The 144,179-nt window shown below is 38.2% G+C and overlaps 6 protein-coding genes across 13 annotated transcripts; 2 read left to right on the top strand and 4 right to left on the bottom strand.

Annotated features, from left to right (window-relative positions):
• The first annotated feature begins 8,651 nt into the window (after positions 1 to 8,651).
• On the top strand, positions 8,652 to 26,838 carry LOC133525695 (mucin-2). The gene is made up of 3 exons (XM_061862051.1): positions 8,652 to 9,862; positions 19,692 to 19,820; positions 24,129 to 26,838. Exons 1-3 carry the CDS (start codon positions 8,825 to 8,827, stop codon positions 24,201 to 24,203), a joined length of 1,242 nt encoding a protein of 413 aa, XP_061718035.1. The 5' UTR covers positions 8,652 to 8,824; the 3' UTR covers positions 24,204 to 26,838.
• Positions 26,839 to 30,134: 3,296 nt separating this feature from the next.
• On the bottom strand, positions 30,135 to 59,404 carry LOC133525858 (nuclear factor related to kappa-B-binding protein). The gene is made up of 32 exons (XM_061862264.1): positions 58,450 to 59,404; positions 58,009 to 58,302; positions 56,286 to 56,402; positions 55,810 to 56,183; positions 55,482 to 55,612; positions 54,840 to 55,070; positions 53,418 to 53,530; positions 52,649 to 52,760; positions 52,235 to 52,355; positions 51,787 to 51,960; positions 51,519 to 51,665; positions 49,076 to 49,163; positions 48,568 to 48,762; positions 47,868 to 48,089; positions 46,982 to 47,194; positions 46,222 to 46,308; positions 43,718 to 43,814; positions 43,590 to 43,685; positions 43,462 to 43,557; positions 43,334 to 43,429; positions 43,206 to 43,301; positions 42,821 to 43,072; positions 41,616 to 41,683; positions 40,900 to 41,175; positions 40,171 to 40,306; positions 38,911 to 39,095; positions 38,136 to 38,207; positions 37,808 to 37,966; positions 35,375 to 35,453; positions 34,469 to 34,524; positions 33,759 to 33,809; positions 30,135 to 32,854 (listed from the first exon to the last, which is right to left on the bottom strand). Exons 1-32 carry the CDS (start codon positions 58,888 to 58,890, stop codon positions 32,714 to 32,716), a joined length of 5,016 nt encoding a protein of 1,671 aa, XP_061718248.1. The 5' UTR covers positions 58,891 to 59,404; the 3' UTR covers positions 30,135 to 32,713.
• Positions 59,405 to 59,447: 43 nt separating this feature from the next.
• LOC133525696 (serine/threonine-protein phosphatase PP1-beta catalytic subunit) lies at positions 59,448 to 70,028 on the top strand. 3 transcript variants are annotated; one of them, XM_061862053.1, is made up of 8 exons: positions 59,479 to 59,606; positions 60,029 to 60,094; positions 60,997 to 61,128; positions 64,294 to 64,509; positions 66,876 to 67,067; positions 67,471 to 67,622; positions 67,934 to 68,068; positions 68,272 to 68,421. In XM_061862053.1, exons 1-8 carry the CDS (start codon positions 59,558 to 59,560, stop codon positions 68,314 to 68,316), a joined length of 987 nt encoding a protein of 328 aa, XP_061718037.1. In that variant the 5' UTR covers positions 59,479 to 59,557; the 3' UTR covers positions 68,317 to 68,421. The 3 variants fall into 3 exon arrangements, with proteins under 3 accessions (XP_061718038.1, XP_061718037.1, XP_061718036.1); XM_061862052.1 differs by lacking the exon at positions 68,272 to 68,421 and adding an exon at positions 68,473 to 70,028 and having other exon boundaries at positions 59,483 to 59,606; XM_061862054.1 differs by lacking the exons at positions 60,029 to 60,094; positions 68,272 to 68,421 and adding an exon at positions 68,473 to 70,028 and having other exon boundaries at positions 59,448 to 59,606.
• LOC133525699 (uncharacterized) lies at positions 69,955 to 71,843 on the bottom strand. Its single transcript, XM_061862058.1, has 3 exons — positions 71,632 to 71,843; positions 71,333 to 71,542; positions 69,955 to 70,362 (listed from the first exon to the last, which is right to left on the bottom strand). Exons 1-3 carry the CDS (start codon positions 71,730 to 71,732, stop codon positions 70,032 to 70,034), a joined length of 642 nt encoding a protein of 213 aa, XP_061718042.1. The 5' UTR covers positions 71,733 to 71,843; the 3' UTR covers positions 69,955 to 70,031.
• A 5,663-nt stretch (positions 71,844 to 77,506) lies between these two features.
• LOC133525691 (uncharacterized) lies at positions 77,507 to 89,201 on the bottom strand. Of its 6 annotated transcripts, none has more exons than XM_061862039.1 (8): positions 89,043 to 89,201; positions 85,772 to 85,889; positions 84,473 to 84,703; positions 81,443 to 81,685; positions 80,020 to 80,184; positions 79,212 to 79,442; positions 78,975 to 79,056; positions 77,507 to 77,857 (listed from the first exon to the last, which is right to left on the bottom strand). In XM_061862039.1, exons 2-7 carry the CDS (start codon positions 85,860 to 85,862, stop codon positions 78,986 to 78,988), a joined length of 1,032 nt encoding a protein of 343 aa, XP_061718023.1. In that variant the 5' UTR covers positions 85,863 to 85,889; positions 89,043 to 89,201; the 3' UTR covers positions 77,507 to 77,857; positions 78,975 to 78,985. The 6 variants fall into 6 exon arrangements, with proteins under 6 accessions (XP_061718023.1, XP_061718024.1, XP_061718025.1 ...); XM_061862040.1 differs by lacking the exon at positions 89,043 to 89,201 and adding an exon at positions 89,009 to 89,030; XM_061862041.1 differs by lacking the exon at positions 78,975 to 79,056 and having other exon boundaries at positions 89,043 to 89,200.
• A 46,572-nt stretch (positions 89,202 to 135,773) lies between these two features.
• LOC133525803 (uncharacterized) lies at positions 135,774 to 140,056 on the bottom strand. The gene has a single exon (XM_061862191.1). The coding sequence runs from the start codon at positions 138,272 to 138,274 to the stop codon at positions 136,460 to 136,462; it is 1,815 nt and encodes a 604-aa protein (XP_061718175.1). The 5' UTR covers positions 138,275 to 140,056; the 3' UTR covers positions 135,774 to 136,459.
• Between the last annotated feature and the right edge of the window lie 4,123 nt (positions 140,057 to 144,179).

Here is a 144,179-nt window from a genome sequence, read left to right as displayed (position 1 = left end):
GTTAAAACTGAATCCGTATTCTGTAGAAGCAAAGTCATATGGCTTAAACCGTATCCTTCTAATGTGTAAGAATATATTTTTTGTATTGCAAATCATACTGAAGATATTTACATATCAATCCGGACCTTAAGTATTCATAGATAATCGATTGGTACGTGTTGAAAATTATATATAAGGACGGTGAATCCTGATCCACCGTGATACAGTTCATACTAGTACGGGGGTCAGATGACACTTACTTGCCTGTTGATTATGTATTATAAAAATAATGTAAGTAGTATAAGCACCTTTATTAACTCAATAAAATATTTTTCTTTATCTTTATTAAAAAGTAATATTCGCTATCTTTCAGGTCTCGTATATACATCTAAAAGCCCGTTTTAACAGAGCGAAACTCAAATGAGTTACTCCACTCGATTCACACGCGGCTCTAGCAGTAATGCTAAATGCCAATACATACCAAATAGAACACGGTGCAAGAGGAACGCAAAAGGATGTGAAAAATCGATTGTCTTTTAAGTGCTTTCCAAACTGTACCTAGCTTAGTACATGCCAAATAGGTGCTATTGCGCGAGTGTGAAAGACTCAGATGCTCATTTATCAATTAGCACAAGTCTAACAGAGATAGAGGTACTTCTAATATGATACAATCGAGTAAAAATATTTAGCGATACCACAGCTATATCACGTATGGAATAGAAGTCGGTGCGCTCGCGACGCGGAAGGGTGTGAGTGTTGGCGCTGCGCCCGCGCTGCAGATGGTGGCATTGGGCCAGCCACGGTCAGGAGCGGCCGATGCACCCGTCGGCAACGATTCACGTTCATTTTTTTACACATTGGTGAAACATGCGTACCTTAGATGCAGAAGTTACTAGCCAGGCGAGTCCAAAATAATCTTGATACGACTTTTTATGAGAACAAAAGCAGTAGCAGTGAAGATCATTTGATCACCTAACCCGTTAAAAGCAGAAGTACAGCAAATGCTAGTCGGCGAATGGACTCCACTGATTTGCAACTTCAGGGGTTGTAACAGGCACGGTGACAACATTTTAAGAATATACAAACTGAGTCACGCCATTCCCTAGTGCAATCAAAAACTCTGCAGGAGACCTCATCCCGCATTAAATAAACAATTTTTCGGAAGCCATACGTACAGAGTACGGGCTTTTTTAACTCCGTTAACTTCGGGATATGGCTAAGTACATTTACGGAATCAGAATGGCATTGTAATTTTTTTATTTAGTTTTTTTTTTCGCAAAAAGTAATTAATAGCGTTGTTTTAACGCGGACATAATTATTTAAATCCACCAAACGATTGAAAACTATCACATATCAATGGCATTTCGAATATCGATCGTCCGAGATAGTAATTGCGTTTAGTAGTAGCTATAAGTACATATACCTATGTATAAACCCATACTAAACACTACCTAATCAATATGTAAACAGACCCTAACGCAAGTGTACACGCTTGTAGGGGTCTTATCAGATAAAAATAAATCATCTATTATCTCCAAAAAGGAATTACATCATTGGAATACCGGTTTCTTTGAGAAAGTTTCTTAAGTAATTAAAGTTAAAGTTCAGGATTGCACCCCTGAAATTAACTCACTTTAAAAAAAGCGGCCAAGTGCGAGTCGGACTCGCCCATGAAGGGTTCCGTACCATTTATGACGTATTAAAAAAAACTACTTACTAGATCTGGTTCAATCCAATTTTCGGTGGAAGTTTGCATGGTAATGTATATCATATATTTTTTTTAGATTTTTCATTCTGTTATTTTAGAAGTTACAGGGGGGGGGGGGAACGCATTTTTTCACTTTGGAAGTGTCTCTCGCGCAAACTATTCAGTTTAGAAAAAAATGATATTAGAAACCTAAATATCATTTTTGAAGACCTATCCCTAGATACCCCACACGTATGGGTTTGATGAAAAAAAAATTTTTTTTTAATTTTTATGACGTATTAAAAAAAAACTACTTACTAGATCTCGTTCGAACCAATTTTCGGTGGAAGTTTGCATGGCAATGTATATCATATTTTTTTTTTTGATTTTTCATTCTGTTATTTTAGAAGTTACGGGGGGGGGGGGGGACACTTTTTACCACTTTGGAAGTGTCTCTCGCGCAAACTATTCAGTTTAGAAAAAAATGATATTAAAAACCTCAATATCATTTTTAAAGACCTATCCATAGATACCCCACACGTATGGGTTTGATGAAAAAAGATTTTTTGAGTTTCAGTTCTAAGTATGGAGAACCCCCAAAATTTATTGTTTTTTTTCTATTTTTGTGTAAACATCATAATGCGGTTCATAGAATACATCTACTTACCAAGTTTGAACAGTATAGCTTTTATAGTTTCGGAAAAAAGTGGCTGTGACAGAATCGGACAGACGGACGGACATATGACGAATATATAAGGGTTCCGTTTTTTGCCATTTGGCTACGGAACCCTAAAAACACCGTGTATAAGTATATCATACAGTACTGACATGAGATTTAAAATAAATCTTTCATCATTACCAGCTTAGGTTCCGCTGACGTGACTGTAGTGATGTTGCCATGCCAACTACGGTCAGAAGCGGCCGATGCACCCCATATTATTCGTGATTGCTGACACGTGATTAAAAAAAAAAGTCTCATCTCATCAGTGGAGTTTAGGTAAATAATTCTCTCAAACTTGTGTTTAAGTCCAGAGTAATTAAATCGGGTTAATATAATAAACTGCCTTATCTTATGAAATAGCCAACTTTACGATCTGGCTAGAAAATATATATTATGCATAATGCCGATTGCCGAATTACCACTTAGGCCACGGACCACGGACAAGCAGGAGAGGTACATACATACAATATCAATTATTAAGTATACTTTCCCAGATATGCTGCCCTTGTTCATTCTCCGCATCCTCGGAATGTAAATACATACATTATTATTAGTTAAGAAGCATTATTTGAGTTTCCCTGGCTCTCTATTCAGGGCATGTAAACGACGTCGTTAGGACAAGCTCAGCCAGGATTAAAATTACATTAGGCCGCGAGCTTCATGAATATAAATCTCAAAGAGGTTGAAAAAGCCTTCTTACATATGTTTTGCATCTAAATCACTAAAAACAGCCATAATTAAGTCATAACATGAAAACTGAACGTGCATGTTCTGGGCGCGCAGTTTGCTTAAACAAAACTTTAGTTCCAATTCCGACAAAGGTGTGGTTATTCAAATTACCAGACAGCCAAATCTCAGACTTACCGGGCTATCTCCTTTATAGATAAGATACGAGTAAGCAAAGGGGCTTATCTTAGCCCTCTAGGGTTCGGAGAAACGATAATACATTATATTTAGAAAGCGCTGACTTAATGGCCAAAAAAAGGACCCGTCTCCTTCTGCCCAGCGGGACTCGGACCTTTTCTTTGTTTAGATGCCAGAATAATATTCGCTGGGCAATAAATAGTAATTTTAGTTTTACACTGCCCCGACAAAGGTCGGTTTGTCGATTTTAGCCACGTTCGAAACCGGCCATGTGTTTAACATAATATTTATTTAGGCAAACTCGTTAAACGCTCAGGCAGGATGTGCTTTGAGGACTCAAGGTTATAAAGGATTTGTAATGTCGAGTATTAGTGTTAATAACGTAGCCTTACCCTCGAAATATCGATATCTAATCACGAAACTGGTTTCCTCTTAAAATTAAGTGGGCACTAAGTTTTTTAGCACTTCAATACATTAAGTGCGATAGCACGGTTGGGAGTAATCTCCGCAAGCATTCTGCCAGAATGAATTCCAAATTTAGAGCCAAACTCGTACAATTGGATTTAGTTAAAACACATTAGACCTTATCATCATAGATTTTAGTTCAAAAACGCTCTAAACTTAGCTTAATTTGAGCTAATTAAGTATTTACGCCGTGCTTACGTCGCATTTGGCACTTCAAAACACCACAAAGCGAAGGCTTGTAGAAGAAGGGGACCATAAATTAACGATTCTAGACTTGTATTAACACACTAGGTACTTTAAAAAAATGTTTTACACAATGCCCGTGCCAGCTTGGAGTGACTAAGTTACAAGTAACAGGCATAGCGGGACTCTTATCTTGGCGTAAACATTTCGCAAATCGTCGTTCAGTAGCTCAACACGCGTGAAACGTAGCGTACAACTTGTTATCTTTTTACATCCTGCGTGTTGCCACTGATTACTAACACTGTAACCTAAAGAGCAGTAAATTACATCGAAATATTCGATTTCATCGTTAACCATATCGCTTTGGGCAATTGTCTTGCTATTTCTGCGGCCCCTCGGTCGGACTTACCGCCGGGCAGTACTAAATTTGTCGAATTCGGACCAAAGTGCGCTTAGCGTGCGTTTGTCGTGTGCGTTTATTTACGCGATGCCCCGCGGCGCTGGCGTTGGTCCAAAAACCCACGGAAATAGCAGCTTTGTCGATGTCATTGTACTAGAACAGCCCTAAAGATAATTTCACTGCTCACCCTTTAAAAACTATGCTTTTAATAAATTCGTCAGACGTACTAGCCTCATGGACGGGAGCAATAATCGCATATGCATTTCTTGTTATGTATTTAACAAAAACGTATCTATAACCAAATAATTTCTGTTGGGATACTAAGATTATTGAACGATTTCATAGAAATATCATAGATATTTAAAAGATTAAAGTCGAAATCTCCTCAGACTAATCTCTAAACTCTTAAATGATTAACGGATTTAATCGGTGACAGCCACAAACCACAATAGAGTCACTCCTCCCTCCCTTGTCAGGGATAGACATAAGATATACGTGATTAAAATTGTCATTAACCTTCGATAAAGATTAACAACAAACTGTTTTTCCGGAAAATCGACTCCTAGAGATACCGTTAAATATCTTAACCACGAAGCACGTATTTCAGATGTAGACATGACAAATGATCACTTTTGCTGAAACTTAGATCAAATAGGTAGGTACCTAGATATAGATAAGGTAGATACAGATATTCCTATAGTAAAAACTTGAGTCGCTACGAGGCGATAAAAGGAAGAAGAAAACACAAGGTGAACCTATTCCGGGCCCTCTAAATTAGAACGTAGAAGTTGATCAACAAAAAACTAAAGACGATTCGCTCGCCCAACCCCTTTATTTTGCTTGGCCGAACACTTTTTACTTTTATTCTAAAAATATCGCATTCACGAATGAATTTCGAAAGGAAACGTGATTCCGTCCAAGGTCAGGTAAATTAGTATTCGTGCGGTGTGTTCGCTGTTTGACCGGACGCAAAAACTCGTTGCCGACTCTCGGACGGTCCTGCCTGCGACTTTTTCTAATCTTGATTAGTATGGCCGGCGCCCGCGCAGCCTGGTTAACACCTCGCTATTACACAACTAACGTAATTTAACAGGCACGCACACCTCTGCAATTATGTGAGGGGGATCGTTAATTTTATGATAAAACGCTTGGGTTTAACCCGCGTTAATTGTAACAAAGGAATCAAAGCAACTATTAGTTCAGACGATAATTTTTGATCTCTTGCATCTTTAAAAGATAGTTACAGAGATTTCGTCAACGCCATTTCATTTCCAAGTTTATGGTTGTTTAGCTATTTAGTTATGGCATATTATGTTCTGTTGCTTGCAGTTACTACGTCCACACAGGTTGCTCTGACGTATAGAGGATGCATAATTCATCCACGTCCGTCATCGTCATCGGAAATTGAACAATTATTTTGAGTGATGAATTCGAAAATTGATTTGCTTTGTGGTTTACCTTTATGGTCATGAATACTCGGAATTCTTTCTCTACATCCAACCTCTAGTTTTCCTGGTAAATAATTCACTTTCATATTGTTAAAACTGCAAATTTTCTTTTGAAAAGTAATGAAGAACTTCAACGTATAGTGTAGGTATAGTGTTTTTAGGGTTCCGTAGCCAAATGGCAAAAAACGGAACCCTTATGGATTCGTCATGTCCGTTTCGTTACTACAAGAAGTATTGTATAATAAAAAATAATGAATAGTGAATACATTTTTCACCTTTCGCCCATCGCCCATGTGACGGTAGCGAAACAGCCAAGTCATATATTTTGTCTAAGGTGTAGAGTTTGTGAAGTTAGGGCTTGTAGAGTTAGAAGCTTGGCTCTGCAAGAGATCTGATAAATTTTTGACAGTGCAAGCTTTATGGTTTCGTCTTGGCAACATTTTACATGAAAATGTTTTTGATGGGATGGGATATTGTCAGATAGGACTTTCAAAACGAATATGGGTTATGAACAACCATTTTTCGATAAAGTGAAAATTTTCGGAAATAATCGCTCTGAAGACATAAAAATGTGCCCCCCCCCACTTCCCTCTTTAACTTTTCCAAGCTTAATAAGTACTTTCAATGAAAACTATACTGAACATGATCGGTCTAGCCGTTTAGGAGTTATTACAAAAAGTCTTATCTTCTTAGTAAATAAAAAGCGTACAAAGCGCTGCGAAGGTACTCCTTTATGCAGAAATAACTGAACCCCCTGCATAGAAATTTGTTTGTAGGGGGGCAAATAACAAGTTTATGTAATGAAGTGAAGTAACAAGAAGTAAACGCATGTTACTTGTTAAATTTTTTTCTAAAATCATAAAGAAAGTTATTAGCGAATTTTATATGGTACAATCGGAAACAATCTTTATTTAGCTTGGTTCTTATGTGTCGTAGGTGCCGTAGTACACCATAGTGACACTGCTAAACACGGAAAGTGGCTAATTGCCATATTACACCTCCCCCGAAAGTTATTATAACTTTACTATGTGTAAAAAAATATTTATGCTCGAAACGAAAATTAGTTTATTAGCGACAATCTTTAAAATTTATAAATGATGCATGATTGTTTTGGAAAAATGCTGGCTTTTAGATATAAAATATTTAAACAAATTACATGTTGGATTGGGAATTACATCCTATTGGTGCGTGGATTGCCAAATCGGCTTCGTCCTCGTCTGGTCCGGTGCGTGTTCACAACCGGCATTCTTGCTGCTGCTGGCTTGGCCTGGCGAGTTGGCACCTCCATGTGGCGCTCGACTGACGCTGCTTATGGCTGGCTCTGATTCCGACGATGATGATGGTGGGCCGGGATAACCCTGAACAACGCTCTTCTTAATTTATCTTCTTAACTGGTTTTTTGATGTTGGTTGGTTCTTCTTAGTTTTGGTAGATTTTCTTCTATCTTGAAAGTTAGCTCCGTAGTTCGCTGGTCTGGATCGCCATCAAATAACAAGAGTATATCGTGTTATATTATATCATTGAGCAGGTCGAGGGAGTAGTAGAGAAACAACTTATGTGATAGTATAAGAACGTATATTCCCTAAAAACCTGCCTACATATACACGTTAGGTTACGCTGACAGAAGCAATATGCGTTTATGTCGCAGTAAACCAGTGTGTTACTGCTGAACACTAAAAGTGGCTAATTGCCATATTACAGGGGGTCAAATATCTTTGCTGCTGTACATGATACTTACTAAAAGCCCCCGTTTAGCTTATTCTGACAGAATGGTAACTACGGAACCCTTACACTGAGCGTAGCTTAACATACTCGTGGCCGATTTTATTTTAGCCTTAAATTATACAGAGCAGTTGATACCTCTGCCCCTAACCCCCAACTCATATTATTTTTACAATAAATAATACCCAACGCAACCTGCCTACCTTTCCTTTATAAGAAGTATTAACTCTAATAAATACAAGGTACAGGTATGTATTAGGCCAACTCTTAACAAAATTTATGCAAATTGTTTCATTCGTAGAGTTATAGAGGACAGTTATATATATATAGGACAGTTAATAATAAGAAAATGTTCAATACCAACCTTATCTCCAACTACGTTCGTTACATTTTAGATAAAATGATGAACAAATAGGTCGCAATGATTTTAAGATTTAGAAGACTTCGCTTCAGAGATTACAATAAATTCGACTCACACATGTAGGTAAATATTCAAATACCTTAGTGTACCTATCAAATTATGAGTGCAAACTCCTGAAGCCGTACTTTCGACGCGGGTGAATGAATCATTGAAGGGTTATTATCCTCCTGTCTGAACTATACAAAATACTTTTTTTATATAAGTTATAAGTAGGTAAACACGCAAAATTATACTCTGAAGAAAATAATGAATCAGTCAGTAGTTTTAAAGTCGCGCTGACCTTTGACCTACAGTTTGAAAGACGTATGTAAATATTTTGAAATTATTTAAGAACCAGTTTGAAAGAATGTACTACCGTAAAACAAACTTCATAAAAATGCGAGAATCATAAAGACTGCAGCAAAATATACCCAAGATTGTTTGACCTATTTCGCCCGCTTCCAATCACATCGTTATTGTGAACCCAAACTAAATTTTCCATTTCATTTGACACCCGGGTAAATATCAAAAAACCTTTCGAAATTACGGTCAAGTCCAATTACTAACAGACCTAACAATGTTGCGACTTATGGTCTGGATTACCAAGGTTTCCTAGTGTAGTAGTGTCGGTGCAGAGACTGCACATTTAACGAGTACGGTATTGTTATTGTTATGGTCGTGCCGTGATGTAGCAACCGGCTTCAATCATAACCTCAAAGCTGAGGGTGTACGGTGTGGCGGAGGGCGCGCGCCGTTCAATGTTGTCGCGCATGCGTCGGCTCCGCACCAGCCCCCACGGCGCACAAAGCGACGGCACCGCGATGCTAGGCGTCGAGCCCTCGCCACGCTAGCGACCGCGACTGCTGCCACCTCAGCCGAGACAAAATATGTGATAGCAGTGCATGTGACAACGTAACTGTAGTGTTTCTTTTCACAATACTTAACTTCCGCTAACATGTACAAGACGGTGCGGCATGGCGAGAACAGCCTGCAGTACACCATTCTGCCGCAAACTGAGGAAGTTCTCAACAACAGCGGTCTTAAAGGCAAAGGCCGTGATTATAGCCCCTCGATCCATGTTCGACACTCTCGGAAAAGATCGTCAGTGAAATATATTCTGCTTGTGATATTTGGTATAATAGTAGCGTTGGCATTGGCATCTATTCCACTTTATGTTATGAATGGAGCCTTGTATGCTCGCAAGAGCCAACAGAACGTGATTACGTCTTCGCCTCATACGCCAGGCGGAAGGGAAATAGTGAAGTCGCGCAAAAAGGACCTTAAGGAGATATCGCCAGAACTGCTTTCAACACTAATGTCAAAACTTGAATCGACGTCGGCTACTGTATCTCCTACCACTGTAACCACGACAGTTGCCACAACTGTAGTTAGTGAAAGAGCAACGACGCCTCCATGGACTATGCCCGCTCTAAGGTCATGGAAAAGCTCGACATCATCTACAACAATTCCTCCTATTCCGACTGAAGATAACGAGGAGATTCCCCTTATAGGCACTCCCTCTGGTAGCATTCGTCGTCTCGATCAGTACATGTCGAACAAACCATGGGGGACAAATAGTAATAATGTAATACCACTAAAACCTACTGTAACGCCTGAACCAACAGTGCGGAATATGTATAGATACTACTCTCGATCATTCGTTCCGTCAGTTAAAACACCAACTGATCCTCCAAAAGTGTTTGAGGATGTGCTCATTACTACGAAAGGTACTACGACGGTTCCCTTTGTGACGACAGAGATCACTACCACCAGTGACAACGCGAGAATGAGTGGATGGAAGGATACTCTGCTATCGTTTGATGACGACGAGACTTTTAAGTCACTGGAAGCGGATGAGGTATTCTCCCTTCCGCCGCTGAAGCCGGACACCGCAGCCGACGGCGACGAAGTGACGGTGTCCAAAGCGGGCGACGGTACGTGGTACGGGGCACGGTGGCCTTTCGTGGACACGTCATCATACTTTCAATGGACGGTGAGTACAATTGCAATATTTCCTTTCTTACGTAAGAAACGTCTCATGCCTGATCGAAGCGTACAGCACTGAGTATGTTTCCTACCTACAATTGGGTACATTTCAGAGTAGTTAGAAGTATAAAATTGCGAAAGCGGACATGAAAACCACTGCTAGTGGCTACAAGTTAATAGAGTACTAGTACCGTAATCGCGGTTGGGTTGCGAATTTTAAGGTGACACAACGTTGCAAATGACCACATAAGGTAATATTTATCGTATTTTCACATACACATAAATAAAATGTTGTATCAACACATGACACTCGTTGCAGGGTAATTGAGGACAGTCAGTCCCTGGCGAGGACACGAATTACATAACACGATTACTTTGCGGATATAAGAGAAAGTTTTAATATGACTAGATACTCCCGAGAGACAATTTTCATTTTCAGTCCTAGTCCCGATTGTCTAGAACATACAATCTGCTTTTGCAATGGATCTGCTTTCGTTACTAGGTTTTTAGAGTATTGAAAAAAAGATTAGGTAAGTTATTATTATTATTTATCCTAATATTCGATTACTTATCTGCCTACTTCACAAAATGCTTATGATACACAAAGATTAGGAATCCGAAAACTGTCAAAAGGACTCTTTAAATAGGTAAAGACTAATATTATATTCCTACCTACTTTCAGAGAACTCAAACTAAGATAATATAGCTCAACTATGTAAACTTGAGTAAGTACCTACCTGCCGGGTTAATTTCGCTTTAAGTTACCCTTCCCAACGAGAACATCTAGCTATAGCAGGTCTGAAATGAGGCTCCGCTCATTTTCTCCCAAGCAGCTCATAAATTAGGCGCCTCGTCTACGGAGCGGCATATTGCTCTCTACTCCAAGTTAATTTGAGAGTTTAAAACCTCAGAACACATTTAGCCATGTCATTACAACGCAACGTGAGTGTGAAATTTTGCCTGACACGTAATACTTATCTGTTCGTGTATTATTACACGCGTGTCGCAACGTGAAAATGCGCGAGATGTCATGTCATGAGGCTCACAATAGCCCCTTTTGAATACTGTGTTGCAAGAGTTAGGTTTCCCCGGGCAACTCTTCAGCCTTAGTATTTTGTTTTGTCACTTTACGAGACTTATGGGAGCTAAACCGCAAGAAATAAGTATCTACTCGTCTGCGTTTTGTTTTCTATTTAAGGAAGTACCTGGATTATTTACTTTCATTGGTTGCAAGGTCATTGATTGTCATGAAATTTATTGGCTTCGTTTGAGTTAGCTAGGAAACCAGAACCTCGTATTGAGTTGCAGTGTTCACAAGTAACCTCTATGTAGGCCTGCTGCGTAATATTATAGGTATAACCTCATTGTTTATTTAGGTACTATTTATCAGCTTACAGTATCCAAACAATATAATCAAATTTAATGTCGAAATCCATTTTAGAATCCGTGCTACGCTTGTAATTAAGATTGATATCGGTATAATTTATAACGAAATTAAGAAGCCGTATTCCCAGAATTTGTTTAATGCCCCGGAATAACTAAAAATTTAAAGGGTAGTCCATTTTGTCTAATGACATTTGAAGTTTATAAGTTACATAAGCTTCAGGTCAGCATAAAGGTTATTTATAATTTAACTTCAATTTTAATATTGAAGTGAAAATATCTATTGTTAAGTATCTCTATCCTTATCATTTAAGTATGTTCTTTAGTCAACATTTAAAAGCAACCTGTCCCCTTCATTTTAAACACACACACACACACACAAAACTTTAATATCTTATGGTGACTGTACATACTACAAACGATAGAGAGTCTTCTTTCTATTCGTATCGCACCTATTATTGAAGAAAAAGAGCAATTAACTGCAGAAGAACACCCGAAGCTCTATATCTCAATAATTACAAAGTGCCAATACTATATTTACTTTGTGTACCGTTAATCTTTCTTACATAGAATTACTTTTATCTCACCTTTCCCTTTGTCCTATTCTTTTACTGAACTCAACTTATCCTTAAGTTCTAAACACTTCGTGTCTTTTCATCTCAAGTTAAGAGTCACTCGAAATTTGAATGAGGGAGGGATGACATAACAAAAGCCGTACAACGCAGCGGAGCGTGACATCGTGACCGTATCGTAAACATGACACAATTAAAATAATCTCAAATCAAATCTACTACCCGAACAGCTCCTATCTCGAGGACTCATCGGCCAACTTACGTAAAACATAAATTCAACTCCGGATTTTATACGTGCCCGTAGCCAATATTGGAATGTAGCTATTCAGACTAGTCAGATTTGTGGATATAGATTTTAGCTGTTCGCTGAATCGAACAAACTAAGAAGTTAAAGCTATTCGTAGGTTTTAAGGTATAGTGTGTTGATGTGTCCGCGAGGGTATTAAAAGTAACCCAAGGGTGACCTAAAAGTTTATTTTACGAATTTTCTTATACCATTTTCTGGTTTCACTTTATTTACGTAGTTTACAAGTGTATCTAAATAGACCAATAGTGGGACCGGATTTTTGCCCTATAAGTTTCGATAATTCTAAAGAGTGAAAAGTGATGTTTATCTGGTATGGGACATATTTTTAAGCATATTTGTAATATATGAAGAAAATTTAGAACGAGCGTTAGATATAAATAAGGTATTTATGTATTTTTATTGATGAATTTTGAATATTGAATTAAAGTACAAAATTTAAGCATCGTCTTTTATAATATGTATGAGGCTTTATGCTATCAAATTTTTAGAAAAAAAATCAACGTGCTACTTTGTCAAACTCAAATTAGCTTATTATTTTGTCAATATTGAATTAAAGTTTGAAAAATCCACAATATCATATCTAAATTCTTAAGTTAATAGGCAAGGCAAAAAATTAGAAGAAAAGGATATGTGCTTTACAATTAATATGCGTTTTTTGTCCTGTAAGATCTAATATTGAATTAAAGTCCGTAGAGATAAGTCTATTACTATAAAATAATATATGCAGCCATTTTATGGAAAGTAAGAAATATCTGTGTGTAGCTTGCATTGTAATAGTAAAATCAACTTAAAAAGGCGCGAAATTCATAACCACGCCGCGCTGGTCCGTCAACATGTCGGCTCGGCGCGCGGGAGCCTATCGTAGCCGACCTAGTGAGCGATAGATACCTCGCCCCGCCCGCGCCCCCCGCTCAGCTTCGCAAGCGCTGTTTGTCTTTTCTTTCAAATCATTCATTTGTTTGTTTATCGTGCACATAAATTAGATGCGGACATTACATGAATTTAATTATAGAATAAAAGTTATTATGACTTCAAAATGAGTGAAAAATGTTTGATATGTGTACTGTACTGACTTAGTAACAGAGAAAAAACGAGGAATTGAGCAGCTAATAACTGCGAGCAAATAATCTTTCTTGGTGATGGGAAAGTTAAATATTTCTACGGGAAGGAGGAACTATGTTTCCATAAAAAGTGTAGATTATACATTGAGTCGAAGGCTATACCGGCGTACAAAAGACTAATGGAGGTGGCATCAGAGGGCTTACCGCGAACCAGGTTCGACGTGTTGCCTCCCTGTCATACTTACGTACGAATTTACAAGTGCGACAGAGAGGTAACACGTCGAACGTGGTTCGCGATAGGCCCTCAAATGTACAGCCAAGTGACGATGATGAAAATTACATTTTCAAAACTTTTGTCTTTTGTTACCATTGTGTTAGCCGCCTGTACTTACTTTCAACATATATTAGTAGTTTATGTTACTGCTACATAATAAAAGGCATTAAAATACACGAGTGTGGGCTTAGGAAACGAACGAAGTGAGTTTCTTAAAAAGATAACACGAGTGTTTTAATGCCTAATTATCTTATACCTTTAAACGAGCAATTCTTGTATATATATATTTCCGGGATCTCGGAAACGGCTCTAACGATTTTGCTGAAATTTGGTATATGGCGGTTTTTGGGGGTAAACAATCGATCTAGATTAGTCTTATGTTTGGGAAAACGCGTGTTTTCGAGTTTTCATGAGTTTTTCTTTCGACGCAGAATATGGTCGCTAATTTCGTGTTGCCGGCCACTGTCCGTCTGGTCCAGCGGGTTAAGACGCGGACTGCTAAACGAGTGTTACGGGTTCGAATCTCGCCTGGTGACTAATTTTTGGTTTTTTTATATGTTCAATTTTATATATAATTTTTTAATTTTTATTGTTTTAGACAAGTTTAATTTAGTAAAAGAATGTAGTTAAGATTATCAGCTATACACCACCATATTACAATAAATAGTTAGTTATAACCGAGCAAAGCTCGGTCGCCCAGGTACTGTATAGTTATTGCAGGTAGTTCGCAATCACATTTTTAGCACAGGCATTATAAGAGAGGTATGGGCATTGTAAATGTCATCTGGCTCTGTGTGGTAGGGCACAGCACAGCGGATGTCATTCCAGATCTAGAGCAGAGCCCAACTGGGGAAGTACCTCCACCTTACAGAAAATCGCAGCCAAATAACACTAGACCCTACTCATAGTGTTGTGTTCCTGCCGGTGAGTAAGGTTGCCAGAGCTCAACGAGGGGTGGGAGGGTGTTAGGGTCGGCAACGCGCATGTAACTCCTCTGGAGTTGCAGGCGTACATAGGCTACGGATACTGCTTACCATCAGGCAGGCCGTATGCTTGTTTGCCACCGACATAGTATAAAAATAAATAAAAAAAACACACAATTAAAATATTTCATACGACATGTGCTAATTATTTGTCTCAGTGTAAACAAAAATATATCATAATTATGATATCAATTTTCAAATTCAAAATGGCGGACATGTTTTATAACTTATTTTAAGAAATTATGAGTATTTTAAGACTTTAAAAAGCAAGAAATTGTTTCTTGCTTCTGTTTGTATATGTATCATGTAGTATTTGATGTTTTCATTATTTTTGAAAGTCCTCAGGGTGCCGATTACGAAAATGACATCCATTATGGAACCCAAGATGGCGGACATTCATTTTTCTTAAAAATCGGTATGGGTGTCATCTCCGAGGTTCTTCGAGGTTCCGATTACGAAAATGACGTCCATTTTGCAATCCAAGATGGCGAACATTATTTTTTCTTAAAAATCGATATGGGTGTCATCTCCGAGGTTCCTCGGGGATCCGATTACGAAAATGACGTTCATTTTGAAATCCAAGATGGCGGAATTTATTTTTTCTTAAGTCGATATGGGTGTCATATCCGAGGTTCCTCGGGATTCCGATTACGAAAATGACGTCTATTTTGAAATCCAAGATGGCGGACATTAATTTTTCTTAAAAATCGATATGGGTGTCATCTCCGAGGTTCCTCGGGGTTCCGATTACGAAAATGACGTTCATTTTGAAATCCAAGATGGCGGACATTAATTTTTCTTAAAAATCGATATGGGTGTCATCTCCGAGGTTCCTCGGGGATCCGATTACGAAAATGATGTTCATTTTGAAATCCAAGATGGCGGAAATTATTTTTTCTTAAAAGTCGATATGGGTGTCATATCCGAGGTTCCTCGGGATTCCGATTACGAAAATGACGTCTATTTTGAAATCCAAGATGGCGGACATTAATTTTTCTTAAAAATCGATATGGGTGTCATCTCCGAGGTTCCTCGGGGTTCCAATTACAAAAATGACGTCAATTTTGGCGGTTCTTGTTGGTGCAGATTTCAAAAATAGAGACCATTTTAGAATTAAAGGTGGTTGATATCACAGCTACACACATCGACACCCATTTCAAAAAGTAGCGTCCGCCATATTTATTTTCAAAATAGATGCCATTTTTGAAATCCACACCCCTAAAAACCCAGAAAACAACACCCATGACGACTTTTTCAAAAAAGTGACGTCCGTCATCTTTATTTCCAAAATGGACGTCATTTGTAAAATTAGTACACATACATCATACAACATGAAAACTAAAACCATTTCCATCCTCTTTTGGGCAGTTGTGTAAGTCTGTGATAACCCTAGGTAGGTACGGAGACCTTGAGCGGTGTCGGCATTTACGCAAACATCACGCCCATTGTTACTTTTTACACTGTGCTTTTAGTGTGTAAACGAAAACTTCACATGATATATCAAAAGAAACGTTATTTTATCTTATACCTTTAAACGAGCAATTCTTGTATATATATATATATATATATATATATTTCTGTGATCTCGGAAACGGCTCTAACGATTTCGCTGAAATTTGGTATATAGGGGGTTTTTGGGGGTATACAATCTATCTAGATTAGTCTTATGTTTGGGAAAACGCGTGTTTTCGAGTTTTCATGCGTTTTTCTTTCGACGCAGAATATGGTCACTAATTTCGTGTTGCCGGCCAGTGTCCGTCTGGTCCAGCGGGTTAAGACGCGGACTGCTAAACGAGTGTTACGGGTTCGAATCTCGCCCGGTGACTAACTTTTGTTTTTTTTTTATATGTTCAAGTTTATATATAATTTTTTAATTTTTATTGTTTTACACAAGTTTAATTTAGTAAAAAAAAAGACCTATGTAATAAGAGAAATCGACAATAGATGGCGTTAATCTGTGACAAGTGCTGTAAGGTTAAAATCGATTGTAAATAATAATAATTGTCAGTTCACATTTTACTTTTTATGTTTATGTAGATTATCACCACCATATTACAATAAATAGTTATAACCGAGCAAAGCTCGGTCGCCCAGGTACTATATTACTAACTGTACTAGGTTGCCTTTTTAACAAGTTGGTCCAGTCCATGGTTGCCTACATTTTATATAAAAATCGGTTAATCTAGGCGACCATTAACTGGACCAACTTTTTTAATACGGCAACTTTCAAATAAGCTTTCATTTGATATATCATACGATGAAATAACAAACAAAAAAACTATCCGTACGCAATCTTACAAGGCAACCTACTTGAAATAGTTGAAATGTATCACTGTGAATTTTGTCTTACATTTATTTCTTATCAGAAATAAATAACATGAGGGTGCATATACCTTATAACGTATCTCTATATAACTATCGGTTATCAATATTAGCATTAGCGGTTAACAACAACATTCCCCTTAAAACAAATAACTATCGCGAGGAAAATACCAAGTCCAAACATCTGAAAAAAATCGGGAAAGAAAAGCTGCAACTGGCTTTTAAAATGGTACAAGGAAGGGTGGTCATCTGTATGAGAATGTGTTTTTTTTTTGTCTCTATTTGACCCAATGGTTGACTGGTAGAGAATGCCTTTTGGCATTAAGTCCGCCATTTGTGTTTTTTTTTGTTTGTGCAATAAAGTTTAAATAAATAAATAATATTCATGTAACGCGATAACGAATTCTACGTGAACGAAACCGCGGGCAATACCTATTATAGTAACAACAAAATAACAATTTTCTATTGCTATTAATTTAAAACACGCTTTAGGAATTTTTTTGATGGACCGTAAACGCAGTCAAGGGCACCCCGCTCCCCACTACCGTTGTTCGCTGCCTCCTGCCACAGCGCGCGGCGCGCGCAAACTTGCCGCGCGTTTGAAACTTAACGTATTTACATAAGCAAGGAATGCATACATATCAGTAATGAGTGTCGCCGTGATTTTATATTTCTAAATTTTTGTTTAGTAACTGAGATCATTGTTGATGATCGATTATTATTAACTCTACAAACTTTAATTCAATATTAGCTATACTGCTTAACCTGAAATCAATATCTAGACAAGCACATTGTCTACATGTCTAACTTTTTACTAGAATACTAAGTTGATCGATAATATCGTAATTTTGCAATATCAGCAACTCTAATTCTATATTTACAAAATAACTCGTGTTTTTACGTTTACCAGAAAGCAGCTGTTCCAGATTTCTAAAAACTGAAAATTGTACATAAATTGAAGTGTTATTCGATATGCTAAAGTTTTCTGTAACTTTAATTCTATATTTACTTAGTTATTAGCAAAAATTAAAATATTTAAATATAACCGAAAGCTCAACCTTAAAATTTCTAACTTTTTACCAAAGTATTATTTAACATACTCCCAATGACATATCAAAAAAGAAAAAACTTTAATATTATCGAAACCCATTTTTGTTCAACCGCTGGTCTATAAAGAGGCATGTGTCCAGCAGTGTGAACGGAGCTGAGTAAGACTGACAATGATAAAAATAGTGGTTTCATAATAGGGAATACCTATAGTAAATTGTTAATATGTCATCAATGCAATAACAACATTAATAAATATTTATTATAGGAAATTTTTACACAGATTTACCTTTATGTCTATAGGTACTCGTCCCGTTTTTTAGGGTTCCGTAGTCAACTAGGAACCCTTATAGTTTCGCCATGTCCATCTGTCTGTCTGTCTGAGGCTTTGCTCCGTGATCGATAGTGCTAGAAAGCTGAAATTTAGCATGGCTATATAAATCAATAAAGCCGACAAAGTCGTACAATAAAATCTAAAAATTAATTTTTTTTTTAGGGTACCTCCCCTACACGTAAAGTGGGGGTGAAATTTTTTTTTCACTTCAACCCTAGAGTGTGGGGTATCGTTGGAAAGGTCTTTCAAAACAAATACGGGGTTTTAGGAAACATTTTTTGATAAAGTGAATATATTCGGAGATAATCGCTCCGAAAAAAAAAGTGTCCCCCCCCCTCTCTAACTTTTGAACCATAGGTCCAAAAATATGAAAAAAAATCGTGGAAGTAGAGCTTAAGAAAGACATTAAATGAAAACTATAGCCAGACATGATCAGTTTAGTTGTTTTTTCTTTCGGAGCGATTATCTCCGAATATATTCACTTTATCAAAAAATGTTTCTTGAAAACCCCTATTAGTTTTGAAAGACCTTTCCAACAATACCCCACACTCTAGGGTTGAAGCGAAAAAAAAATTTCACCCCCACTTTACGTGTAGGGGAGGTACCCTAAAAAAAAATATTTTTTAGGTTTTATTGTACGACTTTGTTGGCTTTATTGATTTATATATCCATGCCGAATTTCAGCTTTCTAGCACTAACGACCACGGAGCAAAGCCTCGGACAGACAGACAGACAGACAGACGGACATGGCGAAACTATAAGGGTTCCTAGTTGACTACGGAACCCTAAAAAACGGAGTATAGTAGTTGAGGTACGATGTATGAGAATGTTTAGGATCACCAACAGACAATAATATAATAATAATAATAATAAAGCCCTTTTATTTCCATGCAAATTTACATATAGTTTTTATAAAGTAATTAAATTTAGTGTTTTTTTTTTTTTTTTTCTTTACATGGCCCCGCTTTGGGTAAAGGCCTCCTCCATCTGTTTCTATTTTTTCCTATTCTGTGCTTTAAGCTTCCAGTCTCTACCAGCAATTCTTTGAATTTCATCAATCCAGCGGTCTTTGGGTCTCCCTTGGCCTCTTTTTCCGATAGGGCCCGCCCATTCAGTTACCCGCTTTGTCCATCTTCTGTCTGTGATGCGAGCTACGTGTCCCGCCCATCTCCATTTCAGCTGTAGAGCGTGTTGTCCTGCGTCTATTAATTTAGTTTTTTCGCGAATATTATTGCTATTACATCTGTCACTGATCTTAATGCCCAGGATACTTCGTTCCATAGCTCGCTGACATGAACGTATTTTTGTTTTTATGTCTTTTGTGAAGACCCATGTTTGTGCACCATATGATAAACAAGGCAATAAGCACGCATCTATGACCTTCTTTTTGAGCTTTAAGGGAAGCAGACAATACATCATGAAAAAAATAATTTGCACTTTGCGACAGAAAAGTGACGAAATAACATTAACATTAACATATTTTAAGAAGAAAAACGAAAATACGAAGGAGATGAAAAAATGTTACACCAATAAGCAAGGACTATTGTTTGCAGGGCTACTCCCCCGGCGACAACCTGCTGCTCCCGCTTCTAGTCGCGGCGCTTTCATCAATAGCACTAGTCTTGTTGCTGGCACTAGCCGTGCGCAAAAGGAAGCGCAGCCTCACCGCCTCAGCGATTGGGGTATGTCTTTTAACTACTTTATACTAGTAACACATAAGAGGTACGAGTATATTTATTTTCAGGACATGAGAATTTTACTGTTTTTAAGGTTAGATCGGCATAGTCTGGAATGTCTTGGAGATGAGGATTCTTAACTTTTTTTATTTAAAAAGAAGTTATTACTTTAAACTACCTTTGTTCAGGACACGTTCAGGGTAAAGGTAGGTATATAAATAAATAATAATCTCAATTCAGCGGAGAAGAAAAGTTTAATGGCAAATTCGGAATATAACGAAAGTAGAAGGATTTTTTTAAAGACAACGAAAATTCACACAAAAAATATTTTTTTCTTAACTTTTTCCTAACCAGAACACGATACCGAATTAGTCCTTAAACGGATCCCCACTATTTTTGTTACATCTCGTATAATTAGTTAACAAAGTAATGTGGAGATAGATCACGCAAAAATGTCTGTAGGTATATAACTAATTCAAGACAGCCGATACGTGTGTAGGTTTTCTTTATCGACTAACTTTAAGCCTATTGCTAACTGAACCTTGTGTTTCGTCACACTATAGAACGTTAATTAGCAGACAGAGATAAACGACACGTACGTTACAAAGTTAATCACACAACTACAAAAGGAGCCCGATTCCTTCAACAACTTTTTACAGTTTTGATTGTTATTTTGATACGATTCCAATCCCTCACGCTGATTGATGCAATCGATATTAAGAGGGGGTTGACGCGAAATTGCAGTTTTATATTAAACTTTTACACATTTTCATCAAGGGCAAATGACATGGAAAAAATCACTCGGCAAATACACTAAGAATATTTGCGAGGGCAGACTTTAAGCAAAACCGTAAAAGGTTAAAGTTGGCTTCATAGAAAAAAAATCCCAAAACATCAATCAATTGTATATATTATCCAGCATTAATATTAGAGCAGTATAATTTTAGTATAAAATAAAATAGCTAGTGATGTAGCCGAGGGATATGATTAGCAAAATTTTAATCACAAGTAGGTATACTTTCAGAGTTATTGAGGTAAAAAGTTAAGCCACGCAATCGCCAAACCTTCTCTCGCAAGCTTCGCGCTTTTGTTTCTTTTTAATTTCCTGGCTTTACGCCACCCACACTAGCGTCTCGCGAGCGTCGGTGTCTAGTCAACTCTATGGCTGCTGCTCGACGCAACTAGGGCTTGCAATTCGATTATTCGAATATTCGACCTGTTTCGATATTCGAATATTCGACCTGTTTCGATGTTCGAATATTCGACCTGTTTCGATATTCGAATATTCGGCTGTTTCGATATTCGAATATTTTTTATTAATCGAAAAAAATGTATTTCATCCGCTATAGTTACAGTTTCTGTGTGTTTTGCCGGGTATTTTTTACAGTGAATGAGGAACGGTAGGTATCCAAATGCGAAGGAAATAATATTTTTATTGTTTTCCTCTCGATAGGCTTCGTGAAATTACAATGAAGCCTAACTCGATTCCAATGAAAAGAAAATCAAAAATTATCAGGATTTCTCCGGTTTGATCAGACAAAGTCCGCCGAGGTTTACTCCTTCCAGCTCCGCCTTCTACTTCTCCCTTATAAACTCTCATTATTAGCCTTCTTTCACTCATTCTTTCCACGTGTCGAAACCATCTCAACATACCTTTTTAAATTATTGTCACTACATCTTCGTTCAGTCCACATTTCCTTTATCACACTGTTCCTAATTCTATCTTGTAATCTCACACCACACACACAAGTGAGAAGTCTTAACTCTCTCATTTCTACTGCATCCACTTGGCTCTGATACCTCTTCTGCCATACCCAACTTTCGCTACCATAGGTACATAAGTGTGGGCACCAACACCCCTCTATGCACAGCCAACAGTCCTTTTTGTGACATCTTCTGGCTGCTCATAAAAGCGTTAATTGCCCCATTCACACGATTTCCAGCATTTACTCTCCTTTCAATGTCTTTATCATGCTAACCGTCCCTAGTGAACAAGGTTCCCAGGTACACAAATTCTTTCACTTGTTCCACTCTTTCTTGACCAATCAAAATTTCACAGTTTGTCATATTTTCTCCCTTTCCAAATACCATTACTTTCGTCTTGCTTACATTTATTTTCATTCCTTTCTTTTTAAAAGCCCCATGTATTCTAGTTACTATCTCCTGCAACTGTTCACCCGATGACGCTAGCAATTCCAGGCCATCTAAAGAAGACATTTGTCGCTAAAAGTTTTAATCATGCCTCGAAAGATGGCAGTTCATGTACTGTGGCTACAAAGTTTTCTTTGACAATCCACGTCTATTTCAAATTCTCTTTGCCAAGACGATCGTCAGGATCGTAACAACACCAGTTCAAACCCAAAACACGTTGTTAAATCGGGGTCCAGAGTAGTTCTTTAAAGAAAAGTCAAAAAAAAAGAACAAGGGACGGCCAAGTCACACCGACACAGCTAGACTCAATGATATTATATCTCAAGATAGGTTATACGCGCTCCAAAATTTAAGCACTTACCTTGTGGCAGTTGTACAGAATGCTTTTAGTCACTTCTGACGCAAGCGAGACGTACGTGTACGCCGCCTAATAAGCTTCCAAAAATAGCGTGAATTATGCAGCATAATGCGGTTCTACGTTGTTTCACTTGTTTCAAATTGATCAAAGCATTCATAGAATGCGCAAAAAGTTGACAGTCACATATCACTTTTAAGTAAGCTGAAATAATCCGTTTTTCTTTAGGTCTGCCATATCTTGACATATAATATCATTGGCTAGACTGGACTAACCGATTAGTAGAGACGAGCCAGACGAGCAGGCGTCCGAGACACAGATCTATAATGACGCTTACGCTTAAAGATAATTGAAGGTCGCAAAAGGGAAGCCATTATGGGTGGGTACCATCCATCACCCACACTGTTAACTGTCCATCAGCGGATCTTATTACAAAAGTTAAGAGTGTTGCTGTTTGTATATTAACATTTCATGAGTACGAAAGAAGCAGACTACAAATGGAAAAAGATAACCATATTTTAGCATCATAGCAGCCGCTAACGGCCGCTTGAATGTGCCAAAAAGTAGCTACTCGAAAATACGAAAAGCTGTATTGGGGAGCTGGGTGGGTCATTAATTGATTATATCTTGGAATATACTGTCATTAAAACAAATAAAAATAATTTATACATACATAATCACATATTATTCCTGAATTCAATGACACCTAGACATTTTCCGATTTTGGTCGCACTTTTGATAATTGACAGGCAATTTTGCACTTATATGCTATCTGTTGATCTAATGTGAATGTTTGAAGATTATGCTATCGTCATTATTGATATAAGTAGTAACCATACTCGAGCCCTCAAAGCTATTTCCAGCTGTGTTGTCATAATATCTTAAGCATATGAAATGTTGCCATAGGTCAAGCTGTTGCTCTTTGGCCTTCATTGTTAGCAGCCACCCACGTGGCTAAGTCAAACGTGAACGTTGTTAGGTTTTATTGAAACATAACTTACATAACATACGTAATATCTTACGTACGGAATAACGTGAGAAGCCGATGTTGTGAATGACATGTAACTATGTATATTAATAATCTACAAAATCATAAATTAAATATTTGAATACATCAGAAAAAAAATATGACATTTATAGGATGTCAAGTTTCGGCGGTTGCGCGGTCGGATCCCTGACACTGAGGTTACATAGTGCATCGCAACCATTATGTGATTAGTAGTAACTACTGGGAAAAAATCCCGGTAGTTACTTGCACCAAGCCGAATCAAAGTAACTACTGGGAATTTCTTTCTAGCTCACCCATCCGTATTAATGCAGCGCAGCAGCATTGATAGGTCCAGTGTAAAGAGTTGCAATACGTTGGGATTTCACCTGACATATCAAGGGGGTCTTCGCGAGTGTCACGGTTTTTGGGAACCTCAACTAACCTCTAGAAGTCAGCTATGGCTGCCCGCCCACTGAGGCGGAGACGAGCGGAGATGAGAATCCAGCGGAGCGGAGATTACAACCAATGCTATTAAGGTTCATTTCCCAGTTTCCCACATTTCCGCTCGTCTCCGCCTCAGTGGACAGGCAGCCTAAAAGGTTGCCACCATGTACTGTAACTACATATAGTGGAGAGTTATTGGGGTTAGTGACTCACGAAAGCTTTTGGAATCACGGGTTATTTTTGGGTGAAATGACCGTCCAAGAAATGTACAGAATTTTTAGGGTGAAATCCGGACATTTGTTAGGACATTTCATCTTTTCATATGCCAACCCTCATAATAATAGAGCCTTTAGAAATCTGTTTTGCTTGTTCTCAGCTGACATCGGACCTGCAGGCAGACGACAACACGAATCTGCTCACGGCTGAAAACCCAGAGGATGCCGAGGAGTGAGCTCCGAGTCACCGCGCTTCAAGCTTCTTCGATCCATCCTAGAATGCTTCTGTACATATCGTGGGTAAGCACACGAGGGGCTACCGCAAAGATCGAAATTTAAAAACAGTATTGAGCCTCTAGCTTATACGAGTGATAGAGGCAAATAGATGAACGAACTAAATGGTTAGCGGTTATAGCCCAGGGTATCTGCACTCAACTTCAAGATTTTTATGTAGGTAGGAACATGGAGGACCCAATGACCCAAATTATACAAAATATGTCAAAGATGTTGTCGTACAGCTAAATAGGGAGCGTGCATAAACTGTAGGGGGCAGCACAGGGAAGTCAGATTATTGGGGCGAGGTGTAAGTGTGAAGTTTATGCTTCCAATGTGACCCACAAGATGGCAGGACCTATTATGCACAAGAAAACGTACGAAAACGGTAGATGACAGCACTTGCTTCCCTATTGTAAGTGACATATATACTCTGGCCGAGTGCAGTATCTGTGACGTATCCATACAACAGATGCACACGTAATATTAACTACTGTATATCATCTGTGGCACGGCGCAGCTTGCAAGCAATGTTTCGGAATTGGAAGTATGAGGAGAGATTGTTAAGTCATATAATCATGCACGGTTGGTAATCGGACGCAGAAAGGCTGAAACATTATTTCAACACCCGCCTCTTCTATGTTAACACACAGCCATAGTTAATGAAATAGGAATGTAAGCTGTCCTCGATTGTACACGAGGCATTCACGCACCTTGTAATAATTTAGCTGCCATAGATTTCTTAGAGGAGTATCCTCTGACGTACATAACGGTCATATTTAAACTTTCAGTGCCTATTGTTTGTATATAAAATGTACCTACGTTTGGAGGTCTCCGTGCCGGCCGAGGACTTCATATTCAGAGATACGATATAATATGTAAGTATATTTTGTATTCACATTAGATATTGGACTGTAAATTAGGTACGCGTCAAATGCCAAAGTCGCTAACTTATTTTTTTTACAAAATATAATCTATAAATATTTATTGAATGTCATTTGCCATCCTATTAAGAAGTATTATTACTAGATATAGTAGAATGAATACTGATGAGCTTGCTAGTAACTTTATTGTACGGGGCTTATCACAATTTGTTTGATTCATTTAAGATACCTTCTCTAGTAGCTTATTTCGTTCCCCTATAATAGTGTTTATAGGACCTATTTTAGGAGTTAGTAATTCTCAATTATTATTAAATGGCTAGGAAGTTTTGGATTTATCGGCATTGATTAACTTTTGATTTAAACAAATTATAATGGATGCTGCCTACTAATATTTAACTAATACAATTAAGGAACAAAACTACACCCAATCACCTAATATCTAAAGATTTCCACTCTTGAGCGTAGTACAACTATTTATAGGTAAACTATGTATATAACTATCACACGCACCTATTCAGTATTCAACAAATATATGGAAAATGCATACATTCATATTGCATTTACTATGTATATCATATCTCTGAAGGTTCGATTGTATGACTTGTCAGTATTAAAAGAACTCTGTGGTATTACCTTGACGCTAAACATGCAATACTTATTTATTGGGTACACTATATAAAAACTCCGAAAAGTATTTATTCTGGAAGCATCATTGAGAAAACCATTTATTATAGAATAATGTTAAACCCTCTTATATTTTCTGCTAAATTATCCATGACAATATTTCCCATTAGCAAAGTGGTTTTTGGAATCAGAGAGGCATACTTTAGGAGAAAAGACTTTTCGGATTTTTTGAGTGTTTCCCTATATATTTTAATGTAGTCGGATGGTAGAATAAGGCGAAAATATCAATCTTGGTGTACCTAATAATATTGTACCGTTTAAACGTCAACTTTATTATATTGATTTTTCCAACTCTATTATTCTCCAATAAAATTATTTTAAATATAGACATAAGACTGATATAGGATTGCGTTTACATTATTTTGATGTTATTAGATATTAGTGATTCGTTGAAAAATATTTTTTATAACGGCACTATTTGTTTCAGTTGTTTTTTCAGCAATGCGTTTTTCGTGTGCTATTTAATGTAAATCTATTTACATGTATGTACTTCAGTGTTAGAATATGGGTGTAAGATCGAGGGGAGACGAGGGGATTGTGTAGGATTTAATATTTAGATATTCAAATGTGATACCTGTGTAGTATCCGACACAATGTGATTCCCCTGTAGACGGAACAGTCCATCGGTCAAGACAAAGGTCCTGTTCAAAACTTTAAACATAACTCGTTTTATTGAGATAACCCAATATCATGAAATGTGTCAATAGCATATTCAGTAACAAACTCCGCAATATCACCAGTTAACACTGAAGGTCTTGAATAGGGCCCCCGTCTTTTCCTAAAGTAGCCTTAAGTTGTATAACATTCTGAATTTAATGTAATGCCATGGATCACTATATCAATCATGCTAGCAAACATTATATCTTGCAAATGATCGCACACAAATGTATCAATAGTTGTTAAGTTCAATTAGCTTTTGTGACGACATTGTGTTCTGTGATGCCATGAGCGTAACTTTTATATACGCCGTTGTTTTTACACCCACCATGTACATAAGTAATGAAATAAACTGTGTTTTCCCACCTCAAAACTGGTTTTAATATCTGTAAAATTTTAAGGATTATCGACCTGAGGGCCGATTTTTTTAATTTCGCCGCTCGATTTCGTGTATTACGTTCGATAAAATCTCAACTACTAGGCATTTAAATTCTACTAATATAATTGAAAACGAGTGGTCAATACCACTCGATTCCCAATTTCTATCGCTCGTATTTCAAAAACAGCATTTCGCCGTTTTCCACAGATTTTCGAGTGACGAAATCGAGCGGTCGAAATTCAAAAATCGGTCCCCAGAACGTCGAAATTAATGGCGATTCATACATAGACAACTCGAACTGAAGCAATAATTACGAAATAAGATACCTAGTAACAGATTCAACATTATACCTTACAAATACCTATTGACCCATATCATGAGGCTCTTATTGTTAAAATTGAGTATACTACGATTAACCCTCTGCAGTCAGCTCCCTTTGTTAAATATTATTGGAATAAAGGTGACTATACATCTATCAATAATGAATTAGCGTCTATATGCTGGGAAGAGGAATTTTCTGGTCGCTCACTGGCCCAATCGCTGGATTTCTTTTACATGACTTTTCTTAGACTTAGAGACAAATTTATACCTAGCAAAAATATTAAAAAAGATAATTATCCCGCATGGTTTTCTGTTCCTTTGAAAAAAGTCATAAAAGAAAAATATAAATACTTAAAAAAATACAGAACATATAATAATGTTTCTGACTTAATTTCATATAATGTACTGAGGGACAGAGTTCGTAAATTAGAACATGAATGTTTTACTAATTTTGTGCGTCGTGCTGAAAAAAATATTTCTAGTAACCCGAGACAATTTTGGTCATTTGTCAAATCACGATCAACCTCCCACGGTCTGCCCAGCAGTATGAAATATGGAAATAATTTGGTTAATACAGGACAAGGTATTTGTGAAGCCTTTTCAGATTATTTTTTTACCAATTTTTCACCATCTATTAATTCGACCAATTATAACTCACTTGCCTCTAGCACTGAGTCAATTGTCAACCTAAATTCAATTGAGGTCGACCCAGATCTCGTCACCGCCTTATTGCTTAAGTTAGATCCCTCCAAGTCTGCTGGCCCCGATCAGCTCCCAGCACAATTTTTAATTAAGTGTGCTGAGAACCTAGCAAAGCCGATAGTCATGCTTTTTCGGCGTTCCTTCTCAGAGTGCTCTATACCTTCAATATGGAAGTCTGCTTTTATCACCCCAGTACATAAAAAAGGGCCCAAAACTGATATTGCAAATTACAGGCCCATATCCAAATTATGTATTTTATCAAAAGTGCTTGAAAAAATTGTTTTTAATCAAGTTTATAATTGTTTAAGTAATTATTTTAATGCTAATCAACACGGATTTTTGCGACGTAGATCTACAGTATCTAATCTTATTCTGTTGAACGATTATGTTACTGACGCTATGGATAGTGGGTCCCAAGTTGATGTAATTTATACTGATTACAGCAAATGTTTCGATCGCATTGACCACAGCTTACTAATATCAAAGCTGAATAACATCGGAATAAATGGGGATTTACTGCGATGGTTTATATCATATATCGAGAACAGAACCCAGGCTGTTGTCGTGAATAATTATATGTCCGGCTGGGTCACTGTTCCTAGTGGGGTACCGCAAGGGTCATTATTAGGGCCGTTGCTCTTTAATATATTTATTAATGATATTGACAAATGTCTCCTGCATTCCAAGCTTCTTTGTTTCGCTGATGACATGAAAGTTTTCTTAAAGATAGAATCTATTACTGACTCAATATTACTACAGTCTGACCTCGTACGCCTTGATGATTATTGTCAATTATACAGATTGGACTTGAATCCCTCTAAATGTTTTGCAATGACCTTCTCGCGCCAACGTAACTTAGTCGATACTACCTATGCCTTAAAGGGTCAAACCCTGCAGAAAGTATCATGTATGAGAGATTTAGGGGTCATTCACGACTCTAAACTAATTTTTGATAATCACATTAATAACATTATTTGTGGCGCTTATAAAAGGTTTCATAATGCGCAATTCTGTTCACTTCACTCAGGCTAAGACGCTTAAGGTGCTATATTGTTCATATGTTAGAAGTAAGTTAGAATATGCCTCTCAGGTCTGGAACCCTTGCTACAATACATATATTGACAGAATTGAACGCATTCAGAAAAAAATCATAAAACACCTTTGCTTTAAATTAAAATATCCCTACAGTTCTTCCAACTATCTTAAAATATGTAAGCACCATCACCTTGTCCCTTTACAAAAACGCCGTGAAATAGCCGATATTACATATCTCCTAAGTATAACCAATGGTGTAATCGATTGCTCTGAGTTGCTAAGTAAACTATGTTTCAAAACCCCCATTCGTTCTAAAAGGTATCATCCCCCAATAGCAATCAGCAATGCATCTTCTAAATACAGACAGAATAGTTTTTTACCACGCGCCAGTCGTAACCTAAATGAGCTATCTAAAGAATTGGATATGGATATATTCAACTGTGGCATTCCTAGCTTGAGACGTTATTTAGTGCAGAAATACTTTGAGTCTTTTGAGTGAGCGTGTTGTCGCCTTCTTGAATACCTATAATTACGTATTTACTATTTATACTTTTACCTTAGACCTCATTATGTTACTAAGTTAATTAGTATTTTGAACTCCCACATTATCCTTATTAAGTATCACTTGTATTCGCTTTGTTCACATATGTGGTTGCAATAGTGCGTAATCTTAGTTTAGTATTATGTCACTACCTGTGAGTTCCTATAATTGGCTTCCTGTATCTACTATATTTTTCTATGTTAATGTCACAGCTGTTGGATCTCCAAATAAAAAAAAAAAAAAATCTTACAATAACATGCGGGATGGTGGATGTCACTCCGCAGTGTCAGTGTGTGAATTGCCTAAGCAGGCAACACGATAATAATATAAGAGTATTAGGTACTCTGAAATGGGAAGTGTTATTTTAAAGTTAAAGACAGTAGCATTGAAAGTATCTATTTGGAACCTGTGGGTTTTATAATTCTGGCCCTAGTGAAAAAGGGTACAAGTCTCTGGCAGCGCAGGTGTAAAGGGGTGTAAGTTCCACGTAACACTTATGCCCTTATACACCTAAACTGCCAGAGACTTGTACCCTTTTTCACTAGGGCCACAGTATTAGGAGCTGTAAAATTTGAGTCTGATCATTTCATACCATCGCAATATTGTGATAGTTAAAAATATGACATTGAGCTTTATGATTTTCATAGTTCGATTTTGAATCTGGATTATAGTAAATGAAATAAAACCAGCATTAAATTGACTTAATATATTGCATTCGTAATTGAATTTCATGTCGAAACAGGTATAATATGAAAACAACAAAATAAATAATGATCCTGTTGTGACGTATAGTATTGCATTCCGCCATGGAGAAACAAGTGAGGTTACAGTGCTCGCTTTATACATCAGTTTCCTTACTTAATACTTAAATAATAAGTTGTAATATGGTAAATCGTATTAAAAGTTTAAATTAAATAGTTATTAATTATTATAAATGGGTTTTTATCTATGTATGGAGTGGGCGCTCTAAGCTTGCTTATTTCTCTATGATTGCGCGGACAGGGACAGATCTCTGCGTGGCTTTCTGCCCGAGATAAGATGTTGCCAAAGCAATCGACCGATCAGCTGTGCTAAATGTACCATACAGTTTTTTTTTTGCGACGCACACACATCATCAACCTATATACCTGTATACAATACAGGATATTACGCAATTTACAATGTATACTTTCTCGTTCCACCGTGTATGGGTGTCCGCTTGGCTCTACAGTCGAGTACCTTTTCATTTTATGCCTTAAAATTGAAATAAAAAATAATACTACATAACTCACTGGAACAAGAAATCAACGGAAAAAAGGCCTTTTAAGGTTCGACCTTAACCATCTACGTCGATAGATGTGGTGTGGATAGATCGACTGATTTAGCACATTTAAATAAATAATAACATAAATATTTCATAATATCTCGCCCATAACTGACACTGGTATATACAAAAAGTTGAGTGTTGTTAATATTGAGTTTAAAAAATCTTTACAACTAATTAACACTTCTCATAAGCGTTTATACAAACAATTGCAGCCTTACGAGCAATTAACAATGCAAAATACTGGCTTTGTACATTCAAAATTATATTATATATAATATAGCATACATCCGTCTATGATATGAATAAGATAATTCATTTGTTTGGGGAAACAACTATCCCTTTACACTCACATACTTAACTGATCAAAAATCTCGATTCGAGCCATTTTACTAACATAAGTTTTAGGGAAACTTAATATTTTCCTTCTAGATAAACTGCTTTGCAAAAGTAAATTTTTTATTTATTTTACAAAATAATCTGCATTTAAAATAACTTTACGGATAGTTTTAATCGTTAGAAACTCTGGAGCTCATTTAGTTTTACCAAAGAGAATTGATTGTAATATGTGCTCCTTAGTTTGACATCCAGAAAAGATGGCGCTGTACTGCACCATATGTTTTGTGGTCACTGAATTGTCAAACGTCAACTTTTGACAATCAGAGTTATCACAAAATGTATGGAGCCGTACAGCGCCATCTCATTTACCTATCAAATTCGAAGCACGAAATTGTCTTAGCTTTTACACATCTTACTCAATCAATGTATATTTGGTTTTACTTAAAATCCGCATCAAATAATTCATAAACAGAGATTATTTACTACTACAATTGTACGTGGATATTTCGGCAAATAGTTTGTTATCGAATTTTAGCAATCTCATTCAATAATCTGTAAAGTTAATAAAACTAGCAGTTTTCCAAAAAAACTGCTACAATTTCCTTCTGCTATAACTTTTCGAACTGCAGATTTTCATGGATAATCAAACTCATTCAAATATACACAATATTAACTATAAGTAAACATATCAATATCACAATAAACGAAATGTTCACACAGCATCCTTCTATCATTTGAAAACATAAGTTAGCCCTTTTGAATTTAGTCAAAATTATGTACATATTTACACATACTCGAGCATTATACTAGAAATCCAACAATAATGCTGCTCTACTTTAAATAAAAGTTACCTCTTTTCGTTACATCTTCCATACAATCTTATAGTTAGGTATCGTTAAATCTATGCCATTAGCATAGAGTTCATTTTTGCTTGAGAGATGGTGGTAACCAAGAATAACACGTCTTCATTGTCACAACATGCTGGCATGACACTGGATTCACATAAAACTATGAAACTGAAAGGTGATTAAATTGGGAAACTGTTTATGGCCACTGCCCAAGCCCACTTCACGACATAGAAAATATTTCTAAAACATGTTTTTTTTACAATGAGTAGGCAACCTAGCACGTGGCTCCTATCTCAATCTATCTAAGACTGTATGGTCCTAAGAGAGATTACGTTGCTGTGGCGGCTGCACGTGGTGATACCAGTCGTATCCTCAGCCTATATAAAACTAGGTATACAAACGTTAACACATCGCATAATTTGCCCGTTCATCATCATCCTTCAGCATCCGTACCGCGTTGACGACGCTACATACAACACTAGCTCATGCTAGTTTTATGAACTTTATACCACTAGCGTTAGAGCTCACTTCACTGTGGCGGGTGCGCCAGCCGTAACAGGCGGGGTTGATACCTGTCCATAAGAATAGCTTACATTGAACTTTACACCAATAGCATTAAAGTGCATTTCAATGTGGCGCGTGCGCCGGCCGTAACAGGCGCACGAGGACATGTCTGCCGCCAACGAGTTTGAGTTGCTGCCTGTTCATAAGAGCGCTCCTCACCGCGTCTAGCTTATGCTAGCTAGTTTGAACCTTACACCAAAATCATTAAAGCTCACTTCACTGTGGCGGGTGCGCTGGCCGCAACAAGCGCGCAAGTACATGCCTGCCGCCGACGAGTTTGAGCTGTTGACCGTCCATGAGGACGCTCCGCACCGCGTTGACGGCGCTAGATGTCGCCACCGTGGCGTTCGCTCCCGCCTGCCCAAATCAAATATTTTGCTGTAGTTGAAACGTTTTAAATAAGTTCATTCAGTGAAATATTATTTTGATTGACGAATGTTTATTGTAATATACAGTGTTTTATACACAGTAAGGTCAAGTCAAAGTTTCGTAAATGGTCAATCAATTGTGTGTATTTTTTATAAACTAGCATCACACCAAACCCCCTTTCAAACTATTGAAACATCCACTAAAATCCTCCTACTCGATATTAAAGTAGAAACGGAAATGCAGAGAGCTCCAGAAAAATACTCAAAAATAATTAAAACAATCAACCTTCTAGAAAGATTTGTCTGCATGCAAAAATAATAGAAAATATGGCAATCTGTTAATAGTGTTAACATTTTGAAAAGAAAAAATACAGCGAATATTATATGGATTTTAATAATGTATAATCTTGAGCAGAGTAATAAATGCGGGCGATAATGTCTAAACAGAAAATCGTTATGCCATCTACTGAAATACGACTTTTATTTCCATATGTAAAAGAAACAAAAAGGCCCATCACCATAATTTTAATTGGTAGACGTTTAGTCAACTTCAAAAAGGCAAAGTTTGAACAGGATACCAATGTATAATTTTTTTTTGTCTGTTATCCCTAAATCAATGTAGTTTTTTTTAAATGTTTTATGTACCTCTTGAGGTCAAAACGGAGATTTAATATCGAGATACAGGGGAAATGTAATACAGACAGGAACATCAATTAAGCATCATGTTTTCATCGGATTATGGAAATCGGCAGTCATAAATATTTCATTCCCTGTTATTAGTAAAGTGATATTAATTACTACAGCAACTTTTCCCTCCAAATACAAATCAACCAAGAGTCTATGCATGCTCTACGTAAGAAAATAATTCAAACATGCTTAGTGTGAAAATTCACCTGCTGAATTTTAATTCCCTGGGGAAGTTTAACTTGTTGTATCGGATTGACCTAGAATGGAATATCAGCTATTATAATTTTCCTGCAGAAAAGCACAGGTAAGTAACTTTAGATGCAAACGACAATAAGCTTTACCAATTCATTAAGTGATATTTTTACAAATAATTAATCTTTTTAACCTTTTGCCCAACAAAGACGTTAACTAACGGGCGCGGTTTCAGCCCAATATCAATGTTCGTGCAATAGGCGTGGCGTCCATAGGGTTAAATACAATCATTAATAAAATGATGGCCAATCCTCCAGGCTCTTTTGCATCTCTGGATCTGTTGTGTTGTGTTATAATTCTCCGGGTTCCTTCCGAGAAATACTATGTCTGAAGTCAATACTTTCGGAAGAAAGGCCGGCCGTCGGACACAAAGTATTTTTTTTTTTTTTTTGTCATGTAGTCACGTCTAAAAACATCGACACAACCGAAGTGCCAAAAATATGTATACTCGACCTTATGGTCCATATATTAAGGCAGTGTACACATATTTTTGGCACTTTGTCCGTATCGATATTTTCAGACGTGACCGTACTCTTGTTTAACTGTTCATGCTAAAAACCACTGAAATCGCTATAGTTTACTCGTGTCTTTTGGTAAACGCCGGCACTTAGTTGTAAGGTAATAGATAGGAGAAAATAAAATCTATTTGAACCTAATTAAATACCTGTTGCAATTTCAACAACGGCGCCGAAGCAGTGGACGTAGTAGCTGTTTGCGAGCCTGAAATAATTCAATACAATTATAAAAAAATACTGCCTAATGATAGTAACGGTATAGAATAAAACTTGATAAAAATGGAATCCATAAACATTTTATTTCAATAATTTATTGTGAGTGATTCGAAAACATAATTAAACTAATAATTTAATTAGCAATATGTTTATAAATATATGCTCCGCGTAGACCGCGTATGACTGTGGCGCCGCTCTGGCGAGTATATCTTATACCTTTAAACGAGCAATTCTTGTGTATATATATATATATATATATATATATATTTCTGTGATCTCGGAAACGGCTCTAACGATTTCGCTGAAATTTGGTATATGGGGGTTTTTGGGGGTATACAATCGATCTAGATTAGTCTTATGTTTGGGAAAACGCGTGTTTTCGAGTTTTAATGCGTTTTTCTTTCGACGCAGAATATGGTCGCTAATTTCGTGTTGCCGGCCACTGTCTGTCTGGTCCAGCGGGTTAAGACGCGGACGGCTAGAAACGAGTGTCACGGGTTTGAATCTCGCCCGGTGATTAACTTTTGTTTTTTTTTTATATGTTCAAGTTTATATATAATTTTTATTGTTTTAGACAAGTTTAATTTAGTAAAAAAATGTAGTTAAGATTATCACCTATACACCACCATATTACAATAAATAGTTATAACCGAGCAAAGCTCGGTCGCCCAAGTACTAATACATTATAGCGTCATTATGTCGTCGCTTACATTTCCTCTAATGGTATATGTATATGTACTGCTGCCTATATCCGTACACGGCGGGAAAAAGTTGATAATTCTAACTCGAGATATTACATGAGGTTGTGTATGTATATGTACACTTGCAAAATAACTTACCAATATTGCTTAATACTATAGTTTGTGTGGAACCCGCGGTGCCGCTCGACGTTACCCGTATAGTGCTGCCGTCGCTTTGCTGTCGGAAAAACGTATTCATGTAATTTAAAAATGTGTACAAATAAAGTAAACATTTTATGGGATATTAAAGGTGCTAATAGAACTGAAGACGATTAGGGTAAAAATAATTGTTTTTTTTTTACATAAATATTTTTTTTCTTATGTTATGGAGCTGGCGTACCCAAAATTAGCGTTTCTGTGACATTTTTTAAATATTATTATTGTAGAGGCTATTAAGTAGCTACTTGCTGTCTGAGGATTCGTTTTAAACTGACGACCTTGGGAATCTGTTTAATTGCATCCGAAGCCAGCAAGTAGCTTTCCACTGCCAGCTGAGTCATATATAGTGCTTTTTTCGAAAATGAGGCAATATATATAATTTATTATTTTTACATTAAAAAAAGTAAAAACAAGGGGAAAGATTTACTTTGCCGCCTTTTTTAATTAAAACAAACAACCAAAAAAACTCCTGGAGTGCCGGCAGAAGTGAAAACTTGAATATAACATTGTGCATTTTTGATATTTTGAAATGGTTAGAAAATAATTTCGCACGAATTGCTTTAATGATTAGTATAATAAAAGTACTATCATTTATGCGGTAAAATACAATATTCATTTATTACGCTATCGTACACAAACATGACAATTTATGGTACATTAAAAATTTAACACTTCAGAACTATTACAACTATTTAACATTAAAAAGTTTATCTCTCAGAAAAATCAACTTCCATCCATAATTTCAACGACTCTTACACCATCATCATTCGTCTTACGAATTTTCAATCTGACGAATCTGTCGGTCACGTGACCTGCCGCGAGTTTAAAAAAAATTTCCCATCACAAAAACTGCACAGCGCCGCTAAAGAAGTTTTCACTTCAAAATAGAAGTGTATTTTTCTGGCGAAAATACGCCAACCTATTTGAGATAGCTAAATAGTCGAGGTACCAATGTTATAATACTAAGTACTAATCATCTGCCTTTTGGTAAACCTCTTTGTTACCTTCGTTTGATATGGCCATATCAACTTCTTCAAGCATTCCTGAAATCGAGACTGCAATGTTTTTAACTTTTTAATACTTGATTGACCATAAACTACGCATTTTACGACCTTACCGACCATTTTTGAGATACCAATGCAATCAGTTCAGTTGAATTGCATTGCATTCAGTTATCGGCTGTGTGGCAGTACTCTAACACGACAGCATAGTATACGTGACCTAGGGGTGTTAATGGATGCAAAACTAACGTTTAACCCTCATATAGATCATATCTTAAACAAGGTATATAAACAACTGGGTTTCTTTATTCGCGTAACCTTTTCGAAGACCTCTCACTTGTAAACTTCTTTATAATAGTTACGTTGTAACGCATGTAAGCAGTAGGTACAATGAAAAATGTATATGGACGCAGATTTGTTTAGCAATTAATTAGGCCTCTTTAAAAGAACCTTATATTACTTTCTAAAATAACGTTGTTAAAAGTTGCAGCAACCTGATAGTAGGTACCTGTAATTAGAGTCTTTTCTCTGTTCTCTATTTTTTTATATACATTTATGCTTTTGTTATGTGTACATAACAAAAGCTTTTAATAGGTATTAGATATTTAGTTAAATTTAATATTGTGTGCCCTAACAGGGTGTCATGAACTGACTAAATTAATTGTAACACCTTATTATGTAACTTCATGACTGCAATAAATAAATGATAAATGTATAATTGTTGGTGCTATATAGCTATAAGTTTACAATGTTATTATTTTTTCAATTGTACATCGAAATTTAAAAATTACGAAACTATAGGTCTTTAAGAAATCAATTTGTAGCTATTAGCTAAGTTGCTCATATGTTTAAAAAAAATGGTTTAAGCTAGTGGCCAGGCAACGACTTCGCGCGGCGGCTGTATTAACAGCGACCACCTATGGCTACCGCTCGACGCTACTGCCGCCGCGCGATACCGTGACCGGCTTGTATGTAATGATGGTGGATGTTTTGTACTGTGACTGTTTAGTACCCCTGTGAACCCCAGTGTACCGACCTGCAGGATGATATTGTGGAGCGGCTTGGCGGCCGTGAGCAGCAGCGGGCGCGCGAGGCGGGCGGCGGCGGGCGCGGGCGCGAGCACGCGGACTGGACCCTAGTGTACCGACCTGCAGGATGATATTGTGGAGCGGCTTGGCGGCCGTGAGCAGCAGCGGGCGCGCGAGGCGGGCGGCGGCGGGCGCGGGCGCGAGCACGCGGACTGGACCCTAGTGTACCGACCTGCAGGATGATATTGTGGAGCGGCTTGGCGGCCGTGAGCAGCAGCGGGCGCGCGAGGCGGGCGGCGGCGGGCGCGGGCGCGAGCACGCGGACTGGACCCTAGTGTACCGACCTGCAGGATGATATTGTGGAGCGGCTTGGCGGCCGTGAGCAGCAGCGGGCGCGCGAGGCGGGCGGCGGCGGGCGCGGGCGCGAGCACGCGGACGGCTGCGCGCGGCCGCGGCGTCACCATGCGCGCGCCCACCATACTTTCCAGCGAGATCATTTGCCCCTGCAAATACAAAACCTCTCGTAAATATTTTATTAATTATTCTCCGTAAAAGCGAGCACACGCTCAGGTCGAAACAGGGTTAGACTGGTTTGAGCAATAATCCGTTCATCTCCGAAAACTACTCAATCATGTCCCATTATGTCATTGTTTATCGTTCTTTCAGAATTACCTGAGCATTAGTAAGAAGTTTGGCTCTAATCGGCTGCGCAGACTTGTCGCCGGCGGCCTGGCCGCGCACCACCTAAAAACAGAACAGAAAATAAATTAATATAAACAAAACAAACCCACCAGGAGCGTTTGCCCAAAGAACAGAGCCTTCTGACCGCTCAGCAATTGTATCGTTTTAATTACCTGTAATATCGACTTGAATTTCTGACTCGCTAGCTACATTATCTGACCGCTGGCCAGCTGCAGTTCTGATTGGAAAGTTAAACTGTCTGAACACTGAGTGGGCGAAAAATTTATTGACAACTTAAACCGTCTGCCTGGTCAGTACTTGAAGCTTCTGAATTGGCTCACTAACTGCAACGTCTGAGCGCTAGCCCTGTAGCGTCTGACCAGAAAGTTGCAACGTCTGACCGCTCAATAGGGCGTTTGAATTACCTGCGAAATAAATTCGGCGTCTTGCTCGCTAACTGCACTGTTTGACCACTAGCCAGCTACAGCGTCTGACCAGAAAGTTGAACTGTCTGACCGCTAACCAGCTGCACAGTGACTGACTGTTGCACCGTTTGACCGCTGGGAGTTTGAGCGTTTGACCAGATAGCTGAACCGTCTAACCACTCAGTAAAGCGATTAAATTACCTGCGCCATAGATTTTGGGGTCTAGCTCGCCGACTGCACAGTGACTGAGTGGATATTTGCACCGTCTGACCGCTGGGTAGCTGGCTGAGTTTGATCAGATAGCTGAACTGTTTAACCACTTGGTAAAGCGACTAAATTACCTGCGCCATAGATTTCGGTGTCTGGCTCGCCAGCTGTACTGTCTGACCACTAGCCAGCTGCAGTGTCTGACCGGAAAGTTGCACTGTCTGACCACTGGGTAACTGAAGCGTTTGACCGGAAAGCTGAACAGTCTGACCGCTCGGTAGTTGGAGCGTCTGGCCAGCTAGTTGCACTGTCTGGGAACCTAAGAAAACAGAAATAAGGTAGCATTTATTGTTTCACTGTGTACAAAGATGTTGACAGTAATACAAATAAAACCAACAGGTTATCCATCACGGACGTACAATTAATTATGACTAACCTAGAACTAAATAACAAAATTAAACCATGCATACACTATTATCTATTATTATAATAGTCAAACTCTGTCATATTGTAGAAGACTACTAATAAGCTATTTTTTAAATTAGCTTTAAATTATTTACTTTCGACAGACTTTATTTCAACAAGCAACTTGTTAAAAACTTTTATTGCTGCCATGTAGGCACTTAAATCTATAATATATATCCCAGTAAAAGTCAAAATCTGCTTTTCCTTGAAAACATTTCTAACCGAGTGACGCTTGTGCAAGTGACACATGTTTCGTAAGCATCTTTTTTTTAACCTGAAAGTAAGTTAGAACATCAACAGAATCATCCCAATAAATGATGCCATACGTGAGTTGTGAATATACATTTTCGTAGTATGCGCTCTTAACAACATTCTCTGAACATGGTTCAGAGAGTATAGATAAGGCTGCTTTTGCAATTTTAGTTTAAATTTGCAATGTGGGACTCCTAATTCCATTCCATCTCCATTATGTCATCTCGCTTTGTGTGGTAGGGCACAGCCGGTGGATGTCATTCCAGATCTAGAGCAGAGCCCAACTGGGGAAGTACCTCCACCTTACAGAAAACAGCAGCCAAATAACACTAGACCCTACTCATAGTGTTGTGTTCCTGCCGGTGAGTAAGGTTGCCAGAGCTCAACGAGGGGGGGTCGGGTTTGGGGTCGGCAACGCGCATGTGACTCCTATGGAGTTGCGGGCGTACATAGGCTACGGAGACTGCTTACCATCAGGCGGGCCGTATGCTTGTTTGCCACCGAGGTAGTATTAAAAAAAAAAAAACGTAACTCCACTAGGAATAATTCTCAATGTTTAGTATTTTATAAGGTTTTTATAATAGGTACTTTTACAGATTAGAATGTGGCCAACCATTGCATTTTTCGAATATTTATATCTTAGTGTCAGCTGCCTGTCTTAAATGATATTAAGTTACCTATTTGTACGCTCTGGCTAGTGAGCACGTTCTGACCAGCTAGTTGAACAGTCTGAAGGTTTCTGCCGGCGAGTTGAACCGTTTGACCGCTTGGCAGCTGAACTGTTTGCGTTGGAAGGACTCCCGGCGCGGCCACCTGCAAGTAAAAATACCTCTATAATGAATGTTTTTTTTTTGTACCACGACGGTGGCAAACAAGCATACGACCTGCGTGATGGTAAGCAGTCACCATAGTATATGAACGTCTGCAACTCCAGAGGTGTTACATGCGCGTTGCCGACCCTTTAAAAATCTGTACTCTTTTTTTGAAGAATATACTGTAGACCCTCAGATGTTCAAATTCTGCGGCACATTTACGTCGGCATACTTATTACATAACTCACCTAGGCCAATTAGATGTTTGAATCTAAGTTGGTAAGGTGATCTCGTAAGGTGCTAAGAGTTCAAAAAGAGATATTGATAAAGCTATACAGAGTGATTTGGTATGTCTGACCATATTCGGAGGGGAGAATATGCAGTATGACCTCATACTGAACAAGTTTTCAGAGTTGCACCCAGAAACTTGGACTGGACTGTTTCGAAGTTGAGCTAGACAATCTTTTTAAAATCAAGAGGTTAAGTATACAAGAAATATCAAATGCTAGAGCTATCCCGAGCTGCCGGGGTACGGAGTACGTGAATTTATAGTTATACGTTAAGTCGAAGCATCCATGTTAGTCATAGTCATACCTGAACGCTCTTAACGGCGTGTTGCGCGAGCTGCACGCTCTGGCCGGCCAGGTGCACCGTCTGCCCCGTGAGCTGCACCGTGGAGGCGGGCACGGGCCGGGGCGCGCGCGCCGGCAGCAGGCCGCCGAGCTGCAGCGCGCGCGCCGCCAGCTGCACGGGCTGCCCGCCCGGCAGGTGCACGGTCTGCTGCGCCGCCAGCTGCAGCGTGCGCCCGCCCGCCAGCTGCACGGTGCGCGTGCCGGCGGCGCTGTGGGCCACGGTCGTCATGGCGGAGCTCTGCGGTACTCAAATAAGTGTTAGTGGGTGGGAAAAAGCACAGTTATTTATTTCAATTGTCAAATTTGAGCTAAATCCGGTCGACAATTAATTAAGAAAGTGTTTGCCACGCCCTTCTAGGATCCATGAGATATGAGATTGAGAGCAATAAATGATATTATGATTATTATGCTTATGACATACCGTTACTGTTGAATGAAAATAGTTTCATTGGTACAAACAGCAACGCTCTTAACTGTCCATCGGTGGACCTTATGCCTTTTGTAATAAGGTCCACCGATGGACAATTAACAGTGTGGGCGATGATACCACCTTTGATTTTTTGCTTGTAACATTTTTTAATGACTTACGTCATGTTTTCGGAAGTCGTTGGAGTTAACTGAATAACGAAATGTGTATAATAAATTATAGGATTGATTTATTTATGATTGCGGGGTTACCTGCGCAGTAGTCGTAATCGAGCTGGTGTTTGACACGGAAGTTCTTTTCTTTGTCGTCGTCGGTGTAGCTGTAAGCAATATATTGCAATTATACATATTTTGTTATGATTATTTCGTGTTCGCCTGAAGATATACCAGTAACAAAGTAGGTAAAAATCAACAGAGATGTGTAAATTAAATTAATTAACATAAAAACACAATTTTCGGTATTTTAAAACTTTATTTTCATTACACAATAAATCTCAAAAGTCTTGAAAAATGCGTTCGCTATTGCAACAACGCAAATATAACGCTTATTAACGTAAAATATGAGTACAATATAGGCCCGTGACATGTTTCAGATCAAACACACAGAGATCTGATGCGAAATTAAGATATTATGCGCCTCGTAAGTGGGCTCGACCGAAGTCTGCACATGTGTAGGCAAATGTCTCACCTTGCTGCAGCAGCGCGCGCGGCGATATGAGCGACTTGCCCGCGGCGCCCGCCGCCGGGCTCAGCACGCGCACCACGCCGCTTGGCTGCCGGCCGGCTGTGTGACACATGTGTAGGCAGATGTCTCACCTTGCTGCAGCAGCGCGCGCGGCGATATGAGCGACTTGCCCGCGGCGCCCGCCGCCGGGCTCAGCACGCGCACCACGCCGCTTGGCTGCCGGCCGGCTGTGTGACACATGTGTAGGCAGATGTCTCACCTTGCTGCAGCAGCGCGCGCGGCGATATGAGCGACTTGCCCGCGGCGCCCGCCGCCGGGCTCAGCACGCGCACCACGCCGCTTGGCTGCCGGCCGGCTGTGTGACACATGTGTAGGCAGATGTCTCACCTTGCTGCAGCAGCGCGCGCGGCGATATGAGCGACTTGCCCGCGGCGCCCGCCGCCGGGCTCAGCACGCGCACCACGCCGCGCCGGGTGCCAGCCGGCTGTGTGACACATGTGTAGGCAGATGTCTCACCTCGCTGCAGCAGCGCGCGCGGCGATATGAGCGACTTGCCCGCGGCGCCCGCCGCCGGGCTCAGCACGCGCACCACGCCGCTTGGCTGCCGGCCGGCTGTGTGACACATGTGTAGGCAGATGTCTCACCTTGCTGCAGCAGCGCGCGCGGCGATATGAGCGACTTGCCCGCGGCGCCCGCCGCCGGGCTCAGCACGCGCACCACGCCGCTTGGCTGCCGGCCGGCTGTGTGACACATGTGTAGGCAGATGTCTCACCTTGCTGCAGCAGCGCGCGCGGCGATATGAGCGACTTGCCCGCGGCGCCCGCCGCCGGGCTCAGCACGCGCACCACGCCGCGCCGGGTGCCAGCCGGCTGTGTGACACATGTGTAGGCAGATGTCTCACCTTGCTGCAGCAGCGCGCGCGGCGATATGAGCGACTTGCCCGCGGCGCCCGCCGCCGGGCTCAGCACGCGCACCACGCCGCTTGGCTGCCGGCCGGCTGTGTGACACATGTGTAGGCAGATGTCTCACCTTGCTGCAGCAGCGCGCGCGGCGATATGAGCGACTTGCCCGCGGCGCCCGCCGCCGGGCTCAGCACGCGCACCACGCCGCTTGGCTGCCGGCCGGCTGTGTGACACATGTGTAGGCAGATGTCTCACCTTGCTGCAGCAGCGCGCGCGGCGATATGAGCGACTTGCCCGCGGCGCCCGCCGCCGGGCTCAGCACGCGCACCACGCCGCTTGGCTGCCGGCCGGCTGTGTGACACATGTGTAGGCAGATGTCTCACCTTGCTGCAGCAGCGCGCGCGGCGATATGAGCGACTTGCCCGCGGCGCCCGCCGCCGAGCTCAGCACGCGCACCACGCCGCTTGGCTGCCGGCCGGCTGTGTGACACATGTGTAGGCAGATGTCTCACCTTGCTGCAGCAGCGCGCGCGGCGATATGAGCGACTTGCCCGCGGCGCCCGCCGCCGAGCTCAGCACGCGCACCACGCCGCTTGGCTGCCGGCCGGCTGTGTGACACATGTGTAGGCAGATGTCTCACCTTGCTGCAGCAGCGCGCGCGGCGATATGAGCGACTTGCCCGCGGCGCCCGCCGCCGAGCTCAGCACGCGCACCACGCCGCTTGGCTGCCGGCCGGCTGTGTGACACATGTGTAGGCAGATGTCTCACCTTGCTGCAGCAGCGCGCGCGGCGATATGAGCGACTTGCCCGCGGCGCCCGCCGCCGGGCTCAGCACGCGCACCACGCCGCGCCGGGTGCCGGCCGGCTGTGTGACACACGAAAGAATATTAGGTACAACTCGTGTCACAGTCGGCCCGCGGCTTACTACACTCAAAGGAATTTCAACCGTCTTTACAGTACTTACATTTCATACTTAAGAGGAAAGAGGACGGCCAATCTTCCATACAAACGTAGTCCCCATTTTCCTCTCTGGATATTGAAATTTTGGAAAATATTTTTACATAATTTTATGTATTTTAACCATAGCTATGCCCCTACGTTTGACTTTTTTCGATTTTTGTATTATTATAAATATTAGGCGCTAAAAACAGATTTCTTCTAACTGCTATAATACCTAATTAAAAATTCGAAAAAAGTCAAACGTAGAGGCATCGCTGTGGTTCATATACAACAAATTGTGTCAAAATATTGTCAATAATGTTAATATTCAGAGAGGAAAATGAGGAACTACGTTTGTATGAAAAGGTGATTTCGCGCGGGTCCTCCACTTTCGTCTTAAATAGACGGACGAGCGAGTCGTCTAGTGAGGAAAATGCCGCGCTATGCAGCTCGGTCGGTGTAGACGTGCCTAAGCCGCATTGCTCCGAGCTGCTTCGCGCGGCAATTTCCTAGCGATGAGCTAATGAGAGAGCCAATGACCCCGAGCAATCGCAAGCAGTCGCGACAGCGTGCAACTAATTTAATAAGGAATGTTCAATGAATAGAAGGTTCAAATTCGTGTCACATTACTAAGCCTCGCCTAGACTCCCCAATAGTTTCGATCGTACAATAATAAAATTAACCCCCTAACCCCCTTATTCATAAACGTCTACTAAAGTTAACAATCCGCTAATAATCGTTTGTCCCTTTCCATCATACCAATACGTCGGAAAGGGACAAACGATTATTAGCGGCTTGTTAACTTAAGTAGACGTTTATGAATAAGGGGGTTTATCTACACACATATCATAAACCGTCTATGATGCCTTCAAATTCCGTAAATAATGGCCAACATTACGATAAACTGTTTTGTTACGACAAATTTCTTATCTGTGATAATGTTTTAATTGCTTCATAACTACATCAAAATCGATTTGGTTATGACATTGAAATTTGGAACATCTCTGAAAAAAAAAGCAATTCGATTTGACCTCTATTCTAATATCAGTCGAGATGCCTTTTTGTTCGAAAGGAAATGTCAATTGCATACAATTTTGACATATCTCGCATGTTAGTTTGTATCGAATGATACGGAAATAGGCCCCCGACTCTAGTTTGTCTCTGAATTAAAAATAATTACAAATGCGTGACATGCGTGAAAAAAGTTTTCATTTACCGTCATTTGACGTAGTTTATCTTTTAATTAGTTTTAAGTATATAATGAATATGTTTTGTTATTTTTAAAATAACTATAGCAAACATTTCGTATAAAATTATAAAAATATTTCGATGACGCCACCACATATCCGCGAGTTCCGCCAAGAGAGCAACGATGCCCCAACGTTAGCTGTAATTTGGGTTAGTGAGTATATCATAGAAAGTTTATAATATTTGTGTAGATAAAATAGTGTATGTAACTGTATGTTAATAATTAGGCATTAAAACACTCGTGTGAACCTTTTAAGAAACTCACTTCGTTTGTTTCTTAAACCCACACTCGTGTATTTTAATGCCTTTTATTATGTAGCAGTCACATAAACTACTATTAACTTCTTGCCTTTAGTTGCAATGTCAGCATAAATTTAAATTAACGGAATATACATCATTATGATGAGTAGTTAAAACGTCTATATTTTCACATAATTTTAATTAAAATAGAATTTTAAATAACCCTAAGCATGGAATATACGAAACAAGAACGCCTTTTTGGTGACTCTTCCAGGGAAAGCTAGATCTGTGACGTGCTGGAGTCCACTTGGGGCCAGCAATTTTTGCAATGTCATCCGACCATCGCATGTACGGTTTTACATCTTTGCCTTTGCCTATTGGTCCGGGCCACATACTTATCTGGTTAGTTCATCTTTTGTCTGCCATCCTTTCGACATGACCTGCCCACTTCCATTTCAACTTTTTTGCATAATCTAGGTAATCTCTCACATTTGTTTTTATTTTTTTTATAATTGTATGTCGATCGCACATTAATAGAAATCACCTGCAAAGAAGGCTAAAGAATCTGCAGTGTGAGGATTAATTATATCCCATATCTCTTCCAGACATATCGTCGGGGATAGTGCAATACCGCGTAACTAACAAATGCAGTAAGGTCCAATTACCTTGTACATTGTTTGAATTTCGAACTCTTACGACTTTGTTAGTTGCGCGGTATTGCACTATCTCCGACGATATTAAGAATTAAGTCTTTTAAGACCTTTTACTATTCGTATCCGTTATATTTGATTAAAACAATCCGGCCCCAAAGCGGCCCTTCTGAAATAAAGTAAAAAACTACTGACCTGTGAAATAGGCGTAGAAACAACTGCCGTGACAGTCGTCTGCACTGCGGGCGGCCTTATGAGCAGCGATCTTGTGCCTTGCGTTACCTGCTAAAATATTCATTCATTGTGAATTAAACATACATTAATCTATTTTTAATTCAATATTAGGTATATATATCGTAATTTTCGTAAGCATAATAGGTTTAGGTTTAATAATGGCCGTTAAAGAATTCCACAAAACATTACAGTTCCATATGAGTGTGATTACCTTGTTTGGTGCCGGATGCAACGTTATTGTGGAAACAGGTTGTACGATGGAAACCACGGGCGCAGTCTGTTGACTCGTCACTGCCGGAGTGGAAATCTGCAAAGCAACACCACACCCACACTATTAATTTTCCGCCTTCTCGTTAATCTTTAAATTTAACTCGCTAATAAAATCTATATGTTTTCTTTCAGTCCAAATTTCGCTTGAGAATTCCTGATCTCAATGAGACCCGTCTGACAGGAAACAAGGCCTTATTCAGATTAATCCGTTTCATGGTAATATTTTCTTTCATCGAACCCACGACCATTAATTGTACAGCTATCCAGTGCTATTTGACACACTTAAAGGACAAGGGATAGGAGATTTATTTTTTTCTACAATCGTTTGACGATCGTCACTTGTGATAATGTCGAATGATTCGCCTTAAAATCGTACGAGAAACTGGTACCATGTAGGTGAGCCTGGTGAGACATTTGTCAGTTCGCAACAAAGTAGACTTTTTCAACTAACACTCTGTGGTGGAGCCTCGACCAGCAGCGTCCGCTGCCTGAGCGGCGCCTGCTGCACGGCGGACGGCGAGGACTTGGGCGGCGCGGCCGGCGGCGGCTTGGCCGGGGGCGGCTTGGGCGCGGGCGCCGGCTTGGGCACGGCTTGCTTGGGCGACGGGGGCGCCTTCGCGGCCGGCTTGGCAGGTTGGCTCGCTGGTTGAGGCGGTTTCTGGACCTGTTGCGAAAATGAAGTTCGTTCATATTTATTGATAAAGGGCTGGTTGCACTCAACCAGTTCGCTACAATTTAATTATTAGACCGCGCGGACTTGTTTAAGTTGGCCTAATTGGCCGCCTGGGCTATGAAGTTTCTTTGACCGCCAAAGACGTCAATTAACGCGCGCGGCTGCAGCCCAATATCAGCCTTCGTGCATTCCGACAAGGTTCACGATCACGCGCCGCGCAGGGCGTTCAAAGGGTTAGCTCTTGTTAAACCGAATGGACCATGAACGATTCATGTTATAAGGTATAACCGCGTTGTACTTAGCAGTCATGTTATACCTTAACTACGTTAACCGGTCTGTCCGGAGCGGTATTCGTTTGCTGACTTATGGCTCAGTTTAATTGGTCGATAAGGCCCGCGTGCGGGGTGCGGAAGATTTCCAAAACGCATGCCATTATGCGTTTCACTAGTCGTCTTGGCACCTTACCGCCTGCGGGGAGTCACCCGCATGCTGTATATCTACCAAACTATCGACTTATGAGTTTCACTAGTCGTTACATCGCCTGCGACGGGGGAGTCCCCGCACGCTTTATATCGACCGAGTTATCGACCAATGAAACTCAGCCATTAGATTGGCATATTTGGCATTGCTGGCTTGTTTCCACAATGAATGAATTATATTATACCTTAACCACGTTGACTGGCTTGGCAGGAGCGGGCTTCGTGTGTTGACTTAGATTGGCCTGTTTGGCCGCTTGAGCTATGAGGTTGCTCTTCACGGCCTGGGCAACCAGGCTGGCCTGTTTGGCTGACTGGGCCATGAGAGCCGCCTTTGGAGTTGATTTTTGTTGCGGGGACGGCTTGGGAGGGGCTACGGTGGGTTTCGCTTGGGTAGGGGTCGTCCGCGCCTGTAGGAATAACAACTTATTATATCAAGGAAAAACTATTATAAGTAAAAAAAAAAACGTATTAAAATATTTCTTCAGACTTAGTCCGTATTTTACTTGGTGTCTCTAAGAACATCCTTTATTCTAGCTAAATTAAACCATGTACCCTAGAACTAGTGTCCGACCGAAACATTTTATTTTGCCGAAACCGAAGGTTCGGCTTCTGCGGTTAAAATTTTACCTACTTATTTACATTCTATTCTCTCTCTCGCCCGCGCGGGCGGGCGCGGCGGCGGCCAGCAGCAGCTGCGCCGAGCCGGGCCCACGCCGCCATACTCGTGGCACAGTACCTGCGGGTCGGGCTTGGCGGGCTTCTGCCGGGGCCGCTCGCGCGCGCGGGCGCGGGCGGGGGTGCGGGCGGGCGCGCGGGCGGGCGCGGCGGCGGCCAGCAGCAGCTGCGCCGAGCCGGGCCCACGCCGCCATACTCGTGGCACAGTACCTGCGGGTCGGGCTTGGCGGGCTTCTGGCGGGGCCGCTCGCGCGCGCGGGCGCGGGCGGGGGTGCGGGCGGGCGCGCGGGCGGGCGCGGCGGCGGCCAGCAGCAGCTGCGCCGAGCCGGGGCCCGCGCCGCCTTCGACGTCCACGTCCACGTCGCTGTCCGATACTGATGCCTCCGTACCTACTTCCAGTTCCACCTAAATAGAAACGCATGAATGAACGAACTTTTTACTGTACAGAACACACAGACATAAATATGACCCAACATAGGCAGTAAAAAGGCGAGCTTGTCCTTTTAATGGATATCTTCAGAAGCCTTTGAATAGACATATCATTATGGACGGACTCTGTAAACCGCTGCCCGATGCCGATATCTTTAAAATTATCAAGTATTAACTGCACATATATACAAATTCTTGATGCAGATACTTATGCGGAAGCATGAACTATCGGAGTAGAGTATTTCGTCATAAAATCGCTTAAAGAAGAATATAATATAGATATAGTTACCGCAGGTGGCGGTGTTACTGGTTCGGGCTCCCGCTTCTCCGCCGCGCGACGTCCTCGCGCCGTTGACTTCAACCAATCCTCCTCCGTCCTGCACACAATTTTGCTACATCATTACTCAGTCGCTATAAGTCCACTATAACAACAGATTCAGGGTACTCTTGGGGCTACCACGCTTTTGTAGCGCATCAGTACCTCCGATGTAGTAAAGGCGTTTAATTCGGTTAATGTCAAAAAAACGAATGACCTCTGGGGAGTTTCTGTCCATGCTGTCAAATCCTTAGTAGAAATTATAGCGCCTGACTTAGTAATTATATTTAACAACAGTGTTGATTGCGGCGAGTTTCCTGATTTAATGAAACATAGTAAAATAACTCCTTTATTTAAATCGGGTAGCAACTCTGACCCCACTAACTTTAGACCGATATCTGTGCTACCAATGTTCAGTAAGATTTTTGAAAAATTAATTCTTTCTCAATTAGTACGACATTTTAACGTCAATAATTTAATGCATAATAAGCAGTTTGGTTTTACACGGGGTCGCTCGACAACCGATGCTGGTGTTGAGCTAATTAAGCATATCTTCGATGCCTGGGAGGAGTCACGAGATGCTATAGGTATCTTCTGTGATTTGTCTAAGGCCTTCGACTGCGTTTGTCATAAAACATTAATCAGGAAACTACACTATTATGGAGTTAGAGGAGCGGCACTGGATTTACTTAAGTCCTACTTAAATGGTAGAATACAAAGGGTCGATGTGAATGGACAGCGATCACCGGGGTCATTGGTCTCTATGGGTGTACCACAGGGGTCAATATTGGGACCTTTCCTGTTCCTTATCTACATAAATGACTTGCCATTCCTTGTAAAGACCCACCATGATATAGTATTGTTTGCAGACGACACCTCACTTATTTTCAAAGTCAAACGACAGCAACAAGCTTACAATGATGTAAACGATGCTATTTCTAAAGTAGTAAATTGGTTCAATGTTAATAATTTATTGTTAAATGAGAATAAGACTAAATGTATTAAGTTTGTCACTAGTAATGTAAGGCATGTACAAACAAGTGTCATTGTGAAGGATGAGGAATTGGAATTAGTTGATAGTACAGTTTTTCTTGGTATAACTTTAGATTCTAAACTACAGTGGGGTCCCCATATTGCTACTCTTTCGAATAGACTGAGTTCTGCAGCTTTTGCAGTAAGCAAAATCCGTCAGTTAATTGATGTCAAAACAGCTCGATTAGTATATTTTAGTTACTTCCATAGCATTATGTCATATGGTATTTTACTGTGGGGTGGTGCTTCAGAGATAAATACCATTTTTGTTCTGCAGAAGAGGGCTATTCGAGCAATATATAAAATGAACCATAGAGACTCACTGAGAGATAAATGTAAGGAAATTGACCTCATGACAGTGCACTGTCAATACATTTATGAGAATATTCTGTATGTGCATAAAAATATTGCCGATTTTAAGAAAAATTGTGACATTCATAATATTAATACTAGAAATAAACATAAGCTCGCCGTGCCCTTCACTCGGCTCCATAAAATTAAAAAATCATTCATGGGTAATTGTGTGAGATTTTATAATAAACTTCCAAACCATATTACTGAGTTACCAATTAATAAATTTAAGAATCATGTAAAGCGTAAACTTATTTCTAAAGCTTATTATACCACACAAGACTACATGAATGATAAAACAACGTGGGATTAATTGTGATTCGAAATGATTAATTATTTATTATATTTGAATAATGATGGTGAAATGGATATTCCAATGCATGTATGTTGTTTTTATTATATTTGTTTGACATTTAGAATTTATTCTAGAAACAATCTAGACTAGTATTTTTTATAATTTTTTTTTTGTATGACTGTATTTTGTGAAAGTTTTAGTATTAAATTTGATCTATGAATTATATTCATTAGTATTATATATGGAATAATATTTACAACATCAATAAATTGCTCTGATAATTAGATTAAGATAATTATATGTAATACTGTCTTACTATTCATAAGTGCTTGTTGCTAGGCCTACATGAATAAAGTATATTTTGAATTGAATTGAATTTGAATTGAATTTTTGAACAGGTATGTTCGCCGAGGCACGCGTGGAGTGCTTTATCTCAATAATACGCAAGAGAACCGCTTCCCTGATGCACCGCGTGCGGAAGAGCAACAACATTCTCTACTAACATTTCTATGGAATTATGTCTGAAGCAAATAAATTGAATTAAATTGAATAAGTACTACTTCACAAAAAAAACATTGTCAAAAACTTCGATATATGCTTTACCTCCCACTTTATTTACATGTATGTATCTGCTACCTACATATAAGCGGATCTCACTACATAAGAGGAATCGGAAATGCTATGAAAATGTATAGACTTCGTCAAATATATCGGTAGGAAAGTGAACACTCTAAATACCTATTTCTGTGCAAATAGGTCCAAATGGCCGTCCTTTGGTCATATTTTACAACGGGGTCTCGCTTGGCAGAGAGAAGTCGGTCTAATGCTGTTGATAGTGCACTCAGGAGCGCCTGGTCGCTACACGCTGAGATCCATTGAGACATCCTGCAATCAAAAAGATTAATACAATTTTGAAACGATGTCGGCACGGCGTCGCGCACGAGCGCCAGGAAGGAGGCGTGGCGCGGTCGCGAGGCGGCCAGGAGGGCTGTATAGTGGCACTCACTTGAGCAGGGTGAGCACGTCGTGGCGGGTGCCCTCGCCGTTGGGCAGGCGCGCCACGGCGTCGCGCACGAGCGCCAGGAAGGAGGCGTGGCGCGGTCGCGAGGCGGTCAGGAGTGCGCTGGCCGCGCCACCGCCCGCGCCACAACGTGCACAAGGACCTACTACGGCACGGTACCTGGATTCAACAACATAGGCTTATTTACTAAATAAATTTGAACAAAAGAGAATGGTTAGCCCACAAAATTATCACCAGCTCCACTTAAGTATATATTATTTTTAATTTTGTTGTTTTATTATTATATTATAAGTTCTATGTCGCCTTATTCATTAAATCATTATGTTATTCAAGTTTTTTAAGACGAACTAACATCAAGAAACGAATTTATGATTGTCTTCAAAATCACGATCGAATTCTTAAATCTTAATGATTATATTACAACACAACTTACCCGTGTTGGATGTAAGTGAAAGGTTTCGCCGAAGCAGCATATCTCTTTCTCTCTTGGGCTCGGAAATCTGCTATTTCCGCGCTAGTGAGAGGACGCACAACCCACGACGTAGGATACCTAGGTGAAGAGCAAAATTCAGACAACTCAATATTTTAATGCTTTTGCATGTGAAACTATACCAAAATTTGCTGTCAAATAAAGAGATAAATATGTCTAAGACCGTTTCCCTTTATCTTCTAATCCTTGTTTTTATACCCCAGAAACTAAAATGAGTTCAACTGCTCCAATCCGCCCGATCTGATATTCTACTAGAAATTGGTACAAAACCAGGAAATACCAGCTTATAGTTTCGAATTTCCTCTCAGTGTCCCACTTAAAATTCAACGTGTAGTTTATTTAAAGAAGCAAACCTAGGTGGTGGGGGCTCGTTGGCGGGCGGCGCGGGCGACGCAGCGCGGAACCAGCGTTCACACAGGCGGCCCAAAATCGCGTCGCAATCGCGACCCGCGCCTATCCACTGGTACATCTAAATACACAAGCAGTTCAGGTCAATGTGGGAAAATACCAGCATATAAAATTATTGGTTGGTATCGTCATAAGGTAAGAACTCTCTTATTTGAATGAGAATTGCTTCGCTCAGACACAGCTTCGCTCTGAGTTTGCTCCATCTGCTCTACATTCCATAAGTGGAGTATGTGTACAAACACATTGCGCCAAAAGTTAGAAGCGATTAAAGAGCTTGTAGACATCCTTCGCCATATTGACTTTATTTAATACATAAAAAAACATTTGGGAAGCATTTTGCCTTTCTTACGACGTGATTGACGAAATAAATCAATGTTTAAATTGACTCAAAATACTGGCGTAAGGTTAGTGAATATTATGGTTGATTATGTATGATTTTTTCACAAGTATTTACTTCAATAAATCAAAGATTTGATCTGCAAACAGCGTCCTTTAATCCTTTAAGTCTTCCCCTACAATCCGACACTAAACAGTAGAAAAACAAACTTGTAGACGCCAAGAACACCTAAAATCACTATGTCCAAAAAAAAAATATGGCGTAAGGTACGCTGTCAATAATGTCAATGTAACCTTCCTGTTTTCAAGAAAGGTATTTTGTATTTATTTATTGCTGAATATGACTGGGATAAGATTTTGTTGCGTAATTTATTGTAAATACCTGCGTCTCCGGAATATATTGTAAGTATGGCACGAAGTCATCAGGGTGCGGGCCTCTCTCGCCGGCCAGGAAGTCTAGCGCGGAGTCCAACTCGGCGCACCAGTCATCTGACACTGAGGGAGACCAAAACTTATCATTAAAAATCTTAACATATTACTCACAATATTTTTGTATGGTTTACTGTGATATTTATTAACTTGCTTATAATTATGTATGTCGAAATATAATATGACAGGCCCGAGAATTTTAAGACAAAATATTTTTTCTAAGACGGCAGCAAACACCTAAAGTGATAAATAAAATCAAAGTTAATATTGGTGAGTAGATATTTGCCTAGAAAAAGTCAGCAACAGTTGCATAATATCGTATGAATATTACGAACAACACTTCTGTTACGATCTATAGGATAGGGGCGCGATATCACTAGTCATTTAATCGAGAAATAAAAGTGCTGGAGTATTTTTTTTTAATGATTGTATGGATATAATAATACTCACAGCTATACCAGGTGTTGAGCGGCGCTATAGGCGAGCTCATGACGGCCGCGCAGCGCGCGTGCAGCTGCTGCTTGCTGGCGCGGTGCGCCGCCCGCGCCGGGAACAGCGCGCGCACCAGCGACAGGAAGTTCGCGTGCGTCGTCTCCGTGAGCGCCGAATGATTGTATGGATATAATAATACTCACAGCTATACCAGGTGTTGAGCGGCGCTATAGGCGAGCTCATGACGGCCGCGCAGCGCGCGTGCAGCTGCTGCTTGCTGGCGCGGTGCGCCGCCCGCGCCGGGAACAGCGCGCGCACCAGCGACAGGAAGTTCGCGTGCGTCGTCTCCGTGAGCGCCGAATGATTGTATGGATATAATAATACTCACAGCTATACCAGGTGTTGAGCGGCGCTATAGGCGAGCTCATGACGGCCGCGCAGCGCGCGTGCAGCTGCTGCTTGCTGGCGCGGTGCGCCGCCCGCGCCGGGAACAGCGCGCGCACCAGCGACAGGAAGTTCGCGTGCGTCGTCTCCGTCAGCGCCGAATGATTGTATGGATATAATAATACTCACAGCTATACCAGGTGTTGAGCGGCGCTATAGGCGAGCTCATGACGGCCGCGCAGCGCGCGTGCAGCTGCTGCTTGCTGGCGCGGTGCGCCGCCCGCGCCGGGAACAGCGCGCGCACCAGCGACAGGAAGTTCGCGTGCGTCGTCTCCGTCAGCGCCGAATGATTGTATGGATATAATAATACTCACAGCTATACCAGGTGTTGAGCGGCGCTATAGGCGAGCTCATGACGGCCGCGCAGCGCGCGTGCAGCTGCTGCTTGCTGGCGCGGTGCGCCGCCCGCGCCGGGAACAGCGCGCGCACCAGCGACAGGAAGTTCGCGTGCGTCGTCTCCGTCAGCGCCGAATGATTGTATGGATATAATAATACTCACAGCTATACCAGGTGTTGAGCGGCGCTATAGGCGAGCTCATGACGGCCGCGCAGCGCGCGTGCAGCTGCTGCTTGCTGGCGCGGTGCGCCGCCCGCGCCGGGAACAGCGCGCGCACCAGCGACAGGAAGTTCGCGTGCGTCGTCTCCGTCAGCGCCGAATCTGTATCCACCGCTTCTTCCGTATTCGACGGGAGATCGTCGTCCGCTAACTCGACAGGCAGCGCCATCATGTCTGTTATAGATATATCGTTTAGAGATGCTGCGGCAGATAGAAATTATATATGGTTTTAGTTCTACTTCTACAGGAATTTTAGTGAAGGTGCAGATAAGCAAGTGCAGGCACTAACTACAGATATTGCAATAAACTCTTATTACTTTATCTAAGTGGGACTTAACCATGTGTATACAACATTTTTGACATTTCCATGTCTGTACCATCTTGCATCTGAATTTAAACTGAGTCTGCTCCATTTTACTTAGATAGAATATTTTTACATGACTTTGTCCCCTTTAGTTAAAGCACAAAGTAAAATAGTTGATAATAGTAATGGTTAAAGTGAGAAATAGTATCAACATGAAATAAAGTTTCTCAATATCAACAATCTACATGATAAAAGTATACCAATCAGCCTTTTAAACTTACCAATTCCGTCGAGATCTTCCAATTTGATGGGAACTGGTTGAATTATTCTACCAGCATTCTGTATTGCAAGTGTTGGATCTAAGGGCTCTTGTTTGATGACACTTTCCAGTTTTGGGTCATTATAATTTATGCTGAAAAAAATAATTATTAAAAGACTTTGTAAATCATTTAACATTCTGAGACCCAGAAGCAGTGGTTTTGTTTTGAATTTGGAACCTTTAGTAACACAATAAAGGTTCATAATAGATTGTGGAATATGTACAAAAAATACAGGGTCTTAGGAAGTTGAAACTACATTAATTTGATATTATTTTAGAACACAACTTACTGTGTTGTATCAGAGTATTTAGGATCAACAATTTCTTGCTTTATTTCAACATTATCACATAACTTTTTAGAATGTTTGGCACCCTTTGGCTCTGCAAAGGAACTCTCGGAATCTGACTCCTCTTGTTCACACTTTATTTTAATATTTGGTAACAAAGGTTTATGTTCAACATCTTCTTCCTTTCTCTTATTCGCTTTGGCATCAGATTTCACTTGTCTCTGACTTGGCTCTTTCTTAGGCCCCCTTTTCACTTTCTGTGCGGATGTTTCTGATTTTTGACCCCCAAACATGAGTTTTTTTGTACCATTTACAAGTGCAACTCTCTGCTTTATATCTTCTAAAGTTAAACCAGTTGTATTTAGTTCTGGATGGTTCTGAAATATACGATTTTATTTAATTAAAAACTTTCAAAGCACCTATTGAGATTTCCGTAATTTTGTATTCGCATTTTCATACAGGCAAATTATAATAGTTACCTCTCTATATTGTCTTCGAGCTCTATGAGCTGCTAATACATTCTTTAGACAATCCAGGGAGGTGGGATGTGATGATTCTGTGCCTCCAAGAGTACCGGAAACATTGCTGTCCTGGTTCTGATAATGCATGTAGAATAAAAAACCATTCATTAAATATGAAACCATATTAAACAAGCTACAATTGTCCTCTTCAACTTTATTGTAAAGTGAAACCAAGTACAAAGAGTGATTTTTCTACCAATATGTAATTTGGGATGCCAAATTGGGGGAACGAAACACCTACTTGTCCATTTTTTTCTTTTACCTACATAAGCTACATGCATGCCCAGTTGCATGCTTTCTTCTGGATAGGAATATTGAAGTTTGTCAGAGAAATGAGCCTTAAGGCTTGGTTAAACACACGGCGAGACGCAGCGCGGCGCGACCGCGGCGGCTTTAAGTACATGTTAACAGGTTAGCGACGTCAAACAGACTGCGTCCCGCCGGCATCGCGCCCCGCGCCGCGCGGCCCCTTGCGTCCACGCGGCGCGGGCGCAGCGCTGCGCGGCACGGACGCGGCGGCACGCTGCGCCACGCTTGGTCACATCAGTCGGACGTTAGGCAGCGCGCGGTGCGTAGCAATATATTTGTTATTCCGATTGTGATTACGGATATAGAAAAATTAATTAATGTTTTGTTTCGTTATGAATGGTTGCAAAATATTATGAAGCTCTTCAAAGCCGCCTTTGGACATGCGGAAGTATAAATATTATTATAGAACATTATAGAACATTATTACACAAATTGACTAAGTCCCACAGTAAGCTCAATAAGGCTTGTGTTGAGGGTACTTAGACAACGATATAATATATATAATATATAAATACTTAAATACATAGAAAACACTCATGACTCAGGAACAAATATCCATGCTCATCACACGAATAAATGCCCTTACCAGGATTTGAACCCGGAACCATCGGCTTTGTAGGCAGGGTCACTATCCACTAGGCTAAACTGGTCGTCAAGTATGAAAAGAACTTTTCTTCATCAGATTGTAACTCCCGGCACAATCTATTATATTCTCCATATTCCAATCTTTTAGTATTAATTGGACGAACCCACTTTCTTGTACGCTTTCTAGAAGTGACCGCCAGAAACAAAAAAGCGCCCTCAATGTCAGAGTCGTCCGATTCACTCGACATTTTATATAGTGGTAGCGTCACTTCGAACAACAAGCAAAATTCGAAAGAAATGAGCGGAGTGACCCTCCCTGCGCGCATGCTGAATCCGGGCGCGAATCACGCCCGCATCGCGCCGCGCTCACGCCGCGTTCGCGCGCGCGATGGGGGCGTATTGAGAGCGCGAGGCCGCGATCCTGAGCGCGCCCTGTTTGAACAGGCATCGCGTCGGCATCACGCGGCACTACGGCACGCTATGTGTTTGGCCAAGCCTTACTACATAAAAACTTAAAAAATCAATCACCATTTTCCAAGATTACAAACTAGGTTAGCAATGTAAAACAAAAATATAGGGAAGGAAAATGTTGTTTTAGATCATTCTTTTAAGATTGTAGGGTTTTGGTTTTTGATGGCTAGAAGAGGATGTGTCAATGTAGTAAACTAGAGTTTCCATTATATCCTGGAATCATCATACTACTACATATGGGGTACAGTAATCTAAAAATTTTGTAATTATTATTTTTCATAGTGTTCAATAGGTCAGTTAAAGTACATTTGTGTACCTGACTAGCATGAATGTGTTTGCGCTTTTTATTTGACGGCTCCGGTGGTCCCTCAGGATAGTTATCATCGTCAGATTCATCGCCACCCACTTCACTGCGGATAGCTGCCAATTCCTCAAAATACCTCTGCCTAGCTCGTAAGTACAGAGGTTTATAAGTGTTTTTGGAGGAATGTTTTTGTGGCAGGAGAGGTAGGCGAGGAGTGGGACCAGGGGGAGCGGCCTTGGCTGCAGCCAGTAACCTTTCCCGGGATATCAACACTTCTGGCATGAGTTTAGCATAGTAGGATTTTATCTGAAAAATAAAATGAGAATATATGACACTAGTATTGACCTTAACTTGATAGGCTCCCAGTGCCACATGAAAAAAAATGTGACCTTAAATTATGACCATTTGTAACATAAGGTATGTTATTATTATTATTATGTTGTATATGTTTACCTTGTGCTTCTGTTGCTTAGCTCTTGCTTTTTGCAAAAATTTCCTCATCTTAGCTATGTCTGGCCTGTAGTTGCCCTGTTTCAAATTACTGTAAAACACTTCTAGTGGTGATGTGAAATGAAATGGTTCATGATCAAACAGCATTTTTAAGGTTTTTTCTCTTTCTTCTTCATCATTTTGTACAAATTTAGGCAAATATTTCATGAGCTGCTCCTTATGTGTATCTTCTAAGGCTTCCCAAGTCTTAAAGGAGAAGAATTCTTTGAAGAGTCCATAGTTCTCACAAAGCTCCTGCGGCAGCTCGAGGCTCTGGCCCAGCAAGCGCACGGGCTCCGTGAGGTCCTCGTCAGGCTCGGAGCTGCCGCTCCCGCTCCCACTGCAACTTTCCGAGGAGCTGCTACTCTCGCCACTATAACTCTGTTCACTCTCCATCTTCTCCATCGGAAACCCACTAAACGACCACCGCCTACTCCCGTTGTGAACGAAATACCTTTCTCACTCGCGATAATGACTATTTTCCGCACACTTCATTGAATTATCGCGTTGTTTTGCCAATGTTTACGAAATACCGAAAACAACGGTACACAGAAAAGTCGAATAAAAAGCCATGAAGATATTTTGAGCGGTCGTCAAATCTCATCTAAAATAAAATAGAACGCACACGCCAAATCGTAATGTTTCATACATACTATGCGCCAGAACGGCACATTACGATGAGAAAATAGCTTGACAGCCAAGTACAGCGACATTTTGCTCGTGTTCGTAGAGATTTTTAAAAGATAGGACATTTGTTTATGGATTTTATACATGGCAACACCTACCCACCATAGGCTATCATTTATTTTTGTTTTATCGCTGAAGCTAAAGTAAATTTTGAACAGTTTTGTTTGAATAAAATATAAATAATTATTATTTCACATACGATTCGTCCCAATGATAATAATGTATGATTCATTTTTTGATATAAATATTGAGTACAATTCACTAAACATGGCTTTATGTGCTGTTCCTTGGTCCGTTCTAATTGGATGAGTGTAAAAACCACAAGTTTGCTCGCGGCGGTGGTGGTTGTCGAAAGATTTTGACGTAAATTATTCGTGTAGTAAATATGGCTGACGAACTCAATGTTGACAGTCTAATTCACAGGCTTTTAGAAGGTAAAGATTCATTTTATTGTTTATTATGGTGTACATTTTAGTAATAAGACTAAAACTTTAACATTCAAAATAACATATCAATGTTCTCGTGCTGTTTGTTGCGTAATTATCACAAGTATGTAGGTATAGAAACGTCAAACTCATAAATAAATCGATTATCCTCAATTCTTATCTGATTCCACTTTTGATGATCGTTTGTCAAAGATGCTGACGGCTTATTTCATTGTCGCAAAGGGATGTTCTTATAGAATAACAATCCGATAACCCAGCATCACTTGTACTTTTGATTATTGCTGATGTCAAATTATATGGAACACTTCCTAGGGCTTATTGTTATGCTTTGTTCGCATTGTATGTTACTTTACTTGATTTAAACATGTTTATTTCACTTTATTATGCTGCTTTTTGATGGGTTACAACAGTATTCAGAGTGCAACAGGAAACAGCAAGGCGGAAAGGGAAATTCAAAGACATCTTTTCATCAGAATGTATGGTTATCTGCATAGTTCTTGGCCACAGTATTGCGCTAGATATGTTTGATTGATTTTATTCTTGCGTTTGTATGACCTGACAAGTGACTTGTTCCCATACAAAGACATTTTATGTTTCAGTTCTTTCTTTGCAATTTAATCTAGATTCCAATCAGGCTAAAAATAACCCATTCTATGAACCAAGTAATAACGTATGTATCACGTGGGTTGTAAGTGTGTACTGCCACAGACTTCTGAATGTTGCCTTGTTCTTGGCTACAAGTTTGGTGCCAATTATGTCCTTGGCGCTGTTGGTACACTATATATGTACCAAATTAAACCGGTAACATAAGTGATTATTAGTAAGGGCATACAAACTATGATTTTTCTTTATAATTTCAATTACTTTAGCATGTGCTTACAACAGTGGTAATGTGTAATGCTTTGATGAAACCCAAGTGTATGTCCGTTAAGTATTTTTCAAATATGTTAAGCATTCTATACCTAGAGTGCTGATAATAGCATGCATTGTAACTATGAATATTAATTATTTGTGTATGAATAGTTGAAGGTCTTGCCTGTAAATGCCTATTGTTGTAAAATTGTCTTCTGGCTACACTATAATATGTATATGGTAATTCAGCCTGTATTGTAATCTTCACTATTGTTGAGTCTATCATTGATATCTTGAAACTGTTATCTGTCATATCATTCATTGCTTCATCTTATTGACCATTAGTATCAAAATAGGTTGATCATAATCTACTTTCTCAAGTTCATAATGAAACATTTCAAGTGCATTGAAACATTAATTGTGGGACTAACAAATTACACAAGTTGTATGTAGCCAATTAAATGCCAGCCGTTGTGGCAGGCTTCTTTGTAATCCAGTTAACACCTGTTGTGTAATGTTGTCACAGTTCGAGGATGCAGGCCTGGGAAGACGGTTCAGATGTCCGAGTCGGAGGTGCGTGGGCTGTGCACCAAGTCTCGGGAAATATTTCTGCAACAGCCAATACTACTGGAATTGGAGGCACCACTAAAAATTTGTGGTAAGGATTAGCAATTTGTACTTTAAGCTTTTATAAGGCAGAGTGAATAATTTTCCCACCTGAATTTGAACTTTAATTTTTAGTGATAGGGTTTAATATTATAATAATTCCTGATACCGTTATGCCATATAAAGGGTTAATAATATCAAGGTCTGTTCAAAGTTTATTATATTACACACTTTTTGTTCCTAATACATAATTAACAATTATGAATAAATTTTAATTGTTTTATATATTGAATATTATTATTATTTATTTGTGTAGTTTTATTATTATTTGTTTATTGTTATTATTTATTTATTTAGTTTATAAGTAAGGTTAGCATTTTTTTTATTCATTTAATTTTTTTTTTCTCTGCATCAATTCTAAGTATCTCTGTTGAGCCCTATGGTTGACTGGTAGAGAATGCCATTTGGCATTAAGTCCGCCATTTGTACATTGTTGTATATATTTTGTGCAATTAAATTAATTAATAAATATTGGCCCTTGACTTAATTGATCAAATAATAACTTGTTATTTTTTGTGTATGGCAATTTCTTCTACATAATTATACATTAATTCACTTGTATATAGTTCTATTTATTGTTTTAGTTGAAATTTAGAAAGATTTGTAGTAAGTATAGCTAAAAGAACAGACATAGAGTTAATTGATTTTGTATTAATTAGGAGTTTTCAAAGCATTTTAAATATAACTAGGCTGGTCATGGAGGTCATATTTTCAAGTCGTTATAAAATAGTCCAAGTGCCCTTGTCAATTAGAATGAAAATGCATGACTGCATACATAACACAAGGTCGATGGATTAGAAGGCTGAGAAAGGAGGCTTTCTTTACGCTTCCGCGGACCTCGTGCATGAACTGTGGAATCAGTTGTGTGTGTTTGGTGTGTACGCAAATTGCGCTGGCAATACGAACACGATTAATGTTAGGACACAACACAAATACCTAATATATGCAGGACATAAAAATCGAATGTGCTAGATAGTCTTACATTGACACCATCTTAATCATGTTATCCATTCTACATTACAGTACTGAAGTCGGCCAAAATAGATTTTACACCTGTTCTCTAACAGTTTGCATCTGGTCTGCACCTTTCTTAAAAACAACTTTAAAGAGCATAAATTAAGACTTTGTTTATATATAGATGCTTGCTAGCGCTCTTGAAGGCTAGTAGAGTAAACAAAGCTATTTGACTAGATTATTATTTGCTATTTTTAGCATATTTTAGTATTAAATCATTTTACACAAACTTCTATAGACCTAGATATACAGACCACGCAAAAACACCTGCTTCGAGAGCCAACGTTTTGGTTTTGATACAAATACCTGTATATCATCTATTAAGTACATGTCTGTGAAGACTTCATAGGTAGTCTTTGATTGAGTTGGTATTTAGGTGGTATTATTTAGAAGTGGAAAAACGTTTTCTCTTTTTGTATGGACGATCATGTGGTATACTTCACTTTTAATCAGGTTATAATATTAACTGAAAATTGTTGAGCATTAGACTTTTCGTTCGTCGCTACATCGCGCACATTATCAAGGAGCAGTACTGACAAATCCGCTACTTTTTTTTAATACTACGTCGGTGGCAAACAAGCATACGGCCCGCCTGATGGTAAGCAGTCTCCGTAGCCTATGTACGCCTGCAACTCCAGAGGAGTTACATGCGCGTTGCCGACCCCCCCAACCCTCGTTGAGCTCCTAGTATACTTGGCGCTAGATGTCAACTAACAAAATAATAAGCGTTTTGGTAAGAAAACTGATGTATGGAGTGAGCACTCTAATATGCTTATTTATTTATCTATGACTCAACTGATGACTGTAGCACAAAGTTATTTAGCGCGGAATTTAACGTCAATGATAAAGTAAAAGACTAACGAGTGGAGTTTGTGCATGTTTTAGACGTACCTTTGTGTGTTTTTTTTGTCGGATTTATACTTAACAGCAGCACTCATCTGTACATGTATCTGTGTTTTGAATTAAAACACATTATTCCCACTAGTTACCACCAAATTGTTACCAGGGAAAAAAAATCCCAGTAGTACCAGTTTGTTAAGTGGAATATGACACTTTTGAATGATTCACGCTAGACTTAAATCGACCGGGATATTAACGGGTCACGGTTTATATCCCGGTCGATTTAAGTGTAGTTTACTGGAACACTAATCGACATATCATTATTTATGAAACCAACTCGGTTTGGTGGCTACCTAACTACTGGGATTTTTTCCCCAGATGTTACCCCTGGTAATAGGTGGGAGAAAAAACCCAGTGGTAAAAACTTAATTGGTGGTAATTAATGGGAATAACCCGTTCAGATAGGTGCTTTATTTAAATATAAATCCGTCAAGAAAGTATACACATAGGGACATTAGGAACACCTCTTGTAGGAACTTTGTTGACTATATGCACGTCCACATGAAGGTGACTGGTGGCTACTGGCCAAATTAGTTATCTAACTCACAAATAATGCCAATGGTGAATGAATGCCCGCGAAATTTTAAATGTTTGTCATTGCGCCTGCTGTCATCGCCTTTCATTCCCTGACACGCAATAGCCAAATACGTAATTGTATTATAATAATGTAAGTGCTAAGTTATAGGTAAGAAAATATCATATACATAAGAAGGCAAGTAGAGTCAGACCAAGCTAAGTTGGCGACGATTTTGATAACCCATCCTGTGCAAGTGTTAATTAAACTTCATAATGTCATAGAACTTTGACGTTTAAAATAGCACTTGCACTGCCTACGCTATCAAAATCGCTGCCAACTTATCTTGGTCTGACTCTAGAAGTGTATTGATTAGATAGTGCACTAACCAGCCAAATCAGACCGGCTAGCCTGACATGCGTTCTCGCCTGCGACTCCATACTCTACTTGAAGTCGCACTAGATGTATGGAGTCGCGGGTGAAAACGCTAATCATGCTAGCCGGTCAGGCGACCCTTTATGAAACGTCAAGAATGATATCTTAGGATGAGAAATAAAGACCGTGATATCACAATAAATTCATCTCCTTTTTAAAGTTTTTGTTGATTTCAAAACAATTTTAAGCATAGAAACACGTTTATGCTGATTTTATCTGTGTAATATTTCATGACTGATTTGAAACTATTTTTCTAAGGTAAGAACCATATTCTAATTATTCTAACTTTTTTAGGTGATATTCATGGCCAGTACACAGATTTACTACGTCTGTTCGAATACGGGGGCTTCCCGCCCGAGGCCAACTATCTCTTTCTCGGCGACTACGTAGACCGCGGCAAGCAGTCGCTGGAAACTATTTGCCTCCTGCTCGCGTACAAGATCAAATATCCAGAGAACTTCTTCCTTTTGCGAGGCAACCATGAGTGCGCTAGTATAAACCGCATTTACGGTAAGTGTTAAAGAGAAGTCACGTTGTCTGACCCGATGTTCGGATGGCCTTTGGAGAAAAACAGTGGCGAGAAAAAGCTATATAGCATCAAGTGCTTTTATTTTTGCATTAACGCTTTCTTTTGAACATCAATTCAATTTGCACTTTTTTACTTTTGGTTCATTATAACAGTCGTATCCGACTTCCGATATCGGTTCGGGCAATGTGAAAATGCTCTTGCTCTGTTTATACTTACGTAGTTGTGTTCCGGAGGCATTCATAATTTACGTTACATGGTTGGCACAAAAAAAGCCTAGGAGGTTGGTCTGTGATGGTTGGTCTACAAAGTGTGACTGTGGCAAACTGGGTGGGGATGTGACAGGGTAAACAGTCGCTGGAAACATTACATGCCTCATGCTCACGTACAAATTAAAATATCCAGAGAACGTCCTTTTGCGAGGCAACCATGAATAAAACGCATTTACGGTAATTGTTACTCTTGGCGTTCTTACCGCGAACGTAGAATATAAACCTCTATCACTCGATTACTAATGCAAGTGTGATTGAGAGACAGATAACGAAATTTAGTTTTTCGATTTTTGCAGTAGGCCCTTTTTTATACCTAGTTGTGTTACGGGGTCATCTATAATTTATATCACAAGATTGGTCTGCAAAGTATGACGTGTTGTGACAAGAGGGAGCAGAGGTCACAAATCTCGTTAAAATTTAACCTATTGATCTCTCGGTGCGCGAATCCGGTTAGCACGCACACTGATATGACGGAAACTTTTAAAAATAACGAAACTTAAAATATCAAAATACCATTTAGGTAAATTTTCAAAATGGAATATGCTTTAATTATGAAGAAATTTTCCACATATTTTCAAGAAATGTCCCAGTTTTTTGGATTCACTGGTAAGTGTAATCATGATTATATTATTATGTTTACGAAGAAACATGATTTAATAGAACAGATAAATAATTGAAGACCCAATGTCAATTGAAGTTCAAACTATAACCTTTTTATGGCTTCTACCTTAGTATAAATGTCTACTTCGTATATAGTGTATTTTACCTTTATACAGAGGTACACACGATTAAGTCACCGCTACTTCGGGTAATTCCGAAAATTGATCATACTTCCATCATATCAGTCTACAAGGCTCATCTAGGCACTAAAAGCATTTTCTATAGAGTTTGGGGTAGAAGGTTTTGATCCTAAATAAATTATTAATAAAAATAAAACTTAAAAAAGTATAGTAATTTCAACGGGAGCCCTGCTTGGGTCATTTTCTCGCCTAGCACCTGGAAGAATACCAGTCCTTGGGCATTCTTTATCTACATATAGGTTATATATAAGACAGTGCAGGCGTGTACGGCGTAGGAGATGTTTTTCTTAGCCAATTGTGTAATGAATGCACACGCAGTTTTGACAGTGTCAGCTTTGTTTAGGTGTACTAGATGATTGTACACCTAAACGCATACGCAGGTGTACGCATGGAATCCATCGTTTGAATGATAAGTGGAGCGGCAATTCTTATATTCCACAATTTAAATCAAATTGCAAGAATATTATGTTATGTTTAGACTGATTTTTTTAAATTCTTCATTTTATTGTATTGAATGTGCAAGAAGTTGTATAATGTAAATGGGCCTTTAAACTTATTTTGAAAGACATCAAATGATGAGCTTATTTTACGTGCAAGGACATGAGGGGTAACTGCTGCTCCCATATGATTTCTTTCAAGAACTGTACCGTCACAGAATAGATATTGCATATCGAATTTTCACTGTCTAACAAAACTGTTCCTATTTGTCCCCGCCTCATGTATGGCGACGGTCACATGGGACAAAATGGGAATGCACCAACAAAACCGATGTTTGTCAGTGCCCACTGATAATTTAGTCCCTATATACATGACACGTTTTCTTGCTCTCGATCGAGTCGTCAGCCGAGCGCGTCGTAAATTGAGGCACCAGTAGCACAAATAAGACACTAGAGCGTTCGGGCTTTCTCGGCTCCGTTCGGCTCATCATTGCTCCGAGCAATTATTAGGGTGCCTTTCGTCCAGAGATGTGCTATGCTGTTTTGATACATTTGAAACGCAGCTCCAGGTACAGCTACGTTTCAAATGTATGAAAACATAGCATAGCACATCTCTGGTCGAAAGGCACCCTTATCGTTGGCACAACTTGACGTCCCTTTGCGTGCACAACCACAGAATTTTGACAACCCTAAATAACAGAAAGGGATAGCGCCATACATTAGAAAGAGACAGCATGATTCGTCCCTGAATCGCTGTTAAATTTCGGTTTTGTAGGATGTACCATTTCTGTACGGTTACTAGTACGAGTAGGTAGTTGTCATTGTGCTTTTTACACCGCAGGTTTCTACGACGAGTGCAAACGCCGGTACAACATAAAGTTATGGAAGACGTTCACCGACTGCTTCAACTGCCTGCCCATCGCGGCCATCATCGACGAGAAGATATTCTGTTGTCACGGAGGCCTGTCGCCGGATCTGCAGGGCATGGAGCAGATTAGGAGGATAATGAGACCTACTGACGTTCCTGATACAGGTCAATATTAATAGTTTTATGTTACATAAAACCATTTCGTTTTTCTTGAGCTCAGGTTTAAAATTTGCTAGTCAAAAAACTACCTCAAGTTAGATTCAAATATTGAATCTCTGTTTCGACATGTCCGTGAGACTCATAAATATAATGCTCTTAACTTCTTACTTTAACAACATTACATAACATTACAGAACATTAGCCCGGGTATTTTTTTGTAAATAAAAAAAGAAGCCTTTTTTGTGTTTTTACACTTATTACTATTTTTTATGTAGGTATGATGTAGATATTTAAGAATGTTCTTATGCGCTCTATAGCATCGAGTCAATTGATTGGGTAAAGTAAAACAATTCAATACAAATTATACCACTAACTCGTGACGAGATTTGATAATTATTTTTTCCAACAGGTCTGCTTTGTGATTTGCTGTGGTCAGATCCAGACAAGGACGTCCAAGGATGGGGTGAAAATGATCGCGGTGTGTCATTCACATTCGGCCCTGATGTTGTCAGCAAATTTCTCAATAGACATGACTTGGATCTAATTTGTCGAGCCCATCAGGTAATACGATCTTCACATTGGATGAGGATCCGCAGGCCGCAGTGTACGAGCGAGATATCGCTATATGCGTAGATAGTGCTTTCTCGCTCACACACCATAGCGGCGTGCGGAACCGCATCAGTGTGATAAGCACATAATTCTTCGTTTCAATAAGTTATATGAACGCCCTCTCTAGAGTCTGTGCGAAAAGAGAAAGAGTCGTGGAATTTGGGGCCCAATACATTCCACGACTCTTCTTTTTCCGCACAGACTCTAGTACCTAAGCAGTATCAAAACCCAACTTTTTTCTAATTCGTAGTAACGGTTTTCAGGTAGTAGAAGATGGTTACGAATTCTTTGCGAAAAGGCAGCTTGTCACGCTATTTTCCGCCCCCAATTACTGTGGCGAGTTTGACAATGCCGGTGGCATGATGTCCGTTGACGAGACACTCATGTGCTCGTTCCAGGTTGGTATTCTTGCTGTCTGGTGCGGCAAGTGCACTCCATCGGTGCCTCTACCCTTACCTACCTCTTATCTATCTTCGTTTATCTGTCCGTATTTATAAAGGTAGAGACAATCGTCCAGGAGAAACTTACCCTACCAGACTTAACATTGTCGATTATTTATTTTTGCTTTTTTAAGTAACTAACCCCAACAATCCCTTCATAGATATTGAAACCGTCTGAGAAGAAGACTATAAAAAAGGAACACTAACTTTCAATTGATGTTTTTTTACTAACAAGAAACTAACATTGAACATCTCTTCGTAAATTCGAAAATGTATGAGAAGTCGGATTAAAGTGGATTGCTTATATTCAATTGCTGACTTTTTTTTCAACCAAGCGACTAATGATGAAAATCCCTTCATAGATATTGAAACCATCTGAGAAAAAGGCGAAATATCAATACAATGGTATCAACAGTGGCAGGCCCGCCACGCCACAGCGGTCGCCGCCGAAAAAGAAATAACTGACGTTTGGGATCCAGTGTGCTGCACAGTGAGACGGATGCTACAAAATATTTGATTATATCATGTATTATAATTATTGTTTAGTGCGGTCACTGGACAGAGCCGAGTATGTCATGGATTGTTAAAATTATTTATCAATTTGCTTGTGCCTTCTTATTTTTAATTTTTATTATTAATGTGAGTGATATTAATTTATGAATTTAGTTCTACAGAGATTTCGTGGATGAGCAAGCATGATCTATTCGGCGATGCCTCGTGACTTCTTTTTTTTCGATCCCCGGTTCGACACAATGTTTGAGATCGGATTGTCCCTTATTGTGTTGTTGACATGTTGGTGCCCTAGTTAAATTGTTTTGTTGATTTTAAAGAGTTTCAAGTGGCAAGTAATTCTAAAGAAGCGGGCATTGGACTAGAAAATCGTAGTTACATTTTCACATTACATGTTTATTGAGTTGTAGTGGATCGAAAGCACATTCGCTTTGTTTATTCTGTAACTAATGTGCCTATAAATGTAAAGTATATTATTATAGGTCTCGTATAAGTGACGATAATAGTTGTTTCGAAAAGATATTATTTAAATTTGTTTATATTTAAAAAGGTCGTCCCTTAGATTATATTCTATTTCTGGTTTGACTTGAAGTATACATTTTGTTGCTTATAAAGCCAGTTGGGAAAGGAATGCTAGCTCATTGCTATCACTACGGCGGGGAGAGTAGTCCCAGTGAAATTAATGATATTTTGCACTCAGTATTACTCTTACAAAATAAGTAGATAATCTAAAATTTGTTTTGTTGTACAAATTGGCATTGATCTCCTAATTGAGGCTTTTCCCTTCACAGCTTACAGTATAAACCAATATCAGTTGAGTTGAGGTGATAAAGCAGTGTGTAGTCCTCGCAACAATAGTGCAATTGCTATATTATAACATAAAATTATATGCAAAATTTGCATTGTACAATTATATTTTTTAGCTACGTTAACAATATCAAATAATTTTCATTAATAAATATTGCTATTATAAATAATAAGCTTATTTTGTTTTATTTTCAGTTAGTTTTGCATTTAAGATAACATTTTCATTTTGTAACATTGTAGATTAATGAATGGTGTATGAACTTTTTATGTACTCTTCTTTCAAAGTATATTTTTCTCAATCATTATTATTCACTGGAAGCTTTTCTTTATCAATTTAATATTACTATAAAATTCAACTAAGCTTAGTCCTCATTTTGTGTATTCTCTAAGTAGTTGGTGGATAAACATTCACTCCAAGATTACACCTGTGTTAACTAATCAGTGTAATGTTTTTTTTTTTTATCTATTTTCATCTACATCTTAGCAAAAGTATTACTTAGATTCTGAAGTGAGTTGAATAAATACACTTATTATTAAAATTCACTGTACTTTTTCTCAGGTGTGTACAATTTTCTGAAATATAAATTTTATTCCATTAAAATGGTCATGCATTTTCAATTCCCTCGTCATGTTCCACATCAGCCCAGTTTATCTCAAGATCTGACTTGGTGGGCATAATTATTTTAATTCGCTGCTCATGGCTCTCAAGTCGTTCACTGATTTTAGAAACAGTGCTTTCGTTTTTCTTCTGATATTTGGCAACATCCATTTTCAATGCTTTGATGTATCCTCGCTTGGCAGAAAGAATCCTTTTTAGTCTGCCGACTCTGGCTTCATAATCTTTTGCTAGACCCTCCAGCATTTTCTTTTGTTTCCGTAAGTTTGCAACATCATGAGCTTTCAATTGGCTTTTGACATCACCCAGCTGAGGCCTCCTGTAATAATGAGATGAAATATGTAGAACTGAGATATGAAGGAAGTTAGTATTCTATTAAACTTTTTGATGCCAACAATGGATATATCCTAACCGCAGGTCCAATGTAAAGACGAATTTATCCTTTACAGACCACAGCAGGGCTAATATGGTCGTCTCTTTATCATTTGTCACCATGCCTGTCACTTTCTAACAAGTATGTAAGCGCGAAAGTGACAGCATAGTGACAAGTGATAAAAATGGAACCATGGTAGCATCACAGAACCCCCTACCTACCACCTACCTACCTACTTGACCAGTTTTGACACTTAGGTGACGTGGCGTCCAAGTAACAGCTTTTATTTTGACACAGTCTTGAAAAGGTTAACCCATTAGCACCCATTTTACACCCGGGTTAAGGCATTTAATCCAAGTTTCTAATACCTAACAGCATTAGAAAAATAATGGGGTAATGTCAATTTCAATTAATTAAAATAAGAAGAAAACACAAGTGTTGTTAAATTAAGAACCAATTTTGTATATCACTACTAATATTAAAATGTGGAAGCAGCGGTCTATCAAGTGTTAACCACTAGATCAGTTTAGATGAAATTTGGTACTGTGGTAGATTGAGTTCAGAGGTAGGACATAGGATAGTTTTGGTTAGGGATATCATAATGCCATTATTTTATGCAGACTCTGTCTCGGGCAGAAGCTAGTGACTAATAAGATTGAACAATATAGCCAGATTTCCGGCTAGTTAAATAGCTTTAAGTTTTTTACTCTGCAAATACTAGCATTAGCTTGATCTCTATCTCTTCACTACAAATTACATTACATGCATGCTACAGTCAAGTTCATAAATATATTTTTTTTACCTTACATCTTACCAAAGTTGTGTGACTACATTACCACATCCATACATTGTATATGTATTACAAAAACAATCATTCAGTACATATTTATATGAAAAATAGGATTATGAATCTTACCATAATTTTGTGTTTGAATCTATGTGACTATATTTTGCTTTCTGTTTCTGTAAGATTTCCATCTTCTGTGGTAAGTTTTCTGAGGCCCACATAGCATTCATTTCCTGTATCATTTCATCAAGAATTCCTTGTTTTAAACAGTTGAACATTGGCACCCATTTTACTCGCTTCATTTTTGCTTTGGGCACTGTTTCAAGAAACTCCTCATCGCTGTAAAGATAAAGCATGATTATGACGACGCCCTTACAGGTTGTTTACCAAATTCCAAGTTAGAAGAAAAGGCTTTTTGTCCAACTTACCTCACATGATTTACAATATTACTGAATTCCTTTAGAATTACAAGATTATCAAACATTACATCTGATTTGTTCATTGATTCGTTTACGTGTTGATCATCCATTTTTAGTATTTACACACAACACAAATAGCAGTTTGTTTGATAGTTTGATTTGATTTGAAACATCAAATCAACGAACACTTTTGACAGATGAGCGCGTCGCGACATTTTGAATTTCGATGTTGCCTTACTTTTTATCAATAATAGTTGCAAATTCAACTGAATCCCTTGAGATAAAGCCAGATTTACATGCATTCCGAGGCTTGTCTTCGTTTCTACTGACGGAAATGGCCTGACAGACTATATATAATTTGGCCCAGGATTGTCTCATTTCAAAAATAGAGAGAATCATACTGTCTGTCTTACGCTAGTACTAGCACCAAAAGATAGGTAAGAAAGGGATGAGTATAATTTTCCTGGTTCTTACTGACTGACAAGTTGTGTTTGCCAGACTATAATTGAAGTGGATATAATAAGAATTACGGAAGGTGGAGAATTAATTCCACACTCCATAATAATAATAATATGAACTATTTCGCGCCATAGACAGGTTGTGATATAAATAAAATCTTCGTCTTTCTCTCCTCCTTTTTTATAACATAAAATTGATGAATTTTCAATGTTTCACGGTGTAAATTATGCTCAAACACACCCACCTTGTCGATAGAAGGCGCGAAATTCAAATTTTCTATGGAAAGACAAATCTTATGGTGTGCCAGAGTATCAGCCCGATTCGAAGAATGAGATACGATAACGATAAGTTTTGGTTTATATAAGTTCTGATTTAGATATGTCGTATAATTGACAGAAGCAGCTTGATTCGGGCCACTTTCACGTTAGAAATATCGTAGATAGATCTTATTGGGATCACAGCGGAATCGAAATAAACCTCAATTTTGACATTTCGTTTAGCTATCGATCTTTTAAAGATCTTAAACGTGTCTTAATCATTCTTCAAATTGGGCCGTATATCATCTTTTTGCCAGAGAAAATCAGAATCTCTATGGTTACCTAGTTAGTGAACCGTGTGTACAGTGCCTAAACGTCGTTCTCATCTATTTTATTAGTTCCAAGAATATCCGCTGCATGCCGCTACACTTCTCTACATAAAGTGGCCCGAAATAGATCCAAGATGGCGCTAGTAGTAACGGCTTTACCGGTTTCTGTGTCTTCGCCTCGAGACTCGTACTAGCTAGTGGCTAGAGGCCTCTTTCAAATTAAAATTTTCTTTTCAAGAATTAACGATGGCATCTGACTCATCTGGGCAATACCCCTACTCTGTTAATATGAGGTAGACTTTTTAAATCCACCAGTCCAAGATTGCTGGGCTATAACCGCAAAAATCGCAATTGACGAACTTCGATTTTCGCGGTTATAGCACTGATCTCTATCTAAAACCCGACCAGAAATATATGATAATTGTTAATTAAGAGGGAGCTGTATTCTCATGTATAGGGTGACAGTTCAGTTTAGTATGAAAAATTTAGTTCAAATGAAATTCCGCAATATGACGGGTGATCATATATTACTGATCCGGCTTTACTAAAGAGCGGCAATCCGAGTCTCGCGAGCGGTAGGTATGTGGCTCTCGTTGGACCTGCAATTGCGACTCTTTGGACCATTGTTTGTACCTGCAATTGCGGTTTAAAGATTTGCGGTTAGATTTTTTACACTGGTTGATCCTGACCTTTTTTCCAAAAGTTTGTCAACCCATTACTAAGCCCCTGAGCGCTTATCGGGAAACACGAAAATCTAAGTTTCGTCATCTACCGAGAGCCGAACATATAGAGATAGAGAGGTAGATAACGAAATTTCGATCTTCGTTTTTCGCGCTAGACCCTGGTCTATACTTTAATCACATTGGCATTGGTCTTAAATAATCAATCTGTATCTCTGAGTACAAGATGCCACCAAGTATTTGATCAACCTCTTTAACACAATAAACGAGTCACAGCGAGATAGCACACATCGTGCAAGTGTTATTTTAAACGTCAAACTTCTATTAAATAATGACGTATAAATAACACTTGCACTTGCGTGTGCTATTAAAATCGTTGCAGACTTGTAATGGTCGGACTCTTGTACTACGAGCCAACGAACGCACGCTTAAGCTGCGAGCGCTTCTGTCCTGGGGCGCCCTCGTACTGATAAGGCCGGGCTTCGTGGGGCTACCCACGCTGCGAGTTCTGTGGTGCCAGGCTCCTTTGGTACACTTATACAAATATAGTCGGGCAAACTTCAATGAACAGTGCACGGCGCCTTCGACGCCCTTACACAAAAAAAAAACAGAAAAATCCTGACGTGATGCGCGCGCTTTAGTGCTTGAAGCGCCTTTGACCCTTGGACTGATAAGCTTGACATACGAGGCGCGCTGCGTGCAGGCCAGTGTCGGGCGCCTACGGCGTTCTCATACTAAAAGAGGCAGGCGAAGGCAGACGTAAAGTCCTGGGCACCAAAGGCGCCCTCAGTAGGTCCCTAATATAGTCGGGCGACGACAGGTTCCTGGCGCCTGACGAAGATTTTTTTTGTAGTCGGTTTTTAGTTATGTTAAGCCTATCGTGAGCTTTACAGTTTGCTGAGCCAATTTAAAAATCGTGTGATGTATGGAACCCTTAGAACGCGAGTCCGACTCGCACTTGGCTGGTCTTTTTTCCATAACTACTATTCCACTGTAATAGAAGCAAACAAAACGGCTCCTGCAACGGCGTAGCGCTCGAACTTTTTGCGACGAACATCGTACGATGTTTAACTTACACCCTACGATACAAAACGATACAACGTTGTTAACCTGCGTTCCTATTCTCATCGAAACAACTTACCCCCGGCAATTTTAGCCTCATCCTCCTACTTAATCTTTACGAAGAAATAGTCTATAATCGAGGAATAAATATTCATGCCGTCTATTAAGTCCTGGACTTTTATAGATTAATACTAAAATAGCAGCAACGGGTGTCGGATTCGATACGGTCTAGAGAATAATTACGGCTTGCCTAATTTTTGGAGAACTTAAAGCTAAGAACTTTTCCAGAGCCATATAGGCTGGTACATAATGAAATACATACCAATCAAAATCATAACTCCCCTTTGACCCCTTTTACTTAGCTGTAATCAGTTAGAAAATAAATATATGTACTATAAGCCCGAAAAGTGCATGGCGACTTTATCAATGAATTCATTGATAAAGTCGCGCAGTAATCAATCTGTATCTCTGAGTACAAGGTGCCACCAAGTATTTGATCAACCTCTTTAACACAATAAACGAGTCACAGCGAGATAGCACACATCGTGCAAGTGTTATTTTAAACGTCAAACTTCTATTAAATAATGACGTATAAATAACACTTGCACTTGCGTGTGCTATTAAAATCGTTACAGACTTGTATTGGTCGGACTCTAGTACTACGAGCCAACGAACGCACGCTTAAGCTGCGAGCGCTTCTGTCCTGGGGCGCCCTCGTACTGATAAGGCCGGGCTTCGTGGGGCTACCCACGCTGCGAGTTCTGTGGTGCCAGGCTCCTTTGGTACACTCATACAAATATAGTCGGACAACCTTTAATGAACAGTGCACGGCGCCTTCGACGCTATTACACAAAAAAAAATCAGAAAAATCCGGACGTGGTGCGCGCGCTTTAGTGCTTGAAGCGCCTTTGACCCTTGGACTGATAAGCTTGACGTGCGAGGCGCGCTGCGTGCAGGCCAGTGTCGGGCGCCTACGGCGTTCTCATACTAAAAGAGGCAGGCGAAGGCAGATGTAAAGTCCTGGGCACCAAAGGCGCCCTCAGTAGGTCCCTAATATAGTCGGGCGACGACAGGTTCCTGGCGCCTGGCGAAGATTTTTTTTGTAGTCGGTTTTTAGTTATGTTAAGCCTATCGTGAGCTTTACAGTTTGCTGAGCCAATTTAAAAATCGTGTGATGTATGGAACCCTTAGAACGCGAGTCCGACTCGCACTTGGCCGGTTTTTTTTTACATAACTACTATTCCACTGTAATAGAAGCAAACAAAACGGCTCCTGCAACGGCATAGCGTTGGAAGTTTTTGCGACGAACATCGTACGATGTTTAACTTACACTCTACGATACAACGTTGTTAACCTGCGTTCCTATTCTCATCGAAACAACTTACCTCCGGCAATTTTAGCCTCATCCTCCTACTTAATCTTTACGAAGAAATCGTCTATAATCGAGGAATAAATATTCATGCCGTCTATTAAGTCCTGGACTTTTATAGATTAATACTAAAATAGCAGCAACGGGTGTCGGATTCGATGCGGTCTAAAGAATAATTACGGCTTGCCTAATTTTTGGAGAGCTTAGAGCTAAGAACTTTTCCAAAGCCATATAGGCTGGTACATAATGAAATACATACCAATCAAAATCATAACTCCCCTTTGACCCCTTTTACTTCGCTGTAATCAGTTAGAAAATAAATATATGTACTATAAGCCCTAAAAGTGCATGGCGACTTTATCAATGAATTCATTAATAATATCTCTATGCAATTCTGCAGCTCACTGTACGGTACAGTCTGTGGATATAGTTTATATTTCTACTCTAGCACAGAATAATATTTACAGTACATATGGGGCTACTTTATAGCACTAGTGCGAGAAGTAGCATATTATGTTACTGTGTCGAACATTTAAAGGGCCATATGTACTGTAAAACGTTGTACGATACATGTGCGAATAGGTAATTCGCAACTCGTGTCGATTTAAAACACTCCCTTCGGTCGTGTTTTAATTTATCGCCACTCGTTTCGAATTTCCTATTTTTCGCACTTGTATCGTAATGTACTATTATCAGGGTGTAGTCATGTCGGCCAAAATAGTAGTATCTGCTTATACTATCCCAATTACTATTATACTATATTACTAAAGCCATGTATAGTAAAGCACATCCGTCAGTAGAAAAGGCGCAAAATTCATATTTTCTATAGCAGTTCAACCCTTCGCGCCTATATTTTTTAAAGGCGCTTTTAGCTACCGACAAAGTTGATGTGCTAGAGTTTAGTCGGAAAGTTTATTTGAACAGCAGCCTAGATCTTATTAGATTCTGGTAAAATATCCAAATTAATTTATTACTTCTTAATATTATGCCTGATTTACATGATGCGTGGCAAGCCACGACAAGCCTCAGGGACGCAGTCATGCGTTAGAGGGAGCAAGCTATATTGCCATCTCATTCTACCGTATAGCTGCGTCCCTTGAGGCTTGTCGAGCCCTGCCACGCATGTTAACCAGGCCGATTCGAACTTTTATTCTTGCCCGTGTATCTCGCTCTTAATGGGGTTCCGATCGAAATATTTTACAGATGGCGCCAGCGTGGGATTTACCTGTCAATCCTACGAATAATGCCAAATTCTTGTTTTACTAGAGCCATCTATAAAAAGCTTTGTAAGTTACCACCCCCATTAGTCCATTACATATATTGGCTCGCGTGAAATGCACAGTAAGCCCGCGTTGCCAATCTTTAACGCTCCGTAGTAAAGCGTAGTTATCTCTCTCTATCACTCTTCTTTATTAGTGCGACAGTGACAGTTGCGTTTCATTCGTTACGGAGCGTTAACGATTGGCACGTTTGATACGCGGGCTGCCAAACATGCCAATCGTTTACGCTCTGGAAGAGTGATAAAGTAAGGTAAACATTGGCTAGGCATGCTGTCCTGATGGTGACAGGAGCGGATACGAAAGTGCGGCACGTTCCCGCACGTTCGCAACATTAACGTGTTTTTAAAAATAGGTAGGTAGTCTAAACGGTAGAATAAATAATTTAGTTTTTAAACACTTTCATTACAATTTTAGGGGAATAAAGCTTGGGAGGAAGTAAATCATATACTGCTTTTTAGTGTTTATGTAGCTTTTTTTTTAGTTTTGAAATACATAAAAATATAATTTATAATAAAAACAAGATTTGAGTAACAAATATTTTAATTTCCGCGGCAATGACTATGTTATTGCAGTCTTTGAGATCTTTAATTAAGTAAATATTTAGTTATCAATACTAAAAATTTAGTATTCCAATGCGACCATGAATATTACTTAATTATGTTGTCATATTTTCGATAACATAGTCAACTCATGAAAGATCGATTATTATGTAAATAGTTATTGTAAAAATTGTATAATGTACTCATAGGTATATTCTTAAAGTAGAAGGTTCGATGGTTAGCTCCTTAGTAAGCTGCAGCTGAAAAAAAAACATATAATCATAATGTGATTGTGTCGTAGGATCCACCGTTTTCATCAGTAATACTGTGGTACTCGTATTACTTATTTATGTTTACTTTGTAGGTAAAGTATCTAAATCCAAAATTAAACCCCCGGCCAAAGTTAGTGTAACATCATCTACTTAGTGCATTGCATACATATTTTCTTACACATGATTTTACTGAAACAGATCAGAGAGCATTCAATGAAAATTACTTCTAAATGGCTCAGTCCGTATTGGAGATAAATGAGAACAATTTATTTGTCTACAAACAAACAGCCTCACGCTTCAGAGCTCCACGTTTAATCTAAACTTTACTTTATTAAGTTCTTTCCCAACTTTAATAAGTCACTTAAAAACCTGTACTATATTCGGGTAATTTAGAATATCAGGTATTACAAAATTCACCAAAAATTCCATTATATTAAATAGAGCCCATCTTCAGAATTCCCCAACATTCAAGGAGGAAAGAATTAGGTACCCAAAATACACGACCTTAATGATGAATTGTATTACAGTGCATAAATATGTAAAATATTAAGTTTATTCTAGGTTGAACTATGTGGCTAAAATGTCTCTTTTAGTTAGATCTAAAGATGAAAATGGTGGACGAGCTTAAAGAATTTATCTAGAATACCTGTACTTGTTTGATAATGATAAGTGCATAAATAACTGCTTATTATAGGATGTAGGATGTAATCACTCCAGACATGTTTCGGCGTAGTAAGTATTTACAGTGGATAATTAACGTGAATTATTTTATGTAAATGAGATGCGAATAACAACACATTGTTTTAAATAAATGAATATTAATGGAAATCATTATTTCCATAAACACAGGTTCCATTAAAAAAAAACAGAAACTAGGAATATAGGTAGGTACTGGCGACTGATGTTGTGTGTTTATTTATCAATGATACTAAGTACAAGTTGACTTCTACTCATTCAAAATGGAAACCCTTTGTTCTTTAAGGTTTATTAGGTGCAGGAATATAGGAACAGAAGAGAATTTTAAGCAAATAAGGGCATGTATCTATAGAAATACTACTTCTAAAGAAATACTGTTGCAAGACTCCGTAATCTCATCGCCAGATACCTGATTGTACTTTATAGACTATGCATGAAGGGCATAGTGTTGCTTAGGTCACCCACGGTGAGTGCGTCAGCGACCATTAAATCTGCCATGATAAAAAAGGATTATTTTTAAAACTCAACTTCGGACAACACAATAACGAACAATAATTGATTAATTATGAACGATTCGGCATTAGCAGCCTTTTTACAGCTTCTTGGCAAGCTGCGTGATTTTGCGTATATACAGCGGGCCACTAACCTAGCGGCCTGATGGGGTGCTTGTCCCAGAGGAAGGTGCGTTTCACTGGCGACAGATAAGAGTCCCTGATGTAGGAAGGACTGCGGTCCCACCGCGCGAGGGGCTTCAGCTCCGGCCAGTCGTACCAGAAGGGGTCCCTCGTGATCGCTGAGATCGGCAGGGAGGGGCTCGGGTTGAAAATGTCCGCCCACGGCCGGCGGCGCATTCCACCGGCGGTGTACAGCGGGGCACCTACACGCCGCGGCACAACACGTCAGTAACGGCACAGGCACACACTTTGTACTTCGTCATCGCCCACAAGTGTTACAAGCCAATAAGCCTTACATATACATTGACGTAAACATGCCATCGTTAAGCTGAAACCAACATGGCTGAAGTGGTCATGAAGCTTGAAATAGATATTTATAAATATTTGTAATGATGTCCCGTTTGTGGACTCACATGCTGATGGTGATCTTACACCTATGATGAGTATGCGTGCATCATGCTTGAAGTTATGCTGATCGAAGACATTTTCCTTTGAAAGAACACATACACTCGAAGGACAAAATTACGTATACAACGTTACAGAAGAATAAATAACGTGAATAAAGATGTCTTGGTGTCTCATTCACTAAGATTAGGTACTCGAGAAAAGGATTTATATCTAACTACTGAAATGGAAGCAGATATACGGATATAGTTTGCGAAACCAACTATCTACTTAAAAGGGCTTGATCTTCATTTGTTTTGTAAAGTTTATCAACTAGGAGCATTTAGATAGGGGAGCTGACGAGGTACAGAGTGCTCGGGTGCCTGCGGCCCTTACCGTCGGCGTCGTAAGCGACTTCGCAGTCCCTCGGGGGGCTGATCCTTGGCTTCACGGGTGTGGGTGACATCCCTCGGAGCGAGCGATCAAAATCCGCCCATTTTTCGGCTTCAGCGAAAAAGGGATCTCTTTTGAACGCGTCCGATATCCGCTGCGGGCTCGCTCCTTCATGGCAAGTCTTACAATCAGTACCGATCAGAATATTACTGGCTCAGAGATAAGATATGAGAGCAAGAATATTAGCTGGAATTTTATGTTTCCCATTACAAAGGATCTTGAGGAATTGGGAACTGTATCAAAAATGCATCAGGAAAACCAAAGGTTTATACTCTACTTAACTGTGAATCATTCAATATTTTCTGAGTGTAGTTGTTCTTCGTAAACTTGCAATTAAATTTTGGATGCAAATAGCTTTTTACAATGCAGCTTCCATGCATGTGCTTGATATTAACAGTATGTAGGCAATTGTCTAATTACGTTAAGTTAATTCTATTGACTGTAGTACTCTCTCTTTGGTAGATATCTGTTCGTTGACTGTGTGCTAGTGTTTAAATTATTTTAATTTGGAAGGTACTAAACTACTAAATCAAAACACGGGTAGGTCTTTTATGTTTTAATACAAATTCGTTTCGGGTTAGTTAACGTAATCAAGTTTTGTACTATATATAATAAATGTATTGTATGATGTGTTGAGGTATAATTAACAATTACTAAATAGCATTTTCAACTTGTTTAAAACTTACTGACAAAATGATGAACTAGTTTACAATGATCAATACAAAAAATGAATTTTCTATTTTACAAATGTCTTGTTGATGGGGATATAAATATAAAAGTTTTCAGATACGATCATAACACTGTTGTATAAATATAATTTACTTAAATTAATGCGGACTTTATCATTCAACTCAAATTAGATTCAATGATGATCGAATCGAACAGGTGAACGGAATCGCTATTTTAGTATTAACGATATGCTGTTTCCACATGATTTACTGCGATACGACTGTACATTGTATATCCAGAATTTAATACAATCTTAGTAAATCATCTAACTAGATACGAGTACCTGGCATCGTACCACAGCTCATAATGCGGAACAGAACCTTGACCACAGTTAGTCTGTTTGTGATTCAACAATGTAATCAGTCTTTCCGAGACACCAAGAAAGACTTGGCATGGATTTTTCTCGTTAATAACGAACAGTCTAACTGCGGCGGGACTTACTCTAATGTCAGCTCTACACATTAACCGCAAAAACTCCGCAAGACGGCCGCGCAACATAAGCTGGAATGTCTAATATTCGTTCAAATAATAGTATCGTACCAGCGGCCGTCCCAGGTCGATCGTCGTCGAGGCTAACGCGTGCAGCTAGGCCTTATCCTAGGGCGTGTCGTGCATATAGTTGTTTAGTAATATTTACCTGATCCCCAGTGAGGCTTGTTGTCGGGTTCATATTCGATTCCTTTCAGGCTCTTGGGCTGCAGGGGGTCGATGATGGGGGCGCTCAGGTCGGTGATGGGGTATGCCCGGTCCTTGAGGTAGAGACCGTAGCGGGAGGGGTACAGGCGGTCGATGGCGGCCAGGCGGTCAAGATGGTCCTGCCACGCCTTGTGCGCGTCGAAGGGATCGACGCCTCGTCGGATGCGCCGCGGCACATGGTACACTGGACACAAAATAATTTATTATTCAAACGGAAGTTTAACAAAATACAACAAAGAAGAAGGGTCTATCAAAACACACTTAGTAGGGCGTCCTTTGAGTAGGACTTTAAAGTAACGCTGGAAATTTTTTGGTGCTGCAAGTTGGTAAAAAGTTACTTTTAAATGTCTCAGATTTGAGATAGAATACACACAAAGATGTTTTTAGACTTTTTGTACCATTTTTATATGGAGATGTACATACATAAAATATAGAAAATTAGTAAGGTATTCACAGCATAATTGCATAAGCGTGGTTAGAATAATAAATGATTATGAAATTCTGTACGTAAATATTACAGCAACGTAGAACTCACCTCTTCAACATCCATGGAAACATGTTACAATAATAATGGAGGGCATTAATAATATATTTACATAAATAGGGGGATTTATTGATAGACAAAATGCGTCGCCTGACAAATGCTAGAAGATCGGTAGAAATAAACAATGAGGTCGATATAATATACATGGATTATTATTATGTGTGAAGTTTTGTTATGTATAAGAGGTGATTTCTAATATATGATACATGCGATTATTAGCCATGATAGCATAAATATATGTAAGTTGCAACGGCAAGCAAACATCTAATGCCAACATATATGTATTATCACGTAGAACCGGCGAAGCGATGGCATCAGCAAATGAAACGGACAACTTGTTCAATAATGTGACTCTTGACATCTCAAACTTTACAAACATAATATAACGCATGAACGTAAAACATTGCAGTTAATCCAATATTTGTAAGGCGGTTTAGTTTTTATTTAGTTTTATATGTTTGTGATTATAAATGGTGTTTCCATGTAGTGTTAATCGATCCTTTGTATTATTGTCACTTCGAGCCTTCGGCAGGTTTCGCTTCAATATATAAATTACCAACAATTTATTTATAAAATATTATTACAAAGTAAAATATTAACAGCAGAATAACCCGCAATGTTATAGAGGACTACCTCATATTATGGTCTTGCGTTGTAACATAACAGCCGCCCATTTGACGTAAAGTAAATTAATGTTCATTATATCAAATAACAAGTTGATTCCAATTCAAGATGAAGTCACAAAAATGACAATAAAGTGATGCGGCGACCGTAAATGATGTTCCAAATTACAATATTACTGGCTGAAGATGTTTTATGCTGAAACAATTAAAGTTAAATGCCAATGTGTACTAATAGATTTGGTTAATAGTCGTGTGTGTACCTAGGCCGGTTAATATACAATTGCTCAAGCAAGCTTACAATCAAAAGCTTTGTACTGTTAAAGATTGTTTGTTAGCATGTTTGTTTATCTACGATTAGAATAACCTCCCATCAATGTGATTGGAAATTTTCCGAAGCTAAATAGTGTTAAGACAGTGTCGATTGCCAAATACCGAATGTGTATTATTGCTTGTTAAGATGCACTTGCCAATCAATTACCAGCTTCCTGTATTGAAAATGGGTTATCTTTCATCACTTCAATACCAAACTCTATTTTCGTGTTGGACGTGTTTACATACAGTCTGACCTTTTGTTTCGAGTCGATAGTAACGCATGGTAGACAATTCGCAATGAGGAAATCGATAGTCCTCTTTCAAGAACCTTATTTGGTACTGATTGCATGCAAGTTATGAATCTAAATATGTAAAAAGGTAAATATATTTCCTGTAAAAATTATTCAGGTAGTGGCATGTTACTCATTATTCTGATAAATTGACAATGACCGAAGTGTTGTTACTACGGAATTGTATTTCGCTGTTTAAACATCCTAAAAACGTAGGAAAACACTACAGTGAAAGCGCGACAAATGATTTACAAGCATTGTGTTATTATGTGTCACCATGTTTTATCTACATTTAGATTTGTTTCAGTTAAAGATTCCTGTTGGCATAACTTATTATTTCATATTACGTTTTTCTGGCCAGATTATCGTGGCAGAATAAAGTAGTAAGGTGCATTGGAGTAACTTCGAAACGGGATAATTTTGAAAATGTAACTGTTTCGGGTAATGTTAGCAAGTTAATTAAACTCAAGTTTACTTTGGTATAACTAGTACTATCCAAGCCTTTTGGGTAAAGGCCGAAAATTTAAACAACATTAATCTGTATTCGACGTTTCCGGTAAAAGCGGAATACAAATTAAAGTTGATTTAATTTTCGGGCTTTACCCAAAAGACTTGGGTAATACTAGGTTTATTCAGGTTATCTTAAGTTTACTTAAATGTTACGGGCACCAGGTCTACTCAACACTGGAGGGTAATGTCAGAAGTGATGATGTAACACCTAACATTACCCAGCCTGTGTTGGGTAGACCTAGATGTGTACGAGTAAACGCCGAATATAGATTAAGTAAAGTTGTTAAAATTTTCCGATTTTACCCAAAAGCCTTAGCCTATTTATACCAGGGCCCTGGTATAAATAGTATTACCCAAGGATTTTGGGTAAAATCAGTAGATATATTACGGGAAGTTTAATTAAACTTCTAACAGTACCCGTAATATATCTACTAAACCAGAAGCACCTCATACTTTAGCAACACGCTACTGACTTGCTTATCAAAGCATCTTACTTACTGTTGCCAAAATAGAATATACTTTTAGTTTAGCACATATTAGCAATCTTCAAAATTACCCCACTTTCGAAGCTAACCTCATCCGAAACGGTTGCACATTCTACATGATAAATGAACTAAAAGACTACTACAGAGACACCAACAAGCATCTTCACCTTCACCTACCGATGTGTCCTGTCCAATAAAGTTACTAACCTGGCCTGTACCGGTCGAGGGAGCGAGGGTAGTTGTGCGCGTAGATGGCGCGCGGGGAGTAGCCATACACGTCACGGTGGACCGGCAGGTAGCGGTAACCAGGCACGTTGATGCGCTCGGCGGCGGCGACGGGGTCGTCGTAGATGGACTTGATGTAGGGGTAGGTTAGCTCGGGGAACACGCTGCGGCGTGTAGGCCTGTACCTCTCCTCAGCTCTGATATCTTCCGATCCTGAGGCAATATATGATATCAATAAATTGCTCTGGTAATATGTTTAAGATAATGCTTGCTGATGATTTAAAAGTGATCGTTGTTAGGCCTATTTGAATAAAGTAGGTATGATGACTTGTGATAATTGTGATGTAATTTGCTTTCACACCTTTGATTGCCACAATTTGAACATTTTAAACTGGGTTATGGACTAGTTAAATCCCTGTATCTGTCACGTCGTTACTCTTTAACGTTTCTATCCGAATCTGTTAAATACAAAGGAAAATACTACATACTCACTCAAACATTGATAAAGTTAGCTTCTTCTTAAAGGCACTAAAGCCATGCTGATTACCCCCATATTCATAAAACTTTACACGCCCCAGTAAATGAATTTATGATTTATTCCTTTTTTACAAATACATATCATTTATGCAGGTGCAAATAACCATGGAAAGTAGTTTTACAACTACTGTTTTACTGTTCTGGTTATTTTCTATTTAAAAAAGCCAGAATTTGAATTTCATTTAAGGAGGTTCAATAGAGACTTTTTGGTTCCAAGGTACCGGGACCAGACTTTTGGTTGCAATTTTTAAGGTTTCCCATTAATCCGGGTCCAATTAACCAGGTTTCACTGTACTTATTAATCAGGCGTTTAGCCTGCCTTATGCCTTAAAGAAGAAACTACGTTGCTTGAAGCATTCCTATAGGCCAATTTAGTCTGTATATTATAACTACAGGCTGTTTATTTAGTCACCTGCAATAATTTACAGGCTGAATATATAGGTCATGTTGAGCAACTTTTACGATGGGATCAATCCCGAAATCGCGAAAAAACTATTTACTCCCCCATAGAAAATGTCAAGGTCAGACAGCCAAAATGTATGAAACAGCCTATTTTTTTCCCGGTTTCGGGGTTGATCCCATAATGAAAGTTGCTCGGTATGACCTATTTAACCCCGTAAATGATTGATGATGACAAAATAAACATCCTGTATAATGTATGGTAATGCTATTAAATGTAAACAATCACTAATATTATACAGGAAATAGATATATACTTAAGTCAAAATAATTGCAAGAACTTACCTTTAAGAGATCGGACGAAGGATTGCCAAAATCTGGCTTTCTTCGATGCCGTCTCATTTCTGCCAATCATTTCTAAATGATTTTTAAACATTTTGATGGTTTATGTCGTGCTCGTGGTCTGCAACAAAGCGAAAGCATTTCATGTAGCAGTTTGAAGTTTGTTTTGTTTATGTCAATTAATGGGTTACTTTCAGTCGTTAACCTTGTGTGGCGGTTTGGATATGCGTCTGTGTACAGGTGACATAATTGAGTACAATAGCGTGCTCGTTTCTCGTAAATAGAGCAATGACGTGGAGTAGTCGCGGGGCCGCAAATAGCCGCTGAGCCCGTGTACTTGGGCCGCGGCCAACTCTCCGTGTCGAGGAGAAACTTGAAAATTCGTTTTTACGAATGTCTGCTCATCGCTCGGCTATTTTCGAGATTTGAGCGACCTTGCAGCCAGTTTCTCCGCGGATAAGTCAGCGGCCTGCCGCAATTTCGATTACGTAAACTCCGGTTTTAGCGCGATGACAAACTTATAGGGCTCGCTAACGCGTTTAGATTTTATTTCAGGATTGTGCGAGATGTGAAGACTTGGGGACAATCCCAAGTATTTTGGAATCTCAAGTTAAGATTGTTATCATTAAATTGCGGCTGATATGCATATCTACATCCAAACATCTAGCCTAAACAATCTAAACATATAGGGAGAGTCAGCAGTGTGATAGCACACGCAGTGCCAGTGTTATTATACGTCATAATAATTGAGGATACATCCGGGATAAACACTAATATGAGATAGATATTCTTCAAAACTTTGCAAAATAAAACGTTTGAAACCTCATAAAAGAGTACTTGATGTTAATTATACTCTGCGTTTATAAACATAATTAATTCTCATTTGTTTATGCCTCACGTCAAGTCCGTATGCATCGATCGTATTCATTGAGCCATAAAAGTGTTTAGACTTACGGAAATATCCGTAAACTTTAGCTAAATGGCCAGTAATGCCAGTATTTCTGGCTCACGTCGGCTTACTAACCGTTACCATGGGTTCGCAGAATTATTACAGAGAACCAACGTCATTGGTTTACATTTAGAAAGGCAGTGCCATTCATCAGTCTCGAGTCGAGACTGTTCAATAGATATTAGCGGGTCTGGAATGCATCCAGTATGCTCTTGAAGTATGCAGCTATGTAAACTATGTGTCGTGTATAGTGGGAAGATTTTATAATTGACGGCCTGTTAAAAATTTGATCTCGATACGATATGGATCGGATCTGTTAGTGTCAAAAGTTAGGTTTTTATTTCAAAATACGTCGCTTTTGACACTGACAGATCCAATTTATATCGTATCCAGATCAAATTTTTGACGTATAGAAAAATTAGAATCCGGCCGTATATAAAGGTAGCTCCGAACCAGTTTGTACTTCAACTTCAACATTTAATCAGCAAACATGTCACAAGGGCTCACGTCAACATGTAATTTACATACAAGAAAAAAGCACATCAACAATAATCATTGTAAATACAATTAACTGAAAATATCAATGCAAACTAATGTCATATTATTACTGTAAGATGCTAAAACTGTCTGATGTAATCTGTTAGTTATGTAGACATCGACTGAGAGTGAATGTAGAAGAAAAATAAGCTATTACTTTAACATTTTTTCACGCATATTAGGTTAGGCATATTAGGTTATCTAATACACGTCTGTATATTTTAAGAACAACAATAACGAAAGAGAATTCGTCTAGGCGTAGCAGACTACGGAAGTGCTACGCTTCTACGAATTTAGGGTCCTACGCGACCTGCATGAAAGCTCTACGGATAATTTGACTAATTTAATTAGAAACTCTAAAAGTTAAAATTTAATAATGATTGATGAAATAACGTTTAACTTTAACTTTTGAGTGAATAATTTTAAAAAATAATTAATTTAATGTTTTAAATTGTTTTAATTATTATTGTTATTAATTGTTTTAATTATTAATATCATAGAACATTATTTATTAAAAATAAATACATAAATGAAATTATCTTTACATTAAAAGAAAGTTGTTGACACAAACTTGTCTACACGACACACATAGCCACATCATCGATCATCACTTCCTTTTTTAAATGAGTCAAGTGACTCACTAACAGATACTTTATCTTATTTTCGGTCAAGAATGAAGGCCAATGTCAAACCTGTAGCCATAAAAAGTCAGGAAGCAATACATATTTAAGAAACAAATTTTATTTTAATTTGATTTGATTTCCTTTAGAAAATTACGAATAGAATGAAGGTCTTTGATAAATAGTACAATAACATAAAACTGTAATAACGAGCTCACACTACTTTGTATCGTATTGGAGTATGCGTTTGTTTCTACCGTTCAAATCCAATTTACTGTACTTAAAAGTGTGGTTGTGAAACGGTTACAAAAATACACAGGGCGTCTATTTGGCGGGATCGCAAATTTGGCGCGCGCGCGCCGCGCCTCGAAATAGATCGTATCGTGTTCTCGCGCTACAGGTGCATCGGGACATCCGACCTATACCAGACACTCGGGAATCTGAATTCACGAGCCAGGTAACTGAAACATGTTATATCCGGCGTTTTTTAAAGGTAAGAATAAGAAAATACTACACCGTCTTGGTAAGAATGTTCAAGCCGGCATGAAAGCAGAAAAATACTCGGAAATTTCAATTTAATAAACAAAATATGCACCACTATGGTGGCATAGTAATGTAGCGTTCAAAACTCTAGAAGAATCTGTACCCCTAATGTAAATTTATTCGATAGCGAAACGTGACGTACGCGTTTGCGTTAAGTCTCATTTTGTATGGGATTTTGAGTTTCCAAAACGTCCCGCTTGGCGCGCTATTTCCAAATCCCATACAAAATGAGACTTAACGCGTACGTCACGTTTCGGTATCGAATAAATGTACACTAGGGGCTCTGGTACGTTCACACACCGGATTGAGATGAGAAATTATAACGCGTATTTTTTCTTGATGATTAAGACTCCTGCGTTTATCTGATCAAGAAGATGAAATCTTAGTGGTGATTGTATTTTGTATTATAAATATTTATTAAAATTAAATTACACACTAAAACCGCGCGTTTTTCATACACAAAATCGAACGAAAACAAAACGTTTGGCTCGGCATCCAGTTCCGTTTAGAAATCAGCACATTTTTCGAATGACGCTTATCTAAATTGGGGTCACGTCCACAGGTCCCGATTCACTTTACAATTAGACTTACTTGCGACACTTTAGCTTAGGTAACACTCCCTTACCGATAGATAACTGGTCGTTTATAGTGTGTATTCGTGGACGAGCCGACGTCGAGTGTCGGACCGGGGCAGGCGCGCACTGGCCGGCGGCCGCCCTGGCCGGCGCCCGCTCCGCCCGCCCCCACACCGCCCGCCCAGCGCCCAAGGCTGAGCCCCGCCGTCAGCGATTGGACGCTTGACCGTCGCATTTGATAACATCTCGTGTTTTGCTTCCGAGTTCCGGAATATACAGTTTATACGCAAACTTTAATGTGTGTAGAACGTCGCTGCTTCGAGGAAAATGGTTATAGCTGCGTTTTACTTCTAAGATCTGGAAAATACATTCCACAGATGTATTAGTTGGGTACCTATTTCAAATTCATGATGGATGGATTGTTTTTATTTATTTAATATGTTGGCTTAAAACACAAACAAAACTAAGCTAATAATTCAAAACACACCGCGGCGCTCACTGGTATGATGGTAATTCACCTTACGATTATTATGGTACAGTCGAGTTAATAAATATGTATACATTTTTTCACCTTATTACAATGGATTAAGGTGAAAAAATGTATAGATATTTATGAACTCGACTGTACTCATAACCATAGATCTAGTATGTCATTGATATAACCATATATTTGCCACACTTTTACTTTTATCAACAGTGTAAAGTATGGTAGCAGTAGGGCTAATATTATGGTCGGTCTTTATCATTTGTCACCATGCCTGTCACGTTCTAACAAGTATGTAAATGTGAAAGTGACGCATAACATGACAGGTGATCAAATTGCGACCATGATACCGCTGCAGTTTAAGGTATGTTCCATATAAGTACATTTATTGTACGGGACAGTATACTGAAAATGGAATCATTATAAAACCCGCTGCACCTCAAGCCACAGCCTTACGTTGAAAACAAAAGTAAAACTGACCACTATGCATTTGGCATCTACACATTAATAGCAATATTACCCGAAACATCTTACACATACCACATTAAAACTATTTTTTATTTGATGTTAAAAAAAAAACACTAAACGAGTCGCGCGACCTTCCTCGGCCTTGCGCCTGGCTTGCGGAAATTAGGCTTGTCCTAGAAATAGGAATAAAATTAGACAGGCGGACTGTCAACCTTGACTCTTATTCTTGTGTACAGATGTTCACTACTTTTACTCATCCGATTCATTTACGTGGTTAAATACAGTCTAAAGAGAAGAGATAAGTCTAGCCAATGGAACGCCCTACAGAAAGGCGCACATTAATAGTTATTACAGTACATATGGGGCTACTTTATAGCACTAGTGCGAGAAGTAGCATATTATGTTACTGTGTCGAACATTTAAAGGGCCATATGTACTGTAAAACGTTGTACGATACATGTGCGAATAGGTAATTCGCAACTCGTGTCGATTTAAAACACTCCCTTCGGTCGTGTTTTAATTTATCGCCACTCGTTTCGAATTTCCTATTTTTCGCACTTGTATCGTAATGTACTATTTTATACCTAACAATAGGTTTCAGGCTTGAAGGAATCGAACGTTATTTGTATCCGATTATCAATATCGCTGTAAAAATAACGTCCGTACTTTACTTATCAACAACAACCATCAGCAGCAGAAATAAGTAATTTCGCTGACAAAAAGCACAAATTGATATGCACTAGATGTGTCTACCGAGGGAATAATAGATTATTCTAATAATAAAAACATGCGCACCTTAAAACCATCAAACTATAGTACAGTTCTGCAACTATGGTCCACAAGTCGAACACGTGATCTAGGGCATATTTTACAATGCCACTTTTCTGACGAATAAAGTCATCGTTGGCGTTTTACAATCTTCAAATAACTTAATAAAGCTTAACTGGTAGATAAATATCTTTATAACTTAAGATACTCCAATACTTTAACTTGGATATTGTGAATCAGGCCCTAAGTATCAAAACCAATTTTCTTCTTAGTCTTGTGAAAAAGTTTTACCTTATTACTGCGTCATTCAAATAATATTAAAACCTAAACGAAGATATATAAGTTAGTTTTGGGGAATAGTTGGGAGCTTTACGACAATATTTTTTCAAACGCTAATCGACTAGACACAGAACCGGAGGGCCTACCTCGAAAGACGAAAATCGAAATGTTGCTATCTGCCTCTCTATTGCTCTTGCGTATTCTTGTGATAGAGAGGCTAATAAAGAAATTTGGCATATCGTTTGTCGCGGCAGGCCCTCTGACACGCGACTACGAGTATATTTTTCAGAATGTGTGACGTCAAGTCACGTTTGCATCAGCGCTCACGCACGAGGCGCTCCCGGATGCGATATATCGAGACTTCACATGTTGCTATCTAAATCGCGTATCTGTTTTACGCCACCATCCTATAACATATCTTGATTCATATAGTTAAAGTATAATCTTCATCTGAAAAGTGTGTATGTGTGCTAAACGAAAATAACTGTCGATTTTGCACTCATTCTCTTAACCGTCATTGCTTATTTAATAACAAACAAGACACGTTATTTATAAGCGTAAACGTGGCGTCATTGTAGGGATTTATTAGTGTTCTTTTGCTGTCTTTGAGCTATTTTTAAGCAAAGTCACATTCATTGTTAACCTTAAATAAACTTTGTGTCTTGAATAATTTTAAAACGTATCAATTCTTTCAGAATTCATTCTCATATAATTTATTTAAGAACTAGGAAAATTTGCATTCTGAAATGCCTACGCTATCATAGGCTGTCATTAGGTGGTACAGGTTAGGTATTATATATGTAATTACAAATATTAAATAGCTTCTTGTAGTTGATAGAGAATGTTTCAACTGAGCCTTAATTCGTCTATAATGTAATTGTTTTTTTTTTAACGGAAATGAGTTATATTTTATAAGAGCAATTGTTGTTACACAATGACCATAGGAATTGACTAAATTCTGGACGCATCAAAGGGTACTGGTAACTGGGTATGTACTGTACGTACTTTTAATCAATCTTATTTTCACTCAGCTAGACCATTATATAAATATAAATATAATATATAAATATTGGAGGCAATCTTACACAAACCGACCTAGCCTCAAATTAAGCAAAGCTTGTATAGGGATTATTTTTACCAAGACAAAATAACAAGCTAATGAGAGGTGTATGCGTAACTTTGAAGTGCAACCGCTATGACCACGGCCTCCCACTCATGATGACAGCCCAGAATAGTCCACGTTTCATCTGAAAACGGACCCAAGTTCATGCGTGACTCACAAACATTCCGAAGTAGAGATATATGGCTGTCTTGGTTTCAACTGGATTATACCTACCAGGAGGTCGTTCATGATCCAAAGAAAATGTCACCGAAAGATCAAATGTGTGGAGCATTTCTATACATAGGTGCGTTTACAAATGAGCCACGTAATATGTAGCCTAAGTAGCTAAATATGCAGTCAGCAGTAGCACAGTGGCCATAGGTACCAAACATTACTATTACAACATTGGTTTGTACGCTTATAAAATGACATATAGACATGCAGAGAAGAAGTGAGACGTTACTGCCGTGGGTGAACTATACACTACGACTTATAGCTTTTTTTGCATTAGAAAAATCTCAGCAGTAATAAGCACAAGGCATTTATCTTATCGGGAACTTTATGCAATAGGTATACTTATATGATATGGTTGAACAATCAAATCTAGCACGATAATACTTCAAATTTTTACCGTAGAATGTGCCTGATTTAGAACCTCGTGCATAAACTTTGCAGTTCTTTAGAATGCTTAATAAAACGAAAAACAGTTTCTTTTTAAGGTTCCGATCCTCAAAAGGAAAAAAACGGAACCCTTATAGGATCACTTTGTTACTATCCGCTGTCCATTCGTCTGTCCGTCGGTCCGTCCGTCCACCCTTCTATCCTTCCGTCCGCTCGTCCCTCCGTCTGTCTTTCTGTCAAGACCCTTTATCTGGAGAACGCGTGTAGGTATCGAGTTGAAATTATAACCATATACTTGTCTATAGTCCCTTGAATGTTAAATAAAAGATACGGCCGTTTATGCCGCAAAAAACGTAAATTTTAACACTCTCAAGGGAATCAAAATGAAGAGGGTACTTCCCCGTTTACTTAGAAATATGAAATTTGGCAAGTAATATCGTCTTACATAGGGAAAAATCTAAAAACTATAAATTTGTACGGAACCCTCGGAAAGCGAGTCCTACTCACACTTATTCGGTTTTTTTTAAACCGTATTTGCTGCTAAAATTATTTGAGCTATTCTCCGATAAAGTTCGACGTCGTATCTGCGCTATAAAACAATTTAAGTCTAAAATCATGTATAATAAATTGCAAAGCCCGTCATAGTTTTTGATAAAGGACCGGATGTTGTTTTTATTTTAATTTATGACGAGAAAATAAATGTCTTTTCAGATACATTTTATTTTCGTAAAGGCGCCAGCAAGGTCAGAATCATCGATTAACCTTCATGTCAACTTGTGTCTTATTTATAACCTACTTATTTTATACCGTCATATAAAATAGTACATAAAATGTGCAACGAGGGTGTGGGGTAAGTGAAATTTTGCAAACGACATCTTTAGATACACGATAGCCACAGGCTGGAGTGCATTAAAGACTCGAGTTTGCAATATTCTTACCCCCGGAGTTACAGACAATGTTTTTCATCACACTTGCGAAGGAAAACAAATTTTTAAGCGAAATAATTCTTAAATACGGTGACATATTAAACATTCGTCCGCCATTTTGTAATTTCTTGGCAGGTGAGGCATCGAAGGCACAGACCTATTCGGCATTCAGCCACGATTGAAAATTAAAAAATAATAATTCAGCCTATATACGTCCCACTGCTGGGCACAGGCCTCCTCTCATGTGCGAGAGGGCTCGGGCTATAGTCCCCACGCTAGCCCAATGCGGATTGGGGACTTCACATACACCTTTGAAAATTATGTAAAAATATTTTAAACAGCTGTTAAATTAATCAAATTAAATAATTTTAAACATAAACAAAAATATTAAATAATAAACGTCAGTATTTTAAAAGCAAAACTCATTTATGCTACTTGGTTTGTATGAATTATTAGTGACATAATTGAAGAAAAAAGCTAGAACTCCCTAGGGAGTTATAGTTTTTTTTCACAATCCATAACTCCCGCGGGAACAAAACAGACCTTTGTCCTTCTGCACACCTGCATCAAATAAGATCTTTTTCGAGCAAGTGTGATGAAAAAGCTATAACTCATTTTCACGACAGCCTTCATGGAGAGCAAAAGGCAACTACGTGATGTGTAAGCAGTGTTTGGACTAGACATGCCTGATTGAAAATAAACATGAATTGAACTCTTCTTCTTCTTCTTTGCCTTGTCCCGTTATCTGGGGTCGGCCCTCCTCGTTCGAAGGCGCCAGGTTTTTCTGTCCTGGGTTGTCTGGGTGTTGATCTGCGCCCGCTCCATGTCCCTGGTAACGGTTGTCCACCACGTGGTAAGCGGCCTCCCTTTGCCGTTCTTTTTCTCTGCAATGGCCAAGGCCTTTTTGACCGCATACTCTTCGTCGCGTCTCATTATATGCCCGAACCATCTCAAACGACTTTCAGCCATCTTTTCTGCAATGGGAGCGACCTTGAAAGAAACATGAATTGAACTCAAACCTGGAGTAACTGGCTCAGCATCCTTCCAAAGGAGGAATGAAGTAAAGGACAACTTATTATCTGAGGGCCTAATACCGCGAAACACGAAATAGTAATTTCGTTATCTACCTCTCTGTTGCCCTAGCTTGCATATTCGAGTGATACCTAAGAGGCAGATAACGAAATTTCGATTTTCATTTTTCGTGGTAGAGCCCCGAACCATGCTTATTTTTTTTTAAGAAACGTTTGACTACGATTGGGTTTCCAAATCTGATAAAGACACCCAAGGGTGGAAATTTTGTCTGGCAATGTGTTGATTAGGCCAAATTGAACCGGAACCCTTGGGGTCAATGGGTTTGAGCCTTAAGCAGGGACTACGACCTAACGGAGTTAAATTTTTGCTTCTGGTTAATATGTCTAGCGAACACAAAAATAATTTTATCTAGCACAGTGTATCACGTATTTAGGTATATGTGCCGTCTGGTCACTAGGAAAGAAAAACGATAATAATACTCCGAAAAACTACGTTTTATCGAATTTTGGCTCAGGACCAAAGACATAAAAATAGTGTTTCGAATCTCAAGAGCAGACTTTGATATTAGCGAATTCCCATGAAATGTCATTTCCTCTGTCGCATTAAACAAATTCAAAGTTGTTTAAAAACACGTTTGATAAATTTGTTTATTTCCTACTTAAGTGGGTTTGTGTTTTTTAAAGAACCCTTATTTTTATGTCACATACGACTAACTACTAATAACTTGCAACCTGAACATGAAAATTTTAATTACAGCCTGAAAACCAAGATGAAAAATTTCTTGCATTTCCAAGTGTATAATATATCTTTTTTAACCTCTTCCATGGAACATAAATGGCAGACAAAAAAATTACTTTTGGGATATACTTTTTGCGTATTTGCATATATTTTAACATTACAAAATTATATCCTAACCTGGGCTGAAAAAACATGATTTAAATAATATTCGTGTGCAGTAAATGTTAATTGTTCTTTGGCAAATGAAATCATGCTACTAAATCCCCAATGGCTACTCTTTCTCTTCAAATAACCTACATTTTCCCATTTCCACTCAAACAAATATAATGTCCGATTCAAGTGTTGACTTATTTCTGGACCATCCTGTACAACAATAACCTAATTAATATACCTAAACTTTTGATTGAACATTCATAAATTCAGTGAAATTTATCAATTTAGATACCAAGTGAGATGCAAAATTATATCAGAAGAGTTTTGTGGCACTCCACCCAATCCAAATATTATGAAAATTATTTTCGTTGAGTCTAACCCCAATAAACAGTCGTAGATAAATATTGATAATTTTATTGACAACCATTGCCTAAAAAGGCAACTTTCTTGTGTTTCCTGTGACGTCTTGAATCGGATCCTAAATGTAAACATGACCAGACACTGGAAGTGAAAACCATGACGTCATATTGGCTTCAGCCGGGCTGTTATTCAAAACGCTTATTATGCGCTTCGTCTAAAACGCAACCAGACCAAATGAGATCTATAGTTACGCATACTTGTTAGGGATTCCGAGGTCTTGTTTTATTGTAGACGAGCTCAATTCAAGATAAGATGTCTGAGCAATGAGATAATAACGTGGTTCACGTTGTTGTTGCCATTCGCTTTAATTGTCCGCCATACATTATGCCTTCTATGACGCGGGGATATGCTAGCCAAAACACGAGAGATATATTTAGATTGGAATCGTCCGTAGCACATTGTAAATATTATCCATCCATTAATAATAGAGAGATTTTGTCAAGTGTAATTAGTGAAACACCGAATGATTGCTACATTAAAGATATTTATTTTTCGTGCATATATTATAGAAATAGACTGCAGTTCTAAGTGTATCGTATTATTTACTATTAGAGTTTTATAGAGAGACTTAATTTTCAAACCATACTAACATATTTTTATATTTCAATAAATTATTTTCTAATCCTACCATTTGAAGAGTTGATAAAACGAAATACTAAGAAGCGTTGTAAAATAACATAATGAAGCGATAATTTGGTGGCATAAGCAAACATTTATATTAATTGCCTTCAATAACGTAACCGCGATTGACAATGCCTTCAACGGTCAATCGCGACTTTCAGTCACGTGACATTAGACAAAATAATGTACGCTACGAATTGCATTACGTATCTGGTAATTAATTATTGTCCCGAATAATTAATCCGTAGGGCCGCCCCAATGTCAAATGTAATTTATTTTGTTCTGATGGACGTATTTGTTACAGTTTATTAGAGTCATCCATTACTGGTCTTGGCTAGCTAGACCACAGCTAGACCTTTTTTGCCAGGTGCGTGCGCGACTATTGCTAAAAACTGTAGAACTAAAAGTTGTAAGTAACTGGTGACCGAAGAGCTGGCGGCTTCCTCGCACAACGTATGTATTGCGATACAGCGAGTAAATGCCGCCAGTAGGTATCCTTGGTACAATGCCTCAAGGGCCTATTTTAGATATAAGCTAATTGTAGTAATCCTCTGTATATCCATTATGTATATTGTTATAGTAAATAAATTTGTTGTAGGTAATTTGTAACACGCTACATTACTCATGTGCGTTCGGAAAGTTTTCAAATTTAGGAAAATTCCACATTGTAAAGGAAATTTTCGGAAACTCCTCACACTTTTATTAAACAGAAAATTTGTCATTTCTAATGTGGAAGTTCTTTTTATTTCCTAAAGAGTCCGCATTAGCAAGCTCGGCCGGCTTAGCCAAGGTGATAATCGCTATCGTTACGATAACGAAACGCTTTGTGTCTCTCTATCACTCTTCCATATTAGTACGACAGTGACAGTTGCAATTCGATCGCTTCGGAGCGTAAGCGATTTGCATGTTGGCTATGCGACCCGTCATCCCTACAAACGTAGTTACGCTCTCATTTTAAATCGACTAGCTGGATTGCTTTGAAACTTTGTACTTACAATACGATAAAGTATATCTATGTAGCTTCAGATACCATATAAAAAAAATATTAATACAACATTTGTTTTTGCTCTATTTCGTTTGTTTTATAAACTGGAGCCATATAAACTTACAGGCATAGATATACCTCATGTCATGCCATTGTATATGCAAAGTTGCATTACAATCCAACACGTAGTTTAAAAATGAGATTGTAACTCCGTTTGTATGGGAAGGTGACATTCGGCCGAGTTTGCTGCGGCCTCTTAAATTAAAAACTATGTTGTTAAAATTATTGTTGGTTATATATATTACCTACGCTATTAAATAATAGACTTCTTGTTTGAAAATCGCACACTTAACAGCTTGACTAACACTACGAGCAAACAATATAATAAGTAGATTGTTAATCAAGGGATGTAACTTGTAAGGCACTCATTTCTGCCGAGATAGGTTGGCCTATTGGCCCGAGGCTGAAATGATGCCTTTTACCCGAGTTATGCACTCTACTTTTCATTTCGAATACGAGGAAAGTAAAATACATGTTAAAAACATGACTATTAAGTATAGTTTTTTATAGCATTTTTCAGTAGGTAAATGTATCGTTATTTATGGAATGGGGATTTAAATATGAGAATAGAAATCGTATAACAAATCCATTTAAGACCAAATTTAATTCAATTCGAAAAAATCATTCGCATCATTTTCTGCACACTTTATAGAACAAAAATGACCCACTTTCAGAGCATGAGAAATGAAAATACATATTCAACTAATTTTTATAAAGCAGAAATGCCTGCCAGCGACACAAAAAAATATATATTACAAAAAAAACACATTTTTTCCACTCTATGTTTTAATGTATAATTATAAAGTACTACATCGGTATAGTTACAGGGTTTTTTACAGACAGCCCATATATTCTTAGAACCATTCAGTCCATGCGATGGAACATTTATATTGCTATTTGTGTGTCCATAATGAATGCAGTTTCTGTTGTCCATTTGTCTCAGTACGACGTGAAGTTTCATTGCAGTTGGCGCTTCCTGGAACCGGGAGTTAATGGTTACGAATGATTTAGTGCTAATATGAGAATAGCTACCGCTTTTAAGATTAGTATCGTATTATTACTCTCAATCATACTCTAAGATTCAAGAAGGCAGACTACCTAGTTACCATCTGTTTTCAAATTGTGATCGATACCTGTTCAATGCTCGCAAAGTCATAATGCTTAACGGCCCGATTTGAAGGATGAAATACGATAACGATAAGTTCTGGTTTAGATAAGTTCTCATTTAGATATCGTTTGTATGTCGTATTATTGAAGCTGCTGCTCGATTCGGGAAACCAATGTCACTTTGACGTTAGAAATATCGTAGATAGATCTTATTGGGATCACAGCGGAATCGAAATAAACGTCAATTTTGACATGTCGTTTAGTTATCGATCTTAAACGTGTCTTAGTCATTCTTCGAATCGGGCCGTAAGTGAGTTCATTTTTGTATGTTCACGTAAAAAAAAACCGGACAAGTGCGAGTCGAACACCCACCGAGGGTTCCCTACTTTTTAGTATTTTTTGTTATAGCGGTAACAGAAATACATCGTCTGTGAAAATTAGAAACTGTCTGTCTGTTTCTCTCGCGATTCATGAGATACAGCCTGGTGACAGATGGACAGAAAGACAGACGGACGGACAGCAGAGCTACAATAGTAATAGGGTCCTGTTATACCCTTTGGGTACGGAACCCTGAAAATAGAATAACTATAGAAGTCTGACTATCAGACCTAATAATTGACGACCGGTTTCTCCTAGTGGGTAGTGACCCTGCCTACGAAGCTGATGGTCCCGGGTTCAAATCCTGGTAAGGGCATTTATTCGTGTGATGAGCATGGATATTTGTTCCTGAGTCATGGGTGTTTTCTATGTATTTCAGTATTTATAAATATTTATATATTATATATATCGTTGTCTAAGTACCCTCAACACAAGCCTTATTGAGCTTACTGTGGGACTTAGTCAATTTGTGTAATAATGTCCTATAATATAAAAAAAAAAATTGACCCCACGTGTATTGTTGTGCTGCTAGCGACTCAACTGTACAGCGAGCAGCGGCGGTATCATGGTTCCACTTTTATCACTTGTCACTATGTCCGTCACTTTCGCGCTTACATACTTGTTAGAACGTGACAGGCATGGTGACAAATGATAAAGAGCCAACCATCTTAGCCCAGCAGTAGAGCTAAAAGCGATAAAAATAGAACCATGCTGCCACTGCAGTTTGACAACGCCGATAAATTGTCATTGATATGGACTAGTTTCCGATGTCAAAAATGTACTGAGAGATCAGCCTCAGATAGCTCCTATATATGTATATAACCTAATCTGATTATAATCTGTCCGTCGATATATATTTGATTCTCTAACCTTCCTTACTCACAAAATAATTTATAATCAAACTTAGTCATTGTTACGCTTTTTCAGGAGAAGTATAAATTTTCATCATGTAACAGTTTTTACGTTGATAATCGAAGCCGTTATTATTTGAATGTCAAAGAACTTTAGAGGATGTAGTTACCATGTAGTAGCCCCAACACCATCCGTCCGTACTCTTGCGGGCTTCATAAGCCCAGTAACGGTGAATTATTATGATTTTAATTAAGATATTTATTGTTACTAACATGGTTTTTAAGTTTTATTGTACATAACTAACATTTTATGAGCCACACGAGCTTGAAATAAACGTTAATTTAATTTAATAACTATCGGCATATGTATCTACATGCAGATTCTACATTTTAGGGCTGACTACTAGTCATTTTGTGTTTGAATAAATAGTTGTTGTGAGTCAAAAGATCACGACTGCGTTATAAGAATACGTACGAAATGATTAAAATATTTACCTCCTTCTAATTCTATTATTTTCTTTTTCAACTTTTGCAGTGAAACACATTGTCATATCAGTAACCTGTCAGTATTCTGTCAAGTACTAACGAAATCAATCAATGTAAAAACATTTCACGTTTTTTATAAAACCCCTGCATAAGAGACAAGAACGCTATTTAGTATACACGGTATAACACGAGGAACCCGGAAGATTTTTACCACGCACTTCTGAGGCCAAAAGAAGGAAAATTTTTAATATGAGCTTAAGTCAATTTCGATCAATTTTTTTTTCCGCAAAATTTCTAGTGTTTCTACCCCGGCATTTTTATCTTCCGTTCATAGCTCAGCAATTCTCGTAGGCAAAATCCTAAGGGCCTGCCCTCCAAACTATGAGATTGCTGGCTTAACGGAGTCTAAAAACGCCTGGTCCATTGCCTGCCCGGGTAAGGATTTTCCCGAAAATATAAATTCACAAACGACCTGGGACGACATTCAATGTAAAATAATTTACGACGCTCTTTTAAGCCGCAGCACAGGTTCAGCACGCGACAGAGTGCTAGCAGCAGGTTCCAGGGAGTCCGGCGCCTGGCTGCACGCCTTCCCGTCGGTACATACCGGAACCTTCCTGGAACCGCACACTCTACGCGTTGCTGCCTGTCTGCGTCGCGGCGTCCGGGTTTGCGCTCCACATAGGTGCACCTGCGGCACTGACGTCGACGTCCTCGGACACCACGGACTCTCCTGCCAAAGGAGCGCCGGCCGCTTCTCTAGACACGCCGCGCTCAACGACATTCTCCGCCGGTCTCTTGCCAGCGTCAATGTGCCAGCTCTACTCGAGCCCCCCGGCATTATAAGAGATAATGGTAAGAGACCGGATGGAATGACACTAATTCCGTGGAAGATGGGACGGGTGCTGGTGTGGGACGCCACCTGTGTAGACACCCTAGCCCCGTCTCATCTCCACGGCAGTTCTGCTAAGGCTGGCGCGGCGGCAGAGGCGGCCGAAAAATTAAAAAAAAGACTAAATATAGGGGTCTCGGCACCGAATATAATTTCGTACCCTTTGGCGTCGAGACTCTTGGTCCGTGGGGTCCGAGCGCCTTTAACCTTTTTAAGGAACTTTCTAAAAGGATTAGAGAGATCACCGGTGACCGCAGAGCTGGCAGCTTCCTCGCTCAAAGAATTAGTCTTGCGATACAGCGAGGAAATGCTGCTAGCATCTACGGCACCATGCCACAGGGGGATAGTTTTATTTTATTTTAGGACTAGTTTTATTAATTTTTAGATCTAGGTTTTAAGTTTTGTAGTTTAGTTTTTACTAATTGTTAATTGTGAAATATTGTAAGATATCACATATGGATTAGTTATCATTAATTAGACGACATAATGTGATTAATACGCTTCTAGGTACTATTTTTTTATTATTATTTGTTTAATTTATTTGTACATAAAAAGTTAATGTTGTGGTAAAACTGGCACTGAAATTGAATTTTTATGATATATAAACCTAGTTTTTGCAAAGTTTACTTGTCACTTTTTGACATTCTATCAATAAGGATATTTAGGGACTTCCAGTTCAAACGTCATATTGATAGTCACGCCTCGTGACTACTTGCTTTGTTTTTTGCTCATTAATATTGTTAAAGAGTAATATCCATAGCTTATTGTACAGTTTGCAATGCCCTAACAGGGTGCCATGTGTTTTCACACTCTAATGTAACAACTATTATGTACCATGGTTTCGCAATAAAGATTTCTATTCTATTCTATTCTATTCTATTCTAAACTAATGTGGTAGTGTGCAGTGAATGGAGAATGAATCCTGAAACGCGTTTAACAACCATTTTGGAGTCAACGGCCGGTAGTCCAGGTGCTCCTTGTAAAGCTCAGCTATCGCTTTACAAGAGCTGACAAAATCAACGTACACTCTCTTGTATACTAACCGTACAATTTAAGTCGTATTTAAAGCTCCTAAGACCTTGATGTTGGCGAAATAGTCCCACTGGACTGGGGTCATAATTTAAAAAAGAAGAAGGATATTTAGACTACGACCCATAATGGCATCATCGCCATCAAAAAGGCGTTTTGCTCTAAGTTACAATAAGAAGTTTTTTTTTTATTGGTATTAACTCTGAAACTGGGCGAAATCAAGAAAAATTTAAGTCATTACAATTTTAGTCAGTAGACATTTTAGTCTCTAAATGTGACCAGGTATACACCGTTAAAATCTTTCGGTTTCCTCGTGTTACACCGTGTATATCCGCCCAAGAATATACAAGCAGATTGAGTGCATTATAGTATTTATTGCCAATAAATGTATGTTGAAGCGTGCATCGTATATTAGAGCAGCAATGTGGCCGCACACTCCCACAGTCTAGACATCTTACAGATTAAATAACACGTATACATCTCACCGAAAAAAACATATAAAGATTGCCAATTCACAGGCTCATAAAGCTTTTACACATAAAAACCATCCAGGCCATAATTGTAAAAAAAATACACATAAAAACCTTAATCTCTTTAGAAGCTCCAACACGAAAAACCTTGAATATACTTGGGTATGCAGGCATACTTTGACCGTTATATATTTAACTATTTGGTTGTACCTATTGGTAGGTACGTATTTATTTAATTGTAATGTGTACCTAAAATAACCTTCTTATTCCTGTAATTTATTCGTGCACTACCTATTTTTATAGTTTTCTGTTCTTTATATCCAGCTACCTTTAGGTTGTCGAGAAGAGATCGCTCGCAGCGATAAGACCGCCTGTTGCCACCTTTACTCATTATGGAAACCTATAAAAAAATGGCCCGTCTTTACTGACCCTGAAGGCTAATTAAAATAATTATAATTAATTTAGCATACTTAGTTATTAAGTTAAAATAATACAGCACGTTTATATTTAACAGACACAAATGTATATCACGAGCGAAACTGACTGTCACTGTATTAATGTACCTAACATTTATGTACCGTGTCTTTTTATTTATTTATTGAGAAAACCAAGCAATACAGAGTTTTGATTGCTAATGTACACAATAGTATGGTCAATTACAGGTTTTCCTGTGTAACTTGTATTGTATACAAAACATCAAACGAACTATTATCTAGTAAATAATATACAATAAGTTAATCTAAGGAAATTACATTTTATTGTCTTATGAAAATAAATGATTAATAATAATAATAAATGTACAATATATTGAATTTATCTTTTGTGGTGCAATAAAGTGTATTTACTTACTTAACCTTCGTAAGTCTACTAATCACCTTGAAATTGCTAAAAATGTAGTTTATCTAGTTTTTAATTTGTCCCCAGATACAAAAAGCACATCAATGAAGATTGCAAATTTCCAAGGAAATAACATGATTTTATTTCGTTTTTTACTATGTTACAGCGTGTTGTGTTTTATTAACTGGACAGGCGATATTAATAGCAAATGATTTCTTCCATCGCTCTAACGACTGAATTCCATAATCTCCACAAATAAACCTTACCACATTCAAGTATTGTTTACAAACATAAAAACAGTCGTCACACAGTCATCATAGAGACCGCATCAATGAAACGCCGCGCTAAGGGTGTTTGTATACTTTGCATTTGTCTGGTTTTGGCACGGCGTTGGTCACGTTTTAGATATTTGAGAATAGCGATGACGAAACGTGTCATCGTCATTTCATGGCGAAGCTCTCGTTCATGGCAAATGATGGATTTTGTTTTATTAGTGCGAACGGGTTATAATTAGCATTTTGTTTTTGCCAGAAAGAAATTTTCACATGATCTACACGCATAACTGACTTACACCGTGGGAAAAGTAACCCGACAGATTTTAAAGGGGCATTCTTGACCGCATTTTAAATCCTAAAATGTCATAGATAAGTACAAAGTTTTCTGAAATTGGTCTTGATTTAGAGATAAGTAAGTAATGACAATTCTTGTGAAAATTTGCGTGCTTATTTTGAGTCCCGTGCAAGCGAAAGATTCGCTACGCTCGTGAATCTAATTTAGAATCTTGAGCGTAGTAAGGGACTCAAAAGCACACGAGATGTAAATAACTTTGATCTCGTGTAGTACACAAAACTTTTTACGACAGCAGTGAGAACATATTTGGAAGGTAAAAATACAACCTGAAAAAATGTAATCCGTCTTCATCACTATGACACTCATGTTTTCTTAAGGTATTCTAACAATTAAATTAAATTACCACAATAAAACAAAACGAAAGAAATTTCAATAAAATAATACGGCAATAATGCGATATTGCATTCAATTGACAGTGCAATCGACAACTTTTTTTTGTAAAAAAAAAAACTTTCTAAGATACGGTCCGAATTGCGGATACAACTATTTGTTTGTATTTTGAGATCGTTAAAAGTAGATTATTTACTTTGCGTAACAATTGCATTTTTTTTAAAGTTCATCGTTTTGATTGTATAATAAAACACTTAAAATATGTTTTTTTTTTAATTAAAATTTTACCTTTTATTCCATTAATTAACGGTCTGACTTATTTCGGGGGTCTATTATAAACCTTCAATATAATGTTGAATTACATACGTATGCACTTTTTTGTCTCTTTTTTTGCTAATGACGTGAAAGGGACAAAGACAATAGAATCCAAACATTTCGAACTTGTATTAAGTCCCGTACGTTGAAATGACATTCGAATATAAAGGTCACTTGAATGTTATTTTGTCTCACCCAGTGAGCAAAATGCGATTTTACTCACTGTTTTTAAGCAGCAAATTACCCTTGTTCGAGCTGCTGGCGTAATTATTTTCCCCAAGATGTATAAAGAAATAACGTGCCGTGTGCAGAAAACACATACATTATTTTGTTTGCCTACTTAGACCAAAAGTCATAAATCTAAATTATCAAATTATCTAAAAAAATTGCTCATGATCTCAGGAATGAATGGTTAAAATCTGTCAGGATACTCGTTCCCAGGTGTATATTTACAAAATTACGTTTGCTTATAGACTAGTTTTAATATTCAATATTTGTGAACCATTTCGAGCTATTTAACTAACTTCAAAATACTTTCAGGAAAGGTCATATATTTTCGAAGACTATGATGACTTTTTCCATTCTAAAGAAACGTAGAGAAAGAAGTCCCCTATAGTTTTATTTGAAATATATTATTATGTTCCTTTTATGCAGCTTTGTGCAAAGTACTGAACTCACGATGGCAATTTCCAATTATCCTTAAATGGTTCTCCTTCCGCTATTTGGCGCTCGATATTACTTATATTTTTTTTATTTCGTGTCACCATAACTGATGTAGGAGATATTTTTGCGGTTAGGTGCAATGGTCACAAATAAGCATATATCCATTTTGTGACAAGATAAGCTACACAAGAGTGACTATGACGAGTATCGCCGTAATCCGGATGACCTAGATGTTGTTGTGGCATCGGCCGCGAATGCTAAAGACATACCTAAATAGGTTCGATCCATGTTTGATCTTTTTAACTCAGTAATTTATACACGTCATAATAATTACAATACATTACATTTATATATCTAAATTACATTATTCAATTATCAATATTACAATACATTATAATAAATTGGGGCGTATTAAGTAGGTATCATTTGGTATCATGCAGGACTCGTGTGCCATTCCTATAAGAAGAATTCATTCAACGAATAGTAGGCAGCAGAGACAATTCAGGTATTTTTTAAATTTGAGTACAAATTACTATTTGCAGTTTGTGTGTCTCCAAAGACTCAATTGCAGATTTTTTAGATTTAGTTAGCTCAGCGTGTGCGGAGTGGAGAAAGTTCGTGGCGGGGCCTGAAGTTGTATTTGGGTTCCGCAGCATTAGTCTGAGTCTGGAACTGTTCAAGATAAGGTTTACTTTACCTGTTTCGCTACCTCTAGGTGTGAGGATTTTAGTACTAATGAACAGTTCTTTGGCTGGATGGTCTCATTTGATATCAGCGACTACACGAATTGCGCGTATCTGCAGTTAGAAGATTCTTTCGCGATCCGCGGCGTCACCCCATAAGCTCTATTTGCTCTTTACCCTCTGTTGGATCTTTACCCTGGGCACTAGAGACCTGGGTTATATTTTTTCGTACATGGCATCTATTTTAGTTTAAAGTGCACTGCTTAGTCTAGGAGCCTCCAAGCTTTTTTTCTCTCGAAGGCCTTGGACATGCCTTCGGCTTCTCCCGCTTTTTTTTTATGGTAGAGGAGGCAAACGAGCCGACGAATCACCTGATGGTTGGTTTTCGCGAGCAAGCTTGTAAGGCCTTTCTTTGGCTCTTCCGTGGGCTCTTATGCTCTCTTCAGCGGTGCAAGAACACGTGCGCCCAAACCCTATTACACAATCCAGTGTTATCTCATGTTTACAAAAACCAGCGTAGGTTTTAATAAGCTCGCAAAGATAAAGAAGAGTAACTAACATTGAGGCGGCGCGTGGGCGTGCGCTATTCGTAGCAAGGTCGGCGATATTGTATTACAGGCCCATTCCCGGACCAATCGAACGTTTGACTCGGTTCAACCAGTATAACTATACCTCGAGATCTGTAACAACGTTGACTACGTAGGCAATCAAACTTACACTGGTTCATCTCGTGCGAAGTAGCCCTCATGGTTGATGGTACGCAACACGATTAACTAGCTTACAACCAGCCAGCTCAGACCTTCGCGATCCGATACCTTTCCCCGCCTCATCTATTTTCCTCGACTGCCTTACGGATTTTAAAAAAGAACCATGAGCCTATGGATTTCAATGGTAGTTTTGACTTTTTGGAATCCTAAGGTTGACTAAACTCGCGGAACAGAGAGATCACCAATGTTGGCAGCACCCACGTACATATATCGACACGCGTCATTCTTTGCCGGATAAACAGACCGTTTTTATTCAAATTTATAATGTAAATCGGAGGCGCCATAAGTCACGTTTACGCGCTAATGTGTCTTCGGATAATAAAGTTTTTGCAATAATTTTACAGCGGATAGGTGTCATTATAGGTATAGGTTTCTTTCAGCAAGCCAATGAGGGTCGTTTATTTATATAGGGTAATAACGAACAGTTTTTTCTAAAGGTGATGTTTGGATGTCAATTGCAGCTGCATTACTGTTGCGACGTTGTTGCTGCCGCTGTATTGCTGTATTTGTCAATTTCCTTGATCAAAAAAGTGACGAAACGAAATTCAAACTCGCGTACTCGCCGCAGCTCACAGTAATGCTTTGTCACATTTTGTTTTCATCGCGTGATATCTTAAACCTTAGTACTGTATTTTCTTGTCCGATAATCTTAATATATATATAAAATGCTGATGTGCGTAAGTAAAGACACGGTTTTCTCTATCACCACTATTTCCAATCAACTTCCTGTTGGGGTGGTAAATACCCCTTGGTCTCCCGGTGGGAGTAAGGGAGTTTGGTCGCGGTGGGTGGAAGTGGGTGGTTGTGGGTGGCTAAAATGTGAAAAAATATATATCTGTCCTTTTCTAACTCATGGGAACTTTTGGAAAGTTCTAAAAATTTCTGGAATTTCTGGAATAATCTAGAAAACTCCAGAATGTGTACAACTGTAACAATCGATCTAGAATGTTCCAGAAAGTTCTAGAAATTTCTGGAATGATCTAGAAAGTTCCAAAATTGTGTGCGACTGCTAAAATCGACCTAGAATGTTCCAGAAAGTTCTAAAAATTTCTAGAATGATCTAGAAAGTTCCCAAATTGTGTGTGACTGTAACAATCGATCTAGAATGTTCCAGAAAGTTCTAAAAATTTCTAGAATGATCTAAAAAGTTCCAAAATTGTGTGTGACTGCTAAAATCGATCTAGAATGTTCCAGAAAGTTCTAAAAATTTCTAGAATGATCTAGAAAGTTCCCAAATTGTGTGTGACTGCTAAAATCGATCTAGAATGTTCCAAAAAGTTCTAAAAATTTCTAGAATGATCTAAAAAGTTCCAAAATTATGTGTGACTGCTAAAATCGATCTAGAATGTTCCAGAAAGTTCTAAAAATTTCTAGAATGATCTAAAAAGTTCCAAAATTGTGTGTGACTGCTAAAATCGATCTAGAATGTTCCAGAAAGTTCTAAAAATTTCTGGAATGATCTAAAAAGTTCCAAAATTGTGTGTGACTGCTAGAATCGATCTAGAATGTTCCAGAAAGTTCTAAAAATTTCTGGAATGATCTAGAAAGTTCTAGAAATGTTTGGAAAGATCTAGAAAGATTCAAAATTGTTTGCAAGTGTAAAAATCGATATGGAATGCTCTAGATAGTTCTAGAAATGACTAGAATAATCTAGAAGCTTCTAGAAAGTTCCGAAATGTGTGCAACTATTGAAATTAATCCTGACGATCCAGATCGTAATTAAGTACCTCGGAATGTTCTAGAGTTTTCTCATACTAGAAATTTCGATTTCCAACGGTATATAAACCGAAAATCAGTGACTTTTTGTCAGTTGAACCGTGTTTACAGTCGCGAAAAGATCAATTGAAGCCAAGAGTGAACAGTGATTACATAAATTGAAGTGATTTGAACAAATGAAAAAGTAAAAACTATTTGACTATTCTAGAGTGTTCTGATACTAGAAATTTCGATTTCCAACGGTATATAAACCGAAAATCAGTGACTTTTTGTCAGTTGAACCGTGTTTACAGTCGCGAAAAGATCAATTGAAGCCAAGAGTGAACAGTGATTACATAAATTGAAGTGATTTGAACAAATGAAAAAGTAAAAACTATTTGACTATTCTAGAGTGTTCTGATACTAGAAATTTCGATTTCCAACGGTATATAAACCGAAAATCAGTGACTTTTTGTCAGTTGAACCGTGTTTACAGTCGCGAAAAGATCAATTGAAGCCAAGAGTGAACAGTGATTACATAAATTGAAGTGATTTGAACAAATGAAAAAGTAAAAACTATTTGACTATTCTAGAGTGTTCTGATACTAGAAATTTCGATTTTCAACGGTATATAAACCGAAAGTGAGTAACTTTTCGTTAGTTTTATCATTGTAACAACCAAGATATTCGTTTTGATTAATTTTATTACTTTTTTTATATTTACAATGCCAAGGCGAAAAAAAGTATTTACAAAACCCAAAGTGGTTTCAAAAAGAAGAAAAATAGCACGTCAAAATGAAACAGAAGAACAAAAAGAAAAACGTGTTTTAAACATTCGTAAAGGAGTAAAAAGAATTAGAGAAAATTTAACCGAAGAGGAAAGAGCACGTATTAATGAAGAAACCAGATGTCGAGTAAGATCACTCAGAAATCGTCAATCTGCTGATCAACGTGAACTGGAAAATATCAAAAAAAAAGAAAGAATGGCTACTTTACGCCAACGACGAGCTGCTTCATGTAAAGTTGGAAGTTTAGAACTTCAGGCTTTCCATTATGATTGCAAAAAACAATACAGTGAACATCCAAATATTGTTATCGGAAAAATGGATACGATATGCGAGTATTGTCATGCCCGGAAATTTAAAGGCGAAACTGCTGGTATATGCTGCTCGAGTGGTAAAGTCAATTTACCAGCACTAGATGTACCACCACCTCAATTACTCGCATATATGACTGGAGAAACACCAGATTCCAATCATTTTCTACAAAATATACGTCGATACAACTGTTGTTTTCAAATGACTTCATTTGGAGCTTCATTAATATGTCAGGAAGAAAATTTCAGCCCGGTTTTTAAGGTTCAAGGCCAAATTTATCACCGATTAGGCTCTCTTTTGCCGATGTCTAATGAATCTCCAAAATTTCTTCAAATATACTTTGTTGGTAACGATGAACTTGAAACAGACCAACGTTGCTCTAACTTTCAGGGACTGCAACGAGATATTATTCAAAAATTACAACGTCTACTTCATAATCATAATCAACTAATCAATGTGTTCAAGACTTCTCTAGACCAAATGGCTGCAGATAATTATAAGATCGTCATTCGAGCAGATAAAAGACCAGCCGGTCAACACGAACGAAGGTTTAATGCACCTCAAACGAACGAAGTTGCCGTAGTCATTGTTGATAACGAATGTAGTCGTCGTGATATTATTATTCAACGTCGAAGTAATAAATTGCAACGTATTGCTGAAACACATCGTAGTTATGATGCGCTACAATATCCGCTAATTTTTTGGCAAGGTGAGGATGGTTATCATTTCAATATTCAACAAATCAATCCAGCTACAGGTGTCGAAACTAACAAAAAAGTATCAGCTATGCAATTCTATGCTTATCGAATTATGACTAGAAATGGTGAATATAACCATATTTTAAACTGTCGGCAGCTATTTCAGCAGTTTATTGTAGACATGTATGCTAAAATTGAAACGGAAAGATTAGATTTTATTCGCCATAATCAACGAAAGTTGCGTTCGGATGAATACATCCATTTGAAAGATGCAATGATAAATGATGGAAACGTCGATAACATGGGAAAATTGGTCATCTTGCCATCGACATTCACTGGAAGTCCACGTCACATGCATGAATATGCTCAAGATGCAATAACTTATGTTAGGAAACACGGCAGACCAGATTTATTTATAACATTCACATGTAATTCTTCATGGATGGAAATCAAAGAAGAATTACAATATGGTCAGACGGCCAGCGATCGACATGATATTGTTGCCCGAGTTTTCCGTCAAAAACAAATTAAATTTATAGACGCCATTGTGAAAAATCAAATATTTGGTGTTGTTATCTGCTGGATGTTTTCAATTGAATGGCAGAAACGAGGATTGCCACATTCACACAACTTAATTTGGCTCCAAAATAAAATTCAACCGAATCAAATAGATGATATCATCAAAGCTGAATTTCCAAACCCGGAAGAAGATTCTGATCTTTATAGTATAATCGTAAAAAACATGGTTCATGGCCCGTGTGGTGAGCTAAATAGAAATTCTCCGTGTATGAAAGATGGAAAATGTACGAAACGTTATCCAAAGCCATTTTTGAACGAAACAGTTACAGGCGAAGACGGATATCCTAAATATATTATTAGATTTTATTCGCCATAATCAACGAAAGTTGCGTTCGGATGAATACATCCATTTGAAAGATGCAATGATAAATGATGGAAACGTCGATAACATGGGAAAATTGGTCATCTTGCCATCGACATTCACTGGAAGTCCACGTCACATGCATGAATATGCTCAAGATGCAATAACTTATGTTAGGAAACACGGCAGACCAGATTTATTTATAACATTCACATGTAATTCTTCATGGATGGAAATCAAAGAAGAATTACAATATGGTCAGACGGCCAGCGATCGACATGATATTGTTGCCCGAGTTTTCCGTCAAAAACAAATTAAATTTATAGACGCCATTGTGAAAAATCAAATATTTGGTGTTGTTATCTGCTGGATGTTTTCAATTGAATGGCAGAAACGAGGATTGCCACATTCACACAACTTAATTTGGCTCCAAAATAAAATTCAACCGAATCAAATAGATGATATCATCAAAGCTGAATTTCCAAACCCGGAAGAAGATTCTGATCTTTATAGTATAATCGTAAAAAACATGGTTCATGGCCCGTGTGGTGAGCTAAATAGAAATTCTCCGTGTATGAAAGATGGAAAATGTACGAAACGTTATCCAAAGCCATTTTTGAACGAAACAGTTACAGGCGAAGACGGATATCCTAAATATAGACGTCGATCACCAGAACAAGGCGGATTTACAGCTAAAATTAAAATACGAGGTAATGCAGAAATTCAAGTTAATAATCAATGGGTAGTACCATATAATCCACTTTTATCTAAAATGTTCAATGCCCATATCAATGTTGAATACTGCAGTTCTGTTAAATCTATAAAATATGTATGCAAATATATTAACAAAGGCAGTGATATGGCTGTTTTTACGTTAACCAATGAAAACCAGCATGATGAAATAGTACAGTATCAAATGGGTCGTTACATTAATACCAACGAAGCAATTTGGCGAATTTTAAGTTTTCCAATACACGATCGAGATCCACCGGTTCAACATTTATCCGTCCACCTAGAAAATGGACAACGTGTGTTTTTTACAACAGAAACAGCACAAAAAGTTGCGACGGAACCACCAACTCGAACAACTTTAACAGCATTTTTTGAATTATGCCAGAAAGACCAATTTGCTAAGACTTTACTTTACTCAGAAGTACCCAGCTATTATACATGGGATACAACAAGTAAACAATTTAATCCTCGAAAACGTGGAATGCAAGTAGAAGGACATGATGGAGTGTTCAAGAGTAACACAATAGGACGAGTCTACACAGTGCATCCAAAAAACGCTGAATGTTTCTATCTACGCTTATTACTTCACACTATTCGTGGTCCAACGTGTTTTGAAGACCTAAAAACTGTCAATGGTTACATTTGTGAGACATATCGTGAAGCATGTCAAAGATTGGGTCTACTAGAAAACGATAATCATTGGGAGTTAGCTATGAATGAAGCAGCCCAAACGGCAACAGCAAGTCAAATTCGTGAGCTATTTGCAATCATATTAACTACATGTAATCCTTCTAATCCAAATCGACTATGGCTTAAATATCGAGAATATATGAGCGATGACATCTTGGCTGATTTACGACAGCAAAATCCGGACTTAGAAATTAATTTTAATGAAGAAATTTTTAACAAAGCTTTGATATTGATAGAAGATAAATGTTTAGCAATTTCTAACCAAACGTTAATACAACTAGGTGTTCAATCTCCTAAACGAAATCATTTGGATGTTATGAACAGTGAATTTTTAAGAGAAACAAATTATAATATCGACGAATTGAGGCTTTACATCCAACACAACAAACCCTTATTAATTGAGAGTCAAAAACAAGCTTACGACATAATAATGGATTATTATAAAAATCAGCGAAGTGGTATAATATTTTTAGACGCACCTGGTGGCACCGGGAAAACATTTTTGATAAATTTAATTCTAGCTGAAATCCGTGCAAATAAAGAAATCGTTCTCGCCCTAGCATCATCTGGAATAGCGGCAACACTTATGGATGGTGGACGAACGGCACATTCTGGTTTAAAATTACCATTAGATGTAGCTAACTACGAATTCCCGGTATGTGACATCACAAAATCATCGGCACGTGGACAAATATTAAAACAGTGCAAAGCCATTATGTGGGATGAAAGCACAATGGCTCATAGAAAATCCCTAGAAGCACTAAACAGAACACTTCAAGATTTACGCGACAACACGAATATAATGGGAGGTGTATTGTTAATACTATCAGGCGATTTCCGTCAAACGCTACCTGTCATTCCGAAATCAACGCCGGCAGATGAAATTAACGCTTGCCTGAAGAAGTCGTTCATATGGGAACAGGTAAAAATAATTAAATTAACAACAAATATGAGAGCACAGATTTCAGGAGATGAAAAGGCCCAAGAATTTGCTGAAAAACTTTTACAAATAGGAGAGGGCACTTATCCAATAGACGAAAATACTGGCCAAATCACACTAACTAATGAGTTATGTAATGCTGTTGAAACACCGGAACAACTTATAAATGAAGTGTATCCAAGTATTGCTGAAAATTATACTAATTCAGAATGGTTACGGGAGCGCATTATTCTAGCCACGAAAAACGACATTGTCAATAGCATCAACAACATCATCCAGGAAATGATTCCGGGAGAAGAGAAAATCTACAACTCAATCGATACAATGACTGATGAACAAGAAAGCGTAAATTTTCCTTCTGAATTTTTGAATTCACTAAATGTTCCAGGAATGCCATTGCACTGCCTTAAATTGAAAGTTGGTTCACCAATTATTCTATTACGAAATCTGAACTCGCCAAAATTGTGTAATGGTACGAGACTCTGTATTAAACAGCTACAAAATAACATCATCGAAGCCAGTATAATGACTGGTAAAGAAAAAGGACAAATAGTATTTATACCACGAATACCTTTAATATCAAATGGATTGCCCTTTACGTTTAAACGTTTACAATTCCCGGTGAAGTTGGCTTACAGTATGACCATCAACAAAGCACAGGGCCAAACATTCAAATACTGTGGCGTTGACTTAAAGGAACCATGCTTTGCACATGGTCAATTATACGTTGCATGCTCACGAGCAGGATCACCTCGAAATTTGTTCATCTACAGCCCGGGCAATAAAACAATAAATGTAGTCTATAAGCAAGTATTATAGAAAAATTAAACAAAATGTAAATGTATAATATAACGTGTAATATGTTAATGTATTTATCATATATGTAGTATGTAGAATATCATATGTAAATAATTGTGTGAATAAAACATAAATTTTCCATTTACTAAGGTGTTTTTTATTCTAACTTATGATTATTTCAATTAGTTAATTAGTTAATTAATTAAATATACTTTCTATACACCGCATATTTAATGGTCGACTAAGTCTTTCAATATCTAAGATAGAAATCTATATTATCTACGTTAAAAAATGCATCCTCAAATATTTTTTATACCATTAAACATGCGATTTATTTTAACCCGAGCAACGCCGGGTTTTGCAGCTAGTTGTATCATATTTATGCTCATGCTTATAAAGAAAAAGCAAAACTATGACCTCAGTAATTTGATACCATGCCGCGTAGCCAACGTTACAATCGTTAACGCTCCGTAGCGTTGCGTAGTCATCTCTCTCTATCACTCTTCCATATTAGTGCGACTGTGACAGTTGCGTTTCGTTCGCCACGGAACAATGTCTAACCTGTCTAGGTTGGCTACGCGGCGCGGGCAGTAGTTTCAGAGGGCCTATATACCGCGAACACCGAAGTTCGCAAATTGCGGGCATCTTTCTCTGTCACTCTTATTACGCCTTAATTGGAGTAAAAGAGAAGGGCATCTTTCTCTTTTACTTGCGAACTTTGGTGTTGGCGGTAGGTTCTCAGGCGTCTCTATGACTTCATGTGCTAAAATTGAATTTGGAATGTAACTTTTAGGAAATGATATCAATAGTCAAGGACCATGTAGCGGGCGCTACAAAAATATCATTGTCTTTCGAGTTCAACCCGCAACATTTTCAATTTTTCATAGACAATTTAATTTCACTGTTTTAATCTTATAGTGGCATACTCCAAGAAACTGCAGTAGGTATTTCAGGTGCAGAAACATTTCGTGTCTCATAAATAGTGACGGTAAATTGAAGCACATTGCGAATCCACAGACATATACTTTCAAAACTTGTATTATTTATTTATGATAGGTACATTAAAAATTTAATTTTCAGCTTTACATATTAAGGTCGAATTTATAATTATAATGTAAACTAAGCAATTAAAACATGCATTTAGGTGAATGCAATTATTTCACCTGGCCAGTTGACAAGACTACAATCTGGGATCAAAACATGAAAGTCTGACTAATCCCAAATAATTTGCCCTCAAAGAAGAAGAATAGTTACACCAAATAGAACATAATAGAAGGGAACTCAATTTATTAGGACCGGAATAATTGAAGACACTTTATTATCATCAAAATACCTTTCCTCACAGACTTCGTAAACAAATAAATCTCAAACATTGAATAAAAAGACCCTCAAGGAAACTAGCAGACATCCCCTTAGATGTGACAGCTCGAGACTGCTTGAAGGAGCCGGAAACACGTCAGTAGCCGGACAGTTGTAGATGGCGCCACAATGGCAAGTTGCGCAATCCCTCTGGGTACTTCCGCCGGGGCCCGGCATACAAATGGCAACATTACACATTGTTAGAACAAACTTTTTCGAAGTAATACTCGAAGAGTGTGTGCAGAGTTTCTGAACTAACAAGTTTAATAAACAACACATTTGAACGAAGTCTGTAAAAGTTGTTTCAAACTATCCGTTCTATTTAATCTTAAGGAAATCTTAAGTGTGCATGCACATTACATTTTGGTCAATTAATGCAGTTTTACTGGTCAAATTGTTCAATAAAATTTTACAGAGCAACTCACCGCAATCTGTGACCCTTTCTGTGAGCCATATTGTGTACAATCGGTATCGGTATTAAAAATTCTAATGTGTCTTTTGAGTCTTTTCCCATCGGAATATAATGCAAATTTTCTCGTACTACAATGATCGCAGTATAAGCAATATTGCTATAGACACATATAAGTAACTGAACGGCACTGCAAACTAAGCCCATGCCCATGAGATACAAACAACATCGACACAGCAAATCACGCGTCTTGGTCAAACAGCAGTTAACCTGACGGCGAGCAATTACTGCCGCCATTATAGTAACAAATAGAACAAACATCGATGCACCGCATCACATCACCCTTGCTGCGTCGATGTGTATTGTAATGTAACAATGCGTACAGCAGGCTAGAAGCGGGTAAAAGCACATAATAAGTAATAGTACTACTGTACAGAAAATAAACTTCCTACAAAACCGAAGTTTGACAGCGATTCAGGGAAGAATCATGCTGTCCCTTTCTAATGTAGGGCACTATCCCCTTCGGCTATTTATGGTTTCAAGTCATTATCTTATCTTCTGTGGTCGTACACGCAAAGGGACGTCAAGTTGTGCCAACCCTAATAATTGCTTAGAGATTGCTCTTAGCAATTATTAGGGTTGACACAACTGAGCGGAATAGAGCCGAGAATGCCCGAAATGATCAGTTTCGCCCCCCTGGTATAAGAGTAATCAGAATGAAAGCATTATTTAGTAACGTACTTTCACAATTTTTTAAAAACAATTCTTGATCAGATATAACAGAGGCTATGAGTGTAACATCTTCTAGCCACGAGTTTTTCAAACTATTTATTAACCTGGTTGTTACGTTGTCGACGTACAACACTCACAATTAACAGTTTTCTAACCAATCCAAATGACGCCTGTATTTACTACCCTAAGAAATAAACTGGGGGCTAAAAAATAATCTGTAATACTTTTCATGCTGCTAATTTTACCGTTAAGAATAATGTTGATAAAAGAGAACAAACATTCTACAAATCAAAAGACATAAACTTGAAAGAGAATAAGTAATATGGACAGTGAATCCTCCACGTAAATAAATCGTGGGTCCTAAATATCAGAACGTCAGTTTTACGTAATTTCTGCGGAATGTTAGATCTGCACATTAATATTATAACATAAACATGAACGCTGACAACAAAACACTCCTCTTTGGACAGTTGTGTAAGAAAACTGCTGTATTTTTTAAGTTTCTCTATAAATATTGTGGTCCTTTATTTTTTTAGTGCAAGGTGTGAAATAATTTATTTTAAATACAGTTAACATCCCTATTCAATGCTACCTACTGTAATTATTGTATTCACAGTGAATTATCAATCAAGACCGGGGCCAAGAGAGGCGTACACCCGCAAACATTTGCGGAGCCGCGCCCGCCACGCACGGTAGATCGAGCGATACGTGACACTATACATTGTCATTACCTTTCAGGTAACATTGACTTTTGGCATTTATTCAATAAAAAAGTCCATTGCATCATGATCTTGAGGAAGGTTCATGTATTTTTAGTTTGCTTCTGGGGCGCTGACGTTGGTCCACGTTAATAATGCTTTCGTTCTTCGCGTAGTTATTTATTTTACACGAAATTAGTCTCACGTCATTCTTCCAAACAAATGGTCTTGAAGTTATTTATATAAACTATATTAGTGATATACACGTATGATAATTGTAATGAATTTTCAAATTTCTGTAGAAAATCTATATCTTTTGTTTTTTCCTCCATTGAATTTGTCAACGACTTACCACGAGCCTACATTTTTAGATTAGACTTTTTTGACTGGGTTAGATAATTGTTTATTGGGTGATTGATTTAAAATCCTAACTTAAATAACTTACTGCTGTGGCGCAGCGACCCGAAGTGGATCTTGGCCTCCGGCAACAAAGACCGCCATGCTTCTCTGTCCAAAGCCGTGTCTGTCCAGTCGATAGTCACGGATACCAACCAGAGAGACGGCGAGATACAAGTCCGGATCCAGAAAGCTCTACGCTGTGCGGCTGCCCTGCACAAAGTGTTAGTGTCCAAGCTAATGACCAGGAACACTAAGCTCCGGATATACAAAACGGTCATAAGGCCAATCCTTAAAATCCTAAACAAGAGAATATTCACGTGGAGTGACGGATTTTATAATTTTAAGTAGTGATATTTTCGGATTTACTGCGGATCAGGACTATTGGGTATACGTAGGTAGGTACTTACAAGTAGGTACTCGTACCTACTGGTAAGGAAGATTCTTATTCCATGATAATTTCTAGTAAATAGTAACCGCTGATGACTATAAATTGACTTTCACCAAAAATAACAGCTTTCCGAAAAACGGCACACGACCGGGAATACTATACACGTAGCGGCAACACGTTTCAAATAATTACCAAACAACATTAGTGGCACAGATAAAACAATCACCATTTTAAACGTTAACGTAACTAACAATATAAAAAAAATCATTATGAACCTAGAATGTATTTGTCTATGGTCGAGAATTGCGTGACTTTTTTTCGAAGAAATGTTTAATAATTTCATACTGGCAACACCGGTATTGTAGGGTGCAATTCAAAGATGGCGCGGCACGTGTCGGAAGAGCGGAAGCGCGGGAACGCCGCCCTAACAAAACAATGCACATCGTGTAAATTGAAATAAATTGATGCTTTCGCATTGTTTCGCCTTTCAATAAGTTTTACGGATCATCGCTGAGTGAGCATTAAGTACTGCTGGGATCGTAACTTTTGTTCACTATGCGTCGTAGTAAAATTTAATTTTGTTTATTTAAATTTTATTCACCAATAACAATTAGAGGCAAAAGGCTAATTTAAGTCATAAAGTAGGTAAGTATAAGGTAATAATAGTTGATATGGGATTGGGATATACGAGAAAAACAAAAATAACGAAACCGAAAGTGTTTTTTTAATAACTGAAAAAGCCAAGTAGGAATAAAATGTGTATGTAAAATAAACACAACAATAAACAGTTTTTTTAATTGATTCTGGTCCAAGTCAGGTAGTTATTCAAAAAATCCTGAAATTGCCATCTAGGAAAGGGAAGGCATGGTGATGGTCAAATAATAATATCATCAATGTCAATTAACATTAAATGTAGGTACCTATCGAGAGCGTTATTGAAGTTCCCACTTATTAAGTCAAGTCAGCAATCATAAAAGCGTGTCGACAAACACTAAATTGACACCAACGCAAACAATAGTAATTAAACAGTCCCACGGGTGCGGTAAAAAACAAACGAAGGGCTGGTTTTCCACGTTCCCGTGCCCTCTGATGCCGCTGGCCGCGCTAATTACGGAATTAGTTCTCACAGCTATAGGATACCATCAAACTTGGATTTTCCGTATTTTTACAGGTACTACATCGCTATCTTGAGGTCATGTAACCATTAATGGTAAGCTTACTGTAGTATGTAGGCGTATGCTACTTCAAGGGTGTGTGCTTGTGTCTTATTGCCAGTACTTTATTTAGACATGAACTACTTTTTAAACAACCCGAATTTTCTCGAAAAAAAAATGGTTTCAATTTATAATGCGTTTACACAAATTTATTCTCCCTTTGACATCACTCACCCGTGCCCGCTTGTAAGTATGTTTCTCTACTGTTACTTGTTATCACACTGATGTGGTTTCCGAATGCAGTCCCAGTGTTACTATTATTAGCTCATAAAATATGTATTTGACGCTATTCGCCCTCGCTTCTTTACTAGACAAGATCTACGGATTGAATACCAGCTTTGTACTATTAAATGTAAATCTTTTTAATCTTTATCATTATTTGTGGTCTCTAAATACAATTAAACATTGCTCCGACAGCAGACCGACAGACCAGACTGAAGGTTCGCTGAAAGTCTTATTACAGAATCATATCCATATTCATATTTATTAATAATCGATACATACATTACACGTCAACGAAAAACGAAACGAACTTTGATTAATAGCAATATCTAAATAACAATATTAAAATTAATTACAAATAGGTAGGTACGATAGATACATATATGTATATAATTAATTATAAAGTGCCTTACTACACCCGTAACCATAGCTTACACAAAGGTACCTATTTTTAGGACAATAATTACGTTCAAAATAAATAAAAACCGAGGGTGTCGCTTCCCGCGCCCTCTGTGACTTTTAGTGCTAATTATGCAATCAGTTCTCACAATTAGTCGGCACACCGCTACCCTTCCGAATGGTTATCGCACCATCTTAGATTCGCCAAAGTTAAATAAAGGTAGGTAATGTGCGATAATATTACCTACATTTACCATTTCCTGTTGAGGTAAAAAATCGTGATGGTGATGATGTAATCCTGTTATCTCTCATTAGGGACATAGGGCTCGAAGAAGAACTTTCCATTTGTCGCGATTCTGAGCGGTTACTTCCAGCTCTTTCCAGCCGAGTCCAGTTGAGCCAGCCTCCTTCTTATACATATTTGTAAACAAATATTTATTATTTCGAAAAATTAGGTCAATAAAATGTGATGATACAAATAAAGTGATATTTATTTTTATTTGCATAGTTAACGTTCATTAACTGCGACCTGAAAGTGTTCTCTCCATGATGCGATAAGGGTGCCCGCACCGCATGATATTAATCTTCGGCTCCGACCGGTAACGAGTTCGTTAGTAAACGGATTGCGAATATGATGCCAGCGGGAAAACCGTGGAAACAGTCGCTGCCAAAAATAGTAGAGTATGTAACCGGTGGAGCTAAATTTAAACGGTGAATCACTACTAACTTATCTACACGGTCATTCATTGAGAAAAGTGATATGAAAGTTGTCGGCCGAAGGAGTCGAATTTTTGATACCTTTAGGAAAGGAATTTTAAAATAATTTAATTGATTTTCAATACAAAATTCGTTTTTACCTTTGCGCCGCCTTCTATGGAAACCGATTACCTATCTGTTAATAATAAGCTATTTACCAAAATATTTCACCTAGATAAGATAAAAACTCTGCATAGTACATTACGTTATATAATAATTTTGTAACATAAGAGCTATTTGTTACAAAATTATTATCTAAAAACCAAATTAATACCAAACCAAAATAATATAATAATTTAACACTTTGAACAATAGCTATTCCATGGAGTTGCGATACAAAAATGACAAATACGCACCGGAAAAGATCCATTTTGGCGGGAAACAGTGCGCAGGAAGTCGATTCGCCGACCGCGAATTTCGCCGGCGCCACCGGCCGGGTTGCCATATTTGAAAATAAGCTTTTCTTTTTTCAACGACCTCTTTGTTCAAACTCTTAAAAATAAAGTGCCAGTTTTTGTATTCGTATAATCAGACTTGTGGTGAACTGGTTTTTATTTCAGAGCGGTACCATTACACGACTATGATAAATGCCTCACACGCTGTCTATTGTGCAAAATCATTAAAATACATAAACCAAAAGTAGGGGTACCTCGCATCTGCCATCCGTCCCCGCCCCCCGCCGCATCTGCACTTATTTAAAGAAGTACTTAAATAAAGTTTGAAGATCACATAATATAAATTAAACAACCATATTGACAAAAGTCGACGCGTTGCGAATTGCTAAAGGCACCACAGTGTATACGGTTAGGGGTCGCGTGGAGGCCAGGTGCCTCCGAGTCATTCTTCGATGACAAATTATCATTGTGTTTTTTAGAGTACAGATTTATTTTTGAACATCACAATGGCAATAAAAACTCAAAAATATTTAACGCATCCCTTTGATACAAAGGTCGCATATATTGATATGTCCTCCTGACCAAAGTTGATACTGTTGGTAGGCCCTACAGGTTCCGCGGTAACATGTATGATGATATTCTGAATTAGAACAATGTGCTATTTCTTGGTAAAAAAATTAGTGGCACATTATTGAAAAAGGAGGAATCTGTTGGCTTATTAGGATTGTACATAATAACTGGTTATTAATTTGATCTGGACTTGTTATGGATAAAATCCGTCAGCTGTCAGCAGTGCTATTTTTTCAACCAGAAATAATTCTCCTGAAAATAAAACGGTATTATCTAAATAAATTCACTCTAAATCTAAAGCTAAGTTTAGGCTGGGTAGGCTACCCAAATCCGATCGGAAGATAATACCTCGCTTTAAATTCTATCACTTCCTTATGGATGAGCGCTCAAAACGCTACCATACAACTTCAATCATAATTTCCCAGCCAACCACAACAACGCACAGTAAATATAATTGCGTTTGACGTTTCTCCGTTTAACCCTTTTCAATCAAGTAATAAATTCCCATTACTTTTTAAAATCAGGCGAGTCCAACAGTTTTAGGGTAAATAAAAAGCTCTTTAAAAAACTCATTTAAAACCAAAATTATTAAAATTAAAATCTTTACTGAAAAGATCAAAAATAGGCAAGTTTATCAATTAATAAATCGTCTTCTTTGCAAGTTTTGATCGTCGACTGTACTTGTCTTTAGGCAGTCATCTAGTTTTCTTCGAATCTTATTACAAAGTTCATATGGTCATCTTCAGGTTTCAATGTGACACCAGCTTGATGGTTGATGGCTCTCTTCCTATCGAATTAAGACGCGCTCAATCCCTAGCTATTTTCAAATCCCATCTTAAAGACTATTACGATAATAATATTATCTGTCCCTTCCTTAGTGTCTCTGGTCGCGTTACTGGCAATCAAACTTGGCTATAATTTATAGTATTGTAAACGTATATATGTCTGTATTATATATGTATGTACCTATACAGGGTGATTCATGAGACGTGAGCTGGACTAAGCCTACACAATCAGTAAATGTTAATGAATCGTTCACCATCATATTTAAGTAAAACAATCACGCTTTTTATCTGTTATTTAACTTTTTCTTAAGGACAAATTTGATTATCTACAATCATGGACACCCTACAACACTTAATTAACAAAGATAAAACCTCTTTAACCGTTATGACAGCACTTTGATTATGAAGAAAATAAAATGTCACACTTGAGTGAGATACGATTTTATAAAAGTAACCAGACTCCGATGACATTCAATTTGTCACTTATTATGGATAAAACAAAGAGGGTGACCATAAATATCGTAAATAAAATAAAACTCTTTTTTTTGAACAGTAAAAATTAAATTAACGTTAATCTCACAAATACTGGTACGAAACAGTTGCTGATAATTTACCGAATATGCAGGCTTGATCCTGCTCACGTCTCCTGAATCATCCTGTATATGTATGCTGTATATGTAAGTAGTAGCATAAGCATTGTTATATTGTTGTAGTTAGAGTATTTATAAGTTTTTTCTTTAGAGCTATGTAGTTTACAATCTAGTTTTTTGCACCTCCTAAATAGTTAAATTAATATTATCACTTCTCCGAGTTCTCCGCTACCTAAAGGTTGTCTGGTAGAGATCGCTCTTTAGCGATAAGACCGCATGTTGTCACCTCTGTCTTCATATATTATGTATGTCTCTGTGTAAATGTTATTTTGAGGTTGTGCAATAAAGAGGATTTGTATTGTATTGTAAGGTACGAGTCGAGCACTATCACCATTGTCACCAAACAACTACCTACAATCTAGGTCACCAACGGTTATAGATTTTAGTTCAATTCCGGTTAAGGTGCCGTAGGTTCAGAGAGCGGAGTTTTTGAAAACTCGTACCGGTTTTTTAGATCTTTAATTAGCAATCTTAAGGATTTTCTCTACGGATTTCATCGATTCTAACCCTGATTTTTTGATTTTCGGTCGATAGAAACAAATCAGGAACATAGGTCTTTAGACTTTGAAAATTTGTAACAATTTATGCACAAATGCTAAAAATATGAAAATGGTTTCTAAATAAACGCATTTTTTTAGGGAACTCTTATTTTTCCTTTTTTTATTAAAACTTGTAACACTAAACTTAAAATTCAAAAACACGATATCCGCGGTCCCGAGCACGCGCATCCATCTTCCTCAAGCTTACGCTGTGTGAGAGTGAGTAAAGAACACGAAGCTACGGGGCCTTTGCAAGAACAAGCTTTTAATTTTTATTTCATAATAAATTGTAATACACAAAGATTTTAATAATTCACAGAGTTCATTTTAAACCAAACTAAATAATCTAAGTATCTGGGATGTTTGCCGATGCCGGTGTAGAGGACTTTTATGCCATAAGGAAGAAGACGGCGTCTGTAGTGTTGAGGATGAGAGGGAGCGCAAATAGCATCCTGAGAATGATAGCAGAGAGGTGGGATCCGGATATTCTCCGCCGATATACGACCTAAGAAATAGGTATTTTTATAAAAACCTATTAATGATAGTTTACTAATATAGTTTTATAAGTGTCTTGTGTCAAGTGTAAAAATATGGGTGTACATATCTTACTCAAAAATATGTCCCATAACAGCTTATTAGAGCGTAGTACCATATTTATGAGACGATTCTCTCGATACATATTTTTGCAGCTGACTATAACTAACAATCTATGGATTCCTCAGATATATATTTATTTATTTAAGTAGGCTAATTATAACTAGGCTTAACTATTTTTTTTAATTGGAAATTGTTTTCCAAATACCATGAGGTTCTGAAAATACGCGTAGTGCATTACCCACCACTTCTTTTACGAGTAATGCTGGTTCTTATAGTCACATATGGTTGGGCACAGGCGAGTTGCTCTAACATAGTGAAAAAGACGGCTGATCGCAACCAGCACTGCGTGCGGCAATATGGAGACAGGCCACGCCGCGATCCTTAGCAGAAGAAAACAAAAAATCAATCTTAGTTTTCTTGAGCGTTCGACTCACCTGTGCTGTTGCAATGGGAGCTGTAATTAACTGGTAAAGGTCTATTACTTCCCGCCCGCCGGAGCCGACGGCAGCCTACTTAGCGTGTTACTTACAAACAATTACCTACTCCTGTCCCGCCTAGTTCGCGCTATTACGTGTCCAACGTGCATTATGCATACATTTACTTGAGCGGAAATAATTTTATTCAAAATATTAACAAAATAATTGTTGTAGGTAATTAAAACTTCTTCAATAGGGAGTATTACTTGTGCCACCAGAGCGCAGTACTAGCACATATTATAAACTCTCAGTAAACTCATACATACTATGCCTTAAACAGTTTTTTAAGAAGTTTTCCAGAGGGGCTACAGAATGGGATTCTTCAAAAAAGACTATACAAGTTTTTAAAGGGTCGGCAACGCGCATGTGATTGCTTACCATTAGGCGGGCCGTATGCTTGTTTGCCACCGACGTGGTAAGTATAAAAAATAATATGGATTCATCAAGGCGGTTTGTTTACAGAGGCCTAACGCGAAAATAGAAATGTCGTTATAGTCGCTTGAATGGAAAATCGATAGAGAAGCAGTTAACGAAATTTCGATTTTCGTGTTTCGCGGTAGGCCCTCAGTATGTGCTAGTGGCACCCCCTACGCAGATTTTTACGTAATATCCCCTAGTTAACATTGTATATAAAATAGATTTCAATATCCCATTATTTTACTCTTAGGGCCTGTTTCACAATGTCCAAGTAAGTCCTGAATAAGCTAATTGCCACTTATCTGACGAACAAACTCATCGTTGGCGTTTCACAATCTTCAAATAAGCTGAACTGGTAGATATATTGCTAAGTTTTGCAGAAAACTTTATCTGATAGTTAATTTATTTGTTAATTAGCACATTTTGACGACCGGTGTGTAGTGGGTAGTGATCCTGCCTATGAAGCCGATGGTCCCGGGTTCAAATCCTGATAAGGGCATGTTCGTGTGATGAGCACGGATATTTGTTTGTGAGTCATGGGTGTTTTCTATGTGTTTTAGCAGGGATCGGAAACCGGTATTTTTTGTATGGGAACGAAAACGGTATTTTTTCGTTCTTTGTTAATTATTTCATTTTTAATTGGGCAATCTCATAATACGAAGTCGTTATCTAAAAACACAACCGAGTCCTATATTTGGAGTATAAAATGAACCGAAATATATGTTTATTTCAAAGTTTTTCCAAAAAACCGGTTCCAATCCCTGTGTTTTAGTATTTATAAATATTTATATATTATATATATCGTTGTATTAAGTACCCACAACACAACCCTTATTGAACTTACTGTGTGAATTAAGTCAATTTGTGTAATAATGTCCTATAAATCCTATAATATTTATTTATTTAATTAGCTTGTTTTTATACTACATCGGTGGCAAGCAAGCATACGGCCCGCCTAATGGTAAGCAGTCTCCGTAGCCTATGTACGTCTGCAACTTCAGAGGAGTTACATGCGCGTTGCCGACCCTAACAGCCCTCCCTCCCCTCGTTGAGCTCTGGCAACCTTACCGGCAGGAACACAACACTTATGAGTAGGGTCTAGTGTTATTTGGCTGCGGTTTTCTTAAGGATTCTGCTGTGCCCTATCACACAAAGCGAGATGAGATTCACAATGGCCATACCTCTCTTCCAATCCAATACTTTACTTGGATATTGTGAAACAGGCCCTATATTATAATATTTTTCATATAATATAAGCTATGTGAAAAATATTATTATTAATGTTGACAATAACCTGCTGAAAAAGATGCTAGTTCTCATGATCACCGTAAAGATAGTTAACTACTTATAGGTACAGACTACAAATTTCTCGCACAGTTTATACAATATTACCTATACGAGTATAGGTACTTTAAACAACTGGCGATGTTGTTAGCCGCTAAACCCTTCTCGACTGCTTTTGGATAGCGGGGAAGGGAAACGGGAAACAATGAAGAACAAAACAGCATGATAATTATGATAGCGTGATTACTTATAATCCCCTTTATCGGAAATATCGATTCTGATTTCAATGTAAAAAAAACTCCTCTACATTCAGTAGATTTTACCACGACTGTCTGTAGCATTGTCATCTGCATACTCGCTAACGTCTGCTTAACTTACTGTATACATCTCGCTCGCACTAATATACGAGTACGAGCGAGATGCATAGAAAGTAAGTTACGCACACACTAACGAATATCTCAGTGTCGGTGGTATTTAACCGTATAGTTAACAAGTCGGGAATTATAAATCGATATCGTCGAAACTAAAGTATTGTAGCTAAGTACTTAAAACTTTACTACTGCAAAAGTTCAACTCCATTTCGAAGTCCAAATTGCAAGTCATGCTTCCTGCTCTGAATTACCATTTGAATGAAGAGTATCCAGAAAGTTTTTTCCCTTGTGCAATGGTAGCAGTCTCTTTGAACGTTGCCGCTGCCACTGTTAATCGAATAAAGACTATTTACTTCCTTCCTTTGGCTATTAACTTTCTGTAGGAGAATGCATTCAGCCGGGCCTTTAAGGGTCCATCTACAATGTAAGTCGACTTTTAAATTGATTGGGGTTACGGTTTTTTCTTGGAGATTTTGGTGGATAGTTGGATCCATTTGAAACATGAATGTGGCGGTTACCGGTAGCGCATTTTAACCTTTCTTAAATAATATCAGTCATTCAAAATTCCATCTTTATACATTACATACATTTTGTCAATTATTTACAGTATTCTAAAATATTTTTGTACAGTCACGTCTGAAAATATCGATACGGACAAAGTGTCAAAAATATGTATACGCGATCTTATTGACCATATAATAAGGTAGTGTATACATATTTTTGACACTTGGCCCTTATCGATATTTTCAGACGGGACTGTACTATATGGTTGATAAAAAAGAAATGCAGTTTTATCTTTTTAGGGTTCCGTAGCCAAATGGCAAAAAACGGAACCCTTATAGATTCGTCATGTCCGTCTGTCTGTCCGTTCATGTCACAACCACTTTTTTCCGAAACTATACGAGCTATACTGTTTAAACTGGGTAAGTAGATGTATTCTATGAAACGCATTAAGATTTTTACACAAAAATAGAAAAAAAAACAATAAATTTTGGGGGTTCCCCATACTTAGAACTGAAACTCAAAAAATCTTTTTGTAAAGTGTCATGTCATGTCACGTCGGGGTATCTATGGATACGTCTTCAAAAATGATATTCAGGTTTCTAATACTTCCAAAGTGGTAAAATGTGTCCCCCCCCCCCTGTAACTTCTAAAATAAGAGAATGATAAACCTAAAAAAAATATATGATGTACATTACCATGCAAACTTCCACCGAAAATTGGTTTGAACGAGATCTAGTAAGTATTTTTTTTTTAATACGTCATAAAATTTAAAAAATATATATATTTTTATCAAACCCATACTTGTGGGGTATATATGGATAGGTCTTCAAAAATGATATTGAGGTTTCTAATATCATTTTTTTCTAAACTCAATAGTTTGCGCGAGAGACACTTTCAAAGTGGTAAAATGTGTCCTCCCCCCCCCCCCCCCTCCCCTGTAACTTCTAAAATAAGAGAATGATAAACCTAAAAAAAATATATTATGTACATTACCATGCAAACTTCCACCGAAAATTGGTTTGAACTAGATCTAGTAAGTAGTTTTTTTTTAATACGTCATAAAATTCATAATTTTTTTTTTCATCAATTCCATACGTATGGAATAGGTCTTCAAAAATGATATTTAGGTTTCTAATAAAAAAAAAATCTAAACTGAATAGTTTGCGCGAGAGACACTTGCAAAGTGGAAAAATGTGTGTCCCCCCCCCCCCCTGTAACTCCTAAAATAACAGAATGAAAAATCTAAAAAAAATGTATGATACACATTACCATGCAAACTTTCACCGAAAATTGGTTTGAACGAGATCTAGTAAGTAGTTTTTTTTTAATACGTCATAAATGGTACGGAACCCTTCATGGGCGAGTCCGACTCGCACTTGGCCGCTTTTTTAATATTTACTTATAACAAAACAAGATCCAAATAGACCTAAGCTTGTCCTTGTCTGCCAAACTACACCGAGGTGTACTCGTAGTTGCTGAAAACCATTTTTATCCCTTAACATTAATAGCATATATCGGTTGGGACTTGATACTTGACTAGGTATTTTTTTACCATCCCATCCGCATTGCAATGTAGAAATATTCTAGGTACAAAAAAACACATTTTCACCACAAATCGCATGTTATTGGCGAATGAAAACTAGCCTAATAACAGGAAAACTTTAATTGTATCCCACCAAAAAGCGGACACGTCCCCCATGACATTGACTTCAATGGCGAAGCGAAAAATCAATTGTACCTACATGCCCATCGTATTGTTGCTATGACTAACTGATGCTTTATATCTGTCACACTGATTCCACATGCAATTAGGGGTGGTCTAGACTATTAAAATAAGCAACCTATTCATTGCTTAATTTGCTCTAACCAATATCATCCACGTGAAACGTAAACGGCAATGATGTTTGTGACAACGGGTATGGTCACCGGCGGTTCTAAGGGTGAGCGTAACTGGTCAGGGTATTAAATCCGGTACAAAATATAATAAACTCTCCATTGCGCGGTCTGGCCTAAGCCACCAGCCTCGAGTACAACGTTAAACTCCAATGTTATATATAGACAACTAATGTTTTCTGTGCTGCCTATAAGGGAGAGCGTTACCATGTAGGCCAGTAAGGTGATTTGGTATTAATTCTTGCCACTTTTCCATTGCTCGGTGTGCTTTAAGTCACGCCCTGCATGGAACATAAACTGCAGTGGTGTTTATGATAACTGTTAAATTCGTCGTTTTACGGATGAGAGAGACCGAAGTCGCGGGTCCTGCCTATTACCATTGTGGACTAATTACACGGTGCACGATGAGCGTTACGATATGCGATAACAGTAAAACTCCAATAATGGCCGCCATGACGCCGTTTGTGTCAACTTTGTCGGACTCCGTTAATGACTCGGCTATTAATTGGTCTATGCACCTATAAATTGTGCCAATTTTATAGGGTCAATTTATCCGTTTATCGAAAAGGGTTCTTTTATGACTCGTAGCGTACACAGTCATTATAAGGCCTGGTCAAGAAGGAGGAACCGAATACTTACCAGATTCTAATACACAACAACACTGAACAATACCAATGAGTACCTTCGAACTTATTTTCTAAGTATATACGGAAAATATTTTTATTAGGTTTTCGAAAATCCTACCGACATAATTGCCAACAAGAGCTAGCTTTTCTCTTGTTAGGGTTCCGTACCAGAAAGGTACAAAAGGAATGGTGGTTATGGTGCGACTCTGTCCGTCTGTCCGTCCCGTCCGTCCGTGCGTCTGTCACATTGCTAAATATCTCGAGAAGTAAGTACTTAAGCTATCGATTTGAAATTTTGATTTTTGGAATAGTAATGAATAAGTAATAACGCTAACCCAAACATATTGGAAGTGTAATTTTTTTATTTTATTTGTATTAATTATGGAAAATTCCCAATATAAAGAGGGGGCAAAATTTCAAAGTCTAGTTACTAGGCCAAGTGGGATATCATTTAAAAGAGCTCAAATTGAACATTACAAAACTATTTTCTATTTCATAGTCAAAAAATTGACTTATGAAGCAAAATGTGAAAATAATATCGTCCCCCCCCCCCCCTTATCTCCGAAGTTTACGAATGAGAAGTTATGAATTTTTACATACTTAATAATAACGTTATCATAAAGATTACAGGAAAAATAACATCAGACCTCTATCTTGATAAAAAAAATTTAATTACAAAAAATAATTTGTAATTTAATTTGCAATTTAATCCCGTTTGCGGGTGTTTATTATAGTTGAAATTCCTATGAAATTACAATAAAGGCACCATCTTTCAAATAAAATAACAATTATTGAAAACGATTCACTTGATAAAGAATTATCCCTTAAAAACCAACATACATACAAATGGCACAAATTAGTTAGCCAATTCGCCCATAGATGGCGCTGTACACAATTATACTAATAGTATACTTCTGGTCAAAAGTCTTTATTGAGAAAATTTAAAGTTTGTACGGAACCCTCGGTGCGCGAGGTAAACGAACTCGCACTTGACTGGTTTTTTTTAAAGGTCAGATGAATTGGCATAGATTTCAAAAATAGATATTTGTGTTTAAAAACGCCAAGCAAACTTAGCCTAACTGTATCTGCATATGATATACAGTGTTGCCTCGTAAATGTATGTAGTGGCTACAACTTTCCTTAATCAGACTCCAATACAATCAAAGTGGTCATCAGCGCTGGATGATTGATAAGGCTAAGCGTGTGCTGAGACACAGGCGACGCAGTTCTACGCAGCACAGGCCAGAGCAGATTTTGTAAAGTACCCACCTATAGTACTTAAGTATGTCCTTGCACCGCACCGTGTGTAACTAAAGGACGTTTCATACTTTACAATCTGCTCTGCCCTGTGGCCCCTCTGCTGCGTAGAACTGCGTCGCCTGCGTCTCAGCATACGTTTAGCTTAATGGGCACACCTGCATATACACGTATTTTTATACAATCGAAGAGCAACAATGCAATGATCACTTTTACAATATCAAAAGTACAAGTGGCACTAAAAGTTTCGAAGTTCGTAAGTCATTTCCGATTGTCGGTGGCGATGAGCGATGAGCCGGCGAGTTGTGGGTGGAAACATCTCCTAACAATCGCGCATTGTATAATTGTAGCTAGTGAATTTTTCACACAAGCCAGGCAAAATTAAACTCTTTATCAATGTTATTAAAGCATTATGATCAGCAAATGTCTGTCACGTTATCTGTATCGAAGATTGCGTAAAAAACATCTCTTGCGTTTGTCGGTGGGACGACGCGAATCGCATCCGGTTCCGACTTTTGTCGGCGCAATGAGCCATTGTCGCGCCCGATATTTTTGATAAAATTACGTCACACAATGACTCGGACGCTCTATGGCTTGTTCTCCGATTGTTGTAGCCTCATTGAGCGAATGATGAATGGTCGGGGGTCTATTCTGTATCCCGTTCCTTCCGATCTCATTTGGCTTGTAATGTAACGTTATACAATGCGATATTTACTGAACATTAAGGGACTATCTATTGCAGGCGGGTATAAAAGTTAAAATTACACGATGAACAACAATGAGGAGTTCTGCTTGATCGACGGTCACATTAATCTTAGCGTTGGTATTAACGAATTTGTGTTTCGTCCAAACGAAGACCATTTTAATTGATTGATGTTTTGTGAAACAACAACAAAGAGATTTGGATCGTATTTGTCGCGATAACGAGTTGACAAATAGCTACGAATGGTATGATCTAGATCTTTTCAAGGCAAAAGTAAATATGCTATTTATTAAGCCTTACGGAACAACTATATAACATAAAATAGCCCAGTATCTGTGTTAGTTGATTGTAATAAAAAATATTTGCACATGAATGCAATCATTTGTACCTTTAATTTCATTTTAAATTTTAATAGACAGTGGCAATATATTTTATTCGGTTAAACAAACACGCATTTAAGTGTTCCAAACGAATATCTGTGTTTTTTTTAACCAAACTAGTTAAATATAATTAGATTATTAAAATTATTTTTTCTTCCTCCGTACTGATACACTTTATCCGGGTCAGTAGGTCACATAGAAAGGCAGAACATCACAAAAAATGTAAATTACACGCCGGCCGGCAAACGTCACAATATTTCAGCGACCGCCTTTAACCCTTCCTCTGCGCTTTGTCAGGATTAATAACCCGTAAACTGCACGGAGCAATGTTACTTTTCCGATTCTACGATTGTTTTACGCATTATTAAGCTGGCAATTCAATTACTCAGATAAGGAGATTGGGGTGGGTTTGTGTTTACCGTTACAGTTATGGTTTGAATATAAAATACACTAACGATTTTTAAAAGTTATTTATTCACTTGTTAAAACTTAACGTCTACTAAACTTACACCAATTTAAAACAACTGAACGAAAAATACGGAATGGACTTCTCTCCCTTCGTCTGTATTCTCTGATATATCTAGGTATACGATCTACGTATGAATAGTATGTTACTGACGAAGAACACATTAGGTATAACAAAATGCTACAATAGTCATGTACTAATGTCATCGTTCAATATCTCACGTAACGTCTCACCCAATACATTATTTTTATATACCACTATTAGCGACCTACCCCGGCTCGCACGGGTAGAACCATTACAAATTATGTATACATCTAAATCTTTCTATTGATAGGTAGGCGAAAACTGCATGCAAATACGTTGTTTTTTTCTTTCGGAGTGATTTTTTCCCGAAAATATTCACTTTATCAAAAAATGGTTCTTCGAGACCCGTATTGGTTTTAAAAGACCTGTCCAACAATACCCCACACTATTAGGAAAAAGCAAAAAAAAAACATATTTAGTATTTATCAGTTTTTAGGGTTCCGTAGTCAACTAGGAACCCTTATAGTTTCGCCATGTCCGTCTGTCTGTCTGTCTGTCTGTCTGTCCGAGGCTTTGTTCCGTGGTCGTTAGTGCTAGAAAGCTGAAATTTGGCATGGATATATAAATCAATAAAGCCGACAAAGTCGTACAATAAAATCTAAAATTTAATATTTTTTAGGGTACCTCCCCTACACGTAAAGTGGGGGTGAATTTTTTTTTTTCGCTTCAACCCTAGAGTGTGGAGTATCGTTGGAAAGGTCTTTCAAAACTAATAAGGGTTTTCAAGAAACATTTTTTGATAAAGTGAATATATTCGGAGATAATCGCTCCGAAAGAAAAAAAAATGTGTCCCCCCACCCTCTAACTTTTGAACCATAGGTCCAAAAAATATGAAAGAAATCGTGGAAGTAAAGCTTAAGAAAGACATTAAATGAAAACTATAGCGGACATGATCAGTTTAGCTGTTTTTGAGTTATCGCAAAAAGTTTTCCCTTCATAGTAAAAAGACTTACTTTAATTAGGTACTGATTATGCAAATTTGCCTATTTGTTTAACTCGGGTGAAAGGTACCGTTTCATCCCTTGGTTTACAATTTACTATACTTTTAGCTCCAGTTTAGCTTATTGTGACGGAAGAGTAACTACGGAACCCTACACTGAGCGTGGCCCGACATGCTCTTGGCCGGTTTTATTATTATTAGTATTTTATTTTAAGACTAGTATTATTTATTTTTAGATCTAGGTTTTAAGTTTTGTAGTTAAGCTTTATAACGTATAATACATTAATTAAATAAAGTTGTATTTAGAAGTATATGGTCAACCATTGTAAAGTAGGGACAATACAATACAATACAAATACTCTTCATTGCACACCTCAATACAAAAACAATACAAATAATACAACACATTAAGAAGAGGTAAACAACGGGCGGTCTTATCGCTAAAAAGCGATCTCTTCCAGGCAACCATTAGGTAGCGGAATTAACCAGAACATTTTTTCGCGTCTTTAGTAAAGATGCCACAAATATTCGGCAACTATTCGGTATTCGGCGTATTTAGCCATCATCATCATCAGAAATCTAAGAGCTGCGCTCTAGTCGGTGAAGCAATCTCCAGGTATTTCTTTCCTTGGCCTTTTTTTGACAGCCTGATACGACACGACGTTCACTTTCTCCTTCACTTGGTCCATGTATGTCCTTCTTGGCTTTTCTCTCTTCCTCTTTCCTTCAACTTTGCCTTCTATGATGGTCTTGATGAATTCATCGTATCGTAACAGGAGTCCCAACATGTTTCCTCTTCTACTTTCAATGGTTCTTAATAGGTACAGCTTTTTCTGAACTCTTTTTAGGACCTTCTCGCTAGTTACTTTTTCCGTCCAGCTTATTTTCTTCATACGTCGCCAGCACCACATTTCAAATGCTTGAAGACGTTTCCTATCTCGTTGAAGCATTGTCCACATTTCGCTACCGTATAATGTTGATATTCTGACTTAGATAGGTTCATTAAATGCTTTCTTTACCATGCATGGCTATTCTTGCAGTGATGTCATGTGGTTTATAGTTTTGTTGTTTAATACTATTGGACTAAAATTACAGGAAAACTTTTTTGAGGTCATGAGTGTTTTGGTTTTGCCTATGTTTATTTTCAATCCAAAGCTATTGAATACTCTATCCATCTCTGTTACCAATTCCTGTAACTGTGTTGCCGAGTGTTCTAATGCTGCTGTGTCGTCGGCAAAACGAATAAATTGAATATCAAGTCAATTGTATTTGAACCCCCTTTTCCGGGCTCTACAATGTTTTATTTTATGGCACACTCTATGAATATGTTGAAAATAAGCGGAGAAAGTGGACAACCTCTATTGGGCAAATTTACCGAATATTCGGTTGAATACCGAATATCTGTCACACCTGCCTAAAAAGAAAAATTACACAATAAAAATAACCACAAACGGTATTCTTGGAAAGTTGTTAAACTTTTTTGAGCATTTGTTGACTGCAAATAACTGCTAAATTCCTTAAAATTTACTATTACTTACACGCTTTTCTGACCATAAATTAATTTAAAAAAATCATATAAATAAATCTAAACCAACTTCTGAAACTTGTTTCAAAAACACTGTTCCCCCCCTTCCCCCTGAATTCGATTCAGTTTTCAGCATACATTAATCAATAATGGTAGAAGAGCGGATTGCAAAATTTCGTACCGACTTGATACCGCGATGAAATTGCACAATGGTTTGGGAATAAAAGTGATGCTAAGTCCGAATTTGATAGTCTGTCACGGCGGAACTTGCCGAAAGTACAAAAAGAAGGCCCCTTCCGGTGCGAAAAAGGGGGGCCGATTTAACCCAGCTATTACCGAAATACGGCGCAGTTAGAAATTTACTGGTAGACACAGGAAAGCGAAATCTGTCAGCATTTTTTTACCGGAAGTGCTTGGCAGACGCTCTCAAAGGTGGCCATCGGGACCCCTAAATATAACCATCTGATACCACCATGAAACCAATTCCAGTCGGTAGGTACCCTCATTTCAAGTATATATAAGTCTGCCAAGGCTTTTCCTGGTGAAACACCTTGACAGACGAGTTTATGTAAGCAAGGTCACCATCGATACTCCTAATTATACCCACCTGATACCACCATCATGACACCAATTCCAGTTGGTAGGTTATGGACCCCTCATTTCAGGAATATACATATAAGTCTGCCAAGGCTTTTCAAGCGGCTTACTTCCATCTTACAGCGCAATTTTTTTTTTAACAAGCATGATTAAAAATTAATCAAAATTATTTAACTTTTGATTAAATAAAACATTTTCTAATCATATTTATTTGTTTCCCCCGAAGGCTGTCTGATAAACCATAAACAAATAATAGATATATTCAAGAATGAACGAAATTCCTGATATACAGTATCCATAAATCAAAATCATGAACACACCTTTCAACTCTCCCAAAGAATGGGGCTGTCGTCCTCTTCGCGCATGGAACTTGTATTTAAGACGTTCGGAAAAATGGAGTCTACTGGTGAACCGATCGAGTAGACCCGCAGAACGCACCTTCCGGAGCAATTTGTTGAAGGGTGCCGTTAGAGACGACCCACGCCGAAGGTACATAGTTTGCAGAAGCGTTCCAATTGGTTCTCTTATAGTGTGGATTTTGGACTCACCGTTCTCATCGGCAAATTTCCAAATGTAACTCTTGTGGTAAATATCGGATACTATAGTGAACAAGTGCTGATCATAATTCACCATCACTTGCATCATGCAATCTACGGTGCGTTTGCAGGTTGTGTTAACGTTATTTAAGTTGATAACTGGACTTCTTAGTAAGTAAGCATACAAACCAGGACTGACTGTCACTTGGTAGTTTGAGATGACTTCCTCGGCGCTGTTCGGTTGATCTTCTCGGATGGGATGGGTCGTAGCGCTCAGTAAGGATGCTTGAGTAGCATATGATATCACAAATACGTACACAAGTATACTAAGCAACACCATTCTATAGACTACTCCTGATTTAGCTTTTTGCGTTTGACTTATGTTACTGAAAAAATAACCCCAGACGATCAGGATATCCCGACTGGTATCTCTTGCTTGTTTATTAAATATTCCCATGAGCGTAACTGTGAGGCAAACGATGCAGAAAATTCCAAAAATAGCCAATAAAGCTCCTATTCCGAATTGTTTCAGGACTGCAGGCCACTTCCAAAGCAGTTTTGCTCGAGCAATTACTATTTCGTAGTGATTAACCATGTAAGGTTCTATGAAATCTAAGTTTGACATTCGGTTATTATTTAATGAGTAACCACCTACAGCTCCTTCCACGTGGTATGTTTCTATCTCGTGCAACATGCCCGTGTACGTATAGTTATCCAGACGTCCTCCAAAATATTCACTCTTTCCAAAATCAACGAGTTCAACTGTGATACCTTCATAGTCACGAATTAATTTTAACAAATAATTCTCAATAGCATAATTTTCGAAAAAGGACACGAAAGGCCAATAGTCGTGTGACACAAATTTAACACGGCAGCCTCGGAGTATAGTTTTCTTCTCATATGTAAATATTTTGTCAATGTCGATATTGTGAATGTCGGAACAACGGAACCGCGGTTTTAACAACTTTATTATGGGTCGATCACATTCGTCATATTGATTTTCAAATGTATAAACCAACATATTTTGATCCTGGGAGTAAGCAACAAGAGCGACATTGTAAATATGATTATCTAACAGAAATTCTGATATTACTTGAAGATAGTCTTCCATGTACTCAATAGTTATTATAAATTTCGCTCGCGGATTCCAAAAAGGGTCTCGTCTGACTAAGTCCAGTCCTTGTGCAAACGCGAAATAATCCTCACAGCGGATGACGTAGACGTCGTTGCACTCAATGTTGTGAGGCCAGTAGAATGATCTGGAGACGAACCTCGGCGGGCGCGGCATGGAGTGCAACAGCTCCGCGAGCTGTGCATCCGCGTTGATCAAAGTAACATCGGTTATATTTCCGAGTTTAATTCGCCATATTATCATAGCTACACATTTGTGCAGCTCTATTACATCATTTTCTTCATAAATTGGCTCAGAACCATGGCAAAATTTAATCAGGAAAAGAATTACATAATGCAGGTGATGTTTTTCCATTATTATGCTAATAAGTTTTCCTTCCTCCGTATTTTTTTTACTTTACCATTCTCTTGAGTTTGAATACATGAACTGAAATGGCTCCCTGATGTTGCGCTATTAAATGGAACTATTAACTAAGTAAGTACATTAATCAATCATACCGTACCTTTTAACGGAGCAAGAAATAAATAAAATGGAGTGTCAATAATAATCCAATCTATTCAAATAGAACTTTACCCCCTTATTCATAAACGTGTACTAAAGTTACGATGCCTCTAATCATCGTTTGTCCCTTTCCATCATACTAATACGTCGGAAAGGGACAAACGATGATTAGCGGCATCGTAACTTTAGTACACGTTTATGAATAAGGGGGTTAATGGACATCCCTACTTAGACTACCTAAATGTAGTGTCAAAGTAACTCAGTATATCTGTCTATCCTAACGTCTTCGCGATTAAAGCGTATCAATTTCAAACTTTGCTAGTATAATATAAAAAATAGAAAACAATACAAATAATTGATACCTACCATCGACCTGGTCTTATGGAAGATCCAGAATTCGATTAGTTTTGACGAGTCCAATAATATTGGGGCGTTTAGAAGGTACCTACCTACAGTGGGCAATAAATAAGGTGTTAAGTATGTATGTTCAAACAACTTGAGGCTCTTTGAGTTGCAGACCTCTTTGCAACCTTTGAGAAACTTTTACATCTACGTAGGTATTAACCGTGGAAACTATGTAAGTATCTGCAATATTGTATAATATTGACTCATTTAGTTATATATTCTGTCATCGTTAGCCCTCAACATCAATAGTATGATGGATTAAACAGTGTCCATGAGTGTATGGCACTTACATAAGCAAGTCGAATGCGAGTGCGGACGCGCGACCGTATACTATAGTGTTAATTGCTTATCAGTCAATAATTTAAAATAAATAACAAAATACTTTTTAGCCAATAACAGAATTGGCATAAAGTATGAGACCGAATTATCTACTCTATTTTTTATATTCAATTCCAAACATAAGCTTTCGCACTACTATAAACAGTATCCAATAGCCCCAAAAAGCCATACAAATGCGTGTTAATTGATCGCGTTAGCCGGCGGGTGTAAAACAACTGGCAGGGGTGCGCCATGATTAGGCAATATCCTGAACCCTCGCCAGCCCTCTGTTACGTCTTACTTAATGCACTGTGGGACCTCTGGTTTTTGGTGATGGTAAGCGATCGCGTATAAATGCATGTTATAGAGGCAATTTGTGCTTCAATAACTATATTAAAATGTGTCTAGGAAGGATCCTTAGGTATCTACATCAATTCAAAGAATAGATCGCTTCACATTTCAGAAGTAATTGACTATTTATATTAATCACCGCTTCATGGATTATATACCTACCTACTCGTATATTTCAAGGCTCAGTCTGAGAAAAAAAAACATAGGATTAGTCTTATAAACCATGTGTTTTCTTCATAAACCAATTACTGTTTCAACGCCACCTAATGAAGACAGATTAGACTAAAGGAATTTTTAATATATTTAAGATTTAATTTAAATCAGGGCACCTAGGCGGCTTAATTAAAAGGATCCATCACGCCAGCTTTGCGGTGTCACCCTTTATTCGGTTAATTACACTGGCATTGTCGCGTTTGAGGGTTAACTTAGCGTGCTGTGTTTTTGTTTCGCTACAAATTCTATAATCCGTTTAAAAAGTAGCATCGCGAAACATAAGACAACTGTTGATAACATCGCATATGTCATAGCATAATTATCATAACTACCTATGTAAGTATATATATATATCTGTACCTATAAAATACAAATTACTTTTGAGTCCATAAAATAAATCACTTGGAAAAAATCTGTCTCAAAGAAATGTAATATTGTAGACTTAATAGCATTTTTTCTACAAATCGTAATAAGGTAGGAAATTCAAAATTCAAAATTCAAAAAATTCAAAAATTTATTCTGCAAGTAGGCCTCAAGGGCTCTTTTACAAGTCAATACAACATTTATAGTAACATCATATAGTGACATGAAAAATACATAACAACATTTATAAATACAACAGCCAATACCTGGGTAAACATTACATTATAATAATCTTAAAATAAATAATTAATACAATACAATAGAGATGTATAGTCTCTATGGTTAAAAACACATTAAATCTGGAGATGTAATATAGCGCTAGTGGCCTAGTGGTAAGAGTGTGCGACTTGCAATTCGGAGATCGCGGGTTCAATTCAAACCCCGGCTCGTACCAATGAGTTTTTCCGAACTTATGTACGAAATATCATTTGATATTTACCAGTCGCTTTTCGGTGAAGGAAAACATCGTGAGCAAACCTCTGAGTTGGAATGGAAGGTCAGATGGCAATCGCTTTCTTAAAAACTAGTGCCTACTCCAATTCTTGGGATTAGTTGCCAAGCGGACTCCAGGCTCCAATGACTCGTAGCAAAATGCCGGGACAATGCGAGGAAGATAATAACTTATAGGTAATAGGTACGTCATGTAACAAAACATCATCATCCGAAAAAACAAGAAGGGTAGCTAATCAAAAACAAACCCGTCTCAATATGAAGGGTTTTTAAAATCTTCATTTGCAGTTTGGCCTCGTCGTTCTTCGTAGTTTCTTTCGTATGTTACAGTAGGTAGGTGTGTACTTTCTGATTCACATGTATTACATGTGTGTGTGTGGCCCATTGGATTGAAGATCCTGTGTGCAAACAATTATATAATCTTAGAAAGAGGAAAGTAGTACCTTATTAGGTACTCATTAGATGTAAAGTCTATGAAAAAAATCATGCCTAGTTTAACAGCTGAAATGTTTTGTGGTAAGTAACTACCTTGCTACGCTTTTTTTTTATACTACGTCGGTGGCAAACAAGCATACGGCCCGACTGATGGTAAGCAGTCTCCGTAGCCTATGTACGTCTGCAACTCCAGAGGAGTTACATGCCCGTTGCCGACCCTAAACCCCCTCGTTGAGTATAGTTAGTATAAGTATAGTTTTTTTTTTACATTCTATTTCCATAAGTAAGTACCTATGTTTCATATTACTTGTGTTTATGGGTATATAGATTGTTAAATATGAACTTTTGACAACCAGAGTTATATATAGCTTTACAACGCCATTTTAGTCAACTGTCAAATTTGAAGCCCTATTTTTTCTTAGACTTTAACATCTCTTATAAAATAAATAATGTATTTTATAGTATTGTTTTAGTAGCTATAACATCACCATGGCACCTACAATGATTTATAAGAAGTGATGTAACGTACGATATTTTAATAAAGTCTTGTACCGAAACGGCGAGAGGCGCAGATATGGCCCGGGATTACCAGCAAAGCCGTGCGTGGGTTAGCATACTACGAGGGTGCGTGCTCTGCGGTCCAAGGGACATACTTTTAGTTTATATGACCCAACCACGAGTCAACAATTATAGCTTCTTGTTTTTTGTCTAGTCCAGATCAAAAATAAATTTTCGACAGGAAATATTTTTCTTATATAATTTAACTCCAATTAATTATTTTATATTTATGAACGTAACCAAGCGTACAAATTTATGCGGTTTTAACGAATTATTGCTTATGCTGAAAATAATTGAGTTAAATGTCTTCTTATTTGAAGATATTTTTTGGTAAATAATCAGTTTATGATAGGAACAACAGGTTTTATTGCAGAAATTATTTCTGTAGGAAGACATCGCTGATTGTATTTTTTCCGGGCACTGCTTGTAGAGCTAACCTACTTATAAATAATAATAGGCCTCCTCTCGTGTCCTACTTATATTCAATTTTAATTAGCCTTAACTATCGCCCGAAAACAATGAATTACCAAATGTCTTTTAAATCATCAAATCTGTCCTATCTAAAAGCAATAAAATTCAAATCTAGATATACATTCTTGAGGGCAGAGGTTGATCGGAATCGCTTTTCACCTCTCACTTGCGACAAACACAACAACAGGGGCGATTTATCCGGCACAACAATCAAAATGTACTGGCGGTTTTAATATTGTCGACAATTTATAAGGATAAGTCGTGAGAGTAAATATTAAATTTGTTAACGATACTCTGAGATTAAGTGGGAGGGCCTTATTGGCCTCGAGGGTGGAATCGAATATGTTTCTGGAACCAATTGGATTTGAGAATAATAGTTTGATTAGATTAGAATACTGTCACGGTATTATCGCGTTGTATATCTATAGATATAGTGCGGTACTTTGGATTGTACCTAGATTGAATGTAAAAAAGTCAATTATCCTTGTCGTAAAATGACTCCATCCCCAGTTAAGTGCCTACTAAGGTGATACAGTAACCGTTGAAGTAACTAAGCGGACGGGATATTCAAAACGATGGACACAACTTTGTTGTTAGAGAATAAGAGCGTGTGCAGTTAATTTTGAACACCTAACCCGTATAGCTACTTGCCGCTGACTGTACATTCACCGTCAGATATATCGGAGCGGCTGAGATATTAACAAATATCTGAACAGTCTCTATTAAAAAGACGTTAAAATGCACGTTCAGATATTTTTGAGCACCTAGACCGCCCGGATAGATCTGATGGCAACTGTAATCTAGTGTAAACGGTAATCCAGGGAGCCGTGGCGTCCCGCTGTCTGCTGCTATTGTAGGCTACAATGACGCCGCGGCTAATGAGGATGGATGGCGCGGGATATTGCGAGGCAATAATCCCATCAGCTCTTACTATGAGGGCGCTTGGGCCGAGGAAATATTTATTTATTTATTTATTTATTGCAAAGGGAAACAAACAGCATATCATTACACATACAGTTTAACAAATTAAGTTAATACAACAGCCAGAACAGTTTCCACTTATAGGTAACACAATTATTGCTCTGAGAAAAACAAAATGCACGTATTAAACAATTAACAAGGCAATTAAAAGCTAAAATGAAGATTATAAATAAGTTAAGTACTTAATTAATGATAACATTTAAGAAATATGAAGTTTATACAATTACTGATATAAAATTTATGAACAATTTAATTTAATTTAATACATTTCAAGAAAGAGAAGGAAGATGCATTTTAGACAGAATTACCATATAAAAAGTTAGTGCTCATTGATTAGTAATTGATATAAATGATGATTGATATATTAATATTGTCGTGTGAAGGGAAAATTACAGACGGTACGGTATTTAAACAGGCAGGTTAAATACCGTACCGTCTGTAATTTTCCTATGATACTTTGTAGGTGAGTGATTTGATTTGACACTACATCTCGAATGATCTCGAGAAGTATGTATTTATGTATGAGGTACGTTCACTCTTACTTTTTTATTTATTATTCAAGTATGTATATCGTCGCCCAGTACCCATATAGGTACATACCTACAAGCTTCGCGTAATTTGGGACTAGGTTGGTCTGTATATTTATTGATTAACATAATTTTATTTATTTATCCTGATAGGCTGATGGACACACGCTCCGTAGACCGGACAACCACCTGTCCAAGCAGGGTTTCCGCTGGCAAGAGACTGGCAGTAGACGGTCGGGGCGGCCTCGTACCATATGGAGAAGGAGGCTGGTTCATCTGGACTCAGCTGGAAATAGCCGCTTAGGATCGCGACAAATGGAAAATTCTTCTGCGAGCCCTATATCTCTAATGTAATGAGGGATAACAGGACTGATAGACGTCCTGTTATTCAGGACAAATATTGATCCAGCAAAAAGTATTTAATTCAGAAGTAAAATTGAATAGGGAAACAAACTTGGTAGGGGTTCGAAGCCTGACAGCGGGCTCCAGGGGCGTGATAAAGCGACCGTCGATACTGAACCGGCATCATTAAGTCTTCAGGTTCAGGTGAGTAACGCTTGTTTCGACTGATTTATATACGGGATACACCGTCAGAATTTACAGACCTCAAGTAGTTAAATTAAGTT

The sequence above is a fragment of the Cydia pomonella genome, chromosome 15, assembly GCF_033807575.1.
Source record: "Cydia pomonella isolate Wapato2018A chromosome 15, ilCydPomo1, whole genome shotgun sequence".
NCBI lineage: Eukaryota > Metazoa > Arthropoda > Insecta > Lepidoptera > Tortricidae > Cydia > Cydia pomonella.
Note: the sequence above shows the minus strand (reverse complement) of the source record. Positions and strands in the feature narration are given on the sequence as shown.

Coding starts and splice junctions, on each gene's coding strand:
- LOC133525858 (XM_061862264.1), bottom strand. CDS start 58,890: ATGGAGAAGATGGAGAGTGAACAGAGTTATAGTGGCGAGAGTAGCAGC. Junction 55,071..55,481: donor GGAAGATCTCGACGGAATTG/GTAAGTTTAAAA, acceptor TATCTATAACAG/ACATGATGGCGCTGCCTGTC. Junction 37,967..38,135: donor AACTTCTTACTAATGCTCAG/GTAATTCTGAAA, acceptor TTGTATTTGCAG/GGGCAAATGATCTCGCTGGA.
- LOC133525695 (XM_061862051.1), top strand. CDS start 8,825: ATGTACAAGACGGTGCGGCATGGCGAGAACAGCCTGCAGTACACCATT. Junction 9,863..19,691: donor CATCATACTTTCAATGGACG/GTGAGTACAATT, acceptor TATTGTTTGCAG/GGCTACTCCCCCGGCGACAA. Junction 19,821..24,128: donor TCACCGCCTCAGCGATTGGG/GTATGTCTTTTA, acceptor GCTTGTTCTCAG/CTGACATCGGACCTGCAGGC.
- LOC133525803 (XM_061862191.1), bottom strand. CDS start 138,274: ATGGAAAAACATCACCTGCATTATGTAATTCTTTTCCTGATTAAATTT.
- LOC133525696 (XM_061862052.1), top strand. CDS start 59,558: ATGGCTGACGAACTCAATGTTGACAGTCTAATTCACAGGCTTTTAGAA. Junction 59,607..60,028: donor AATTCACAGGCTTTTAGAAG/GTAAAGATTCAT, acceptor GGGTTACAACAG/TATTCAGAGTGCAACAGGAA. Junction 60,095..60,996: donor AGACATCTTTTCATCAGAAT/GTATGGTTATCT, acceptor ATGTTGTCACAG/TTCGAGGATGCAGGCCTGGG.
- LOC133525699 (XM_061862058.1), bottom strand. CDS start 71,732: ATGGATGATCAACACGTAAACGAATCAATGAACAAATCAGATGTAATG. Junction 71,543..71,631: donor AATATTGTAAATCATGTGAG/GTAAGTTGGACA, acceptor TTATCTTTACAG/CGATGAGGAGTTTCTTGAAA. Junction 70,363..71,332: donor GATTCAAACACAAAATTATG/GTAAGATTCATA, acceptor TCATTATTACAG/GAGGCCTCAGCTGGGTGATG.
- LOC133525691 (XM_061862039.1), bottom strand. CDS start 85,862: ATGTTTAAAAATCATTTAGAAATGATTGGCAGAAATGAGACGGCATCG. Junction 79,443..80,019: donor AGTCGCTTACGACGCCGACG/GTAAGGGCCGCA, acceptor CGCGGCGTGTAG/GTGCCCCGCTGTACACCGCC. Junction 79,057..79,211: donor GCACCCCATCAGGCCGCTAG/GTTAGTGGCCCG, acceptor TTATCATGGCAG/ATTTAATGGTCGCTGACGCA.